At 28.9% G+C, this 118,785-nt stretch overlaps 10 protein-coding genes and 1 long non-coding RNA gene across 18 annotated transcripts in view; 7 read left to right on the forward strand and 4 right to left on the reverse strand.

Moving 5' to 3' along the window:
- The first annotated feature begins 1,104 nt into the window (after positions 1 to 1,104).
- Positions 1,105 to 10,074, forward strand: LOC107065232 (uncharacterized). The gene is made up of 6 exons (XM_015318732.2): positions 1,105 to 1,246; positions 4,169 to 4,779; positions 5,233 to 5,406; positions 6,001 to 6,119; positions 6,202 to 6,348; positions 6,441 to 10,074. Exons 1-6 carry the CDS (start codon positions 1,242 to 1,244, stop codon positions 9,426 to 9,428), a joined length of 4,044 nt encoding a protein of 1,347 aa, XP_015174218.2. The 5' UTR covers positions 1,105 to 1,241; the 3' UTR covers positions 9,429 to 10,074.
- Positions 10,075 to 11,173: 1,099 nt separating this feature from the next.
- Positions 11,174 to 17,791, forward strand: LOC107065231 (uncharacterized). The gene is given in 10 exon segments (XM_089172566.1): positions 11,174 to 11,915; positions 12,015 to 12,143; positions 12,215 to 12,354; positions 12,448 to 12,558; positions 12,645 to 12,705; positions 12,775 to 13,064; positions 13,141 to 13,272; positions 13,377 to 13,598; positions 13,673 to 14,182; positions 14,185 to 17,791. Coding segments are annotated over 10 exon segments (2,301 nt in total). The 5' UTR covers positions 11,174 to 11,793; the 3' UTR covers positions 14,769 to 17,791.
- Positions 17,310 to 30,519, reverse strand: LOC107065230 (tolloid-like protein 1). The gene is given in 18 exon segments (XM_015318721.2): positions 17,310 to 21,705; positions 24,020 to 24,204; positions 24,313 to 24,442; positions 24,527 to 24,709; positions 24,781 to 25,001; positions 25,109 to 25,271; positions 25,274 to 25,353; positions 25,435 to 25,620; positions 25,702 to 25,933; positions 26,030 to 26,238; positions 26,335 to 26,542; positions 26,643 to 26,854; positions 26,984 to 27,010; positions 27,094 to 27,271; positions 27,513 to 27,605; positions 27,887 to 27,988; positions 28,071 to 28,131; positions 30,190 to 30,519. Coding segments are annotated over 16 exon segments (2,712 nt in total). The 5' UTR covers positions 27,981 to 27,988; positions 28,071 to 28,131; positions 30,190 to 30,519; the 3' UTR covers positions 17,310 to 21,394.
- A 1,544-nt stretch (positions 30,520 to 32,063) lies between these two features.
- Positions 32,064 to 56,391, reverse strand: Syp (synaptotagmin binding cytoplasmic RNA interacting protein). The gene is given in 14 exon segments (XM_015318710.2): positions 32,064 to 37,510; positions 38,895 to 38,992; positions 38,994 to 39,061; positions 43,503 to 43,651; positions 44,723 to 44,737; positions 46,460 to 46,575; positions 46,718 to 46,863; positions 46,953 to 47,102; positions 47,181 to 47,386; positions 52,634 to 52,769; positions 54,090 to 54,266; positions 54,405 to 54,512; positions 54,609 to 54,994; positions 56,228 to 56,391. Coding segments are annotated over 14 exon segments (2,031 nt in total). The 5' UTR covers positions 56,256 to 56,391; the 3' UTR covers positions 32,064 to 37,262.
- A 177-nt stretch (positions 56,392 to 56,568) lies between these two features.
- LOC107065229 (uncharacterized) lies at positions 56,569 to 59,001 on the forward strand. 3 transcript variants are annotated; one of them, XR_001475580.2, is made up of 3 exons: positions 56,569 to 56,785; positions 56,969 to 57,410; positions 57,532 to 59,001. It is a non-coding gene; the product is annotated as an uncharacterized LOC107065229 (long non-coding RNA). The 3 variants fall into 3 exon arrangements; XR_001475581.2 differs by having other exon boundaries at positions 57,536 to 59,001; XR_016176586.1 differs by having other exon boundaries at positions 56,969 to 59,001.
- A 6,663-nt stretch (positions 59,002 to 65,664) lies between these two features.
- Positions 65,665 to 67,500, reverse strand: Mpc1 (mitochondrial pyruvate carrier). Its single transcript, XM_015318920.2, has 3 exons — positions 67,057 to 67,500; positions 66,879 to 66,979; positions 65,665 to 66,181 (listed from the first exon to the last, which is right to left on the reverse strand). The coding sequence occupies exons 1-3, from the start codon at positions 67,110 to 67,112 to the stop codon at positions 66,018 to 66,020; spliced, it is 321 nt and encodes a 106-aa protein (XP_015174406.1). The 5' UTR covers positions 67,113 to 67,500; the 3' UTR covers positions 65,665 to 66,017.
- Positions 67,501 to 67,801: 301 nt separating this feature from the next.
- Positions 67,802 to 72,515, forward strand: LOC107065321 (uncharacterized). Its single transcript, XM_015318910.2, has 12 exons — positions 67,802 to 68,711; positions 68,919 to 69,037; positions 69,108 to 69,252; positions 69,342 to 69,471; positions 69,571 to 69,736; positions 69,818 to 69,998; positions 70,088 to 70,446; positions 70,563 to 70,719; positions 70,809 to 70,940; positions 71,041 to 71,158; positions 71,245 to 71,399; positions 71,485 to 72,515. Exons 1-12 carry the CDS (start codon positions 68,074 to 68,076, stop codon positions 71,588 to 71,590), a joined length of 2,406 nt encoding a protein of 801 aa, XP_015174396.1. The 5' UTR covers positions 67,802 to 68,073; the 3' UTR covers positions 71,591 to 72,515.
- Positions 72,516 to 75,074: 2,559 nt separating this feature from the next.
- On the reverse strand, positions 75,075 to 95,218 carry wts (serine/threonine-protein kinase warts). 5 transcript variants are annotated; one of them, XM_089172565.1, is made up of 6 exons: positions 94,965 to 95,218; positions 94,626 to 94,736; positions 81,859 to 82,193; positions 79,408 to 81,682; positions 78,987 to 79,264; positions 75,075 to 78,894 (listed from the first exon to the last, which is right to left on the reverse strand). In XM_089172565.1, exons 3-6 carry the CDS (start codon positions 82,132 to 82,134, stop codon positions 78,463 to 78,465), a joined length of 3,261 nt encoding a protein of 1,086 aa, XP_089028691.1. In that variant the 5' UTR covers positions 82,135 to 82,193; positions 94,626 to 94,736; positions 94,965 to 95,218; the 3' UTR covers positions 75,075 to 78,462. The 5 variants fall into 5 exon arrangements, 4 of the variants coding, with proteins under 4 accessions (XP_089028691.1, XP_089028689.1, XP_089028688.1 ...); XM_089172563.1 differs by having other exon boundaries at positions 94,626 to 94,739; XM_089172562.1 differs by lacking the exons at positions 94,626 to 94,736; positions 94,965 to 95,218 and adding exons at positions 82,615 to 83,051; positions 83,514 to 83,931.
- Positions 85,790 to 90,225, forward strand: LOC107065248 (venom protease). The gene is made up of 7 exons (XM_015318758.2): positions 85,790 to 85,949; positions 87,305 to 87,450; positions 88,397 to 88,720; positions 88,911 to 89,213; positions 89,293 to 89,394; positions 89,523 to 89,674; positions 89,791 to 90,225. The coding sequence occupies exons 2-7, from the start codon at positions 87,378 to 87,380 to the stop codon at positions 89,944 to 89,946; spliced, it is 1,110 nt and encodes a 369-aa protein (XP_015174244.1). The 5' UTR covers positions 85,790 to 85,949; positions 87,305 to 87,377; the 3' UTR covers positions 89,947 to 90,225.
- Positions 90,258 to 93,493, forward strand: Nurf-38 (Inorganic pyrophosphatase Nurf-38). Of its 2 annotated transcripts, none has more exons than XM_015318760.2 (8): positions 90,258 to 90,468; positions 91,125 to 91,360; positions 91,743 to 91,829; positions 91,912 to 91,975; positions 92,073 to 92,135; positions 92,232 to 92,445; positions 92,532 to 92,641; positions 92,956 to 93,493. In XM_015318760.2, exons 1-8 carry the CDS (start codon positions 90,258 to 90,260, stop codon positions 92,985 to 92,987), a joined length of 1,017 nt encoding a protein of 338 aa, XP_015174246.2. In that variant the 3' UTR covers positions 92,988 to 93,493. The 2 variants fall into 2 exon arrangements, with proteins under 2 accessions (XP_015174246.2, XP_015174245.2); XM_015318759.2 differs by having other exon boundaries at positions 92,763 to 93,058.
- A 198-nt stretch (positions 95,219 to 95,416) lies between the features above and the next one.
- Cow (Proteoglycan Cow) overlaps positions 95,417 to 118,785 on the forward strand; it is a 123,393-nt gene continuing 100,024 nt past the window's right edge. Inside the window, 1 exon segment of the mRNA XM_089172568.1 lies at positions 95,417 to 95,861. Coding sequence (XP_089028694.1) covers positions 95,760 to 95,861 — 102 coding nt within the window. The 5' untranslated portion in view covers positions 95,417 to 95,759.

Raw genomic sequence — 118,785 nt, forward strand, 5'->3', positions numbered from 1 at the left:
TGCATGCTGATCTTTCCTACGTAACTACTAAATTACATTTATTTATAATAACATATTCTTAAATTAATATACATGAAATAACGAATGAACAATTGCAGATTAAATAAGAAGGTATTCAATAAGAAACAAAGTTCATTGACAAATATCTCGAAGTAATTGACTCCAAAGAATATTTGTCTTAATTCGATGTGGAACTAGCAACAGCATAACTAGCAAGATAGCCAACGGCATACCTTGGACGACGACCGGTTGTTACTCGTATAGGTGTACCGAGAGAGAGAACAGTCAGTGAAAGGTTGCTCGAGAAACCCGCAGCTTGTTCCTACATCCATGATCCTACCTCGAGCTCTTTTCTTACATTAGCCAAGTAACGCATTTCTCCGTCACTCTTTAGCGTACTTTTTCCATTCCTCTTTTTCCCTCTCCTTTCCACGACCTTCTATGGGTTTTCTCTCTCTCTCTCTATCTATCTATCTATCTCTCTCTTTCATTTTTTCTTTTTCTTTCTCCCACCCTTTTTCTTTCCGTCTCTCTCGATCTTTCTTGATATCCGAGCCGGTAACCTGGTGGTGGTATCGTACGGTGATGGTCCCGAAGTTGCTTCACGAGTTAACTCGGGATCCCCGTTATGTCCAAGTCCGCGAACCTCTGGGAAGGGCACCGTGCACACGTTCATCGGTATCTCATCTTTTCCTCCTCTCTTTCTCTTTCTCTTTCTCTTTCTCTTTCTCTATCTTTATATATATATATATATCTTTTCAATTCTTTTTCTCATCGTGATCTTACCGTGACTTCTTATTCTGGTCTTGTATTTTACTCGTATTTTCTTCTGTCCTATAGTGTTTTCGCGCATCAAAGGAATTCAACTATTCCAATAGATAATGCTTGGTAATGGTGATATCAATTTGAAAATAATCCAATGAGAAAAGGTATAGTTTATTGGGAACAAGGATAAATATAAGAAAGATAAAAAAGAAGAGGAGAGAAAGGTGAGAGGAGGAAGTGACCGATCCATCGATGACACACGATGACCATGAAGATCATCGCTAGATGATCGATCCATCTGTAAAATCTTCCATGAATTTGACACGGTGATTTAAAGGTGATAAGTGGTATCAAGAGATATAACACGACTGGATAATTGACACACCTTTAGCAAAAAAAATTGTGAAACTTTTGGGTATCGGTATTTTTGTAATTGGCACGTGGAAGTGTCCAATACCCCCACCATCGTCGTCATCATGGTGTAAGTATTATTTATATATGAAATGGAAAAATGGAATGTATAGATATTTGCTAGATTAATTAGATTTTTAACAAGTTTTACTTTGATTATGTATCGTTTCATAGATTACTTTCAAATTTTATTAATTTAATATTTAATTTGTTAAAAATTATTCATACTTTTTATCGACAAAGTTAAGGGAATAAAACAAAAAAAAAAAATAAAAAATCATAGCCTTGCATTTTGTTAACAGTGAATGTAATTATTAAAATTACTTTCTCATGACGCACGTGCATTTAGGAATGGTACTGTTTGTGTTTTATGAAACAAGTTCTTTCTCACGCATGATAGAATTTTAACCTTCATCCGGAACATAATCAGTTCTCACGCTCTCGCGGTATACATCAAGATTTTTTGAAGATTATTAAATATATTCAGTTATTTTACATACATTGTATTAGTTTTCGAAATTCTTTAAAACTTGAAAAGAAGATGGAACATTTCCTTTCGCCAAATTTCGCGTAGTTTTCTTCTTTATTTTTTTTTTAGAAACAAGAGTTTTGTTTGGTTTGTTTTTATGAACTCGTGATTTTGTATATTATAATAAAAATAAATGATAAATTCTCGCGAGGAATAAATGTCGTGTATTAAATCGTGCCACACTCGTCTATCCAGTTCGCAGGAGAGTAATCGCGAAAAAATCTTCGAGGTTGCTCCTTCCTGCGAATACTTTTGTCTATAAAACCTGTTTTTCCTTGACTTATCGTTCCTATATTATGGTATAAACCGTATACAAGAATTTAAATCTATGGAAAATACGAAAGAAATAATTATGTATCATTCATTCACATTTTTTACATGTTATCTTTTTAATTCTATCAAATGTATTCCTCGTGGATATTTAAAGTTTAATGAATATTATAAAAATACAATGAAATCTGTGTCGATAAAATGAAATGAATTTTTTTTTAAATACAGATATTATTACATAAGTATATATAGTTTTAAAAATTGCAATGTATTGTAAGAAATGAATGATAAGATAATTAAAAATGTATAAAATATAAATATGTAACAAAAGAAGTAAGGAAAAATTGTATATTGTTCGTATTTATACAGGATTAGAGAGAGGTGTGTAAGAGTGTTTAATATCGAACGTGAGAATAAAATAATTTGAAATTAGCGATTGCGTGCAACGTAAAAGTGGGTGCGCTCCAGTATTACTAATTAGACAGTAGAAAGCAGTCTTCGGTTGCAGTCTTTCAGCTATTACCTAGCTGTCGGGCAAAAGTGGTGCTTAGTATTCTTAAGAAGTATTTGTTTAAATTATTTCACTTGAAAGTCATCCAACCACGTTAGCTTACGGTATTCCTTAAGTCTATAAATATATGTATATTAAAAAAAAATTTCATTTCATTTAAAGATAACGCATGAATAATAAATCAAAAATGGTTACGTATATAATTTTAGAAAGAGACAATTAATTACTCGCATAAATAGAAAGTTTTATTGAATTATGATAAGGAAGGAAGGATATCGTAATCACTTTTACACATACCAGCGAATTTCTAATGACAGTAAGAGTTAGCAATCTCATTGAAACGCGTTACGCAGCATAATATCTAATCATTACAATAACCAACTTGGAATCAATAAAAAAATAATAAATAAAGTAGGATAAAAAGTGAAATATATCAAAGTGATTTCTACAATGATTAATGTATGCACGAGATACTATGATAGTAATTTGTTTGTATTCTGTAACATGATTATGACATATTACAAATTAAATTAATGAAATCGTACTGACCCAATTAAAGATCTTTCAGATTATTGATATTCATTCATGTATTCTTAGTTCATAGTAATTTTTTGTTCACGATGGAAATTCTCAATTGAGGACAATCTGAGAGAAAGAAAGAGAGAGAATAAATACGATACACAGTCTGCAAAGTCATGACAATCTTTTTACACCTACCGTTATTCGAACGACCAAATTCAACTTTACATTCGAAATGAACGATTCGTTTGAACGAACCTAACTGCCAATACTCGTTCAAGAAAATCCGGGTTACGAAGAAATCTTGATGAGTATTTTACAAGATCAATTATTATATCGCTATCATTCATTAAGATAAAATAAAAGTATACAAGAAAATGATCATTTACGTTACGTTACGTATGTGAATCGGGTTCATTCATAAAATTGTAATTAATGATTCGAACGTGTGTATATAAGTTTCACCGCTTACGGTTTCACCAAAGTATCATTCTCTTTCTTTCTTTTTTTTTTCTCTCTCTCTCTCTCTCTCTTTTCATCATCCATCGGGTTATAATTATCTTAAGAAATTTGAACACTTGGGAAGCGAAAGTCATTTTCTGATTTACAGTTAGTTACGATGACTAGACGTTGAAATTGAAATGTATATAAGATACTACGAAATAATTAAATATACACATACTTACTATCACGTGAAATTGAAGTTATTGTCCGATCGTGTGAAAAAAGGATAATATACGATGTATGAATGAAAAAGAAAGGTATTCTTTCGATGTTCCAATTAAAAAAAAAAAAAAAGAAAGAAAGAATATTATCATTCTCATCTACGATAGAAGAAGAAATCTTTACACATAGTTGTACGAAATTATATTTTATTTTCTATAATAATTCTTTTCTTTGAAAAAAAAAAAAAATGACGAAAACGATGCATTTTCTTTCACAACTCATAAAATCTTTTTCTTTTTTTTTTCTTCTCGATAACTATCACCGTTTGAAATTTGAAAGTGGAACGAGGAATATAGTAGTATGCAAAGGAACGTTAATAGTTCTCTTCCTTTAGCCAGTATCTATTTTCAAGATTTCCTATTCTACATTATAATCGGATCGTATTTGTTTTTAAATTAATTTTATTATTTTTGTTTTTTCGTTTTTATAATTTACAGTACGTATCTTCTATTGAGTTTGTTAATTGTCATCAATATTCATCCAAACGAGGCAGAATGGCGACCATGCGTAGAATTAAAACGCGATTTACATGTACCCTGCAAATGTCAGATTTCATCGAATTATCCAAGATCCGTAGAAATGGATTGCGATCATGTTATGTTTACACGTGACGCTTTGGACAGTTTAAAGGGCCAACCGATAGTTTCGATCAGCCAAAGATACTGTGGTTATCAAAGTTTACCAGAAGAACTAGTTGGATCTGGCTTAACCTTGAGAGAGTTAGATCTCTCCGATAATTCCATTTACAGATTAATGGATCGTCAATTGCAAGCACAAACTCAATTACGTGTATTGAGATTGGCCAATAATCTTCTCGGTGATAATTTGAATCCTATTTTTTCGAGCAATGAATTTCATGGTATGGAAGAATTACGTAGACTTGATCTTCGGAAAAATGGGCTACGTAATATCGAGGAAGGAATTTTCAAAGGTTGCATTAATCTCGAAGAACTTTATTTGGATGAAAATAATATGACTACTGTACCTACTGCTTCATTGAAAGGACCAAAAGGCATCAAGATATTATCCCTTATTGGAAATAATATTGGTAGGTTTAATTTGATTTATTTTTTTAGTTTTAGATTCATTTTCATATGCTCGAAGTATGCATATAAATCTATCTCTGTTGGTTATTATTAAATATAAAATTACAATTTGATTGCACATTGATTATTTTCTATTTTAAAGAATATTCTAATCTTCGACAATAACAATCCCGTAATACGAGAAAAGTTTTGCTTGAAGAGTTAGGTATATCGATCCTCAGATTGCTGCTTAACGGTTCACTCGTTACGGAGGATACATTCGTACCAGATGCTCAGAATTTTCGCGCCTAACTTTCTCCACGTATTCAATATTACGAGCTGCGTACATCATAGATTTTATTCATATAACTTTAACATTGTTACGAGGGAAACAATGTTTTATTATTTGTTCAAATTTGATTTTGAACAAAATCTATAAATAAAAAATGATGATTATTAATGAAATTAATTTACAGGTTCCCTTTCACGAGGAGCATTTGTAACACTAGGTGAATCTTTGTTACGTTTGGATCTCAGTAATAATGGATTGTCACATATGGAGGATGGTTCTCTTTCTGGATTAGAACATTTGCTTTTTTTAAACATATCTCGAAACGATCTCACTCGATTTAATAGCGATGTATTTAAAGGTATATGGTCAAGTTACTTTCTAACAAATTAAATATTTTTTTACTATATATTTAGAATAAATAACGTACATAAATATAATATATGTAACTTATATTTAAAGAAAAAATTAAAGTATAATAATAATGCACGTGATTTTCTTTTCCGTCGAGTAACATATTTTTTCGTGATTAAAGACATAAGTAAGTAAAAAATTATTATATTTATAATTAATTGTATGTCTTTAGTTTTTGGTCGGTAAGAACAAAAATATAATGTTCAAAAACTCGTTCTATCAAGCTCATCTGCTACATCATTAAAACAGGTGGGAATTTGACGCGCGTCTTTTCACTCGTTTATTATTCCTACGAAAGTATGATGTTTAGTTACAAGGAAGAAGTAGTCGACCTCTGAAGAACAATGAACTTCATATTTTTTTTAAGTTCTCACGAGACACTATTGTCTCAAGTCTTTTAACTTCCTTCTATATTAAAACTAGCAGATTTTTATAACTTGTGCATTTATGAATTTTCGTAACTATTGAAATTTATAATCGAAGATTGAAGAAAAGAAAATTAAAAAGATCTTTATTGTCTAATAATAATCGATCATTTCAGGTGCATACAATTTATTGCAATTGGATCTTTCTGTAAACTTCTTACAAGAATTCCCTACTTATGCTTTGAGACATTTAACCGATTTGAAGTTTTTAAATATATCGAATAACTTAATTACTGTGAGTTCGTAATCTATATTTTAAATTGAAATAATTTATTATATATTTATAATGTTGATAATTAATTTTAAAATTTATTTAGGAAATTGAACGTTCCCATTTGTTAGGCCTAACCGAATTACAAGTGCTCGATCTAAGTCGAAATAATATTGGTCGACTTGGAATAAATACGTTCTCCAGTCTTTCTTCTTTGACTAGACTCGATTTAAGCTTAAATGCTTTGCGTACGGTAAATAAATGAAAATATGTATTACTAATTCTATGTTTAATTTTAAAAAATATAGAATATAATAATAGATTTTGTGTATTTTTTATTTTCAGATAGAGGAATCATCCTTTGAAGGATTAGTAAAATTAAAATGGTTGTCGCTTCAGGATAATAATATTCTATTAGTACCAGCTACAGCACTAACACGACTACCAGCATTGGCTCATCTTCACGTTGAATTCAATCGTGTAGCGGCACTATCCGCGGAATTAATTCGATCTACGTCATCTAGTCTCGTTACGTTAGGATTAACGCGTAACTTGGTACGAGAAATCCCAGGTCGATTGTTTTATAATTTCGAAAATCTCATTAGCATAGAACTTTCTGGCAACATGTTGTCTACTATTTCACAAAATACGTTCGCCGGTTTGGAAGATACATTATTGAACTTGGATGTTTCCTACAATCGTTTGACCACTATAAACGAATTACCATTAAGAAATTTATTATCTTTAAATTTGGCTGGTAATCAATTGAAAAGGATTTCTCCGGAAACTTTTAAACAATTGCCAAGATTACAATATCTTAATCTAAGTAGTAATGCACTTTATGGAGGATTTCCACCGATATTTCCATCATCCTTGTATATACTCGATATATCTTATACAGGATTGAAAATTTTACCGACAGTCTTGATGTTGAATTTGGAATCATTGGAGAAAATTTATTTATCTGGAAATCATTTGCAAGAGATAGACGAGGGTACTTTCCAACATCATTACAATTTATCTGTGATAGATTTATCTAATAATTTTATCGAACACATCGACAATGGAGCTTTCGTAGGCTTGATCAATCTTTACGAGCTTAATTTACGTGGCAACAGATTGACGTCATTCATCGGTGAATATTTCAATACTGGAACAGGATTACAAATATTGGATTTATCGAATAATCGTTTGAATCAATTATCACCAACAGCTTTTGTGATTCATCCTAGATTGAGAAGTCTCGATTTGTCCAACAATAATTTTGTTCATTTCCCTAGCGATTTTATCAAATCTTTGCAATTTTTGGAACATTTGGATTTGTCGAGAAATGAGTTAAAAAACGTCGGTGAATTTTCATTCTCGCAAATCGGTCGACTGCATACATTGAATCTTTCAGGAAACAAGATAGAATCAGTCGAAGAATTGGCCTTCCATAATTCTACACAACTTCAAATATTAGATCTGTCTAACAACGTCTTAGAAACGTTAAGCGAACGTACGATGGAGGGCTTGTTACGTCTTCAACATCTTGATCTTCAAAATAACAAATTAGCTTCATTACCTGAAACCATATTCGATCAATCGAGAATTCGTTCAGTGGAGAGCATCGATCTATCGGGAAATTACTTCAATGAAATACCAATAAGAACTTTACAGAGACAATCAGCATCGTTATTCAGTTTGAAAATTGCAAGAAATAAAATGACTGAGGTATTTACACAAGATATAGTTAACAATGTTAAAGAACTTGATCTTTCGGAAAATCCACTAAGCGAAAATGCTGTACGTGGTATATTAGGAGAAGCTAAGATATTAAGATCTTTGAATTTAGCCCAAACTGGTATCAAAATTCTGACCAGACTTGAGACACCATTTTTAAAGCATTTAAATCTTTCTGGCAACGATATAATAGACATAAAACCAGCTGTTCTTGAACGTACCACCATGTTGGAAAGTCTCGACCTATCTAGAAACAAATTGACGGATTTCTCTAATTTGATTAATACATTTAAAATACTTCCCACTCTTCAAAGTTTGGAAATTTCTAACAACGACGTTAAAGCTATCAATGAAAGCAGTTTTGATGGATTATCCACGTTGCGTTCACTCAAGATCGCTGATCTTCCTAATTGTACGAGAATAGAAAAGAACGCATTCAAACACTTGGGAAAATTACGTTCGTTGTACGCATATAATTATCCGAAATTGGGTTATTTCGACGTGCAAGGAATATTGAAAGGGATGCCAAACCTAGAAACCTTAGATATTGAAATCAAAGATTCTTCAGTGGGAAACGAGCAACTTTCTATAAGAACGCATCCTCGTTTACGACTATTAACTTTACGAGGAGAAAGATTACGTACTGTACTTTCAAGTTCGTTGGTAGGTGTACGTGTACCTTCATTATCCCTCGGCTTGAAGAATACATCCGTTGACACAATACCAGCAGCTCTTTTCTTCCCAGTACCACGTTCTACGGTAGTATCATTGGATATAACAGGAAATAAATTCACTGCTTTGCCCGTTCAACTGTTAGCTGCTCTAGACGAAAGAAGCGGTTCCGTAAAACTTACCGGTTTGGATAGCAATCCTATTAATTGTAATTGTGAAACAAAACATCTTTGGAGATGGTTAAAAGGATTAGCCGATAGAGCACCTAATGTTATTTGTATGACTCCTGATTATGTATCAGGAATGTTACTAAACAATCTTACCGAGGAATATCTTACCTGTGATCGAACAACCCTTAGTAGATATCAAACAACAGAAATGACACCTTCCTCGAGATCAACCACGGCTGAACCAGAGATTATCTGGACTGTACAACCTACGACTCAGAACAATAGAAATAAAAATTACAACGGAGATCATACCAGCAGTGTTTCCGTCGGAAATGTGTCAAGTACAGACGACACTTTAATAATTGGCATAGTAGGTGGTGTCGTCGCTTTCATAGCCATCATTGTCATAGTCATCTGCATTTGTCGGCTCAAGTGGAGCACTCAAATGAACGAAGCTAGAATGACAGCAGTAGCATCTAGTATTCACGAAGCTTCAATGATAAGACCCGCTAGTGCTTATTCTGGTAAAATTAATCACGATGTTTACGTGGGATCTTATAACGGATCAACGTTAGGTCGTGGTAACGGTGTACATGGTTCTTCGGTACCTACTACACCAGTACAAATGATGCCCTATGTTCAACCAGTACATGTTATGCATCCATTCGCACCACCCCCGCAGGTATCGCAACCGTTATACGGTTATTATGATAATCCACCGGTACCGATGTATGTCACATGTCCATCTGAAAATAAGTTTGATAGATAATAAAACGTGCTCATTAATCGTCTTAAAAGTGATCACGTCAAATTTCTCTAATTTAATTGATTATCATCTGTTATTCGATTATTATTGATTCGTATTTTTTTTTTGTTAATAATTTTGTTAATAATCGAGATATTATAAATGGTGCTATATGAACACAGTGATTAATCATCAACAAGAATTTCAAGAGATCGGATAATCAGTTATCAAAGACAGATTCAAGATCGTAGAATTTTTTTTTGTTATAGATAATCAATTCGATTAAGTTTTGATTTCATATAAAACACAATTGAAATATCTATTCCGATTGTGCTTGAGAGCATTTTTTAATTAAATAAAAAGGTTCATTATAACTTTATGATATCTTTAGGAGTGTGCTAGACAACAGGATGTGAGTTTTCAAAGTGAATGTATTTCTTTTTCCTTTTTTTTCTTTTTTTAATTTGTATGTGTATATATCACGCATTTTAATATAATTATACAAATCGTAATATTAAGTAAATATTTTTAAATAATCGAGTGTCAAATATCGATGATATCATTTATTTCAAATTAATTAATTATTCATTATATATATATATATATATATAGATTTTTAAATCTTTTGTTTAACATTGATATAAATGCCATAATCACGATATTTCGACAATCTAACTCTCTTTCTCTCTACCATAATTAATATATTGTACTTATTATAAAAAAAGTAATTTCTTATTTTAAAATAAGAAAAAATAATAATTATTGTAGAATGTACATATATACATATATACATACATATATATATTATTAACTATTTAAATACAAACACTATAAATATAATATAATAATAATAATAAATATTTTATATATACAAGTCTATATTTTATTTTTAATTTTATTTTCATTATTCGATCGATCATTCATTTTCTTTTTAAAAAGCGCTCCATCTTTAGAGCGGTAAAATTTTCGGATATTCAAATATTTAAATATTCTGAACACGTACATACGTATAATAAATATTTCATAATTCTAATCCATTATTTATATGTAGATACATAAGTTTAAGAACGATAATATTATTAATTATTATTTAAATACTATTCAGAATATAATTGCATTAATAAAGACAAAATAAATAGGAAGAAAAATGGATCGTTCAAATCAAAGACTTTCTTTGCTGCAATTAGCTATAAATAATTACTGTATGCATATATCATTTATCTACTTCCTGTTATTTTTTTTTATTCATAGATAGATTAGTATGATTTGAAACTTGTTTTTCATTCACAAAATAATTTGTAGATATAATAAATCAATGTCAATTTGGTGCATTAATTGGGATGAATACATTAGGCATTAGGTCTAGGTAAGGAAAGGTCAAGAATTATAGTTTAGTATTCTTGTGTTTCATAGACTAGAATTCTCCCTCCTTTCTCTTTCTCTCTTAATAGACAATATATAGCCGGCATTTTGCAAGAGTGGCATGACTTTCGTTTATACGATAACCGTATCTCCGTAAGAGACACGAAACATTCGCGAAAATCATCTACGTTTATCCTTCTCTTTCTCATTTACTTTCCTATAAATATATATATATACTAACTATTTAGATACAAACACTATAAATATAATATAATAATAATAAATATTTTATTTTAAATTTTATTTTTTCATCTTAATTTTTCATTATTCGATAGATCATTTATTTTCTTTTTTAAAAAGCGCGCCATTTTGAGAGCGGTGCTTACATATATATATGTATGTGTGATATGAATCATTTTGATGTATCACTCATCATCCGGCATACATTAGACATATTTTTCTATTTAAATTTAATGAGCATAGATAAAGTTATATATTATTAATAATAATTATAAATAAATAGAAATAACGTTAAAAAAAATATTATTAATACTTTTATCACACACACACACATGACTTATGCTGACGCTATATATTTATAATATTATCAATGTTCATTTTAAAAAGTGACAATAATATAAAAAAATACTTTCCTTCATATGCAAGTGGGATAGTGCATCAAGAATTCAATGGTATAGTGTATGCATCTTTACTAGAATATATAATTTAGTGTCTATAATTTGTGTTATTTGCCTGCCTTGGATTTCATAGGATTTAGTTTTGATAGTAACCTTAATCTGTGCAGTGATTAATTATAACCATTCATTTAGTGTTTTTCAATTAATTGATTTGTTCATTTAATGATAAATTAATTAACAAGTGATTTAAAATGACTTGAAATATTAATAATGAACAGTAACTGTTTAAGGTGTCTACGTGTATTTAGGTTATGTTAACAGTAAGACTGCAATAAGTAGTAGTCTTGCTGATGTAGGTTTAAAGATATATTTAGGAGGAAGTTTATAACATGACAGAAACTGAAGTCGAAGGAAGTACCTGGTGTTACTGGGTTCTCTCTGTTGGAACTCTATTTACATTTCTTGGCTTGGTCGTTGCTTGCATCTGCAGTTGTCGAAGAAATCAAACTAAGTAAGTCTAATTGAATTGCATAGATATTGATAAATAACATGTATTGTATTATACTATTAATTACTATTAATATTATAAATAACATGTGTATTCTCGTAGGAACGATTTACCTGGGTTATGTGGAATGGTAACGATCAATCATTCTGATAATGATAATTTCAATACCCTACCATCTCTAGAAGTTAGTCAAGTCCCACCATCACAGGATACGATAGATAATGGCAAAAGGTTTTTACTCATTTTTATACGAAAAAGAATATTGTATATGTATCGTTGTTATCTTTTTATTATATTCGTAGAATAAGTGGAGCTAATAGAAGCTTACCAGATATACCAAAAGATAAAAATAGAGGAGAAGTTAATGCAGAATCTATACCTCAAGATATTTATGAAACTAGTGAAGTAAATTCTGAACTGTATGCTACAGTGCAGGATACAGGTATGTAAAAAATTATGCAAGAATTCTTTTCAAATAGATATACTTTATTTTATAATGATATTCATTTGAAACTATTTTTTGATTCTCTAACAGAAGAGCCACAGTCTGAAAGAGAAACACAGAGCCTTTCTCAACAAGTTTCAATAGTTCAAGATAATTCAACATTTCAACTTTCAAGATTCACACCATCTACATCTAAAAATGGTAATATAAAAATATAATAATACCAATATAAACTAATTGTTTTCTTTAATTATCTGTTTTAAATGGAAATCTTATATCCACTTTAGATGAACATCCGTATGCTCAACTGCAAAGTATACCAAAATCTGAAATTGATCAATCGCATAGGTAATAATTTTATTAATTACCTCTAATGAAATTATATAGTAGAATTTTTATTGACTGTAAATGTTTTAGAAAAAACAGTACTCAAACGATTATTGTTGATAAACCATCAACATCATCAAATCATACAAATGGAAATCCAGTAGCACCACCTAGAACTCGAAAATCATCGTCTTTCAATTCACTTTTGAGTGCTGAGAATCCTAATGATATACAAGCTGCAAATGCTATTTCTGGAGGTGTGCAAGCTAATCAAGATTTACCTTATATGACACCACCTCTCGCTATGTTACATCTTCATCCACCACAACCACCACAACCTAGTACATCACAACATTTTAGCGGTGATTCTCAAGATTCTAGTAAGTTTTATAAATATTAATTTGTAATACGTAGTATAACACCACAGTAAATTACTTTTGAATTTTATTTATGTAGAAGGATATACTAGCATAAGTGTGCGAGAACCTTTAGCTAATATATTAGCACAAACAAAAGCATCTTATCAACAACATCAACCAACACGTTTGCCCATTGATCCTCACTATGCAACTGTATCCGATGATTCAGGTATTTTTAAAACTCATTCGTTGCACTTACTCTTCGTTAATTAAAATTACAAGAACTTAATTCTTATTTCATTTATATATTATATCATTATTATACTGCAATAGATGAAATGTATGCAGCTATTGACGAACAAGAAAAAATTTATACTAGTGGCAGTGAAACATATGCTCAAATCCAACCAACAGTATTGGAAACAAATAGAATTATACACAGTGAACTAAATCCATTTATTCAACCATCATCACGTACAGAGGAAACACATACTGCTCCGCAACCACCAAGTGTTGATAGTTTACGTCATGTTGCTCATGCTCATTCGAGACAGGGTTAGTTATTTATATCATTATTTTTCTCTTGATGATTTTTCATTCAATATTATAATATATCTTTTTTTTTTTAGCATCATCATCAAGTGCCAATAGTTCTATCATAAACCCAGGTTCTCCAAAACCAGAGAAACGTCAAGCTAATTCACCATTACCTCCTCCACCAGAAGCAATTTCAGATGCATATGCTGCTGTTGATAAAAGAACGAAAAATGATGAACGCATAAGACCTAATTTATCAACTGGAAAATCTTTAGAAGATATGTATGCTAAAGTCATGAAAAAGAAAAGAGATGCAGAAGAGCAAAGTGAAGTTCCTGGATCTTCTAATATTTTACATTCAGAAGTAATACCTTCAAATAGAAAACTTAGTCTCATAGAAATTAGCAGAGCTTCGTGGTCTAGTCATGATTCAGTAGAAATACAGAAAGAAGAACACGACACTGTTCATTACACAATATCAGCCAATACTGTTACTAATGTTCATCCTGAAATGGAAAATAATTGTTTAAAGTTATCTCGAATTCCTGATGGAGATACAAATTTATTAAATCAAGAAATTAATTATGGTTACGAATCTGTGAATACAAAAGGAATTTAGCTGCACGAAGTTTTCCTATTTGTGATTCTAATTATGAAATACCACATCTTCAATCTTTAAGAAATAACGATTATCAAAGTACATCAACATCAGTTCGCGATGGTTCTGATTTATTATTGACATATCCTACATCTTTTAAGCACAGACAAATCAGTAATGCAAGTAGTGAAGATCCAGGGTATGAAAAAGTTAGATTACGAAGAAGAATTGATTTAGATCAGGATACAGATTCCGAGCCAAACTATGAGAGTATGCCTCATGATTCAGGAGAACCAAATTATGCATCAGTATGCCGTCCTGGTGATAGTGATACAGATCCGAATTATGAATCTGTAAGTCATGGGGATCCAAATTATGAAAGTGTAAGATACATGAGTGTTGCTGCATCGGAAGAACCACCATACGAACAGGTAAATAATTATAAATCTGAAACAAATATTGATGGATATGAAAAGATAAAAGATAATAATAGTATATTTAACTCAGACTACGAAAAGATAAATCCAAGCAATGCCTTGGAACAATGCAGTAATGGAGATACAGATGATGAACAATATGTTCAGGTATAGTGTACCTTTTTTTTATATATATATATACATATTTATATGCATACATATGTATATATATATATTATATATAAATATTAAAATAATTATGTGCAGTAGCTAATATTGATGAGGTTTGTTTAATGCAGCATGAAGCTTTCGCAGGTGAAGTTACTTGAGTATACTTTTTTATTTTGATGAAATACATTCTATCCATCTCGGCTTCGATAAAGCTATGGACAGCTAATTTAGTACTATTTGTATTTTAGTATGAATCCATATTTCGCTGATGTTTAAATGTGTTAAGAAAATGTTACAAAATAATGAGGGTAAGACTGATAGAGACAAACAGTGAGAAGTAATGTACAAGTAAAATCTGACTTAATGTTATGTTTAATTATCTTAATTGGTAGCATGTTTCAATGATAAGGTAAACAAAAAAACTATAAAGTTACCAATAATGAAAAGTCATTTATGTGACCGCATAAATAATTGTCTGGCGGAACATTATAATATACGGAGGAACGTGCTGTTGATTAAATAAACATAATTGTGAGAAATTTTCAAATGAAAATTAGCAGATGTCGCATAAATATTATTAAATGAAAAAAATTATTATTTCTTCTGTGAATGGTGCATGCTGTGCCTTGTTGTATTGACTACTCTCTATACATTTTTATTTACATGTCACAAACAACCAGGTCACAAAAATGTATCCTATTCTTTAGTTTAATTAATGAAATAGTACTCTCATAGCTTCATATAATAATTTACTGCCACGAGTTGTAAATATATTAATATTATTTTTATTATTTACTTCAATTAATATACATATTAAATTATAAACAATTATTTATTTATTTTCTTATGAAAAAAAATATCATTTCTTTTTCTTTTTATTATTTCTGCTTATTTTTAATATATGCGCAATATATATATATATATATACATTTATATTTTAAATAATTCCACATAAGAAAAAAAAGACTTTATTACCAGAGAACATTACAGTCAAAAGATATTAATTTATTCTACATTTATAATTTTTTGTGATTTGATTAAAATGTATGTATGCTCTTATATTAGAGCGTGAATATTAGTAAAAATATATGAATTGCTTATTTTTTTTAATAATTTCTGATTTTGATTATTTTCGCAAAGTAACAAATTTCATTATTTTTATGTCCTATGCATTCATATATTATTTTTATTATAATAATAATTTCATATTATAGTTTGTTTTATACAATTCCATTTAATAGCGTTATTATCCTTTTCTCTCTCGTGATAGGAATTTATGAAAATTAATTAATTAGAATACTTTTTTTCTTTTTCTTCTAAAAATATATTTATGTGCAATACTATAATATATTATATAATATGCATTACGTGTAATTCTTATAAAGCTTTGAATAATACTATCGACATTACCGAGTGCAATGGCTTTAGGTTTTACACAGAGACTAGTTTCATAATATGATTAAAAAAACAGTATATAATTATCTTTATATTACATAGAATAATACATATTATACAATATAAAAATACATCTTCTATATAAGAAGAAAAAAAAGATAAAACAAAATATATAAATATATATATATATAGAGAGAGAGAGAAATAATAAAAAGCAAACAAGTATAATTTTCAACGCTTTATAAGACAAACTAATTATTATTTTTTATTTTATTCTTTTGGCTACAAACAATTAGAACGCGTTATTTAGAAAAAAAAACAAACAGAAATTATTTTTCAAATAAGAAAATGTACGGTGTGTAGTATATACCAATAATATCAATTTAATTATTTGGTGCTAATTTTGTTTATTATAGTGTTGTTCAATGCGCTTATAATTTTAATGCGTAAGTAGCTTTATATATATATATATACATATATCGATGTTTGGAAAGATATTTTAAAAACATATATCTTGACAACTATTTTCTAACATATCTTATAATCTCATATTTAATAGTAAATACAATATATTATATATATATATATATTATATTTTATGAAAATTAATCTAAATGAAATATGAATGTAGATAATACATTGTACATACTAGAGCTGCTTTTTTATATTATTACATCGGATATACATACATATATACATATATATATATATATATATAACTACTATATGTACATACATATAATATTTTAATATAACACATTTTTTATATTAAATATAATCCAATTAGATCAACAAATATATCTCAGATTAATTGTAATTCTTAAACTCTATTTGATAACTTTGGAAGCACAAAAAATATATAACTGAAAACAAAAGTAAATTTACTTTTGAGACAACATATATATATTAATATTAATAACGTTGAAACATTATCAGAATAATAGTACTCTATTCATTTTGTATTTTTGCTGAATTTTTGGATTTTTGTATAATAAAAAAAAAGAAAAAAATGTAGAATATAACAAGCTCACATTCTTTCATCAATTTTCCAAGTTTAACTTTAGTGTAATCAATTGTTTTAACTTAATTTTAAACCGTGACTTCTGTATATATACATGCAGGTAGTAAAAGAGAAAAGAAAATATGAGATTGTTTTATTAAACAAATGTATTTTCATTATTCAGAGGACTCATACCGTAGACACAACATTTATAATTTATATATTATGATCACTAGATCAATTAACACTTTAAATACTAAATTTACTACTACTTTACACACATTTGTTATACATATTACGGTACAATTGTTAATAGTTATTCTCACTTTTTATTTATTTCTAGAAAAAAACATGATGTCTCATTTCCAAGTTACATTCCTCATATGATTTCATATTATATTACGTTAAACTAATTATTTATCATATATAACATTAATGAAGGATGGTAATATGCATTAACTTGCCTTCAATATTTATTTTTATAAAGACTCGTTTCATTTAGTATATTAGGAGGAGCACTCCTTAATAATAGTTTATTTTAACGTGTCCAGTTTGGTACACGGAGTAACATGTGTCAATATACTTAATAAAAACTTTATATTATTTATATATATATATATAAAAAAAAATATTACACTTATTATCTATACATCTTTTCATAAAGGATCATTATAAATATATATATATATATAGCATTTGTGCTGCATAAACAAAGTGATTATTATAGAAATAGTAAAAATATTATATGGATAATTAACGAAGGGAAAACAAAAATATATTATAATTTTAATATTAAATAGATTTGCAAAAAGCAAATGTTAATTTTATTCTATAAATATATGCTAAACCAGCTAGCATAATTGACTAAAAGATATATTTAGAATTATTCTTTATTTATAAATTTCTATGTTTTTTTTTGTTTTTTTTTTTTCATGAGTTTTATCATTTTTGTAAGTAAATGATAAAATTCAAAAAAAAAAAAAAATTATTAAAAGAGAGAGAAATATTTTCATAAATAAAAAAAAAGACAAATATACTTTCTTTTGAATATAACAACATGAGAAATATAAAAAAATAATTTTTATAAACCTTCAATCCTATCATATATATATATATATGGACACAAGCTAGTTATTACAATTTGTAATGAAAGTATAAACTACAAAAAGAATATATTTATGAATGCAATAAGTTTACATTATAATTGTTTGTTTTTATAAAATATGATTACATATTTTATTTAGCTTATATTTCTCAAATGATTGAGAAAGTATATATATATTATGAGTATATATATATATATATGCTTATTTTGTTCATTCCTATTTTAAATATCAATATATTTGGATTATATTTATTGGCTAATATTGGTCCTTGCTTCCTATAGCAGTTTAATATTGATTTTTACAGCGATTCATTTCTTTTTATAGCATATATATTATTCATTAATAGAACATTAATTATAATTGAATTTCATTCAATTAGAAGATGAATATAATAAAGACCAAAATTGGCCAAAAAATATTATTCCAATATCTAAAACACTTCTTTCTTTTGGTCTTTTTAAAAATGCACTCTATATATTTTATGAATCATTATATTTTGAAATAATTAATTTTTTTCAATGGATTCAATTTATTATAAAAAAAAAAAAAAAAAAAACAAAAAAACAAAAAGTGTGCATGAGGATAATAAATTTTATTTATAATAGAAGAAATGAATTTTAAATGAAAGATGAAATAAAAAAAGAAATCAAATTTTACATTATTCTTTTAATTTGTCAAACAATAAATATAAGTACTTCAATGAAATGAATATTATTAATAATAATTGATACTAAATCCACTGAAAAACATATAATTCTGATTCTTTTTTTTTTATAAATATGTGATATTTTTTTTAAATATATATGGTCCTATTATTATATTCAGTGCATGTGTATATAATTTGGCTTTTGTTACAAAACATATCAATTTTCTTACCAAAATTTCTATACTTGCCTTTTGGGTGTTATATAATAAAGTGTTCATTTGCAATACCGATTAAAAATTTCTCTTTTCAATTCATTTTAAATATGTATATATAGATACTCAGATTTATGGGATAATCTGAGGAAAAATGTCGCATATATATTACAACATGCTTAGATTTGAATACCATACCTAAGCTGAACTATTTCTAATCACTGTGTTTGGTTTATAGCAGATTTCGTACTTACAAATATAATGTTAGACATATACTATTATATTAGTAATTCTTTTTAATATTACTAATGTAATCTATACTATACATTTATATATTATATATATATATATGATTTTAAAGTAAATAGTATTTTATTTAAATTGTTTTTTAATATGTCATTTTCAATTACATAAATTATACGTATATACATTGTGTCGAGTAATATTAAAAAAAAAAAACAATATTGCTAATAATTTGCAAAATGATTTTTTCTTTCACAATTAAAATGCTGATGTTTAATAAATGACATTAAATATATTGTACTTATAGAGATCAAAAGATCATTATATAGATGAATATTAAATCTTTGCGGATTATATTTAAACGAATTGTATATGTTGTTACCAAAATATCTCTAATTAGTAACTTTGTGCAGTCAAATATGTTTCAAAAGATTGTAGAAATTATAAATGCGTATAAGTTTTTGTTAATAGCCAAAAGCACAATACAGAATGCTTAGAATTTGTTCATTATTCTAATAGCGTGAAATAAAAAGTGATTTTTTTTTCCAAACTGCACTATTTATATGTTATATGTACACACATATACATATATAATTATCTATTATGTATATTACACAATTTTATCCGCATATTTAAATAAATTGAACACAGCGGTTCGATGATATTACAAAATCTCACTGTTGTAATTATGCATTATTGTTTGTTTAAGTGCTCTTCAAAAGATGAAAACAATTGTTTAATTAGTTTATGAAATGTAGTACACAATGTATATAAGATTTTATTTCAAGAAATTTGAAATATGTTAACTAACATTATCAAATATAGATAGATAGATATATACTTGATCTTTCTTACTTTGCATATATATATATATATATCCTTGTTCATTCTAGTTTACATTATCCTCTCTCATAAGATGTATTATGGAATTTATTTAAGATAATTTAGAATATACTTTGTTTTAGCTCCCATGGCAGCATTTACTGTGAAATATATATTAAAATTCTCTTGATAGTTTTCTTAATTATATAATTAAAAAGATTTGCAAATTGCATGTAATATAAAATTTTCTGTGAGTATATATATATATATATACTAATTTTGTTGTGATAGTTAAATAATATAAGTAAATTGGCAGTTAAAAGTAGTTGTAAATTATAGTACAATGGTGTGCTGTAGTAACGATTGAAATTATTTTTTAATTCATTGATTTTCAATTTTACACTTATCAATTTGTAGGTATGATTAATTAACAAAATCGACACGAAATTAATAGTGAATCTCGTACTATAAATATTATTTGTTAAACTTATTCGATAGATTATAATTCGCATAATTACTGCAAGAAATTAGAAAATCTTCATATCATTCAACGCGTGTATAATTTGGTATATTGTTTATGTATTAACAATCGAAAAAAAAAATGTATCTTATTGTTATCATGAATAATGATAGGAGACAATTATTTGTAGATATATTATACTAGATACACATAAAGACCATATTCAATTGATTGTACAAAAAATGTTTTACTTTGCAATATTATTATTCACATTAGTAAAAAGATATCGCCTACTTGTACTTGTACAAAATATATTACATGCAAATAATATATTTTATGAGACAGCAGCATTAGTATATAAGTAGTAATATTATAATAGCATAGTATAATGAATATAGTCATACATAATTATTGCTGATAAAATGTATATATTTGGAAACATGATAAATTTAATGAGTTTTGAATGAAAAATAATAATATATCCTGTACAAATAATAAGTGAAATTGATCGCGTTTGAATTGATCGAATAGACTCCGTTTATATTAGTTTCTCGTCTCGTTTCAATCTAAAAGGAACGTGTTGACATATGTAATAGTGAGTGCTGATGACACTGTGTAAGTTGCTCCCATTAGGCAACAACAATAACAACAATAACAACTAGTTACACATCAGAAAGAGTCTGGGAAGCAACGTGGAGAAATACAAGGAATTCCAGAATTTAAACCACGCTGCGAGTGGCCACGGTCACACACTATCTGGACTACTTGTTTCATCGCCGCAAACTTGTTCAGCATCACTGTCACTTGGCGGACTTGGTTGTTCGAGTTGGTATTGATTAAATTCATGAATATGATCTTGGTGATGTTGCAGAAGACTATGATGATGATAGCAGTGATGACGTTCTTCTACGGGTTGATGTAGATCATCAATATGAACCTCTTGAACAGGTCTTTTAAGTTTATTACACAGTAGGCATATAAACAGAACAACTAAAACAGAAGCTACAGCAGATACTGCTGGGATGACATAACTATCTGCTGGTACCATAGCAGCACCTGTAAATTTACGAATAAAGTCTTTTTTTTTTCACTGTACATAATACACACAAACACAATATAAATGTATATATATACATAATTTGAATACATTTTCTTAAATAATACACGAAATATCTATGTACATTTCATCAATATGTACAAACTTAATCTCGTTTATTTTTATATATTATTGAAGCACCTAATAGACACAATGAAATTGTTGATCACAATACATCTAACAAATAGAATTAATTACAATTTCTATGGTGCTAAAGATTTTTTTAGAAGGGTTTTATAGTGTTCAATATAGATGATTAGAAATTTTTGATCTGCAAACTTCATAGAAAGTCACTGATAGAAAACTACAAGAAAAAGAGAGGTATAATAAACAATACAATTCAGGAAATATTTTGCAAGACTCACAGAGATATAATATAAAAATAACATGCATTTAAATGATTAAAAGGGACATAATAAATAGCATCATCCTGCATGCTTTTTGATTTCAGTGTTACCACATATAATTTCAATATTTAAATTAAATCATGTATTGTAACAAAACTGTCGATGTTATTTTGTTGTTGTTATAGTGATCAAGAATTATTGTATTTCTTTATCTAGAAGAATCAAATGATAACATTTTTATATATATATATATTATTTCCTGTAAAAATCAGAGTATAGAAAAATGAATATGGGTCATCGTATTAGTTTGACAAGAAAAACAAAATATGTTTTAAGTTTATAGTATCCTAATATATATATTTCATATTCGTTTACTCCCAACAATCAATATACTAGTAAGTAGTCTCGTTAATGTTTTCTATCGTCAAGTGTTATTGATGTACTGCGTAATGTTTCGAAAACTTGTTTATCATAAAACAATGATTCAGGAATTGCTGTAAAAAAAAGCCGTTGTTTTTATTGGAAACACATCATCAATCACTTGAAGAATTTTTTTTTTATGTGGAATGATGTGCAATACTGTGAGAGAACTCACGTGATAAGGGAGATCATAACATGCCGGATCGTCGGAAGCTTCATGAGGGGCTCAGATGGCCACGAACATAAAGCACAGAGAGAGAAGAAGCATGGCAGAGACTCCAGCCAGTGCTGGTGACAATGGGGCTGATGCTGCACCTGCGACACCACACAAGCATTCATCCGCTCAATCCTACCACTCTCTCACCTGTACATACGTGTACAACTACTTACCCAGCAATTTAAATTTAGTATGTATAGGCATCGCTTATCATCTTTTTTTATTATTATTTATTAATGATTTCTTTTCTTATCGACTCTTTGGAATGGACTATTTATGCATATTCTATATTTTGTTAATGGGATTTTCTTTCTTTTTGCTTTTTTTTTGTTTTTTAAATAATTTATTCGATAACTATATATGTACCGCATATATACATATAATTTATAAAACACTCGTCTCTCTTTTATTTAAACAAACATGATAATACATGCTTCGTGCAGTATCTACAAATTTTATGTGGTATATGTATACATATTTGCTTGGGATTTTATTAGGTATGTGATATATAGTAGTGAAAATAGTATAAAAGATTTAGAAAGAGAGAGAGAGATCATAAGGGAAAACACTATTAAATTTTTAAAATAGTCAAAAATAAATAAATCGTATATAATATCTAATATATATGTAGAAAAGATTTTCCTGGAAACATTAATATCTTCTTTCTTTTTACTGTGTCCAGAAAAATGAATAAGATAATTATAAAGATAGAATTACATTTATACCTTTAATAAATATATTCATTTTTTTAATACTGAACGAGTCATGTATCTCGCCATATAATGTTAATAAAATGTTGAAATATTTCATAATAGAAAAAGAAAATGTATATATATATAGGGTGTCCTATAACTGGTACTCTTGTTCGTTGGTACCCCCAATTATAAAATTCCCTATATATATATATATATATATATATATATATATATATAGAAAGAGAGAGAGAGAGAGAGAGAGAGAGAGAGAGAGAGAAAGAGAGAGAGAGAGAGAGAGAGAGAGACACTTGTACAAGTGTAGTCATTAACAGACTTCACATCAAAATATATGCACATCCTTTAATTATTTTTTAATGATATATTTGTTAGCTATTTATACATTATGTTAAATGTATAACAAGAATACATACATAAATTTGGATGTTAAGATCATTAATAACCACAATTGTACTATGCTACTATATATATATGAATAATTCACGCGAAGATAGAAATCGTATAAGCAAAAGAGACAACATCAAAAAGTGTACATTAAAAGACTATTTCGAAAATGTCTATTATTTTCAAAACTTACAGTTCTCTTCGTCGGACGAATCGTCTGGACCACAATTTTTGATATCATTACATCTCAACGATTGTGCAATACAATATTTATTTTTCGTGCAAACAAATTGATTTGGACAATCAATATTTTTATTTATCTCTGTCCATACTGCTCTGAAACCGTGCTGTCCAACCGCTTTATCTGCTGATATGAAACTGCAAATATTATATACAATATTTATTTCAAATGTCGTTATAATATACAATTATTTATTTAAAAAAAAAAAATATATATATATATATAAAACAAAAACAAATATCTACCTAAGACGCATATTATTATCTTCCGATAAATAGGTCCACTTGGTATCAGAAGTTTTAACACCGCAAAGCTCAAGTGGCGTGGACGAACTAGAATACCACATACGTAATACCGCAGCAGGACAACCACGTACTGAAAAAACATTTAAGGAAAATAAAACAATAATAATTAGTATATTTCTCAATTAATTACAAGATGTACAAAACGATTACTTACCACTTTGATCACCTTCTACAGAAAATTTATCAAAATCCAATAATATTTGTTGATTAGGTCGTACTCTTATAAACCAATTACATGTTTTACTTGCAAAATTTTTTGACGGGCCATCATATTTATTTGGAAAGTTAGGACTAGTTATTACTCCATAATTCAGACTGCTAATATTTGATCCGCAATCTGTAATATCGTCATATCAAACGAGAAGTCATTAACGAGAATAGAAAATGTTGCATCTCCAAATATATTACCTCCAAAAATTGGTTTTGCTACCTCAAAAGTATAACGCGCTTTAAATCCGCTATAAACAAGTTCAGAATCTGAATGTAAAATTACTTTTAAACCACGAGCACCAAGCGTTGATTCTACTGGTCCTGGGGCAGTCATACCACAATATCTGCCTATTAATTTTTCAGTATCATCGTGATACATAATATAAATTTCTAACCAGTCGTCTTGACATAAATAGTGCCTGTAAAAATAATAAAGTTAAAGAAGGTGTAATCTTTATTTTAATATATCAATTTCAATCTTTAAAGATAGATTATCTTTTATTTTTTTATTTTTTATTTATCTCACCCATAGTGACCGGACGTTACATTCAGAGTTTTGGTTCTAACTTTAAAATGGTCAAAGATCAATGTAACTTGTTCATTTGGCGTTGAATAAAAGAGATAAGTACAATTTGTATCACTTGGATAATTACTAGGATATCGGGGGGAATTAAAATCTCCCTTTTTCGAGAGGAACTTCTGTATGTAAATGTACAGGTACCATCTGGTTCGGCTGTTCCAGGTATTTTATATTCTGTCTCAAAAGTATACCTATAATTAAAAAAACATTAATTTACAATCATCTATAACAGAGATATCTTTTTTTACAATTAAATATATTTCGATATTCACTTTGCTTTAAAACCTTTTCCTAGTAATTCTCCGCTGCTAAATACCATAACAAGTCTTGGCCCATCACTAACTACATGAGCTGGATTACTTTTTGCACCGCATAATTCATAATCAAATTTATCATAAGAATCTGTCGCTTCTTGTCCTTTTAAATATAATTTTAAATAACCATCGGTACACGCTGACCTATAAATAACAAGATTATAATTATAAATATCATTTAAATTACACATTATTGAAAATAATATTTATAGTAATTATACCTACTCTACTTTAGTACCGCTCGTTGGAATTTCAAATACTAGAAATTCCAAGCGAACACGTTCAAGATGTTGCGAATCTTGCATTCCATAAACAAAATAACGGCATACTACTTTTGGCATATAAGGAAATGGAAAATTGGGACTAACTACAAAACCAGAAGACTTCTTTTTACTTAAAATCTTTTGATCGCATTCCGAGCCTCTTATATGTTCTCCATTATAACTGGTTATGAAATCTAAACATATAAAATAATACAAATTGTATATTTCATCTTTTTTTAAATTGTATCTTTTTTTATAAGAATACTTAACTAAAAATATTTCAATATTACCTAATTTAACGAAACTTTCAGAAAATTCGAAAATTCCTTTAAAACCACGATTTTGCGTATTAGCTGTACGCTGAAGAGTAACAAACAATACAAATAGACTGGATTCGGATGAATATAATACCAAATTTCTTTGTTGCCCACAATACGTTCCAATAACAGCGGATGAATTGTCAAGTCCATCGTATACTTTTACATAATCCAAAGGACAACTGAAATATAACATCGTTAAATTTCATTATTTCTATAAATTATTAAAAACAAATATATATATAAATATATATTATATAAGATCAAATTAAACGTACTGTGGTCCACCAAAAAATAAATCAAAATCTCGAAATTCCAGGCGTATTCTTTGACTTGGTTTTCCAATAAATTGATAACTGCATATAAGATCTTTCGGATAAGTTCCTGGATAAGTGGGTGATAATATATTTCCAGTACGTTTAACCAGAGAATTTACCGTGTATGAACACGGTACACTTGGTACTGGTGTTCCAACTTCAAACTCAGCTATAGAAATATAAAACATTCATGATTTTTAATTATATCGTCAATAAAAGAAAAGCTTTACACATGTAAGTTTTATGAATTTATTTTCGATACAACTTACATGCATTAATAAAAGTATATTCCCCACTGAATAATGTTGGTAATGTGATATTTTTATCAGTATAGAAACTGAGGGCAATGCCTTGATAAAGAGAAACACGTTTTCGAGGTGGAATGGGACCACAAAAACGACCTCCAAATGGTGTTTCTATTAGCTTAGTAGTATTTTCTGAACGAATTTCCGAATATATATCCATATATTCATGACTACAACTGAAAACAATAACAAAATAAATATTACGAAATTTTGTACATAAAAATAAAAAAAGTATAATACTTATAAAATATTCTGTAATTATTTATAAAGATTTAACATTTGAATAAGTGATTTTTCAAACTTACGCAGGTAATTCTCCAACAGCTGATCCACTGTTGTACACAGTAAAAAATACATTTCAGAAAGTAAATTTAAGAAGTATTACATTATATATCGATTTGTTATTATTACTTACGCTGGTGGTGTGCCTCTAAGACCAAAAGTAGTAAAAATAAGTTCCACGCGTTGACGTGGTCCTGCTAAAAATGTGTAAACGCACTGCCGAGATTCTCCTTCTAGATTTATCAATGCAGGAGCAACGAAAGTTCCATTTTGCGGTCCATCAGGCGTGCTTATAAATTTTTGATCGCACTCTACAAAAAAATAAATTACAGTTAAATGTTAAACACATTATAATCTATTCATAATTATCATTCGTTTATAAAGTCTAATAATCTTCGCATAAACATAAAATATTAGAAGTCTGGTATTTATATACGTGTTACATTACGTGGATGAATTCGTCGTATTTTTAAATTATCATCATTTGTTGTATGATGATATTTAAAAAAAATTATGATGATTAATTATATCAAACCAAGATAAATAACATACTTGGTGCTTTGGCAGTGGTGAGACGTCCCGGTGGTGGTGGCAGTGATGGAATGTGGTCTTGCTGTGGCAGTGGAGCCTCAATTACCTCGCGGGCTGAATTCAGGAATGATGATGATTCAAAGAACCCCAACAATATCCACCGCCACCGGGAACACACCATACCATATTAATACAAAATTATAAAATAGATTAGAATTCCTTGTTTAAAATCTTAGTAGTTAATAGGGTTGAGAGCGTTTGCTTTAAAACATGGTTTTATCCTTAAATAAAATATTTACTATTATTCAATTTTAAATACTGAAATTAAATATACATATATATTAGATAATAATAATAATTATTATTATTATTATTATTATTATTATAATACTGACCTGTAGTATTGTGTGGACAGAGTAACAGTAAGAACAAGAAAAAGGCAGGAGAAGCATAACTGTTCCCAGAGACATGCCAAAGTACTGAAGCCATACTGCATCCTGTGATAATAATTACATTATCCTTTTGTTTTCTATTTTGTTATTTTATTTATTTGTTAAATAGATAATAATAAATAATTACCATATCGTCAGTGTCTATTCCACACATATGAAGAGCAAGGAAAACTGATCCAAAATATCATCTGTAAAGTACGTATATCAATTAAGTATATTAATTTTATACAAAAATATGAAAAGATAAAAAAAAAATAATAATAAATTATTTGAGTAATCAGAACTGTCGAATGAACTATTCCGAAACATTTTCGATCCCTTATCATGCTTGACAGTGATTGAAGAACACGACGTTTATTATTTTTTTTTTATCATATATGACTTTTTATTTATTATAAATAGACAGAAAAAGCAGGGCTAGTATTTCGACAATCCTAATTATGAATTTAGGAAAACAGAAAACTGCATGTGCATTACGAGTCTTGAAGTTTTTACGAAGTATTCGTATATTTGTGTCACGTACGTGCGTACGGGGTCAAGATGCCGCTGAATTTCAAAACGAATTTCTACAATATTTACAGAACGATACAGTAGAGAAGAAACGTATATTTTCTCAGGAAACTGTAAAAATATTAATAAAAAAAAACAAATGATTAATATTGGAACATTAAATTTGATAGCAAAAATTTCAGTGGTTCAACTAAATAATATATCAATGTTCAAAAGGTTTAAAATAACTAAACAAAAAAAATTAAACAATTTATTTGAAAAAGAGACAAGGAAGATATAAAAAAAATAATTAAAAGATAAAGAAGAAAATAAATGAAAAAATAAAAAACAAGGTCATGTTTTTGTATTATTACTGACCTATATTAGAACGATCATTATTAAAGAGGGGTATATTTTATATTAGAATGAAACTGTGATCCTACCGATCGGCATAAAGAATTTGCCACGCCCTTGAACAAGACACATTCTTTTTCATATCCTGGAGGGTGGAACAACGATCGAACGTCGTCATTTTCCCCTCTATCCTTTTTCTCCTTTTTTTTCCCACCCGTCGTCCAATAAATACCAACCACTTGAAAGAGTAATATAAAACGTGGATCCAATTTTCAATGAGGAAGGCAAATAAAAGAAAAGAAAAAAAAAACCAAATAATAATAATAATATTAACAATAATAATAAATCAAAACCGCGCCCATGCGCTTGACAAAAGATGATAATAAGGTCAATATAACAGTACCTCCAATGATTATCATTATTATTATTATTATTTTCTCTTATAAAACAAAAGAATAATTTAATTTATAATTCATTAAAAATCAAAAGAATAAAATTAAAAAAAAAGTATATACCTAAGTGTATATATTTTTTTGTTTTAAAAAGCAATCACACACGTATGTATATTTAGGACACTACCAATGTCCCATAGATGTAGGTTACAAAAGTGTATGTGTGTGTGTGTGTGTGTGTGTGCAGTATCATGGTTCCACCCGTTACAGTTCGGGTCACCACCCCTCTCTGCAGCATATAAACCCGACCGTGCATATCGAATGAAGTCAAGATCTAAACGAGAAAAGGGATGATATTTGTTGTAGAATATTTTTCTAAAAAACAAACAAAATATCATTACCGTGTATTAAAGCGAGGGATGATCCCGTTTCTGCTTCATTTGTATCACGCATGCACACACGAGATAAACCACGCACGACGCACTCACCTCCCCTCTATTTCAATATAACATTTCTATACATACATATATATATATATATATATATATATATATATATATATTTATGTATTATAAATTAAAATGTATCAATTTCTTCTTCTCTTTCTTCTTCTTTTTTATCTTCTTCAAGATTCGTTTATATTTAAAAAACTAAAAAGAAAGGATAACAAAAAAAAATGCAATATTTATGCCAGAGACAAAGGACCATTACAATAGGAAAAACCACCCCCTTTTCATTTTAATCTTCCTTTCTTCTTCTTCTTCTTCTTCTTATTGCAATTATTATTATTATATTATTGACTTTAGGTAAAGTAATTAATGAATAATTTTGGAATAGATATATTGTTCTTAATAATTTAACATCCCTTGTGTCTCTTGGCGTAAAATATAAAAATACAAAAAAGAAATAGACAAAACATAATATATCTCGTTCGAATTTAAAATAGGACAAAATTATTAAATATTATTATTATTATTATTATAGGATATTGAATTAAAATTCCATTTTTACCGTGCACTGTTTCCGTTTCTTTTCTTGTTCTTGGATATTAACGTTGTAGAAAATAAGGGCGTCAAGGTGATTGAAGGAACGCGGAAGCATCACTGGCAAATACACGCGAAGATGCACCCGCAGAGAGGTGCAAGTATCCTCTAAGTCGTTGGCTCGTTAAAATCGGCACGAAGAGAAGAACGACGCGATGACAATCGTCGTCTCTCCGTTTAACCTAACACACCCTCTTTCCCTACCGACAGAGGTCGTCACAAGGGGGCTGCAGGGTGTCCAATGCTGACTCCTTATTGGTAGCCTTTAAATGGAGTAGGGGATGATTCCTATATCCAGTAGGGGATGTATTTTTTCGCGGCAAAATTACTCGAACGTGACAAACTTGTGCTTTATCTTCTTTTTCTTTTATTTTGCTAATTAAACAACAGAACCGTGCGATGATGATGATGATGATGATGTTGTGTTGCTGTTGTTGTTGTTGTTGTTCATGCTTGAAAAAATATCAATTATATAAAACTCTTTTGTAATATCTGAAATATTTAAATAAAAGTTTATTCGAGATGTTGTACAAAGACTTTATTTATAATATTGTAATAAAAATATGTTAATAATAAAAGGGTAGCGAGTAGATTGTTTTTCGCAATTCCAACGAAAACTGGTCTACTTCAGGGATGCGACCCTGCCCACGCGAGCCATGATTCTCTCCTAACTCCTAAAAAATTTGGTAGAGATCATGTCCTAATTTGAAATCCTACCCCACAAATCTTCATTCCTCTCTTTACACCATTTCCTACTCAATTTTTTGCCAACACTTTTTTTTATTTATAGATCTATAGGAGGATTAAGCCTAAGAGAGAATGAGATAGAAGACAATATGCTGCATTTGTTTCTTATTTCAATTTACGAGTCTACGAAAAATTCAATCAATGTACGAGTGTAATAACAAAAATTTAATCAATGCACGAGTCTACGATAAGTTCAGTCAATGCTCATTGATCATTGACTAATTTCTTCGTAGACTCATTGAAGTTTTTTTTTTAAAAATGCACAAGTCCTCGATCATTGACGAATTTCTTCGTAGACTCATTAAACTTTTTTGAATTATCTTACTCTTGATACTTTGCATTTGACTCTCATTCTCTCAAAGCTTGGTTTTAAGAAGGTTTCACTTGTAACACGTGTGATCTGCAAAACATAATATTTTAATTAATTATGGGGAAAATAGGTTGTTAAGGAAAATAAATTGATAACAGTAATTATGAAAGGTAATTCACATACAACTGTTTATTGAGACATGTAGAATACATCTGGTCATACACAAAAATCTTTGACACTTTAAATCAAGCTCCTAGCCCGAAAAAAAAGGAACCATTTAATTAACATTGTTTCTTCTTCTTCTTTATTAATAATATTTTTTTGACATTTTTATTTCTTTTTAAAATTCTTTATTTATTAAAATCATTATTAAGTTTAACTACATCATCACACTAAAATTAAAGAAGGCAACTTTGAAATTGCGGGAAAATTAAAAAAAAAAAAGCAAAGCAATTGGTAGATGGATGATAACTTAGAAAAAAAATAATAGATTTATTTATATATATATATATATATATTTGTGTATACATATATATATACATATACACGTAAATCAAAATATATGTATATGTATATACATATGCATACACATATATATAAATTGAAACATGATCCAGTAATGAGATAAGAATTTAAATTGCTGTTTAAAAAAATGTTCTCGACAATATTTAGATTTTTGATGTAGCCGTGGAGCTGACATGTGGCGCGAAACATAAACATGGTACCGTAAACGTACGTTCGTTCGTTCGTTCGTTAGTTCGTTCTTTTCTTCCTATCTATCTATATTTTATTTTATTATTTTTTTTTTTTTTGTTGATTTGTATATAATAATAATAATTTTTGTTAGATTTTTTTTGTTTTGTTTTTTTTTTTTGTATTTTCGTTTAAAAAAGATGTTTTCTTTTTTTCTTTTTTTTTCCCATTTTTGCGTTTCATCATAATTTCTTTCCTTTTAGTTTTTTTTTTTTTGCTTTTTTTTGTTTTATTAATTATTATCTTTTTAAAATCATTCATATTTATTCATTTATTTTTTTTTTTTATTCATTTATTTATTTATTTATTCATTTATTTTATTTTATTTATTTATTTATTATTCCTTTTCTTATTACTGCTAAATAACATCACGTCACAAAATGCATATTCGTAGGAATATAATATATAATATATTTTATATATAATTAAAAAACACGTCTTTGGGTCGTAATTAACATAAATTGATCGACCCAAAAATCACACAACATCCGCCGCCTTGATACGGGCCAACCAAAAAAAAAGAGTCAAGTTTCCCAAGGATGTGTAAACCGCGAATTAGGGCATTGGCCGGGTAAAAGGGCGCGTGTGTGGCCATAGCATCGCCAGCCACAGTGGTGCATTATCCTAAATGCGACCGACAACCCCCCAGGCACCCCAGCTGCCACACCGGTAAGAGTATAAAAGAGGAGGTGAGTGATACTTTTGGGGCGCCTTTATAAGCCGGGGCGGGGCCAATATCGTAACGCTAGTACCTAGATCAGTCTAAAGTCTCGTCACCGTGAACTGCCTCCGCTTTTGCCAGTTAAGCTTCCTTGCCCCCGCAAGCCGAAACTCTCTCTTTCTTTCCCTTTCTATCTTTGCCATTCTATTATTATATAATCATCAATGTATTCCAGGTTAATTATATTTTTTGTTTTTATTTATGTTTTTTTTTCCTTTTTCTTATTTTCTTTTGCTTTCATCATTACCATCATCCTTTTTATTACTTATAAATTTATGTGTTTTTTTTTGTTTTTTTTTGTTTTTGTTTTTCGGAGAGAAACCAGAATATTACTTATTATCATTCATTATCATCATCATCATCATCATCATCGTCACCATCATCATTATCATTCATTATTATCATCATTTTTTTTTGTCATTTTTTTATCATTTTTTTTTTTATTCATTTTTTGTTTAATTATTGAAATATTATCATGTCACAAAAACCCACTCAGTATTGATTAGCAATATCATCCTTATTATATTGTTAATATTAATAGTATTATATCCTCGATATTATGCTTTTATAAATAGGATGTGTGTAGGTAAGTAGAATAGGTAGGTAGATATAAAATACGGTAATTGGATAATGAGTAAAAAGGGGGAAACAGGAGGAATGAAAGATGGCAATGGTTATTTTTAAATGTAATAAATTTTTTTTTTTTTTTGCTTTTTTTTGCATCTTGGGATTTTTTCCTTACTTTTCTTTTTAGAGGGGGTAGGAATTTTTTTTTTTTTTTTAATACTTTTTTTTCTTTTTTTTTTTAAACAATAATTGTAAATTGGGGTGGGGGTGGGGGGACAGGAAGTAAGAATGGAGAGGAGAAAAAAGTTAATGATTACTACTAGATTGTTGCTTAAATCGCCAATAACAAAACAGTATCGACGACGACAAAAAAAAAAAAACTAGACTTAAGTAAAACATGAATAAAAATTAACAAAATGCTCATAAATACGAGGGTTTGCGAGCAATCGATCGTCATCCAGACATTTTGTCCACATGGTTGCGTCTATTAGTTTCGGTACTTTCTTTATGTGTAAGACCATTATTATTTATCATCTCATGTGCTTCACTTATAACATCATATTCAGATAAATCATTCTTATTCGGGTAGTCAATGGCGGGGGGATACGTCATTATTATTATTATTATTATAACCGATTTATTTCGATCGCATGATTGATTGTGGTTCATTGATTGATTGATTGATTGATTCATTGATTATTAATATTATTATTATTATTAATATTCGTCCATCCTACTGCTATTATTTCATATCAAATTAGGCTAACGTTATAATACGATAAGCCTTGTTTCATTAAAGTGTGCAATTAAACAGCAGAGATTTGATATGCAGTCGTCCATTATTATATTTCTCTTTCTTTCTTTCATTCATTTCTTTTTTTTTTATTTATTCATTTATTTATTTATTTATTTAATTATTTATTTATTTATCATTTCCTTATCTCTTTTTCGTTCGTTCTTTCTTTCTTTCTTTCTTTCTTTATTTATTTATTTCGTTTAACTTCGTGTGTGTCGGGGGGTGCGTGTAAAATATAAATTGTTTTGCGTATGCTCTCTTTTTTTTTTTTTTTAGTCCTTTTCAAATAATCTCCAGAACAGGGGGTGTCTGGGCTCCAGGGACAGGGACCAACTACAGCCCGCACTTACAACTCTTACTAATTAACTAACAGGCTAACAATAACAACAAGTCAACACTCAAAACGTGTGCTGTATGTGTTCATGCATTTAAAAACTTTCTGCGTACATTTTGTTGTAATCCTACCTTCCGCGATTTCGTAACTATATATAATTATTTGCCAAATTTCTAATCGAGGTCAAATATCAAACTTCAAAAAAAAACGTTTTTTCTTTATTTAAAATTTTTTTTTTGTTCTGCGCAATTGGAACATAAAAAAAATCTTGGGCGAACTAACATCTCTTTTTTTTCTTTTTCTTTTTTTTTTTTGTTCTCACCATCTTATTCTTAATTCATCATCATCACAATTTTTTTTCATTTTTATCTAAAAAATTAGAAAAGGTTTCCATCAAGAAATTCCTTTATCCATTTTCTATCACTTTTTTTTTCTTTCTTTCTTTCTTTCCCTACATTCTTTTTTTTTCCTTTTTTTCTTTTTTTCTTTTTTTCTTAGCCGTCAACGGATTATTTTTTTTAAAACTTCCTAATTTCATTATAAAAAAACACATCAACAAATAAATACAAATATAATTTAGATTCGAGTTTTTCTTTTACCCTCGCTAATATACTTCCGATACTGCCATTGAAAAAATTTACTGTACAAGTGGGTTTTTTCTTTTGTTTTTTTTTTATCTCTTTCCTCTTTCTTTCTAACTATCTTTTCTATCATTCCGTCTTTTTTTTCTCATTCATGAGCATCAAATATACTTTTTCTTTTGACTTCATTCCTTTTGACCAAATAAAGATTATTATCCCATGAGTAGTTTTCTTTTTCATTCTCGTCAATAACTATATTATCCTCATAACCGAACAAACCTTCTGGGAGATACCCGCAGAGCCATTGGCCAACAAACGTTTCAAACTTTGTTTTCTTTTTCTTTTCTTTTCTTTTCTGTTCTTTTCTTTACTCTTTTTTTTTCCCTTTTTTTTTTACTAACTTTCGCAAAGCTTGCCCGACCCTTAATAATAATAGTTTTTCACTGACTGTACACATTTTTATAGACCAACAATAGAAGGTCTAGCCGCGCGCTTGGCACGCTCCAACCACATTCACACATACGCACACAAAAAGAGATACATTCCTTTTCTTTTTTTTTGTGTTTGTTTTTCTTAAAAAAAAAAAAAAAAAGAACACCCTTCATTCTACCTTCCAACAACCACTTTTCTCTTCGGTTTCTATGTTCTCTCTTTCTCTCGCTCTCTTTTCAGTATTATCATCATGATCATCTTTTCTAATCCTCGTTCTAAAAGCGAATTCGTTCGAGATTTTTCATACAAACACACGTTTAATAACATACACACTCCCACACACTCATTCGTTAATGGCTAACGTCGTCTTTTCTATCTAAACGCGCCCCTTTAAACATTCCTCTCCTCCATTCTCTTAATTATCTTCGTCATAATCATAATCATAATCATAATAATCGTCATTCCTTTGGCGCTTGAATTTTTGTCCTTGTCCTAAAGAGAATTTGGAACACTTTAAATACATGTCTAATTTTTCTCACTAAAATTTGTGTAATTTTCTAATTTTAAATCACCATCAATCTTTCTTATTCGAAAAACATCCTCTATCGTTAATAATTCTTAAAAAATTTCCTCTAACATTATTACTTTCTCTTTCTCACTCTCTTTCTCTCTCTCTCTCTCATTCTCTCTCCCTCCCTATCTAAAAAACGCTCGGTCACACACATGTATCTCTCGCTCTCTCTCTCTCTCTCACACTCTCTCGCTCGCTCGCTCTCATCATTCATCATTGCATAGATTCAAAAAAAATCTAGTTTCATCGCATAATAAAAACCGCAGGCTTCCATGAGTTCTCTTAATTAAAATACGATCCATCACAAATCCGAATGTCAACATCGCTGGTTCTTCAACACTTGGCAGTAAACAATGTGACAATGCAGTAGTGGTACTTAGTATTAATATTAATATTATCGTAAATATAATAATAATAGTACGGGGTGGGTGGGTGGTCACTCCGATGTAATAATTAGTCCCAGTGGCACATCACTGTACATAATAATCACAACAACAGCGGGCGATGGTGGTGGCGCAGAGCACGAACTCTTACTCTTTTCCGTATATTTTCTTTTTTCTTTTGCTTTTTGTTCTTACTTTTTTTCTTTTTTTCTTTTTTTTTTTTTTGTTATTAATTTCTTTTTTCCTTTCTTCTCTTACTTTTTTCCCCCATCTAGTATTTTTTTTTTCTTTCTTTCTTTCTTTCTTTCCGTTTCATTTTCTTTTGCGAAAAAACATTTTACAATATAAATTCCAATTAATAATTGAAAAAATTCATTATATTATTACCGGATATTGATTTCGTCATATCTTTTCTCTCTCTCTGTATCTCTCGTAAACCTCTCTTCTGCGCTAACTTTTTCATGTTTTCTAAACGCTTTTTTTTTCCTCATTTATTTAATTTCTGTTTTAATTAGTATTATTATTATTATAATTATTATTATTATTATAACCCTGCATGCTATTTCTCTTTCACACATACTCTCTCTCTCTCTCGCTCTGTCGCGCGCGCTCTCGCCTAATTCTTCTCCCTTTCTCTCTCCCTCTCTCTCTCTCTCTCTCTCTCTCTCCCTCCCTCTCTCTCTATACCCCACTCGCACTTTTCTTTCTATATAATCGCTTGTGACGCGTTATGTTAATTTTTTCGTATTAATTTGTTGTTTGTTTTTGTTTTTGTTTTTTGTTTTGTTTTTATATGCAATTATATACGTATGTTCGTACGCATTATCACTCACATACACGCAGAAGTTAGCTCCACGATTGATAAGAGTCTTGATACCATTCGTGATCATCGCCAGAAACGCCACCGAGTGCTGCAGATCTTCCTCCGAATCCTATGTCACCGCCACCACCACCACTGCCACCATTCACACTCGCCAATCCGTACGCATTGCCCAGCGGTTGTTGGGCGAGGGGTTGGTTTCCCCAATTGCTCTGGAAGCGACGTTTAGATTCCCCCTGGTTCTGGTGACCCCCGTCAAATTTTCGTTTACCTGCTGTAAAACATATTAATCTTTGTTATATATCAATTATTCTCATCTCTCCCTCTCTCTCTTGACTTTCTATCAATGGTTTGGTGATTTTTAAAGGAACAAAAAGATCTAATGTTAGGACTTCAAAGGGGAAAAGGACAATTATATTGTTCTGCTGGTTATTAGAAAGAAATAATATTACATTATATGTATATATAAATATTTAGTAATTTATGAACAACTGACCTAGTTTATCATCAACGTCGGATGGATAGTAGGAAACCAGGATAGTAGGAAACCAGGATAAATCTTTCATTATAATACGAATCATGGTATTCCGGTGATATTGAATAGAAATATAAATGTGCAATCATATTGAAATGAAAATATTATACACGATTATCATTCAAATGCATCTCGAGAGCTCATCGAAAATCTGTTCATTAGTAAATCTGTAAATGAAGAAGAAACAACATCGCGAATAAAATATTCATTCGAATTATTCTCACATTTTGTTGTAACAATCTTTTACCAAATTGTTAAACTTGCTTGATTCTTGCAGGAGAGAGTGATTTTGAAAAATCTAATTAAATGATAAAGGATTCAATGTGTCAATTTACTTGATAGGAGCAATCCATTTTTAGTATTAAATAATACAATACGTAAAAAAATAATCAAACATTAATTTCATTTCTTTTTTCTTTTTTCGATTCCTTTTTCCCCCTCCATCGAATACATATAAATAATTAATTAATAAATGTGCTACATAATTGAGTACTGCTGTAAGTATATATAATGTACGAGGCATTATGTGTTACATTTTAATATATATTACCTAATGTTTCATTTAAATCCTTATATGCGAAGAAAAGATGAGAAAGACATAATCAATACAGTAGCAAACTAGCAATAAGTGCTAATGCTGTCAAAGCTGTGAGAGAATATGTGAGATGTATATAAAATAAAATTAGTATTATAAATAATAAGTAGTCTTTGATGTAGACATATTACTGTTCCCCTTTTGTATAACACATTTAGGAAAAAAAAAAAAAAAGGAAAAAAGAAAAAACAAAAATTAAGATTTTCTTTAAAAACCGACACACCGTATCGATTAACAGTTAACAAAATTAATAATAATTTAATAATTCGCAAAAAAAAAAAAAACTGATAGATTTGTCATAAAAGTTAAAGGAAAGAAAAGAGTAAATAGAAAAGCAAGGAAGGAATAAATGATTGTGTAGGGACGTTGATTAAAATAAGTAAGTAAAGTAAATAAATAAAAAGTAATAAAAAGAAGATAGATTAAAAAAGAAAATAAAGATAAAATAATAGAAATGATAAAAGTATAAGGATGAGTTAAAATAAGAAATAAAATAGATAAAAGATGATACATTATGGAGATACAGACCATCCTCACCTGGTAAACTTCCCTTGGCGCGGACCCCCCCACGAGCGGCCAGTCGCTGGACCCCACGGGCCCCTGTAGTTGCGGGGTTGCGCCCCCCTGACTGGCCCACGGGTGGTTTGCGGGCCACCGATTCGGCCACGCGGCACCACTCCACGCCCACGCCCAGCCTGACCAAACAACACACATCCAATTGTTACCCCTTCTGGTATTGATTGTTTCAAACACAATTGTTTTCACTCATTTCTCCCTTTCTTAAAATTATTAATATAAAATGCATCTTTTTAAACGACATCATTCCCTATTATATATTTATATATAATATATATGTATGTATGTATGTATGTATGTATATATATACACACACATATATATTATATATATACATAATATATTAAAAATTGATATCACATATAGCATATATACAATAATAAGAATAAATATCACAATTATTTAAAATCAACAATAATACACGACAACATATATTATATATCCCATAATATTGTATTATATGATATGATAGAATCCGGGCTCTAGAGATAAAGGTAAAAAAAGAAGAGTCAGCTGAAAATATTATAAATGGTACAACTGATATATCTATCTGTTAAAAAATAAATATAGTCTGTGTTTTATGCAATTATACCAATAGTGAGTGTGTACACGCATACACGATATTTATACGCGTGTATCCACACGCGTCATCATTTATGAGAAAGACAGTGATAGTGAAAAAGGTAAAGAGGTCATTTTTATGGTAGAGAGAGCTTGATAGATAGAAGGGAAGAGAATGCGACAGGAAAAGAGCTCACCTAATAAACACCAGGACTTACTAACCAAATCTTTTTACATACAGCAGTAGAGTTAGCAGAGTTATCCAATGTAGTAAAGCGATAAAGCGAACTGTATTGGTTGGCGAAGAAACTTTAAGCGACACAACCTACTGCACTGGCAGCTAGAACAAAATTCAATCAATGTATATTATAAGCGGCAGCACACAACGTCATATAGCGGCGTGGTTTTTTTTTTTTTTTTTAAAAAGCGTTAAAAGCAATTGGCATTTACTAAAAAGCAGAAGCAAGAGCCATGAGTCAGTCGTGTTACTGGTTACACTACCAGTTTTACACAGTGTGTGTATTATATATATATGTGTGTGTATATATATAAATACATTTATATATATATATATATAATTTATTAATCTTATTGTTAATGTATTTTTATATACACACACATATATATTTTCAATTTGTATTTCCTTCTCTCTATCTATGGCCTGCCACACCCAACAACAACGCACAAAATCAGTGTACAATACAACGTGTTATAATAATATACAACAGCTATTTTAATACGATCAAATATCCAAATGGTTTTGATCATCCCTTTGATATTTTATTTTATTTTTTTTTTTTTTTTTTTTATTTATTCCAATATTGTCGTACACAACTTGCGAAAAACTTTTCCTCCTGCTATCAAATTGGCACATTGAATCAATTGACTCTCATTGGATCCCAGCGAAGATCCACAAAACGTGATTATGACACACACAGCCATTGGGAACGAACGTTTAATCCATGTGGGTAAAGATTTCTATCGTTTTTCCTTTCTTTTTTCTTTTATCTTCGTAACACATACAATCTCTCAAACTCAGGCACCAAGGCACTGTACGACTTTTCCTGTAAGAAACTGTATTAAAAATGTTATCGAAGAAGTCCCTTTTTCTTTTTTTTTTTTCTTTTTCTTTTTCTTTTTAATAAATACACATTTAAGCGTATATCAACAATCGATATGATTTTTATTGAACGTCTAATTAACATAACGATATATATATATATAGATGATTCCATATACCGCAAGTGGGGCTATATAATCAAATTATATTTTAGAAATTTTGTCGAATAATTTAAAGTAGTTCATTTGAATCACTTTTGTATACAAAAAAAAAAATAAAAAAATAAAAACATTATTTACATTATCTAATCTGATATTTGAAGAAATGATAATAATACGATATCATAGATAATAATGAAAGATTAAACCCTTAAGTAGATTTTTGACTGAACCTAACAAGACCTAACAATCTAATCTATTCTATATATATATATAACATTTTTTCCTATAAACTTTGAGCACACGTTAAATTGATCTTTTTCTACTTTGATTCAATTACAACAAATAACGATAATTGTTCCTTATTTTTAATATTTTCTTTATCTTTCTCTCTTGGAGATATATATATATAATTTAACATTAAAACATTAAAATGACTATACGTAGAAAGAAGAAACCTTGCTTTTTGTATTTATTTAACAACAATGTATGTACAAATAACGACTAGCAGCTTCTAAGAAGACTTTTCTTAAAATTAAATGAGATTGCATGCAAGGGATTTTTAATCCCTTACACAGTGAAATGTATGAAGAATAATATAATGTAATAATAGTAGTAGTAATAGTTAATAATAGTACAACATGTACAGCGATAAAAGGCAAGAAAAAAAAAAAAAAAAGAAAAGAAGAAGAAGAAAAATGGAAGAAGATTATTTTGTCGAAATACAAATGTAAAATAAAATAAAACAAAAATACAAATGTAAAATAAAATTGCAAATTAACATTCTCTTATGACGGAAAAGTCGATGTTTTTTTTTTCTTTTTCTTTTTCAAACGTCGAAATGTAACACACGCGAGAGGGAGGAAAAAAAATAATAATAATAAATAAATAAATAAATAAATAAATAAGAAAAATAAAACGATGCTGCACATGAACAGGCCACGAGATAAATATTATATATATATATATATATGGACGAATAATAATAATACGATTATTAATCGAACAAATTTGAAAAGCGACTAACTACAACGTATAACCATGACACGAGGAACATAGCAGCAGCATCGAATAATATATATTATAAACACATAACTCTCAGTGCATTTTGCGTTGTCGCATTAGTGAGACTGCCAAGAGAAAAAGTTGATCGCAATAAATATATAATAATAATGATATAATTATAATGGTGTTCACAGGGCGCCCAAGTGCTCCCTTATGGTATTTGGATAACCCTGCAACTTGACATAGAAAAGTATATCATATCCGAGCCACGAGACGCAACACGTCGCTGCTCTAGTAATTATTATTTATGTTATTATTATTATTATTTTTTTTTTGTTTTTGTTTAGCAAAAGAGAAATATCAACCGAAGTTCTTTGTTCTTTTCTTTTTGTTTCGACACACAAAGTATGAAGTTTTAGATGATAACTATGTATATAATATGTATATGTTTATATGCATATATATATATATACATTGTATATATTAATATGCATATACACACATATGTAAATATGAGCTCCTGTGTAGAATGGGTTAATAATGCCTAGATCTGGAGTAATGCTGAAGTTGATAATAATGTGGCGAGGGGTAATATTTAGGGAACCCTGCAATACTAAATAATGTTCGACGGAAGGACGGACATAATCTTCATGACGTATCTATTAAACATACTTTTACAGTACTCACTTCTTCAATTTGTCTCTCTCTTTTCATTTAATTTAATTTAATTTAATTTAATTTAATTTAATTTAATTTAATTTAATTCAATTTAATTTCATTTGATTTCATTTCATTTCATTTCATTTGATCTCATATCATTTCGTTTAGTTTCATTTCATTTCATTTCATTTCATTTTATATCATTCGTTTTCATCTCATTTGTCTTTCTATATTATTCTAAATACTTTTCCCGGCTGTACTTTGGTTGAAATTTAGAATGGGTCTACCATGGCTCAGATATGATTTGCAAGCAATTTGACAGTGGCAATGTGTTCGGATTAGGAGGATAACGTTAGCGATCTTAGTGCTGGAATATTAGTTGATATGCATTAGGGTCTAGCAGGACTTTAATAATACAATGCACTCACAGTGGACTATTAATAGCTTTTCTTTTTTTTTTTTATCCTTGTTGTTTTTTTTTTTTTTATCTTGTTCTCATATTTCTATTTTAAATACAACATTAACATTTAATGCACGTTTTCTAAACGCTCGCTTACGTTCTTTAATTTATCATTTAACTATTATCTATTTAACTAGTTTTGTATTGGATCATTAAAAGCTGGAAAAGAGAAAGAGATAGATAGATAGATAGATAAATAGATAGATAGAGAGAGAAAGAGAGAGAGAGAGAGAGAGAGCAATTGCTACTATTGATATAGAATATACTGTGGATGCAGTGCATTTGATGTTATTTTTAAGTTAATTCCAAGTGTACATATCCCTGCATTAGTAGTGAGTTTATATATATATATATATATATACATATACATAGTTTTATATAGATATATATATATATAAATAGCTAGGCGCTTATCAGTTAGCCAGAGTTAATGACACGCTCAGACAAAATGTTGGGCTTTTTTTTGGGGGGGAGTAGAGGTAAGAGAGTAATATATATATATATATATATATCTGAGGGCAAAAGTATTAAAGTGGATATACAATAACGCTAGGAATCCGCGAACACTGTGCCACAATCAAACTACCGCTGATATATCAAAGTAATATGTTTCAAGAACAAAAACGACTTTAGAACCATTAAAAAAGGCGACCCACCGGTTGAGGCTGCCTGCCTCTCCCTCTGGCAGGTGGCGGAGGCGGCGCATAATCGAAATAGCAATCTTCGTATCGAAAATAGTCATCGTAATATGGATCACTGTAGCCACCTCGATAATCCCCATAACCGTAATAGTCGTAATCATAATCTATAAAAACACACATTACAAATAGACCCAAATTTAGCCACGATATATCCAATTAGCAACTTACTCAAGTAATGCTGTTTTATGTAATAAAGGCATGCCGGGAAAAGATAAATTTTGAGAAATACTAAAAATAGAAAATATAATATGCAATCGCACTTTTTTTTTCTCAGCGATTCTTTTAATAATATAACAGAGCATTAATAATAATGATAATGATGCGTATATAATAAAAATTTGGAAAAAAAATTATATATAAAAAAGATATATATATATATAAAAGTATATAAAAGAATTAAGAAACAAATTGATGAACACTAGATTTTATAAATATATATATATATATATAAAAAATAAAAAAAATATGTATATAAAAATATATTTAAAAAAAAATAAAAGAGAAGAAAATTTAATTACAACTCTTCACGCGAGAAACTTTCCAACGATTACCCTACCACCATCACATGTCCTGAGAATATATATGTATATTGCATAGATCATCGAAAATTGATTGAATTATTCCATGACACATACACACATATATATATTCATCAAAATTAGAGGATTTTTCTAATCAATGATCAATATAATACTAATAACTTTTTTTCTTCTATTCTGGCTTAATTTTATCCTGCTTATGAAAAATGTATAATGCAATTGATTGTATGTTAAATGTAAGATAAAAATGCTTTGAAGGAATATGTATTTTGTAAATGATTGGTGCACGTTAAAGCATTAAAAGTGTACTGTGTATACAGCATTATTGTATTAAGGAATTTTGATTTAATGCATACAGATGGTAGAGCATGGAAATTTGTTAAATTTCAAAGTAGTTCTATATATATATATATATATATGTATTTTTCTTTTTTCTTTTTTTTTTTTATTAGATTGCACTTTAGATATGCACATATATATATTATTGACGTTTGGAAAATATAGTAAATGATTTTCGATGACCTTACACTGTACGTTTAGAAATTGGTTATAAAGTCAACATAAAAAAGAGAAAGTACACAAGACTACCAATGATACTCTACAATGATGCATTCATCATTCAACACCGCAGCTTACCTATTTCCTTGAGAGCTGTAAACAGATTTTTTAATTGATGGATGCATACACAGTAAAGAAAAAGTACACACTCTCACATAAAAAAAATGAAATAGGGCAAAAAAAGGATCAAATTTCCCTGGCAATGCGCGGGATTGTACACTGTCACAAAATATATATATATAAATATTTATATATATATATATATAAAATAACTGTCACTCTAGGGCACCATACGAAAAATAGAAAAAAACAAACAATACACATGCAATTATAATTTTGTTGGTAAAAAAAAAAGAGAAAACAGGTGTGTCACAGGAAAGTGGTAGTGGTAAGGCAATGAGGTGTGAACCTATTATAGTGCTAAGCACACGCTTATACATTCATATGTATTATAATATACACATATGCATGTAGAATAATAAAACAAATATACACATAGTTTTACTTAATTAATATTACTAATCAAGCATTGTAAGATTTAAGTAAATTAACATTTTTTTGGTTGTTGTTGTTGTGTTCTCTTTCGTTCATTTTTAGTTTTCTTATTTTGTTAAATCAAATAGAAAAATAAAAATAATAATTATATTAATTAAACAATAACAGATATATGCTCAGACAATAATAATAGTAATTAAAAATAAAAATAAAAATAAATAAATAATTTGAATAACAAGCTAATTACATTATCTGAGTTACTTTCTCACTACAACCTTATTCGAATGGAAATATATATATATATTTTCATTTAAAATATATTATATCAAAGTGACGTTAATATTTTCTTTTTTTTTTTTGCTTTTAATTTACTGCAATGTACTACTAGAATTTTATAAGTTTTCATTTACTTAAAATATTAAAAGCAATCAAACCGTATATATATATATATATATATTTTGTTTGTTTGTTTAAATGTATTTACCGCAAAATAAATAACTATCGGAATAGTAGGAAAAGGAAAAAAGTTGTGTGGTCGAGGAAATATATATATATATATATATGTATATGAATATATAACTTAGCATTAGAAATATCGAATAAATATTTGTCTTTCACGCATAGGAAAGAGCCTATCATGCGTGTAAAGCCAAAGGTATGTAGTGAGATAGTGAAAAATCCCCAAAAGCATGCGGGACGTTTCAATTAAATAATAAATAATATATATATATATCATGTCAAAAAATTATTGGTATAAATTTGAGTATTATTTTGTCTGAAATAAATAAATGTTATATAATATTTTATAACACCTGTTTAAAATTTGATAGAAATTATTTCTCCTACGTATTTTATCAAAGTTTTAATATTACGATCTTTTTTTTTTCTTGTACACATATGTAGTCATTTATATTTTATAAAGGGGAAAAAAAGCTATTTTTAATTTAGACTACGTTACATCATTAAAAAATATGTTTCATTTTTGTTACATCAAACTTGGTGTAAGTAATATTCACACACACTCTATACAACAATTTATTTCTTTGGTCAGTGCTTTACAAAACATAATAAAACAATTATTGCAATAATTTGAAAGCTTGTTGCAAAGAGAATCTTATATCAAAATCTTTTTGGTAAAATATTAAAGGTGGTGTGATTATTTCGATAACATACATATTTGTTAAACGATAATTAGAATATTTAAAGTTTAGCAAAAATACTCTTGTGTATTTTACACGTCAATTGTGAATGGGTTATAACACATAAACTTATTAAACTATATATATATATAAATAATAAATGATAGTAAATAATACTTACCATAATCGCCTCGTCCCATTTGTCCACGCATACCTGCACCGGTGCCTCTAGGACCTTGTCCAGGACCACGAACTGGCATCGGGCCTCCCATCATTCCAGGGTGAGATGGAGACCCTCTATAATAATTCATAACAAATATATTAATATATTATATTTCTTCCAGTAAACATATCAAATTAATACCCTGAATAACTGAAATCAAATAAATATTAAAGTATAATTGAAATATAATAAAATAAGTATATTATTACAACTTACCCGCCACGACTTTGCAATGATTGCATCATTCTTCGTTCCCTTGCTCTAAGAATTTCTTCTTTCTTCTTTTTGTCAGATGGAGGCTTAGCTAGTGAAATTTCTATATGCGAACCACCAATTTCTATACCATTTAACTCATTCATTGCCTAAAATATACAACACAATTATTTTTCATTCTAATCTAACTTCGTACATCAATAATCAAATTATTAATAAGAAAATCAATTAATATTACCTTTACGGCATTATCCCTGTCTTCAAAATGCACAAATGCGTAGTCCTTAATTTTCTTAACTCTTTCAATTTTTCCATATTGTTCGAAACATTCTTTTAACTTTTCTTCAGAACAATCTTGCGTTAAATTTTTAACATATAACACTCGTACCTATAAAGATAATTATTTTATAGATATATAAACTATATATATATATATATCTTACGTTAACAAAACTATTCTACATACTTTGGACATTGTTAATTCGTCAGGCTCTTCCTGTGGATCAGCCCAATCAACTATGATATCACAGCCCCAGACCTTGATGCGACCAGTGCTTAGTCTTCGTTTTGCTAATGAGGCTGCTTTATGAGATTCATATTCTAGAAAGCAGAAACCTCTGTTCTTCTTTTTGTCATCTGGTGAACTGTAGATAATCACCTCAGTCAGGCCCGCTGTATGGTGAAAAATCATACAAAACGTATATAAGGTTCATATAAAAAAATAAAAGATAAAAAAAAAAATAAGTAAATAAATAAATAAATAAATAAAAAAAGGAAAAGAAAACGAAATATAAAAATATAAATATAAATGTAATAAATAAATAAAACTACTCAAACGAAACTGTACCAAAAATACAAAGGAATAATAGGCCGAAAATATTATGATATTATTTTCTTGTAAAAACGTAATAAAAAGATATCATTAAAAAGCACAATATAATATTATATATAAAATGACATTAAACGTTGTTGTTGTTGTTGTTGTTATTATTATTATTATATTTTTACTTCTAATTTTTTTTGGAGAGAAAATAAAAAATGATTTTCAAAATTATTTGATTTGGAATGAACGTGATAGAGAACTTAATTGTTACAATATGACGATATTCGAATATCAATTGAATAATTCAATTTGAACTAAGTTATCATATTATTGTTTTTGAAAAATTCTACGCTAGAAAAAGCTATATGAAAACACCACACCTATAAAAAAAAAAAAGAAAACTACAAACTTTATATTGTATTATATTATACTTCTCGAACTAAATTATAAATATTTTATAAATATTATTATTATCACGTAATTCCTGCTAAATCAATCGTTATATATTATCATCATCATTAGGTATAAATTAGAATCGATATTATACTTATACGACACAATATATTTTCACAATCGTAGAAATAAATATTTATGATGGACGCGTGTGCGGCAAGATAGAACATTATATTTATCATTATTAATATTCAGTAGAAAAATAAAATGAAAAATTATTATACACATTTACTTGACTACTATGAAAAACGATATAAAACAAATCCTTCTTTTTGAATCATTAAAATCATCATCTACGAATTAAATTATCCCATATTAGAAATATAGAAAACTATTATAAGTATATACTCGACAAAAATGTAGATATTATTTATAGAAAAAGATTGATTGCGTATTGTGCATGAAAATGAAGACATGATGATTATTATTATTATTATTATTATTTAGTTACAATATCAAATTAATTTCCACATAATAATCTATTAATACAATATTAGTGTGACCTACAGAAAACTAATTAAATATATAATAGAATATATAATCTCTGTTTTTAATGAATATTTTCAATTTTCATAATAGAAGAAAAAGAGTTGAAGATTTGTTACGGAATTGAGTTTATAGAGAATTAAAGTACTCATGCGAGAAAACTTGCCTAAAAACATGAACACGAGCAAAAGAGATAGTTAATATACTATTTCCATAACTATATGTACCTTCAATTTGACTACTAATTCAATTATTATATTATTAACTATTTTTCATAGATAAAAAGCCTAAAAATATTAGAAAGTTAACTTCTTTTTTTATTCATTTTACTATACTAAACTGATATTGCTTTATAACACAAACACAAAGCCATAAAAAAAATTGTGGGTTGAAAGATAGCACACTAAACTGCAAAGATATTGTTCAATTAACTACAAAAGGAAAGATTGCAAGCTCCATATATAACCTTTCAGAATATTCTGTAGAATTTTACCACTACGTCGAAAACACCCCAAAAAAATTTCTCATCAATAACTTGTAATATCATATTTAATTCAATACACAAATTTCAAAAAACCCAATGACTTGATAATGCAGGTTAAATATTTTCAATGTATCAATTAAGTACAAAAATATCTTTTCATGCTATTAGAATTTTCATGCACCGCACTGAGATTGAATTAAATACTCAAAATGACTACCACGCTGCTGAAATTAAAGTCCTCTTCCCATATATATATATATATATATATATAATATATAATATAATATATATATATATAATATAATATATTATAATATATCCCACACGTTTTACATTATGTGGAAATATTATTAAACCAAAATCAACAATCTTATCTCTAAACAAACGTTGAATTAATTCTCACTATGAATATACATAGATTATAGTATAAATTTGTAATATGTATTTATGCTAGCTTAAAAGTAAAAGATAAAAACGATATTTTTAGTTAAGCAAATTTAAATGAGATATCCTTCCGACTTAATTATAACATTTGAAAATAAACTATGTATTAACAAGGTGAGAACAAAATAACCAGCTATCAATGATAGTAGTTTTACTAAAAGTCTTCCTTTTACTCGATTGAATTGTTAAATAAAAATTACGCTTGTGTGAAAGTTAAATTAATTAGTGTAACCATTTCTGCAAGATGGCTCACTTCTCCTTCCTCTCAGTTTAAAAGCTTTACACTACTATTTGGATAACAAGGCACCTTTCTTAATGCAAATCAAATTTTGCTCTATACTTTTAAAAAGCGTATTATAATCCTTTTCACATTTTTCATTTAATACCTGCGATAAGAATAATTTATATAAAATATAGCAAGCATCAATTGTATTAAGCGTCAAGGTAAGATCAATGTAAGATAATTGAAAGATAAGATTTAATATAACATTTTACAGCAATGATAAGTAATTCGCAGATGCCTTGAAACCATTATTTAATAATAATTGAATATACTTGAAAATAAACTGCTTGATAGATTCATTCCTATGCCTCTTAATAATAATGTCTTTGGCCCTTTCCTTTTATATATTATTTGTTTTTTCTTTTATATATATATATATATATATTTTTGCTTTCATTTTTTGTATTGATCTCCTCTCTGTGTCCAGATTCTGAGATTTCATGCAAGATACACATACACTCGCGCATATTCACTCACATACGCACAATGATACACGCGCACACAGAATATAATAAAGAATTTATATTATGCTACACTCATCGATGATTACTTTCGTTTATAAATAAATAAAGAAATAAAATAAAATAAACGAAAATAAAACAAAATAAAATAAAATAAAAAAAAAAAATACAAAATGTACACCATTCATACAAACTTCAACGTGAAACCAACAACTCTGAGTTAAGGAAACAAATTTAATCATCCACGATATGCAATTGGTGCTCCTATGCGCGCGAAAATTGTTATTAAATTATTTTGTAAACATAACGTGTTGGATATAATGTAGGATACGATGACCTGTATTTTATCGTTTTAACTAAATCTGTGAACAATACGGCACACTTTTTTGTTTTTTTTTTTTTTTTGTTTTTTTTAAATGACAAAACAAATATCACATATGTCCCAAAACCAATTAAATGCCTAAACTGGTATACTTAAAAATATATTCCCAGACGAGATAAAACAATATACGAACATTATTTTTAGTAGGATTATTTATCTGTGTAACGTATGGGCTCCTTTTATTAAACACATACTGGATTTAGGAAATATGATTTCAATGAAATTGGATTTATATGAAAATATCAGAAATCTTAAACGTTCTTATTCAATTTGAACGTTGCTGATTAAGTTATGAATGATTAAAAAAAAAAAGAGAGAAAAGGGTAGATATGATAGACGGAAAAAAAAGAAAAAGAAAAGACAAATAAAAAAAAAATATCCAACCAAAAGCATAGTCATGTTTTTAGCTGCTAGTTTGTACGTCAATTTTTCTTGTTCGTTGCATTAAAAAAGTAAATTAACAACTTTGCAATTATTATTATTATTATTATTATTATTCTATGACGTATTCCTATTCATTTTTTGGAATAATTTTGACAGCTTTCAAAATTTCAAGTTATCTTATTATTCCCTTGGTTGTGGGACATTTTGTATTCGAAATTTTTCTCTCTCAAATATTTCTTTTTTGTTTTTTTGTTTTTTGTTTTTTTTTTGTTCTTTTATCCATATTTTGCGATGTACATAAGAAATGAATGATATTACCAATAAAGAAATTATTAATTTTATACTTGAAGAGTTCACATTTAGCTTAAAAATAAATTTAGGTAAGTGTTACGAAGATAGATTTTGTTTTTGTTCTTTTTTTTTTTATACCAGCATTACCACACTGAAAATTATATAAACCTCTTTGAAAAATCGAATAAAAATTTAGTATTAAAAATACCGATTTAATTTTGTTTTTGTTTTAAATTTTGTAATTATATAGTAATGCAAGAGGGCTAGACTTGACCCACCTGGCACCTCTCTGCTACGAACTGGATCAAGACACCCAATCATTAATATATAAATATTTGTCCCTTCATCTCTCCCACAGAACTTCATTTGGTTACTGCTTGCTGATTTAAGGACAATTGTCAACTTACGTGCGTGCTTTGTAAACTCTTCGAACAAGTCATCTCGGTCTCGATTCTTTGGAATATTTCCCACAAACAAGCGGTGATTGTTATAAGATACGGTAACACCAATCTTTTTCCCTTTCCGAATCTCATAATCATTCAGCTGTAAGAATAATGTGGAAGGAGAGTGCCAATTAAGCTTGCCTTTTATAATTTCACCTGCTTATTGGCTGTCTGAATGTGGGATTTCATGAAGCGACCTTCAGGGAGATTGTACAGAGGACTTTCAATGAAAATGTTTATAGGATTATAGGATACGGACATATAAGTTAAAAGAGGATCGATATTGTACAGGGTGGGTGGGAGTGCCTGTCCGTTTGTTAGCGAGTCAAACGCCCCAGCGGTCCACGCAGGTCTCCCATACCCCCATGCTTGAGGCTTAGTCATGAATCACATTTGCATATTGCGACATTGCAATAAACACAGCACAGCATAATTCTTTTTTTTTTTTTTTGTCTTTCTAATTAATTTTTTTGTCTCTTTCTTTCTTTCTCTTTTTTCTACCGTCGAGATTCAAAAGAAATAATTCTTAATATAATTACTATAGCTTCCACATTTTCTCTTTCCATTTCCTCGCCTCTTTTGAACCTTCCCAAAGAGAAGGTAAAGAAGCGCTAATAATACAAGTTCGATGAAGTAACCAGATGCAGAAAGTGGGAATGAGGTGGCAGAAGAAGATATGGATAATAAGGTTCCGCGTGTATAGTAGGAAGCAATAACTCATAACTCAACCTAAATATGCGAGGAAAGAAGACTTGGACCAGAGAGGTGTTACTGTTCACTAATAAACCGAGAGGCAAGGAGACTGACCAGATCTGAAGGTGCCGCAGGTTTTGTAGATCACACAGTCGCATGATCGTTTGGATGCTCCATAGTTCCATACCATCTACAACCACTACTTAGAAGCTACCACTCTTAAGATACAATACAGGTAGACAGGTAGGTATAGGTAGGTAGGTAGGTACACACTCCTCGAATTTCACTTTACCTGTTAATTTACCAAATTCTTCCAGGATCTCCTCTTTGCCTTTTGACTTTGGTATGTTCCCCACGAAAAGTCGTAGATTAGGAACGCTAATGTTAACTTTCAGATTCTTGCCGGGTTTTATTTCGTGATTATCGAGCTGTGGGATGAAGAAAACAGACACATGCCTAATTTTGTTCCAATGATACAATTTGAGTGGTTAAGTAATTACGACAAATGGTAGAATTTGGGAAGAATTTCAAAATGTGCAATTTAGTAAAGAAATTAACATGGCGTAGATCCATGAAAGCGAGAAAGTGGCATGCGCTTTGTCGCTCGAGTCTTCACAATATAGGAAACCGGCGTTCATTGTGCTCCTGTAAACAAATTTTAAGCCTACCAATTTTTTCTTTTTTAAATTTTGTTACAAAAATTGTCATTGTCCAATGAGTTTTGACCAATTAGTAAATATACCCCTAACCAATTAGACTTAAAAAGATTATTGTTTTGTTTTGTTTTTTGTTCATTTTCATTTTCAGGAAGGTTCTCCACTCCCAATTTTGCCCACTGAGCAAAGAGGAGAGCTGGAAAAAGAAACTTATCCATAGGATATAATTAATATACATTTTTCAGTGTTATTTGTATGTTGGGATAAGTTGGAAATAATTGTATACTTAAAGATGAATAAATGGTCAGGGACATATACATAAGAAACAGATATGTGGATTGTTCCTAACAAAAAAAAAAAAAAGAAGTTAAAAATTTGAGATTATGTTAAATCACATGTTTGAATATAACCACTACAAGGAAAATTAAGAGGTATGAAGAACACAGAACAAGCCACATAGGGATATGATAATAATAGTCGTTCGAAATGTTTAGTAATTTTAAATAACTATTTCAAAAAAGTATATATATATATACGTTATTAGTAATATAATACCGCGTCAACGCGATACCTCTTTATTAATTTAATATATTAAATACCATTATTTTTAATAGAATAAAATTAAAAAAAAAGAATAAAAAGAAATTAAAAGGAAGACAAATATATGTACTTAAAGCATTAAAAAATTTGTGGCGCGATATATTTAATTATTTATCCAAAAAGAAAAATAATAGAAAAGTATGTATATATGATGCATATTTATATACACAAATGTATACATACATATGTATATAAATATGTATGCATATAAATGTATGTAATTTATGCATATAGTCATATCAGAATAAAATAAAAGCAGCTAGTTTAATTCATACACAATAAATTCATAAACATTTCGAAAGAACACGTGATTTGGTAGCAATAACAATTTTGTAACATTTCTAAAAATGTTGTAAATAAGAAAGGAACAAAAAATCCAATATCCATAGCGGCATGGTATTGACTGGAGCAAAAAAAATAACCAATTTGTACACATTACGAACATGTACCTACACATTAGATAAGGATAATAAGGAGAAAATCTAAACATACCTCACGGACAGCCAATTGAGCAGCATCCCTGTTAGTGAAAGTGATAAATGCGTATCCCCTGTTGCAACCTGACATAGGATCCATCATCAGTCTCAAATCCCAAATTTTGCCACATTTTTCGAATAACGGTATTAACTCATCTTCATACATATCTTTTGGGATTTTACCACAAAACACCTTTTGCAAAAACGAAGAAATGATTTATTATATCTCGTAAATAACATATTTCTATATAATATATAAATGTTATCAACAACGAATTAAAATCCAAAGATATCTTATATTAATAATCATAATTCAAAATAAATAACTTACTTCACAACCAGTTCCTGGAGTCGGGCCCTCCCAATTTGGTGGCGGTCCGCCATATTTTCTTTGTCCTGTAGTTACATCCAAGGGATAACCAGTTCTTTCAAGTATCATCTATAATTAAAATATAATTTTAATGAAAAATATAATTCAATTTATTAACAATGACTTTAAACTTATTTGAATTAGGAAACTATTTGAACAATTTACCTTGATTTTATCCTCATCAGGTGCTTTAGATGTCGTACTCGTACCAGTTCCTTGACCGGCACGACTTTTTTGCCTATAAGTTTTCATTACGCCACAGAGAAATGCTGATTTGTTGGACACATGTTCTAAATTTGATTCAAGGAATTGTGTGAGTACATTTAATGCTCCCTCGACTGGAAATTCCTTTAAAGCATCTAATGCCCTTTCATCCAAATCCACATGTGCCAGCTTTCCTGTTTTGTAAATTTCATCAAGTTTCCCAGCCACTTTTTCATCTAGTCCGTATTGGATTAGTTTTGTGTAGTCTTCTGTCCGTTCTGTGTATTCCATTTCCTCCTTCGACTGCTTCTCTTCCATTTTTATTTCCCCATTTCCTTCTGCCATAGCTGCAAACGATATACAAATTTTATTTAATTCAAAGAGAAAAACAATTTGCGTACAAATATCGACAAATCAAATTCTCAAAACTAAACGATTGCAGGGAGATAACATTTACGATATAAAAACATATGATCAATATTTGAGTAAAATTATTATTTGAAAAAAAAAAAAAATGAATTCTTTAAATCGTTAACAATATAACTTATCGACAAAAGTTATTGAATTTAATAGAAAGACAAATACTATGTATTGTTTAATAAATGTTTGTAAAACAAATTATTAACATCCTGGTAATATTATATTATTTAAATAATATAAGATTACTATCGATACATTTAGAACAAAAGGTATCGTTAGAATAAAATATTTAATTAGTAAAATATCTACAATGGCAGAACAAATTCAAATCAGAAAACATCTTTGCACAATAACATTATTAATTATTACTTGCAAATCTAAACACAGTATCATAAAATAAAAAATAAAAAAAGATACAATTTTTTAAATTGCTGTATTTATGATTTAAATGGATCAATGATAGATGGAAAATATTTAAAAAGATATTTTGCAAAGAAGAAAATTGATGATGATGATGATGATGATGATGATGATGATGATAAAGATAGTAATTTTAAAAATCGAAAAGAAAAAATAAATATAAAAATGAAAGGAAACGAAGAATGAAATATCGTAAAGAAATATAAAGAGAAGAAAAATCTATGAAATACCGATAAGCGAATCGATGAATTAGAGATACACACGCAAGAATTTTCCCGCGCTAACGTAAAGATCGTTAGAGAAAGTTTAAAAGCGCGAGAATACTTCCGATATAATGGATTTGTTCAACAAATAACAATTCGATATGAATATCCACATTTTTATCCATCGTAGTAAACCGATTAAACAATATCGAGTAGTATTTAATAAAAGTTTGCGAATTTTTAACGGCGAATTAAAAGAAAAAAAAAGAAAAGAAAGATAGAAGAAAAAAGAAGAAGAAAAAGTTAATCGAGAAAAATCTGATAAATCGAAAGAACAAAATTTAAACGAATGTATTTATTAAATCAATAGATTTTTAATAAATCGTCGCGATCACTCGTATAACAAAATAATATTAAACGCGAAACGAAAGGATTAGAAGAATTTGTCTTCGGACATTAGCCGGCCGGCAATAGAACTGCATCCACACGTTCGTTGCGATGAATGCGATGCACTTTTGCACACCCGATAACACTTACTTCCTTCTTCGTCTTTGGACACACGCATTTAGTATTAATTTCAATTGCACTTGAATAATAATATCTTAGGATATTAAATATATAACGATTAGATTAAAATCGTCGTCGTTTTATCCTTGTGGAATAAATCCTTGATGATTTACCTTAGAAAATAAACGAATGCTTTCCCCCTGTGCGAGGAAATGGCGACAGACGTCAACGTGATTGCGAACTACGGGGTTCACAAAACGACGCGCAAAGATACGCTCGAACCCAGCGACACGAGGTTGGCCATTTTCTTTCGGGCGCACTCGTAAATTCTGATTGGCCCGTGCGAAAACCGTGAGAAGAGAAAAAGTTCAGACGGTACGCTCGCGAAATAACGAACCATGGGTGACGGGTAGTTCAAGAAGACGTTGCTGATCGTTTTCAAAGCCGTCTGTGAATCGTTTATGTATATATACATATATACATATACATATATATATATATATACATATGTATGCATATATAAAAGGATTTCTCTTCTCCTTTCCTTTCCTTTTATTATTTCGTGCAAAATTTTAAAACGATACGTTGGTTAGTACTATATATATAAACATATATACATGTAGGTATGCATATATATTTTTTATCACACAAAGAGACGTGATATTATGTATTAAAATCAATGACGAATTCATTTTTTTTAAAATACATTTTAATATGTACAACTTATTAAATTTTAATTGGTTAATAAACAATCGATCATTTTTTTTTCAGATAGCGTTAAATCATCTACATAAATATAAAAAATTATTATTAATATTATTATTATTATTCTTTCTATCAACGACTTAAGATTAAAACATACGAACGTCGAAACAATCTTTTCTTCGTTATCTCCTTGCAAAATACATTAACCTCTTTTTTGCAAATAAAAAATAGATAAAAAAATATCTTGCCTGTTATTTTTATTTAGTAGTAGTAGTAATAATAATAATAATAATAATGATAAGAATAGAAAAAGAATCCAAAATCAAGTGCAAAAAAAGAGCAAATTGGTGTGGCAAAATTACATACACACACACACGCAGGACAAGTACGCAAATATATGCTCGTATTTCTGTTTCTGCTTGATTGAAGAAAAAAAAATGAAATGAAGGTGTAGAACAACGTTAGAATAATTTCATTTTAAAGGATAAAACAAAGATACGGATAAAAGGTATTTATTAAAAAAGAAATTGCAAACTTTTGTTAAATTACTTTTAGCTTTTGAATGACGAAATTTACTAACATATTTTGTAAATGTCCGCGCCAATTACGCGCGTGAAAATTGTTTCTAGAAAGAAAGATGATATTTCAGTGCAAACAAATAACCAGATTATTACATTGCAAAATTGTAAAATACTGATAGATGGTCATATTATCGATAAATAATGATCATCATGAAGTGAGAGTATTAAAGAAGAAGAAAAAAAAACGTCTCTTTCTCCCTTCGAAAAACGATAATTACGAGATAGGAATTTGCCACGGTCTCAAGTCTTTCTTTTCTTTCTCTCTCTTTTTGCTGGGTACGAGAGTCGCGAACGCGGGCGAACAGAGATAAAAAAAAAAAAAGGAAGACAGAAAGAAAGAAAGAGACAGCATCACACAAGGCGAGGATCGAACGATGCACTCCAGCAGAGCACACTATATAACCTCACGGAGAGACGAAAGCGCCACATATAGACAGAAAAAAAAAGCGAATACGAAACCAGAGAGAAAAAGAGAGAGAGAGAGAGAGAGAGAGAGAGAGAGGAGATATCTGGCAATTGCACTTTCTGTACGTTTTTGAAGCTGCCGATAGTAGAAAATTATAAATAATGATGTTCAAAAAGAAGAAGAAGAATAGGAAGAAGAAGAGAAGAAGAAAGGATAAAGGTAAAGAAATATATAAAAAAAGAAATCATAGAATAAAAAAATGATGTGTACCTGTTGACTGATTGGAACTCTTCACAATAACTAAATTTAGTTTTAAATGCGTTAAGCGAAGCACCAAATTATAGAAAAACAGACAAACACAAAAACAGTCACGATCTTTTGCGAGGTATGAAATTCATAATTATCGAACACCACAATCGCGACGCGTTTTAATAACGAAAATATAATATAATATATATATATTATATATATATATATAATATATATGTATCGTCTTAACCACACTTGGACTCCTTTGTTTCACCGCGCGAACGAACGAACGTGCGTGTAGTAACCGACAAAACACAAAGTGGATATGGTATGGTACCCAAATGTGAACGTTGGTTAAAGCGAATTTAGTTCTTGTAGGCACTTGCGAAATTCAGATAATATTGTTGTAACGGAGATGGTAAATGGAGTTGTAAAGGCCCGGGAGCAGAGAGTTTTGATATCGTGTAGTGCCTACATAGCCGTAATGCATAAATTGGACTGCCTCGCCGATGGAGCGATGCAGTGGTGCAAGCCCCACAAAACCAAACCAGTTTGCTTGCTTGCTTGCTCGCTCGCTTGCTTGCGAGTTGCGCCCCAATCCAATCCGATTCAACCTCTTACCTCTCTCTTCGCGGCACACAGACGAGCCCCGCCTTATAGAGTCCAGGGCTGTCCCTACCATTTAAAGATCCCCTGCATATTAAATATCGATCCCTCCTCCGACTACCACGTTTCCATTTTCTTTTTATTTCTTTTCTATTTTATATATACTTATAATAAAAATATTTGCCAAGCGTATATCGTTAACGTTTACAACGTTTATTAAAAAAACAAAGAATAAAACATAGAAAAGTAAAATGAAATATTTACAATATGTTTATTTCTAACCTCACTTAATTATTTCTATTATAATTCATTTATATATAATAATGTATCTATCTAAACGAGAAGTTATAAGTAAAGAGGAATATTCTTATGATCAAGAGAAGAGAATTTTCTTTAGAAATTCACTTATGATTTTCTCGTTTCGCATTTAAATAAATATATACGTACATAGAAAGAAAGAGGAAAAAAACATTTACAAATTGGACAAAACGATCAGAACGAACAAGTAAACAGATATTCTTTTAACATCGTAGACAGATACTTTGGTTTGCATTTCGTAATGTATTCCTCGAGACGATTTGCTTCGTCGATAAATACATCTGTGAGCGCGTTGACCCTTTTTAGCGCGAATCGCAAAAGATCGTGCTTATATGCAATGATGTATATATGGACGTATTTTCACGCATGATAGAAAAAAAACAATAAAAAGAAGAAAAAAAAATGAAAAAGTAAGAAAAAAATAAGCTATAAAATTCTCTTGCTCGTCTCTTGTTATCTCGTAGAGATAGACAAATCTACATATACATATACATATTCATCGATACAGCAAAAATGACCTGCCGAGGCATAATTTAATATTCGTCGTAAAAAGAAAAGAAAAAAAAAAGAAACAAAAAGAGAGGAAGAAAAAAAAACTAATACGTCTGGAGGATTTTTCGTTCGTGTCGTATCCAAAAAAAATGTTGTATTATACGAAACGAAATGAAGAAATGTTCTTTGTGGTTACCTTTGCCTGTAAATTAACGTTATATGTAGTTTGATATGACTTTTTACATGTACGTGTATAGGTATCGGGGAACAAGCGCGTTAACCTAATACAACGCGCATACTGCTGCCTCTTGAAAAATGCGGCAGGTGAAAATAAGACAATGAGGCAAGCTCCCCCGCGGGGTTCAAGGAACGAACGCGAAAAAGTGCATACTTTTAATTTAAAAACAGGGCAAAATTTTCAATACTTTTAAGGAAAGTGCAGCCGGAGCAAGGTCAAAGGAGACACGCGTAAAATCTTGCGAACGGTTTTCACTTCTCCTAGGCTACGTTAAGGTGCGTTTGGACTCGTTCGACGAGCGTGCAGAATATCGGAGAGGAGGCATGCATCGTTGGCCCAGGCCCGTACCCGGGACCTTTAAGCGGAAGAGGTTACGCGCGTGTCTAGCGCCGAGGGGCTTCGCGGTTTTAACAGAAAACGACTTTCATTTTGTCTATATAAATGTTCATAATATTTAATATGAATATCAATTTTGTATGTTTTATTTGTAGTATATATTTATAATTTAAAAATAGGTAGATGTACAATTTTATTTCATTATTCGTATGCATAAATTCAAAGACTTGTCCTCTTGCAATTTTATCTCTGTAGTATATGTGTATATCTATAATTTTTTTTCGAATTGGTATATCATTTAAAAATATGTCGATAAATAGAAAGAAAGAAAATGATATGCTTATCTGTTATCGAATTATAAGTTGATAATTATATAATACATACACGTATATATGTCGTATACTTGTACGTCGAGAGATAAAAAAATATAAAATTGATATTCGCATTGGTATTATTTTTGCTAGTGTATCCCAGAAAATGAATTTATAGTTAGAGTAAGCAGCTATTACGCAATGTAAGATTGCACACGTGTATATATGTATGTGCAATGACTAATATTTGAATCCGCAGTAATCTATATATATATGTATTTTGATTTCTATTGAAAAAGATTTAATTGTTCTAATCGTTTGAATAAGAAAAAAGAAAATGATACGAAACATTTGTAATTTAAGCTAATTCAATTCTCGATGAAACAGCTCGAAATGACAACATTTTTTTATCGCGAATAATACTACGTTTGCTAAATTATTATTATTATTATTATTATTATTATTATTATTAATATTATTATTTTGTTATTCGTAATTCTGTAATCTCTCCAATCGTTTTACGATATTTATGGAAAAATTTGAGTAGATAAAGGAAAAGTTAAAAAATATAATTTAACTCGAACATTAACTTTTGCATTAAGGTATAAGAGATCGATGTCGTTGATAAATTCTGCACGTTGGGTTCTTTCTATGCTCATTCGAAGGGTTCCAAGCGAAACCTTCGTCCAGTTTCGGCTACTTGACCTACATCGGTCCTTACTTCTTTATGTGAAAATATTATCAGGTTCTTTCTTTTATCTTTAATCAAACGATCAAATCAACTTTTTATTTCCTCTTGGTTTTTTTTTTCTTTTTTACTACAGTAATTTTGAATTATTTCTTTTTAATTTTACAACGTTATTTGCAATGTTGTTCGACGTTATCGCGCGCGTTTTCTACCTTGAATTTATTTTAATTTAAACAATTCGTAAATAATTATTTTATTTAAATGAAACAAAATTGAAAGAAGATACGATAGTTCGATTTAACCTGCATTCGAATGGCGTCGATTTTTGTCATGCAACATCTTGCAAACGACATTACGCGTAACTCTTTGGACGCTGCATCGGGCGTATGTACAAAATAGCATGTTGCCTGCCACATGTTGCGCATTCCTTGAACAAGCCCCGGTGAGCACAACCGCCTCTAAGTACGACACGAAAGAACGCTTAGCGTATAACAAAACAAAAAAAAAAGGACAACAAAAAAAGAAATTATTTCTATAATTAGTAATTGAACGAAACCGTTATATATCCGATAATTTCGAAAACAAAAACTGAATATCCTGTTCCACCGTAGACAATTTATTCCATTCTATAAATTAATTCCTTCTATGTATTCGTATACATAATTATTTAATTTAAAAATTAACAGGGTTTTCTTTTTTAACGAATTTTTTTACTAGATCAAAGATAGAAAAAAAGAAAACAATAAGAACAATTGAAATATTAAAAAAGAAAGTAAATTCGATTAAAGGAGAGTAAAATGAGACGATTCACCTGTCGAATGATACAAAATTGTACGAATTATTTGGCGCGAATATATACCAAAAATAATATATCAATTACTTTTTAAGAGAAGCATATTCGTTTTTATCAAAATTATCTAATAAGAAAACGTGACGTAGTTGCGAATTCTTTGATTTATCAGACGTTTGTCTTTGAGTAAGTAAGTAAGTAAGTAATTCTAAGAGAGTTAAGAACAGGGCACGAGGGTCAAGGTACGTACCTGAGAGCAACCGTAGGCCGTCCGTCTGGTCGAGTCGTGCACTCGCGTCTCACCGTGGATGAAGAGGAGGAAAAAGAGGGACGGGAGGAGTGCTCGCACGCTCGTTCGTTCGTTCGTTCGTTCGTTCGTTTCGTTCGTTCGTTCGTTCGTTCGTTCGTTCGTTCGTTCGTTCGTTCGTTCGTTCGTTCGTTCTTTCGTTCGCAGAAACCTGTTCCTTCAGAGCTTTTCTACTTTCCTGTCGATTATTTTTATCTTCCGAATCGTATTGGTCGTTCTGCCGGAAGCATCAGAACAGCAGCAAACCACCCTAGAAATTGTCGAAGGTTTTTCAGGAGAAAAATTATTCCTTTATGTTTAACAAAAAATAAAAACCTCCCAGAACAAAAAAAATTTAAAAAAAAACATCTCTTTACGTGCATTATTATCATTGTTATTATTATTATTATTATTATTATTATTATTATTATTATTATTATTATTATCTCGAAGCTTTTATATGTATTTATTTTTCTTTCTTACTTTCTTTCTTTATTTTTTTTTCTTACTCGTTCGTTTTCATTACGTTCATCTTTTTACTGCCTACACGACATCATCCACTCGTTTACTCGTTTGCTAATTCGCTCGCTAATTTAGTCGCTTACTCGCTCACTCGCTTACATCCACCCACTCTGTCTGCTCTATTCATCCGTCCCTTTCTATCTATCTATCTATCTATCTGTCTATCTTTCTTTATTTCTTTCTTTCTTCCTTTCGTTCGTTCATTTTTTTTTCTCTCTCTCTCTCTCTCTCTCTTTCCTTTCCCCACTCCTTCCGTCTATACTCCTCCTTCTCCTTTTCCTTCTCTTCACTTCTCTTCTCTGTCTCTGTCTCTCCCCTTTTTCTTTTGCACACTGTGTTGCTTGTCTGTCTGTCTCCCAGCGACGTGCAGACAATGCACTTTTTGCCTGACCCTCGCGTTATTGTTATTTGAGGTTGAAATTTAAGTGGTCGAGTACATACCTACGATTTGAAAAATCTTGTTTCTTCGATCTTTCTTAGCTTGATTTTTTTTCTCTTCTCTTCTCTTCTCTTCTTTTTATTATTTTTGTTTCTTTTCTTTTTTAAATGGCTGAGATCCTTAAGTTATTTTCTTCAAAATTGGTAGATTAATCCTAACTAATGATAAAAAGAAATAAGAAATATTATCTTCCTTGGCTAGATCAAACGCAAATTGAAAATATATCGATACTCGACGAGAGGGGATCATCTCGCACTTGTTGCGGAATATTTTTTTTATTCGTCATCGAAATTAATCAAATTGTTTCGCTTTTTTTACTTTTTTTTTTTTTTTTAATGATAAATTAACATTTATCGTAAATAATCGGCTATTACATTTCATCGTTGGAGATTAATTGTAATTTTTTTCTTAATTAATTCAAATCACATATTACCCTTTTACGTTCTACTCCGATAATCTTTCCTATTTTACCTACTATCGGTAAGAAAATTTCTTGATCTTTTTTTTTTTAATTTTTTGTATGAAAATTATAGAGGAAAAAGTAGATAATTATAAAATAATTTAATAGTATATAATTATAAAGTATTTATTAACATTCAATTAGATTATTATTATTATTATTATTATTATTTATTTATTTTTCTTCTTTAATAAGACAAATATTTTGTTAGATCATTTCAATGATATTTGTTCACACGACGAGACATTATTTTGCATATTATTTATTTGAACTTCGAGAAGATGCAAGAAACTTGTATAGATAGACATATATATTTCTTCTTTTCCTTTTTTTTTATTTCTTTTCTTAACACAATGAAAATATATACGTCTTGGCGAGAAATATGAGATTGGTGGTGATGCAGCTTTTAATGATCATTCGCACCCTCGTTTCCCACGTTAGTGTATCCGAGAGAATCTCAAATACAGGCGGGAAAGACCAGCCATGAGTAAGATTTTCTCAGGATCTTTCGAACAGGCATGAACGGACATTTACAGGATGGACCCCCAGCAAGTTTCTCTCCTCCTCGGCTTGGAAACTTGTTTGGCTATGAGAAATTCTTCTTTTTTTACGGATAAACAGGGGTGAATCCCGTATTACGACAATAATATGCCCCTTCTTAGCCGCCACCACCAGAAGAGAACATTCGTATGCTCGGGAAGCTGTTGCACCTATAGGGGGTCGTTGGACTAAGACGAGCGTCTCTATTATCATAATAAAGGATACTTAAATGTTATGTCGTACTAAGTTATAGCTTTGTTTTTTCTATTTCTTATGAGAATTCAAATATTAGTATTGCAGTTATCACTTATAAGAACTTTTACGTTTTTATAGATGTATATCTTTTAAAAGAGAAATGATTTCTCTTACTTTGGAATTATACGAAAAGATGTAAATTAAATGTCTATGATATAAAAGTTAGAATACAAAGGAGAAAAGAAAATATTTGTCTAACTATAAGAATATACTAAGTTATTCCATATACTTAAATTTTGTAAAAGAGCACAGTCAAGCATTAAAGTATAAAAGGATTAGATCCCTCAACTAAAGGGAGAGTTTGAAATCTTCAAAGGTACAGTTCATTCTAATGAGTGAGGGATATACGGGATACCCTTGCAAGATAGTAAACCTGAACCCTAGTCGGTGGTCAGTTCTGTATTGCGTATATAACGGTAAAGAAAAGGAATAAGTAATTATCTATGCATCCAGATTTTTTATACGGGATTACTTGAAAGAAGAAACTGGACTTCGAGCAGACATATCTAACTGTGTGAAATACACGGGCTGCTAAGATGCGTAGATGAGAAACAGAATGTGAGATAGTTTGGACAGAGAACCAGTTCGATGATAAAGAAGGGAGACAAAGATCATATTTAATATCGAGACATATTCACAATGCTACCATATATGTCATTTCAAAATATATTTCAACTATGGGCCGACACGCTTGATGACAAATTTTACATATTCACACGCAGGGTACAGATAATGCGTATTCTTAATACAGCAAAATTAATAGATGGATAAAAAGGATACAAATGTACAAATAAACTTTAATATAATTGCAACAAATGATCTTACTATAAAAGGAATAATTTATTAATTAACTTACATGTGTATGAGAAGATGAATTCTTCACATCAATCATGACGCATGAATTTATAGAGAAACAAAATGATGAAATTAAATTAAACGAGTCTAGAATTTCGTTGTTTTTTAAAATAATACCAAATATAGAATATTATCAAAGCCAATATGATCCAAAATGTAAGGAACACAGACAAGTACAACGATAAGATGAACAACATTACATTTTAATTTAGAAAACATTTCTAACCACAAGATACATTGATCGTGTATTATATTTGAAATAAATATTTGTTGATTGTATTCTATACAAATGACAATCTTTTTCAAATACATTTTATTGATTGATATACAACATAGAAGAGAGTTCTTCGTTGTGAAAAAAATAATGAAAGAAATTTATTTAAAAAATCATTTAGACATAAAATTGGAATCATCATTTATTTGACTACATGAATGATAATTTAATATACACTGTATACAAATATTAAATATTTTTATTTTAATCTGTAGATAATAATTATGACGCATATATACATGTTCGTAAGAAACATGCCACATAATAAAATTATGTTTATTAAGTTTTCGTTATAACAGCAAATATTCTTTCACATATACATATTTACATATATACATATTATATTGTATATATATGTAAATAAATTGTCAAATGTACCTATCAGCATACTATAATATTTGAAAATATTAAATAATAAATCATCCAATCGATAAGTTTCTTTGGCAGTTGAGATTCATATTGTTCTTTATTATTGTTCTTGTTTGTTCTTATCTAAATAATTATATTTTATAAATCTACAACCTTGGGTAATTTGTGCTCCTTCGTTGACAAAGTGGCAAGCAAAAAGTAGCATATTGCGTGGCTGCACTCTTAATGCAAATCTCATAAACGCTGCTGAATATACACATAATGCTAAAAAAGATTAGTATTAAAGTATAAAAATACACGAAAAAGATCCATTTCCCTATATAGAATGATTTTGTTTGTTTGTTTGTTTGTTTTTTAAGTGTAATTTAATATTTAGTGATAAACGATAAGAAAGAAGTATAAAAAAATCAATACGCGCAAATAAAAGTTTGATTTAACAAATACCATACAAAAAGATGAAGTATCTGTAAAATTAAATATTTTATAAGCTATATGAAGGATACCCTGTAACTGGTGGTACAAGCTGGTTAGGGTGATTCTACATTTTCGATTTAACTTTTTATGTAGAATCACCCTTTACTCGTTTGTACCAACAGTTACAAGACAACCCTATATATTTCTATCAAACAGTTATTAGTATTAAATATATTCTTACTTAAATATTTGCTTGTACAACAATAATGAACTGGAAATATTTGTACTATTATAATCAAGCTTATATGATATAATAATAAAAAAACATATTTATTAAAAGATCTTAATAGAAAATTACTTAAAATGACTATTATCAATCTAGATTTTCTCAAGTATAATTTTCAACAAATCCTAAACAAATATGATCCATTTAATTGTATTAATTTGTTAGTTTTTTTTTTGTTTTTTTGTTTTTGTGATATTTTGATGTTTCAGATATAAAAACATAACCTATACAATCTTAGAAAAATATGAAAATAATACTTACCCGCAGTCATTTTACCGCTAATAAATTTCGGATCTTTTTGTATATCTGCAATAGTAGCTATAGGAATACCCCAATTAGCAACCGGTCCCCAAAAATGTGTACTGAAACAAAAAAAGATCTACAATTTGACTAGGAAAGAAACAAGAAAATAATCAAAGTTTAGCATTATTATACTTGCCTTAGAAAATAATCTCGAGTTTCTTTGCTTGAAAGAAGTTTCCTCAAACGATTCATTTTAATTTTTGTTTAATAATTCTTTCTGTATTATAACTAATGACAAAGTAAATAAAATATAATAAAATATTATTTTAAATTGTTAAACGTTATTAGAAATCACAAAGGTAACGCTGAACACAAGTAATTGATTTATAATAATGAATATTAATTCTTTTGTACAATGAAATGATATCATTTAATTTTGTAATTGCATAATCAATTTTTAAATAAATTATTCAAGAGACATACGCGATGTATAGTATTTTTTCTACAATGAAGAATACTTTGATTGGTCTTAAGATTGCGCGATCGATAATTAACATGAGCGCGATATTTAAATATGTTATATTAATTAGAAATTCAATAAGATTTATTTAATTATTTTCAACGAAATAATAGTAATTTTTTATCTTTATTATAAATTTAATAATTTATAATAATTGAATATTTTATTCCTATGTCTTAATATATTTAAAGATTTGATATAAATAATATAAATGATTTACAATTATTTATTTATATGACTAATAATAATATGAAATATCACAAAACATTTTAGTATTTTTCTATTACACATGAAATTAAAAAGAAAACAATATTAAGATTTAAAAAAAGAACAGAATAATGAAATTCTGACCACCAGTTGGCGTTGCGATTTCAGTAGTGCACCAACAACAAGATGGACGAATAAAAATTTCAATTTGGTCAGTTTGGTATCATTGATAAATACCATGTGGTATGTGTTTGTAATTGGTAAACGCCCATAGTATTAGCGTCAGTGTTGGGTGTGTTAATAGTAATTAATACAAGTGTTTATATTAATGAAATTAATTAATGTGAAATTCAATAAAACAAATAACTATAAAGTGTTCATAAAAAAGAGAAGTTTTCTATTTATATTTAATATGGAATTAAATGTCTAAAGAAGAATAAATCTCTATCTAGTATATCAAAAAAGAATTCAAATTAAGTGTGAAAAATGAATCCTTTTATTCGACTAAGTTTAATAGTCACTTGCCTTTTATTAGGCGTTGTTGGTCAATATGAATGGCAATCAAGAGATCCATTTGATGAAATTCGATTTAGGATAGACAAAGTTAATGCAGATAATTGTCCAATACAATATCTTGGTGATTTGTATTTACCAGAGGATTCAGTATCACATTTGCCAGATATAAAAGATATTAATATTAATCCTGTGTTTCCAAATAGAACAGCTTTGTTACATTTACACAACATGGCATTGAGCAGATCTTTTTTTTGGAGTTATATACTTCAATCTAGATTTATAAGACCAGCCATCAATGACACTTACGATCCAGGCATGATGTATTATATTTTATCAACGGTTGCTGATGTATCTTCTAATCCTTATATAAATGCTTCCGCTATATATTTTGCACCAAATACTTCATATACTCCATCGTACAGAGGATTCTTTAATAAAACCATGCCAAGGTTTGCACCGAGAACTTTCAGAGCGGATGATTTTAATGATCCTATACATTTGGAAAGAATATCTACACGTAATACTTTTACCGTACAAGATCTTGGTGCATTTCCTAGTGATACTCTTAGCAAAGATTATACAACTGATTACTATAGGATAAATGAATGGTAAATATTTTTCATATTATATTTTTTAAAGAATACGTTAAGGAAAATTATATTTTTCTCTTTGTGTAAATTACATTAATCTTATATTAAATTGTTAATTATTTGTCACATATGTATATGACTCATTTCTAATTCTTCTTTCGCAATAACATATATGTGTGATATAAATGTTTAATATAGGTTTATATTTTGAATTATATATTTCAGGTACAAAAAGTGGTTACCTGATAACGTAGTAAAGAGACATGATACTAAAGCTACCTACCAAGTTGAAATTCGTTATGCTAATAATACTAATGAAACTTTTACATTTCATGGACCTCCAGGTATGAAATATCTTTATTACATTATAATGTGTATTGTGACATTGTACTTCATGTGTATTTATTTTTATAGGTGCCGATGAATACCCTGGTCCTGTGAAATGGACTAGACCTTATTTTGATTGCGAAAGATCCAACCGTTGGCTTGTAGCTGCTGTAGCACCAGTTGCAGATGTATATCCACGACATACAGGATTTAGACATATCGAATATCCAAAGTGAGCTTTTCTTTGAGTTTAATATATATATATATATATTGAATAATATTTGGATATAATATTATTTTATTATCATTTCATTTCTTTAGATATACTGCTGTATCTGTATTAGAAATGGATTTTGACAGAATAGATATAAATCAATGTCCAAGGGGTAAAGGAAATAATGGGCCGAACAGATTTGCAAATACTGCACGATGTAAAACGGATACTACAGAGGTAATTAATATTTTGATAATAATAATAATAATAATAATAATTAATTGAAATAATCAGTAAATTTGTTAATTAACAAATAAATATGATATATATTTTTAGTGTGAACCATTGCATGGATGGGGATTTCGAAGAGGTGGTTATCAATGTAGATGTAAGCCAGGTTTTAGATTACCGACTGTTGTACGCCGACCGTATCTTGGAGAAATAATTGAAAGAGCAACTCAAGAACAATATTATAATGGATTTGATTGTAGTAAAATAGGATGTACGTAAATAATACGTCGTTAGTACGTAATTGATATTATTAGAGTAACCAGAATCATGCTTTTAACTTTATTTCTTATAGGGATTCAAAAAATGCCAGTGGAATGGAAGAAAGCACCATATTATATTAGAGAAAAATATCTTGAACAGTATTATCAGTATAGGAATTTAACAGCAGAGCCGGACTATTCAAATCCGGCAAAAATGAATATCTATGAAACATTAAAGTTCATTAACAGTATAAATGCAAGAACATGTAAAAAGTATATTTCTTATTTATTATTTCAACAAAATATATATTGTTAGTACATTTATATTAATTTATTAATAATACGTTATTAATTGTTATTAGTTATACGGCAGATGATTTAGTCTTGGACGGTGATATTGGTTTTGGTGCGGAAGAGTTCTTTGAAAATGAAGCAAAAATGGCAACAAGACTTTCCAATTTTATTAGTGCATTTCTACAAATATCCGATACGCATGAAGTTTATTCTGGTAAAAGGGTACCGGATAAACCTCTTACGGAAGATCAGATGTTCGGCGAAACACTGGCTTTAATTCTTGGAGATACCAAAATTTGGTCAGCAGGAACATTCTGGGATAGAAATAAATTTACTAATAGGACATATTTTGCACCTTTGGCTTATAAAACTGAGCTTAATACGCGCAAGTTTAAACTTGAAGATTTGGCTAGATTAAATGACACTGGTATAAACATCATTTTGACAATTGTTATATATTATTTTATTTAATTATTAACTCACACGTATTATTATTATTATTCATATGAATGAATGATTTCTATTTATTTTTCATTTGTACAGATGAAGTTTACACTAGAAAAAATTATTTCAAATTTTTGAAACAAAGATGGGCAGCCAATTTCGATGATTTAGAGAAATATTTTATGAAAATAAAAATTAGATACAACGAAACTGGCGAATATCTTAAACAATATGAACGTTATCCAAATCATTATCGGTAAGAAAGAAGTATTATCGATAAACTAATTATGTAAAAATAAAATGAAATAATTAATTCTTTTCTAATAATACAAATGAATCTTATAGAGCAGCAAATCTGAATCATGGTTACTGGACAGTTCCATACTTCGATTGTGATGGTAAAGTGAAAAAATGGATAATTACTTATGCATCTCCATTCTTCGGTTGGGACAGTTTAAGACAAAAATTAGAATTTAAGTAAGTAATCAATCAAATAAACGTTCAATAATTTCATGTAATTAAATACAATATTATATTATTATTATTATTATTATTCATTGAAAGTAATATTTTGCAGAGGTGTGGTTGCTGTTACTATGGATTTACTTCAATTGGATATCAATCAATGCGATGATAAATTTTATCGTCCGAATGCATTTAAACATACACATAAATGTGATAGAAAAACGTCATATGTAAGCTATTATTAATATGAAATTTATAAAGAACATTTTTAACGAAAATTTATTTCAATATAATTTATATATAATTTATATTACAGTGTGTGCCTATCCTTGGTCGAGGTTTTGAAACAGGTGGATATAAATGTGAATGCAAACAAGGATTTGAATATCCTTTTGAAGATTATATTACATACTATGATGGGCAGCTAGTAGAAGCAGAGTTCAGTAATATTGTCGATGACAAAGAAACAAGGTAAAATAACTGATTAATAATTTATTATACACATTTATGATATTAAAATAATTTCTAAATTAAATGACAAATGGTATATCAACAGGTACGATATGTTCAAATGCCGTATAGCTGGTGCATCTTCAATCCAAGCAAGTTGGGTTATCATTTTGTCATTACTAATAGTAATTAATCCATTGCTTAGAAGATAAAATGAAATTTTTATTTACGTTACGTTAAATCATTCCTTTTTTAACTAATTTAATGTTACTTATGTTACATGGGTATTTTAATATGTGCCGTCCATTTTTTTGAAATCTTTTTAAAAGTTATTATTGACATAATAATTATAGGATAGATATAATATAGACATCACACGTTGCCGTCCATAAATTTAATGAAAATTTTAATCAATGTAAAACATGCTGCCGTCCATAAATATTAAGAGATTTTTAATATATCAGAGATATTTGTGAATTTTTTTTTTATACCAAAAATAGTATTAGAAATTAAAAGAACATTATAAACACAAAACCATTTCTATATGTAATCTCATAATGCTATATATATATATATATATATAATTTATAATATATAATGTAAAAAAATGATATATATATATATATGTATTTCAAATATTTTATACATTTTTATGAAGACAAATAAATGATTTATTTATAATTGGTCAATACGACATTTTAATTATTTCTTCATTTTTCACGAATGTACGAAAAAAAATTGTTTCAATTTTTGAAAATCAATGAGCTACGAAGAATTTTGTCAATGCACGAGTCTACGAAAAGTTCAATCAATGCTCATTGATAATAGCTAGTACCGCTAGATGGCGAAACATATTCTATTTAGTGGTATTCTAGTACCGCTAGATGGCGACACATATTTTATCAGTCGATAAATATAATTTGTTTTTGTTAAATATAATGAAAAATAAATGCAACGTATATTACTTTTTATTTGATAAAAATAAATGTATCTTAATAATGTTATAATATTTTCTTTTTCCTTAAACAAAATTATTATTCTTACCTCTAAACATATTATTGTCTAAATTAATTTTTCTCACTGCAGCTGCATTCTATTTGCATAATAATTAACAGGGAATTTCTACAAAAAGAAAAAGACATGAGTTCATACAAATATATAAATTTTTCTAGTCTCACTCAATTCCAAGTAATATTTTCAAACTCTCTCTCACACACACACACAGTAAGATTTACAGTAATAAATTTAGTAAATGTTGATAACTGTACATTAGAATATATTTACCATTTGTTTTCTCAATTTGGAAAAAAAACAAGGATGCATATTCTTCTGCTATTTTTTTTTATAAAATACTACTGCATATGGTTTTTTTCCCCAGTGTAATTATAATAAGGACAGTATCTCTAAAAAATCTTTCATAGTTGCAGTATTGTTGCATTATTCTTATCGTTGTTGAAATTAATGCATAGTCTCTTCCAGTCAAAAATGATTTAACATCTCTGTTGAAAACAATCATGATATTAATGTTATGAAAACATATTTCTTAAGAGTAATATAATATTTAATTTTTTTGCAGATATCAGAGCATATTACACATTTACCATTTGACAATTTATGATTTTGATTATTTCTTGACACAGCAGTTGCTGCATACTATTCTCATAATAATTCACATGGAATTTCTACAAAGAAGACATTAATTCATACAAATAATACATCAATTTTTTCTTGTCAGTCGATGAACAATAATATTCTTCCATTACCATGTACAAAACTTGCTAAAAGATTTTGTACAAGAATAGAATTTGCCAATATAATGTATTTGCCATTTGTTTTCACAATTTCTAATGACAAGGATGCATTACTTCTGCATTTCTATTGATAGAATAATACTGCATATGGTTTTTTTTCCAAGTGTAAGTATATTAAGGCTTGTGTCTTGAAAAATCATTCATGGTTGTGGTATTGTTGGACTCTTCTTATCGTTGTTCTCTTACAGTCAAATGATTGAAAATATCTGTTGAAAAAAATCATGATATTAATATTATGAAAAAATATTTCTTAAGAGTAATATAATATTTAATTTTTTTTGCAGATATCAGAGCATATTACACATTTACCATTTGACAATTTATGATTTGAATTATTTCTTGACACATCAGCTGTTGCATACTATTCTCATAATAATTCACATGGAATCCCTACAAAGAAGACATTAATTCATACAAATAATACATCAATTTTTCTTGTCAGTTTGATGAGAACAATAATAATATCTTCAATTCCAATTCGCAAACTTTATTGCAAATTTCTCACCATATATACGCTTTTAGTTCAAACGCACAATGTATTTTTTTTTTCATGGATTATTACAAGTGTGCAAAATTTGAAAGAAATCTGACGTTTATAACACTTCTGAGCCTCTCCTGGTCAATTGTGTTAAAATATAGAAAAAAAAAAAGAAGATTTATTTAAAGGTACTCTTGTACACATTTGTTTAATTACTAAACTTAACATATCTCATAAGAATATATATATTAACAACCCTACACACAATAATAGTTATGATCTTATAGATTAGTTGATGAGTGATAGAAAAAAAAAAAAAAAAAAAAAATACATTTCAAGAGAAAAAAAAAGCTACAACACGTAAGCACTAAAGATTGTTTTTTAATTTAGATTAATCGTCTAATATATGTACATTGTTTTGTTGTTTTTTTTTTTATATATATATGTATACACATGTATTTACGTATATATATATATTCTAACTTATTGAACTAACTTGTGTCATATAGTAATTTTATAATATTTATAATTACAAGGCAAAAGTGTGTGAGAGATATTACAAAATGTACAACTACAAATTCATCATAAATATTAATTTTCTCATGAGTTCGCGACAGATCTGTTTAATATAGGATAATATAATATTAAAAAATAATTCAATGCGTGAAACGAACAAGTATGATACTATATTTATTAGTTGAGAGCTGAGTCTTTCGATGTCAAATAGCAATTCAACAAATATTACTTTAAATTTAAACGTCTATAAACTAAATCATTATATATATAATGTGTGCACACTCAGTGTGCAGTAAAAATGTACGTATTATATTCTCGTATGGAGCAGGAGGTACTTGAATATAATTCATCAATTTTAAAGCTTAAAATAAAACCGAAAAGTGTTATATATATATATATATATATATATGATCGTTAAATAATAGTATAAGTGTAATATAATATATATATATATATATATGTATAGCGTAATGTATTACAAATAGAATAATGTGTTATTTATTCTAAAGCATTATTTAAATAATTGAATTGTTGTTTGAAAATTATATTATTAAAATTAAAATTCACTTAAAGTCTTTATTATTATGGTATTTAGTACTGCGATATGATACATTAATCTAAAAAGATAAAATGTCTCACTCATTTGCAGTATTTAAAGTTATACACACAGAAATAAAAAAAAAAAGAAATATATATATATATATATATAGCAGAAATAAACAATATAATGCAAGATAGTAGTATACAAAGATTTAATTTTATGATAGTAGTAGTGAATCCCTTTGGTATCCATTATTTATGAGAGAAATGTGATGTACAAAAATCGACTTTTTCGTATTACCTGCAAATTTTCATTCATTTTACTTAATCGATATGTTTTATTTAAAAAAAAAAAAAAAAAAAAAAAGAAAAAAAACAACTAAATATTCTATGTGTATAAATAATTAATAACGAATATATCACCAATTTTCAAAAACTGATAATCAAAATAATTCATATAATGTCATCGTGAATTTTTTCTTGCTAACGATAATAATTGTTTTTTTTTTTTTTTTTTTTTTTTTTTTACAATTTCTAAATAAATATGTCTTACCTTTACAGCGTTAGAAAAGAGATTACAGTACTGTGTATATTTTTTTTTTTTTTTTTTTTATCTCAATAGACTTAACACTGATCCATAATTATCGAATAAATAAGAACAATTAAATTATTTACACATTAGATTACTTTCTACTTCAGTTCAAAACAATTTTGGTATCATTTAAATAATAATTTCAATTGAAAATAATAATTCACTCGTTTCGTTTATACTTTAATCTACAATTTCATTTCTTTTTTCTTTTCTTCTTCTTCTTTTTCTTTTTCTTCTTCTTTTTCACAAAGTGCAGAGAGAGTATAAATTCAAAACAAAATGTAGTTGTTGGTTTGTTTGTTTGTTTTTTTTTTTTTTCAGATATAATGTATTATTGCATTCCTTTCTTTTCTTTTTTTTTTTTTTCTCCATTCTAATATTTTCCAGATGTGATACACACAATTTATTATTACAAGTACAGTTTTTAAATTGTCTCTATTCTTAATGTGATGCCACACAAAAATATTATTGATAAAATTATATATATATCAATTTTTTCCTTTTTTTCTTTTTCTTTTCTTTTTTTAATCATCTATTTTAATTATGGCAATAGAATGTACGATGATATTTAGAGAGATACACCTGTTTTCGTAATTGCTATTAAATTTTAACGTTTGAAAAAAATAGATTGTAATACGAAGGATATTAAAAAAAAAAATAAACTTTATTTTTTTCTTTTCTTTTTTTTTTTTTTTGTAATATTTAAAAGGCACTGTTAACGAAGATATAATTTGTTTTTTTTTTCTCTTCAGTAATGAATTAGTATGGATAAGTGTTTAGTCTTAGCTTTGTACATAGTACATACAATGTTAGTACACTGCTCCACTTCCAACAGTCAAGTAATGCAATAATTAAATTTTAATATTATTTCTCTACTATTCGATTAATCAATTATTCCATTATAATTCTAATCGTTTCAAAATATTCCATTATATTTTGTGTGTGTGTGTGTGTGGGTGTGTCGTGTATTAATCTTTGTAGAAGAGAAGTTTTGATAATTATTTTGCAATTTTTAAATATTGATTTAATACGCTGATGTTGGAAGACAGGATGAAAACGTCAGTCAGAAAAGAAAGAAAGAAAGAGAGAGAGAGAGAGAGAGAGAGAGAGAGAGAGAGAGACAGAGAGAGACAGAAAGAGAAAGAAAAAGAGAAAGAGAGAAAGAGAGAAAGATTTTGAATAGATTTTTAATCCTGTATACAAGATTGTTTAAATGAAGGCACTTTTTAATGCTGTAAGGTACACCATTGCCATTACATAAATAATATTGGTTTTTGCAGCTTTAGAGAAGTAAATAACAAAATATATCTAATTTTGGACTCATTTTCGATAAGACAATGATTATAATAAATCATTTGATACAATAATATATATATACATACATATATACAAGTAATTTTTTTTTTTTTTGTGTTTCTTTTCTATTGTTGACATTCTTTATGTAAAATTGTTTTCTTTTTTTTTTTTTTTTATAAACAATGGCAACTTGACTATAAGGAAAAAAAAACAAAAACAAAAGTAATACTTAGTAAGCGACGAAAAAATTAGTAACAAAAAAGTTTACAAAAGTTTACAAAAAAAAAAAAAAAACAACTCGAGTTAACCCATTTGTTTCTTTCTTTTTTACAATTCGTTTGAGAAGTTTTTCAATACGATTTCAAAGTTTCATATCGTGCGTGATATAATTATGTAAGATCATTTGTAAATTGATTTTTCTTTTTTTCCTTTTAAATAAAGATAATACCGAAAAAAATATATATATATATATATATATAGATATCTCGGGGATTAGGTTTATAAAAAAAAGAAAAAAGAAAAAAAAAAAAGAAAAAAGAATATGTATGTAATCTATATCGTGTAACAAATCATCAATAATATTTCTTAACGTGTATGAAGAAGATATTTAAAAAAAAAAAAAACAATTATTTAGACAATTAAAAGCTGCATAATAATAAGCAATGAACACATTACATCCATTCACAAATCTATATAGTATATAATAATTAATAGTTCAATGATAATTGTAATTATTATTATCATCATCATCATCATCATCATCATCATCATTATAATCATTATTATTTATAATTATATTCGACATAGCATTTGATATAAAAGAAAATGTTAAATAGGACCAATATATTTAAAAGCCGCATAAATCTTATTATTATTATCTGCAATATCACAGTACTCGTTGAAACGTACTAAACACGTACTTTCTGATATATGAAGCCAATCTAAATAAAAATAAATGGCAAGCAAAATATTATTAGCAAAAAAAAAACATGCCACGTGAGAATATATTGCCTAGCCATTAATCATTTTATTTCTACACCTTTCTTCGTGTCTATTATAATAATATAATCGGTCATCGAGGTAAGCCTTATAAAACTTGTGCCATTAAAATTATACTCTACCTCTTTGTTTGTTTGTTTTTTTCTTTTTCTTTTTCTTTTTTAATCTTTCTTAATTATATTTTTATAATCGCACTTTATGGAATAGAAAATCTGTTCCTGATCACTCTCAATTCGTATTTATATTATTATATATAGGGCACTATTTGAGACGCAATGAAAATAGAAAACATTTTTACGTGGTATTTCGTACATTTAAATGCCTATTTGTCGTAATTTTAAATTCCATCGAACACAACAATGTGTAGTGGACAGTTTTGCAGATATGTCAAAGTTTCATAATTTAAGTCAAATGTAGTATTATCATTCTTGAGAAGTACATTCGCGCTAAACAAAGCATGAAAAACAATATTGTAATCTTTTATAAAGTATAAAAATTTGTTGTAATAGTAAAAAGAAAGAAAAAAAAAAAGAAAAAAAAACACAAGAAAAAAGAAAGAAAACGAAAAGAGAAAAAAAGAGAAAGGAGAAAAAAAAATACACTAGTGTAGTATGCGTATTTTTTCCTAACTATATATAGTAACGGTACGTTCGTATTGATAATTGTATTATGTTGAAAATAAAAAGAAAAATGAAATTGCGATTTGTTGCAATTTAGTTTACCACACAATGTTGGAAAAATGTTTCGAAATAATATGATACTGTTTGCAGTTTAAAATGACACCAATAATTTTGATATCTGACGAGATTTATGATTGTTTGTGTTGTTTTCTCGTTCTTTATTAGCCTATTGTCATACGTAAACAGGACCTTGATTATCATTATCATCCAAACTTATTCGACTAGGATACGCGGGGCCACCACCATCATCAAAAAAGCGCCTAAATGTGAATTCAAAGAAACCATGAAATGGTTTCCCATTGTCTAACAATTCGTCTGACTTATTAGAATCTGAGGATTCAGAATTTCTTAACTTGTCAGGATCCACAGGATCAAAATTACTTGTATCTGTGGGATATTGTATGCGAGGTATGTGAGGTGCTACCTGTCGTCGTAGTCCTTTTTCAAAATCAATACTTGCAAAAAATGGATGACTCTTGACTTCATCCGCATTTTTACCTAATCGACGATCAGCCCCAACGCAAAGTTTTAATATTAAATCCATACCTTCAGGTGATAGATTAGCTTGTTTAGGGATATGAAGAGTGGTCTCCCAATTAATGACCTGCAAAAAATATAATAAATAGTAATACATAAAGATAAGATTATTTTTGTATAGTTTAATACAGATAGATTGTTAATATACATTTGACCAACCTTGTATTGAGTCTCAGCTGGTGTATTGGCAAGAAAAGGTGGAGAACCAACTAGCATCTCATATAAAATTACACCCACACTCCACCAGTCACATAACTGAGTATATCCTGTGCGTTGCAAAACTTCTGGCGCAATATAATTTGGTGTCCCAACTAACGAATGTGCTAAGCATCTTTGATGTTCTCTGTGTCTCCTACGTTCCAATGGTTTTAATTGAATACAGCGACACTCGTTGTTCCAGTCGTCGGCTGGATCCATTGAATCTTGTTTACCATGACCTATTGATTGATTAATGCTTTAATTTTTTTAAATTTATGTCTTCAGTTATATAATTAATCGTCAAATGTAGAAGACAAAAGAATGTTAGTATAATAATTCTACAATCTCAAATTTTTTGATAAGATAAATAAATGATGTTTACCATTTTGCTGGTAATATTTAGAATTGTGAGTCCAGCGAAATCCTGTACAGAGTCCAAAGTCTGTCAATTTAATATGTCCGTCGCGATCAATTAAAATATTGTCTGGTTTAATGTCTCTGTGAATGAATCCCATTTTGTGAACACTTTCAACTGCACACGTAAGTTCAGCAATATAAAACCTTGCTAATGGTTCTTTAAAAATACCAAATTTAATAAGCAAAGACATTAAGTCTCCTCCTGGTATATAGTCCATCACAAAATATAGATTATCCTTGTCTTGAAACGAATAATATAATTTAACGACCCATTCGTTATCAGCTTCTGCTAGAATATCACGTTCTGCTTTAACATGAGCTACTTGGTTTCTATTCAGTACATCAGCTTTACGTAATGTCTTCATTGCATAGAATTGATTAGTATCAAGCTTTCTCACGAGTGTTACTTCTCCAAAAGCACCAACACCAATAGGTTTTATTTTAGTGAACATAGATTTATCCATTTTTGCACGTTTCAATCTAATGTAATTAGATTCCTTTTGGGATAACATCTTCCTCATTTGACACTGTGCTTCTGCACTTAGGCCTATTTTAGCCATTTCTGTTTCTAACTGAAGACGTCGATACAAGCGTTGTTTGTGAGATTTCAGTACATTTTCAACATGTTGCTCCATAAAAAATTTGAACGCTTGAGGAGAATAATTACGAACTTTACAATCTCTACGCTCTTCTTCTTTTTCTTTACTCATATGTTTTCTTTCAGGAATAGGAGATTGATGTTTTATTTTATAAGATGACGGCGCACTACCTCCCTTTCCTCCATTTCCATCCGGTAAAGATGAGTGATTATTATTATTTCTCGAAGAAACAGAAGTCGATGCTACTGGAGGTAAAGGTGGTGTCTCCACTGAATGCGAACAATTGTCCACCGGTGAATATTTTCTTTGCAATGGAGGATGATTAGCAATTGGAGAAGATCGAGGCCCAGAACTACTTTCTACCGTAGAAATTCCAGATGTATCATCATTGGCTGTTCCATAAGGAGGGGGAGGAAGTGGATGATGTATGCCACGTTGTGCTGCTAATACTTGCATCGTTGTAGCATAACTAGGAGGTTCCGTTGTTGGTACACCTACTGAAACACCTACACTTACAGAACTCGATGGTGCAGTACCAGTATTATTAACAGGAGGATATGCTGGTGGTGGTTGTTGTTGTTTCTGTTGAATTGATGAAGCATAAGATGGAGGAGGTGGCGGTGTATTACTAGTTGTACAAATTGGTTGAGGGGACGTTGGAGCAATGGCTGTTTGTAGAACAGGTTTTTGTACTTGAGTACTTTTAACAGATTGCATAATAATAGGTGGTTGAGTTTTCGCTTGACGTGCTCCCCAAGCCTGTAACGGTGTAGGTCTAGCCATGGATGCTTGTGTACTTGGAGATATAGTAGACACAGTAATAGGACTTGGTGATCCAGCTGATGTTGGACCAGAGTATATACCAGATGACGGACTTTTCCTATAATCCTGTTGAGATTGTGTAGGACTCTGTCTATTTTGCATAGAAGTACTGTAAGATGGCGGTTGAACAGGACCAGAAGATGAGGAAGGGACTATCGGATAAGGAGGTGGAGGTTCAACCTGTGTACTAGAATTTCTATCGCATGATTGATAGATACTGAGTGCTTGCATTTGTTGTGATAATTGTTGTTGTACTTGCGGACCATTTTGTACAATCATTGGTTGGCGGCTGTTAGTATTATTATTAGACGACGCCACAGGGCTTGTACCTCTTTGAGGTGGATTTCCTGATCCAGATGTAGATCCAGAATTACCAGGTGCCGATGGAGGGGGTCGTGTCGGTACAACTGGAGCGGGAGACATTCGCTTGAGCATTTGCTGCATATTACTTGGTACATTTGGTTGACTATATGGAGCATGAGGTGGCGGTGGTGGTGGTGGCGTAGAACTACATCTTGGAGGAGGTGGTGGAGGTGGTTCCCGTTCTACAAAATTGCTTGGTGAATATTGTCGACTTAATTGTGGATGTGGACTAAGTTCCGTCAATCGTGGACTGTCAGATCGTGAACTTCCTGCACCACTATCTAATGCAGGACTTCCTCTTTGGAGACTTAGCTCCCTTTCTAAACTTGGTTTTCTTATCAGCTTGGTATTAAGTTTACCAAGGCCATTAAGAGATTCTCCTTGTGCTTGTTTTAAGAACTCTATTGCTCCATCTAAGCGCCATCCTGCGAGTTTCAGGGCACGTAACCCTATTTCCTGTATACCGAATTAATATAATCAAATATAATGTAAAGACAAAATTTTCAACATTATATTACTTATATTTAGCTAAAAAAGATTAAATAAACAAAAAGTTAGATAAAATCTTTTAATAAATGAACAATGAATTATAATAATATAATAAAATAGTATTACCATGATACTAATACTACCTCTGAGTATCCCATGGCTAATAACTGCGCTATTGCCTGACGTTGATCAGGTTTATCCGTGCACCCAGATGCAGCAGAAAGACCACTGAGACCTGATGCCGAACTGATACCACTAGTTGTCGATAAAGTTGATATAGTACTAGCTGCACTGGAACCAACTTCTCCTGCTCCTCCAATGTTAGCGAATGGTAGTAAAGAGTTGCGGATTTCAGCTAGTGCCTTTTGATGGTATCCAGAGCCACGAGTGCTCGATTTGCTGACCGCAGGAGGATTCATAGTGGCCCATGCTAGGTCCTTAGGGACCTAGCTTTAATCTGGCTGGGGCATATATATATCTATAATTAAAATATCTTATTATTATACATAATATTATACATAATGCACTTCTACCATTAATATGTCAATTATTTTATGTATAATATACTCAGTCTTATTAAAATTTGACATTGGATATTTAAAACCAATGGGATATTATAATTTAAAAATACATACACTACCATGTCATAAAGAAGAAATCACAGACCTTAACTTATTTCTCACTTTGATTATTGTGATCATAAATGTGTGAAAGTGTTTCTCAATTTAATTTGTGATAGTTCTCAATTTAAATCTGTGCATGACAGATATGTAACACTGATAGCAAATGTGTCAAATTTGATTTATATTGTACACACATGATTTTGATATATATAGAATAATATTAATATATAAGATAATATATAAAATAAATCAATAATAATAGAGAATAATGCTTACAGAACAATATAGATAGATGTTTTAATGTACTTTTCCACAAACACTCAGAGCTGTCATGGTAGTAGAAACGATACAAATTTTTGTAATGCACAATACACAAAGGATTGATTGGATGCAAGCAACACTGTATTATGAAAATATTTCACTTGCAATAATGTCACTTTAAAAGTATATGTTTCTTTTTTAATAATTCGTAGAAGAATACAAGTATTATGACAATAGTCTGTAAATTGACAAATGATGTCGAAACTTCTTACTGATATAAAATAATATGATCAGCTTTGTTATATATCATCAATTGTATTACAATTTCGTGCATGTTTTATATACGAAATTGCAATAACTATAGTTAGACATCGATGTACACAAAATGTTCAAGAAGTGCTGCTACCTTGGTATTCTCGTACATGATAGTACTCAGCATTTCAATGTTTAACCTATTCAACATAGGAGTTATTTAACTGATTAGAAATCTTTCTTAAATACAATCTATTATTTTGTAACACTTTATTCAATACACAATTAATGTGTTTTGCCCATAAAATTCTTCATGAAAAGTTTCTTTTTAAAAGCAATGGTGACAAGAATGTGATTCCTGAGCATATTACGTTCTCACATATATCTAATATCCATTAGAAGAGTATATCGTGCTTATTTAACGTATGATACACTATTTTTAAATAAATTCAAATAATCTCTTTATCGATCCACCGTTTTAATTATACAAGCGATAACAAAGAAAGATAGAGCCGTAAATTACTAAAGTGACTGGCAGCCATTTTGAAGTGCCACATTCCTACACCGACTTGACACTCTTTTTCGTAATTTACGGTCTGCATTATATTTATCGAAAGAAAAACTAACGAATATCTTAATGTAAACATTATGATAGGACCTACTATTTGGATTGAATATTTTTTTTAATAAAATACATTTTAGTTTAATTATAATTCAATTTCAGAGTGGATCCATTCGGTCAATTGTTGGTAATACGAGAGTGCATCTCCATGGTAAATGGATGTCAACACGATTTTCTACCAATCGTTCGTATTTAAATGTAACAAGTTCTTATCTAATGTTCTCATTGGTCCATCCAGAAGATTTTATAATGCAGTGCGTTACTGAACGCATTATCCTTCTTTTTTTTTTTGACATTTCCTTTTATATATCATTATTCGATATATCGATATCGAATATTTGCAATATTTCTTCGATGTAATTATATTTAGAAGGAAAATTGGAATTTTGCTAAATTCATTATGTACGATTTTAATCAATGATTATATTATCATTGCATATTAATAATTATGATATGTTTTCATATTTATTATTAATTATATTTTATAATTTAAGAAGTTAAACTATTATTTTTATTGAAAAGAATTGTCGTTTTATGTTCAAGAAATTTTAATTTTGTATTTATATAATAATTGTCAGTGATTGGTGCTTTCTAACCTGTTTCACGAGTCGCGGGTAATTTAATTTAAAAGTTTCCAATCAATCCGAATTCAAATATGATATATTGAACATATTAACAATAATTATACGTATTTAATTATATATCTAATCAAATTTAAATATATATATATATAAATACAATTAAATGTTATACATATTATTTTTTAATTCAGTATATTTTTAATTTTATTTTAATTAAAATTAAAAATAATAACGTTAAAATATTCCGCAAGCACACATTGTTGTGATGAAAACAAATAATTGTTAAATTTAATTAATGCGTTTAAATAAATAAAAATAATTTAACGTAGCCAGAGAATTTTTTTTTTTTTTAGTAACAGCTATATTTTATAAATATTTTACTATGCTTTTTTAAAAAAATATTTAAAAAAATATAATTTTAATAGAAACAAATATGGCGATGTATATGCTATATTAAGTATTATATATGTATATACGTAATTATTGTTAGATTTTACAAAAATAAGGAAAACTTGCAGGATAGAACTTAATTTAGAATAATTGCATAGATATTTATGCAGAGTGGTCCATTAACTGTTAGCACTTACATATTTTTATTATTCGTTACAATATAGAAGGTCAATATTTGTAAGCTAAATAATAATGATAGCTTTTGAATTGCTATTATTAATGAGGCTTCAATTTGCAGTAAATATTCGAAATTATAGCTGTTAGCATTGATGCAATGCTGCCTTGAATGACCTTGCGTGAACTTGCATGTCCTTGAGCCATACGTCGTTGTACTCCGCTCATGATCACCTATCACTCTATGGAAAAAAGAATATATAAATCTATTTAAAAAAATCAATGCGATTTTAAAAATTTTTATATGCCTCCACCTACCTATACACAAAATATTTACACAGAAATATTTAAATGCTTATAGTTACTGGACAACCCTGTATATATATGTACGTATATTCAATGTAGTTACACATGTAATAAAATATCGTATTAATGAATATCATAGAACTAAATCTGTATTGTAATTATCATATGTTCTCGGTTTTATTATTTACTCTAGATGTAAATTCAAATAATATTTGTTTCAAATCAAGGACACTTGACACAAAAAAAGTATTTTTCAGAAGGTTGGGATAATTAATTGAATGATATTCTCCCATGAGTCAGCGCGGGAAACACAGTACTTGAATTTCGAATAGTAAGGCCTTTAATTCGTTCATATCATTTTAAATCGGTTAACAATTAAAAATTCCTATTAATAATTCGTTAAGAATTATTCTTTAAATAAAATCATCAGTATTTTTAGAATATTGTAAGATCATTTAAAAAAATAACGTATATACATAATCTAATTGATTACGATTTTAAGTCGCAGCGGAAATGAAAGAAGAAGAAGAAGAAGAAGAAGAATAACAACAATAAAATAAAATAATTATTCATAAATATGAAATGATAATTCATTTGTAGAATTACACACAAATATTTGTGTAAAAGTTATGTATTAAATATGTGTATACATTATATGTATAATTGATGATATTCCCGTTGAAAATGAATAATCATATATAAAATAAAAATAATATTAATACATAATACGAGGAATTCTAGTGATAAATATATTTATTTTTACATATTTCATTAGTTTCATTAATCATCTCGATTGTTTAGAAAGATAACGAATAGCTGTATTATACGACCAGAAAATTGACACAGTAGTGTAAAAGAAACAAATAAATATATAGTGCAACAACCAATAGTTTAGTGCTATATAACCATTCTTCCCATCAGATATAAAGAGAATGTTACCGTGACATCGTACAGTCTCTTAGCAGCATCAACGACGTACACAACGGAGAACATTTCGCAGACTTCTCGTCTTAAGTTAGTTATTTGTGAGTGAGACCATCTTTACCGTTTCTTTTCCTTCTGTATTTTTTTGCATATTATTTTGTATTTTTCTTCGTTAAAAAATATTGCGTGATATGCTCTCTTACAAATACATACACATAAACATACACATACACGGATAGTGGTAATTAAACATTAATTTTTGTAAAACGAATCGAAGGAGAATTCTTCTCTCTTGAGTATTATTTACTCAAGAAAATTAATTTTTAAGTTCTCCTGTTGTGTCATCGTGTATTTATAATACGTAAGAGATGACAACTGACGTATACTTATTTTCTATTCTAAGATTATTTCATTTATCGATTGTCGGAGAATTTTAGATTCTCTCATCATGATTTTTCTCGTGTTCATTACGTGATATTACATGATAATAATTATTAATTGTTTCACGTATTCGGTCAATGTCTTATCGTTAAATTATTCAACACGTGTTAACCGTGCTTCCAAGCAATCCCTTTTTTCATAATTTTTGTTAACATCATTATCCTTGACATTGAATTAATGTTACCGGAAGTAGCGGATGAAAAATTCCATAGGTGAACAGTATATCCAAACACATAATGTATCTAATATCACGATAAGTTAATTTATTTACATGTGTCCAATGTCAAGAGTACCCAACCAGAACTTGTACTACTCTCCTCTCTCCTTCCTCTCTTTATTTCTTTACATATTTCAAAAGTATCATTAAAGCGTTCAATTTGTCATTTACATTGTATTAAATAATTGCTCATGGTGTTCGTCATTTAATAACGAAATTAGACACGAATTAGAAATTCTTATTTCTGATACATAGTATACCTAGTATAGTATTTATGAAATAGTATGATATAATATTTTGTTGATATATTTGAGAAATATTGTATAGGGTACGAAAGGTATAATCGATTAAAAAATATTTACCTACAGGTATCCTTAATATTGAAAAAAATGTAAGTAAATTAGTTTTTTAATAAGAGAGAAAAAAAGAGAGAAATAGAGTGGGATGGGGGAGGAAGTAGTAGATACATACCATAAGTACGTCATTTCATATATCAACAATAATGATTGAGACTAAAAAGGTCGTAATAATTAATGCGAACTATTTAATCGTAAGAATTAAACACATTGAGATTCTTCGAATGAGTAATGAAATATTACGATCTATTTTGATACGAGTATCATTAAAATGATATATTGGATTGACGTTGTATCTTTTTATATTTCTCCTTGTATTTTTTAATTTGTTTTTCTTGGAAAATTTTTTATTTTTTCATAAACAAACCACACATGATCTACAAGAATAAACACAAAGGATTATTTATCGAATAAAACATCTTGCATATGTTGTGTGTTTCAGTTTAATGTGATATTCTCGAGAAAGAAAAATAAGACAGAAATAATAGAAGTAAACGTTAACGAAGTCATAGAAAATGCGGACTGTTATATTGTCGATCAGCTTCTTTGGTCTTTTAAATATATTGCCGTATTGCGTCTTGGCTCAAGGTTTGTTATACCATTAACGTTTAACGAAATTCTTGAAAGAACATGTAGTTCTAAGAAAATTCCAATGTTCATAGTCTTTATGATATAATCATGATTACTTGTTCTGAGTCCAATGTTTAATGGAACATCTTCGTTTCGTAGCTCACGGTTTTTTGTTTTTTTTTATATAAAAATTGATAGTAAATCAGATTTTTATTCGATTTTAAAATGCAGAATGCATATTAGTTAACACATTTCTTGTTCGTTAAAATAAAGAATAGAGAGAGAGAGAGAGAAAGAGAGAGAAAGTAAATAAGAGAAAGAATTAAAAAAAGAATAAGAAGTTAGTCGATTGGAATGAAAGTATGAACACAGTCAAGGTTTAAGCCTTTACTTCGAAAAATAGTATTTTAACGGATAAGGTCAACCAGATTTAAAACTAGTCACCATTTAAATTTCATCGAAATTCCTCGAAATTATTTTAATTATAATAAAATATCTATATTAAAATTTTGCATCATGGAAACGTTATAATCGATAATAATAGATTATATCTTACGAGATTGATGCGTCAGATTCGTGTAACTGCATTATGGATAATATGATTTTAATGATTGTTTATAGGCTATTGTTATTCATTCAATATTATGATAGTATGTATTACATTTTCGAAGAAACTAATTTATTGATTAAGCATGATTTCTATCGCGTAAGCATAACTTTAAAAAATCTTGTATAGAAAATAATAATAATAGTAATAATAACAATGATATGAATTTATAACGATTATAGATAAGGTATATGGATGATGCATAATTTTATCAATCGATAGTTCATAAATTCTTGATCCTGATAATTTCGTCATTATTGCACAATTATAAATAAAAGATTAAGAAAATTCTTATCCATGGCAATCGATGAAATATCTCTACTATGTTTATATAATTATAAATAAACTTTTTTTTAGATGGACCACCATGCATTAATCCTTTGGGAGCAAAAGGTGTATGTATAAATATTAGGAAGTGTCCAATTTTGATACAACTTTTACAAGCACAAAAGCCGGAAACAATCAATTTCTTAAGATCTTCTCAATGTGGTTTAGATGGTTCTGATCCACGTGTTTGTTGTCCTACTAATGTAAATGAAAATAATAGTAATGAATCTAATAGTAATGAGTCTAATAGCCAGGAAATTCAAGGTACATCTTATGGTCCTTTAACTCCACCAGTTTGTGGCAAGAGTTCTAAAGATAATGATAGAATTGTTAATGGTGTACCATCGACATTGGGTATGTACCATGAATATATTCGATTATATTGAGATATTTATTAAATTATTATTAATTTTTTATTAATTAGTAATATCGCATTGATTATCGAAAATTTATTAATAATTAAATTAATAAAAATGAATAATTATAAATCTTTATAATAATATTATAAAGACTTAATCTAATCAGATAATATGTCATTTATTAGGTGCCTGGCCATGGATTACAGCTTTAGGTTATCGCAGTAAAAGAAATCCAAATAAACCGGTATACCTTTGCGGTGGAACTTTAATTTCTTCTCGACATATTGTCACAGCAGCACATTGTGTTTATAATAGAAGAGATTTATATATGGTACGTCTTGGGGATTTAGATTTGGAAAGTGATAATGATGGTGCTGACCCAATTGATGTTTTAATAGAAGATAAAATTATACATCCGCAATACGATCCATCGAGTCATGTTAACGATATTGCTATACTCAGATTGGCTGAGGAAATTCCATTTTCACGTAAGTTTTATACAAATTTTTTGATTAAAAAGTAAGTGATGTCATGAAATTATTACATAAATTATTATGATTTTAACAGGAAATATTCATCCTATTTGTTTACCAATTAGTGAACCATTACTTCATTCCAATTTTTACAATACATTCCCCTTCATTGCTGGATGGGGAGCAATCTACTTCAGTAAGTACATTTATTGATTGATTTATGTATTTATCTTGTGTGTGTGTGTGTGTTTTTTAATTAAATATTAGATTAATTAGCGAAATATAATTACGATACAAATAGATAAACGTTTGAAAATATTTCAGATGGTCCAGCGAGTAGTAAACTTTTAGAATCACAAGTACCCGTAGTTAGACAAGAAAAATGTAAAAACGCATTTAAATCTTTCACCAATGCAGTTATAGATGATCGTATTATATGCGCTGGTTACGCTCAAGGTGGAAAAGATGCATGCCAAGTAAGTAAACAAAAAAATATTGATTACTAGTAAAATATTTATATAGATATAATAATTAAATATCTTGCATTTTGCATAAACAAGATTAAATTAATTCTGAATAAATAATTATTTAGGGTGACAGTGGTGGACCATTGATGTCTCCTGTTAATAAAAATTATTATCTTATTGGTGTTGTATCTTATGGATATAAATGTGCAGAACCTGGTTATCCTGGAGTTTACTCGAAAGTTTCGTCTTTCATGAGTTTTATAATAAATAATCTTATATAATAATGATTATATATATTACATTTGTATTTTGTATGCTTTGTATTATTTAAATATACGCGCGTAAAAGCTATGCTTCGATTGGTCTAAGTCACGTCTAATGGTGAGTCATGCATTTGATAATCTTGATGACAAATTGTTATATCTAATTGCTTCTTCGTGTTATCACATTGTAGTATTATTGAAATTGTTCGAAGTTAATACTAAAAATGTATATGCATAATTTGCTGATAAATTAGACTGTATATGTTTGTGTATATTATTAAAGAATATTATCTTTTACCTGTGTGTTTATTTCTTCTAAGCGGTCATAGATGTCGGGGTTGTTTAAAATGCCATTGGTAACATTGCACGTGTTACGTTCGTTTAGTTTAAATAAGCTCACCATTCCATTGCGTTTAACTGCAACTGGCCATTTGCTTAGAACAAGGAAGTGCGTTGTTTATCAAGAATTATTAAGAAAAATGTCTTACACCATTGTCGAAAGGGGTGCTTTGAATACGACGGATTATAGGATTTATTTCAGTAAGTTAGAAGAAAACCTAACCTTAATTCGGCTTTCGGCGTTTTAATACTAATTTGATCTTTAATCCTTAAAAGGTCGTCGTATTGTGTATGCACGCCGCGTCATAGATGCACGCATCTTGCATGTCACGTATATTTAAATATCTGTTTCTTGTGTTTTATTATTAAATTGTTATTCTAGATTTCTCGTTATTTTCAATTACTTTCAATTTTATTTCACGGAACATATGACAAGTTGTAATAACTCGTAGATTTTGAGAAGGGGAAATTTTTTTCGAATATCGTTTTAAAATTAAATTTAAATTAAATAAATTATTGTTTCTAATATTTATCGTATCCCTCTTCGATATAATTATATTATTTTTTTTTTATAAATATACATATATATGTATATATTTGTTGTATTAGTTGCATTTGTAGAGATTTAAATGTCATTCAGTGACATTTAAGCTTTGGTGAAAGTGAGTTCTTAAAGAATTGTTTCCTTTTTCTTCTCTTTTATCTTTTTTCTCGTGTTAGTATATGCATATATTTATTAAAATTATTTTAATAACTTATAATTATATTTTTAATTGATAAATGTATTATAAAATGAATATATATATATATACATATAAAATAAAAATATAGAAAAAAAATCAATTTTAATTTTACAGAAAATGAAGATGGACCAATTTCTCCCTTCCATGACATTCCGCTTTATGCCGACGAGGAAAATAAGATTTTTAATATGGTTGTTGAAATACCAAGATGGACAAATGCTAAGATGGAGATTAGTCGCGTAGACCCCTTAAATCCTATCAAACAAGATACCAAAAAGGGCAAATTGAGATACGTTGCTAATTGCTTTCCTCATCATGGTTATATTTGGAATTATGGTGCCATGCCTCAGGTATTATTTTAATTCAATATAGAAAAATATAATAGGAAATTTACTTTGTGATAAACATCTATTAAATAATTTTATTCTCCTATCGTTATTATGTTACTTGTGTAAGAAGTAAAGTATTCAATTTAATCTCAACGTCGTCATACGTAATAGTTGTTATCATACTATATATACATATAATGATTGCAGTTCAAGGCTAAAAATTATCAGATGACTCTTCAATCATTTCTTTTATCGTATATTCCTTTTTTTTTTTTTTTTACTATGATAGAAGCTACTTACTTCCGTTCTTTGCTTTCTCTGTTTTTTTTTTTTTGTGATTCATTAAAACTCAATCGAATAAATGTGTAATGAAAATTTTCTATTTTTTATGTCGTAATTATAGACATGGGAAAATCCCGAAATATTGGACGAAGCTACTGGTTGTAAAGGAGACAATGATCCGATTGATGTTCTTGAAATTGGTTATAGAGTAAGAACATTAATATTTTATAAGATTATATATCAAATATATAAATTTATAAAATATCTCTAAATAACAATTTAATTCATAGATTGCTAAAAGGGGTGAAGTTTTACAAGTCAAAGTACTTGGAACTGTTGCACTGATTGATGAAGGTAATATTAATTTGTTCTTGGTTTTAATTATGTAATTAAAATTATTTACCGCGTTTATTTTTTCTTTAATACGGATATTTCAAAAATATTATTTCAGGAGAGACTGACTGGAAGATTATCGTGATTGATATCAATGATCCTTTAGCTGATCAAATGAATGGTAAATTTTATACTGCTACGAATAATTAAAATTTTTTCTCTTGTCAATAATTCAAATCTTATATTTTTAATAAATAAATAAATATAATTTCTTTAGATATTGGTGATATGGAAAAGCATTTTCCTGGTTTATTGAAGGCTACCATCGAATGGTTTAAAATTTATAAAATTCCTGATGGTAAACCAGAAAATCAATTTGCATTCAATGGAGAAGCCAAATCAAAGGATTTTGCACTGCATATCATAGAAGAAGTTAATCAACATTGGCAAACTCTTATTAAAAAAGATTCATCTACTACCGGAATTTCATGGTTAGTTTGTAAAGATAGATAAAAAACAAGTAAAACTTTGATACATGTATAGAAAATATGATATATAAAAATATTTCTACTTGTAGTATGAATACAAGCATAGATGAGAGTTCACATAAAATAACTACGATGGATGCTGAAGAGATTATAGAGAAAAATCCCCAAAAAGCAGAACCGCATTTGGTGGATTCTATTGGTAAGATTATATTATATTTATATATGTTCATATAAATTTGAAAAATTTAGAATATTTTTAGAATATTTATCATATTTAAAATTCTAATTTCACTGAATTTAATAAGATTATCTTTTTTCAGTAAACAAAATTTTCTACTACCCCCTGTTACACAAGTTATAATAATCTTCTACTTATTTTAATTGTTTAACGATATTTAACGATGATGATTCTTATTATTGAAATAATGTTAAATAATTAATAATACTAATCATTTCGTATGTTCAAAATTATGATTAAATTTTTATTCATTTGATAATTTTGTATGATTTCAGTTAATAAGTGGCATTATGTTCACCTTAAATGAAGATACATGGATATTATATGTCGCAGCAAATTATTCTTAAGTTGGTATCAATACGATGCTCTCTCTCTATATTTGCTGGCATTTAATAGAGCAATTTCCTACTTATCATCTTCACATTAAATTCATACATTGCAGTTATCTATATATTCTCACTAATTGTAGATAGTATTTAATACCATTAGTTATTCTTGCAGTACTATAGTAATTAAACGTGCAACGTAATAGATTCTCAATGTTTTTTATTTTATAATTGAAATAATATGATAATTTAATGTAAATTAATATTAATTAATTTATATATAAATTAACAACAATATGCATCAGTTGATTATTAAATCAAGACGATATAAGCGAAGTTATAAAAATGGCACGATATTATTGCTAAAGCACTGCAGCACGATTATTAAACGTTTTCATTTTGAAAACAAGCCTCACGTTTGTAACAGGTTGTGATATGCATATGCAAAATAGCTGAGTAAAGGGTTTTATTAGGTGAAAATAAGAAATTTATTTTATCCTCGAGGATTTCCAAAAACATCCCATTTTTGTGTTTGACTAACAAGTTTTCAAAATCACGGTAAATCATCCTTCCTTGTATATTCTTTTTCCATTTCACCATTTTTTAACATCAGAGATTCAAATTCATTGTTGAATTTTATGATAGGTGACATTTGTATTTTTTTTTTCGGGAACTACTCGGAAACGATATTACGTTCTTATTTTTACCGATCTTATCGATATTTGTCGAAAGCTCGTAATACTTGCACGTTGCATTCCATGAAAAGTGGTCTCAGAGGAGACATTCACATCCGTTTTGAAGTTTAGTTGAATGTACTTTACGAGCAATTCCTTGCCCATCCTCTTTCCTTTTGCTAGAGGGATTCGGACGATATATATATATCTACATAGCGTAGTGATAAATAATATAACTTCTAAGAAGGTTTTAAGAGAATACTTCTTACTACATTTTTAACGTCTATCACGAAGTTAATCATACGAATAACAAGATTAAATTAAAAAACAAGAATAGAGATAGAAATATGTCCTTACTAAAGAGGTAGTGGGAGAATAAATATGAGTAAGTTAGAAGTGGGAGGAGAATTGAAATAGTTATGCCAGACGTATATACTCTAAATCGTCGCACAGTTGTACTTAAATTTACAAAGTAGTGGGGACTTTTTTCTACTACTCGAAACAACGTGCTTCCACATAGTCGTTTCTCTCAAGAAAACGATTTATTTTACAAAGGGAATGTTCGCATGACATGTATTCTGAATCCTTGTCCCTAAGGAAACGTTTATACACCTTTCTCAGGGAAAACAACGGAGACAAGATGTAGGACGAGATGGTATATACATATATGTATGTATGTACGAACGTACGGTAAAGAACATAGGAAGAGATAGATTACGACGAACGTGTTTTCTTTCTCCTTTCTTCAAAAACGAAAGTTATTTTAACATTTTTCAGTGTCAAAAGAGAAACACGATTGATTTTACAATCCCTAGATACAGAGATAGATAGATAGAATTAAAGTTTAAATAACGTATCGAAGTATACGTGTGTACATACATACATATATTCGCATTATTTATAATATTTAATTAATAAATGAAAAAAGTACAAAAGAAAGTATACCTAAAGAAAATTCTTCTATCTACTTCATTGTCTGTATCATATTTGTCTGCTGATGATGATGGTTACACGTTGATCTGGTACCGATCATCTCTCGAGCTGCTGCTGCTGCTGCTGCTGCAAGAAAAGAAACAATAAAAAAAGTAGAAGAAAAAGAAGAAGAAGTGAAGTATATTGTAGGCAGGTAAAATAGGTTGGAAGAGAGGGGACAGAGTCACCGGTTGGCAGGTACCACTTTTGGGTCGAGTGTGAGACTCAGGAAAGTGTTCCTGCGTTTCTGCCGAATCCTCTGATTCTCTTCTTTCTCTTTTTATTTTGGCGCGCGCGCGCGCGCATACACACCTTCTCTCCTCCTTTCCCTCAGGTAAATCGAGCAGGTGTAGGTATTGACTACCGCGCGAGGTAGACCCCGAGCGCGCTCGCGCGTTTCTCTTCATTCTCTTTTGGAACGAAGAACGTGGGAGAGAGAAAAAGAGAGAAATGTGAGATAGAAATGAGAGAGAGAAAGAGAAAGATATAGAGGGAATAAAGAGAGAAAGAGAATGAGAGGGCGGAGCGAGGGGGAGTGGGAGAGAAAGAGAGAGAAAAATGCAAGGACGCAAGTTGCTATGAATCCGACAAGGATAGAACTAATGTGCAGCGGGCCACGGCACAGTGTAGTTCTTCTCTCTATCCCCACTTCACTCGATCCCCACGGCGGCTCAGTAAATTGACCAATAGGAGCGGTCGTTGCCGTCGTAGCACGGTCGACGCGGTGGCGTCGTTGTCGTTCCGACAGGCGCAGTCACAATTCCTTCGACCGCCGAACGGAACGTTTCTGTTTATCGCGTGTTTAACGGTACCGAAGTGAATATACGGATTTTCTTTTAAACCGCGCGTTGCATTGTTGCGACAACTTGCATTATTATTGGTGAACATATTTAACGTTTAATTAAGACAATTATTAAAACGTTTTATTTCATTATTTAATTCGTTGACTCGTTTGTTCGTTACGCGTATCGTCGTGGTAAAGTGTTGTTTTTTGAAGGGATTGTTTGTCTTCTTTTTCTGTCAATAAGGAAGAAAGTAAGGAAAGAAGAAAGGAAGGAAGGAAGAAAGAAAGTAGGAAATAAGTAGAAGAAAAAGAAGAAACAAACCATGAGATTTTCTTGGGCATTTCTGGCAACGGTACTCCTCGTACTTGTCACTGGAGCGAAATGCAAACGAAAATTCGACGGTGATTTTGAATTCGACGAAGAGGTAAGTAAATTGTTTTTATTTTCATTTGATTTCTTTTATATTTTCATTTTACTTTTTTCCTTTTTTTTTTTTTTTATTAAAGAGAAAGCTAACGTTTTCTATTTTATACAAAGAATTATAGACCGGTATCGATCAACCGGTATATTATATTATTGCGTATTTTTTGAAAAGATCAACCATCTTTTTCTTCTAACTACTCGATCATTTAGCCCGCCTTTTTTCTAGCCCTCTCTCTCATTTTATTTCTTTTTTTTTTTTCGTGTAACTATAATTCTTATATTTATTTCATCTCTTTCATTTTATGTTTTATTAAACGTTCGTGTTTCGCGGATTACTTTGAAGTAACTTTTTTTGTAGGAACAACTTTTGAATTAGGTTTTATGTTTTATACGAATACAAACGAACATTGCGGGGAACTTAATTAGGTTTTTACCTTCTTTCAAGTTAAGTGGCATGTCTCGGCAGAAATAATTACTTCATTTATTTTTTTTTTTTTTTATATTATTTTTATATTATCCAGATAACCTAATTAGTCTCGTATTTGAAAAATTATAGCTTTATTTTATATTTCAATTTGAACGTAAACATTTTACGTATATTTATAAAAGATATTTAAATAAGATTTCTCATTTTTATAATAATTTATAATAGATCATTTATTTTCTTTAACGATGTTTTTGATTAGCCGTTGTTTTCAAATACCCAAATGAAATAATCAATCAGAATTGGTTTCATTATTGCAAATAAATGGATTACTTAAACTTTCATTTACTCTCAAATGAAAGGAATCGTTGGTTTAATTACAAATTATCGATAGAACTGTTTAGTATTATATGTAAACACGTTAATTTGTGTGTATATAGATATATGTACATACATAAATCTATAAATAAATAATTTCTATGTATAAATGTAATCATTTGTAAATAACATCAGAGGTAGAAACTATCTCTCTTTAGATATTTTACATTGATAAAAGATAGATTTTAATTGGATAGGATCTCTCCGATCAATTACAGGTTTAATTTATCATGCTTGTGATAAGAAAATTGGTCTCATAAGAATAAAATGCATAGGAGTGTCAATCTCAAGTATTATTTACAAAAATCCATTATATTTTGATGATACATTTTATTTAGATATGAATACTTTTGTGAGATCAATTCTATTAATATTCTTTAATTATACAATGTTTATCTGTAATACAATTAATATTGATTTAAAATAGGTTTTTGTGTAGAAAACTTATAATATTACAAAGTAAATATTAAGAATCAACTTACGTCACTTTCATAATAAATGAATTCATATGTGTATGTTACATTTAAATATTAATATGAAGTTATGTATATGAAGTAAAAGGTGTTAACTTTAGTTGCAACGTCTTTCAAATCGATATTCATTCTGGTAGAATCGTACGATTGTGTTTCGTTGATCGTTCTCGCTTGAAAATATAATACATATATATATATATGTTCGCATTACACACGGCTGGCTAGCTTGAACTTTCGACGATTGTTCGGAAAAGCTCGAATTGTCATTGTCAGTGGGAAAGCTTCGATTTCTGGCCGAATTGAAAGTTCGAAACAAACTGACAAGGAACGTGATCAACCAACCAACCAACTAACCAACCTATCAACCAACCAACCAACTAACCAACTATTGGTTAAATGAAATTAATGAAAGATGTAAATAGAGTATCTTTATTTTATTTCTTTTTTTTTTATTCTTAACGATCGATTTTTGTCACAGTTATTATCAGATTTCATAGGAAGACACCACTCATATACATAATGGAATTATTATTTTATTTTGTCTATATTCGTTTTATTATATATATATATATATATATAAATTCAATATAACGTTTAATATAAAAGTCCAGGTAGATGGAAAAAGAATTGACGTAATATACATATGTGTGATGGTGGGTGGATGTGTATCTCTCCTAGGTGTATAGGTATATGTGTGTGTTTGTAGGTAGTTAGACATATCGATTGTTCGGTACTGTAATAGAAAAGAATCGGTTATCTATTCGTGGAATAAATATTATCGTGACCCATTGTAACATTTTTTTTTTTTTTTTTTTTTTTTTCAATCATATAGTTTTGCATTGAATTTTTTAATATTTTTTTTTCTTCTCTCTTTCTTTTTCAAAGAATAAGGTTACGTGTGTACAGTCTTGTATGTATGTCTGCATTTTTTAAAAATATTTTTCGCAATACGATCTTCTTTACAATTCTGTTCTTTTTATCATGTAAATTCGGTCGGATTGTTTATACCTATTTATTTCCTCATTTTTTTTTTTTTCGATATACATCGGTGGTGTATATGTTACATTGCAAAGATAGAATGCATCGATTCCACTTTTCCCCCACATGTTCCTGAATACGCAACCGCATCTCGTTGGAATAATTACAATAACACGAATATCGATAATCACCAATCAACGAGTATTTGATATCTCCCATACCTACGTAAATGTTTAGATTTCTCGGTATTGAGATATTTTCTTTTTTTTTAGGTTTATTATAACAAACAACTTTACGTGATTTTAAATTATATGTTCGAACACATTTTCATTTTTATATTTATTTTTATTTTTATTTTTATTTTAATTCATTTTATTTCAAATTTGTCTTTCGTTCGATTTATTTTTATGATCTATATATATATAAATAAAATCGTTGAATTGAATAGCAATAAATGAAATAAATGAACCGTTTTATTATTACAATAGAAATATTATTATACACATTGTGAATATTCTATAATTTAAATTTATTTGAAAAAAATAAGAGATTATTTATTATTTCTTTTTTTTTTTGTTTTGTTTTAATGTGATTTTTATTATTATTTTCTTTTTTTTTTCTTTTCTTTTAATCAATATTTTTAACGTTTATTTTAACGTGATATTTGATTTTCCAACGGTGAGGTTTTTTGTATTATGTGTTTTTGAAATATATCAATTAATTCGAATGACAAGTTTTTTCAATTTTTCACCTTGTTAGATTATAATTAAATTCAATTCGTCGAAAATATTCTTCGGATACGGGAATGAATGGTTAGTTTAATTAATGAAATTTTTGTATTTGAGATATATATGAGAATTGGAATCGTATTCAATGATGATGATGATGATGATGATGATGATGATGATGATGATGATGATGAGATTAGCTTATAGAGAAAAATCATTTTATTTTATTTGAACGTGAATATTAATGAAAAAAAGAACAGAGAATATATTTCGTCGTTTTCGTCAATATGTCGTCATTTTAGTAGAAAAAACAACAAATGAAACTGAATTCGTTTAATTATAAAATAAACTATATATATACGCGTTTGAACGTTTTAAGTTACACGATTACAAAATTTGATATTTTTTTTCGGGTTATTTGATAAACGAATATTTTGTTTGTAATTCAAGATTGGATTTAAATGAATTAACAGATGATATTCTTTATTTTTATTTCTTTTTTTTTATAAGTTTATAAACAACGAATAGATCGTTGGATATGTCAAGTTATATTTAGAATGAACTTGTTACGAATGTGTTCTCTCTCTTTTTTTCTTTCTGTCTTTCTTTTAAATATAAAAATTGTCCTTTTTTTTTTTTTTTAATTTTTTATCTTATACACAAGAAAGAAACAACGAAGAGGAAAAAGAAAAATAATGTTTTCTACGTAGAGAGATTTATTATTAAAATTTTTGTTAAAACCTTTCGTTGTAAGTTGGACGAAGTAGTAAGAGACGAAAGTCGTATAACGATTCTCTTTTAGAATTTATCCGAAAAAGAGAAACGTTCTTTCTCTTTTGTTTAAATATTCTAGGACGTTATTTCCAACTTTGTCACGTGAAACGTTGATAGTATGTATTTTTGGTGTTTATGCATCGCATATATACATATACACGTGAATGTATATGAGTATGTGTATGTATATTATATATATGTAATAGACGGTGAATGTACCTGAGGGATTTTAAATCGAGGACATCGGCAAGATATATTTTTTTTTTATATTTATATATTTCTGTTTAAAGTTTTAATCGACTGTCAAGAATAGTTTTCTTTTCCTTATTAAATAAATAATTTTGAAGAATATTTACAATTCTATTCTAAAAGTTATTATACATTATATAAGATTAAAATTAAACAAAATGTATAATTTTAATATAAAAAAAAAAACATTCTATGAATTTGTATGAGAAAGTTTTGTGAATATTTTACAATTAATTCGAATCCTCAAATATCATGATACGATTAAAAATATCTCAATGTTCCTACATTATATAAATGAATATATTACATTGAGATAGATGTAACCTTTGAAACCTTTGTTAAATATAATTTGAGTGTAATGTTTAATGGAAGATAAATGTAACACATAGAATGAGATAAATAGGAAAAGATAAAAAAAAAAAAAATAATAAAATGATGATTAATATAAAGTTGTAGGAGCATTGATGAGAGGTAAAATGATTGCATTCTGGTGCATTGCAGCAATCGGAAAGGAAGGTAGGTTAGGTGAGGTAAATCTAAGCGGAATCGTGGCAGGTGGTAGGAATCTCGGGAATGTCGACTGACACCTCTGGTAACATTTGCCAACTCTCGTCTTGTCACCCATCCATTCGACTTACGATCCCTACACCTCCTACTTTCACATTACGATCCTCCTCCTCCTCCTCCTCTTCATCCTCCTCATCCTCTGGTTTATTGTTTACGAGCTTCGGGAAAGTGCATGTAAGACGAGATACATCGTGCAAGGATGAGTTTGTTTCCCAAGGTTTACTTTACCTTGTTTACTTACACTTTATCACGTGGATACATATATATGTATATATATATATATATATCTTCTTCTTCTTTGTTTTTCTTTAACCCATTACTTGCCACAATACGAAAATGCAAAAAAAAAAAAAAAAAAGAAAAATTAAATTAACTGTATAATGATATTCATACTAACCAAATAGAATTGTTTTTGGCTCTTTTTTTTTATTTAAATATAAACATTATTTTATATTATTAATTATTGATTTAATATAGTGAATAGTGAGAATTAGTAATATTTTCGTAAAGCACGAGTTACGATTTCAACTTCATTTTGAAGTTGCAGTTATTAAAAAAAAAAAAAAAATAAATAAATTTGAAAATGCATCCCATAAAGGGCCATTGACAGGTAATGGGTTAAGTTAATATACTATAATAATATAATATATATTATATAATAATATTATATTTATAATTATATTATATTATATATATCAAATAAATAATATAATAAGGTGATGTGGGTTAAGTAATATTTTGAGATTTTATTAACATTTATTAACATCATTTAATATAAAATATAACAAAAATATATTTCATTGATAGAATATTAGGAATTTTAATATCCGTTCCATATATATTTTTTCTTTGTTTTTCATTAGAAACATATAATTAAATATGACAAATAATTATGCACAAGAAAATATCATAGATTTACAATAAACAATAATATTTTTACATCAATAGAACGATGTTATCTACCATATTCTATTGCATAAAGTTAACGGTATATGCAATTAGAATATGATTCATAGATTATTTTCAACCTACCTGCTACCCTTCCATAAAGTTCTTTATGAAAAAAAACATTGAAATGAATAATGTGTGTATACTATCTCACCTACGTCCACCTACGCATTAATTCAAGGTAAAATTCTTTCTTTCTTTTTTTACAAGAAAGAAAGAAAGAAAGAAAGAAAGAAAAGAGAAAAGAAAGAAAGAAAAGTAGAATAAACTTGGAAAGAATTTTTCATATTTATCGTAGTCCGATAATGCACGATGCACGTCGTTCATCTAAGTTGAAAATTGCATATGTTATTAAATGCAATATATATGTTTATGGTCTCATCTCGAAGGAGATATAATAAGTAGAAGGTAGAAGGAAGAGTAAAAGGATAAAGAAGAAGAAGAAGAAGAAGAAGAAGAGGTAGAGAAGGAGGAGATGGAAGAGGAGGTGGAAGAGTAAAGGGACAATGGGAAAATATCAAGGACGAATGAGAGCAACCGACCGACTGCATTTTAAAACAGTCGCCCCCGTTCACCTTCCCCTTCCCCGTTATCCCTCCTTTTCTTCACTATTGCCGGTGACAATGGCCTTTTGTAACTTTTATGCGATAGGCTGAATTATTAAATTCCACCACGATGACTATGAGGGAAAAAGGTAGAAAGATAGCGTGAGAAAGAGAAAGAGAAAGAGAAAGAGAAAGAGAGAGAGTTGATAAATCGCGTAAAGGAGAAGGAGGAGAGAAATAACTGCGAGGGCCAAGAGAGAGGATAGATTATGAGGTAGAGGGGGGTGGTGGTGGTAAGGGGGAGACGAGGGGGGGGGGCGGCGGTAGGTGGGTAGTAGGAGTCTGCGTTCTTTCGGAGTCGTATCCTTGAATTATCCCGTCGGCGATTGAGTCTACCTTTTTTCGGCAGTGTTCTGCAGTAAATGGGGGGTAGAAGGTGGGGGAAGACAAGGATAGAGAGAAAAGATAGGATAAGGGGGTTAGGAGGGACTTTGGTAGTTGGGGGAAACAAAAGGAGGAGCAAGCAGGAAAGGTAAAAAAGAAAAAGGAAGGAAAAAAAGGCTTTGCCTTCCGCCTGCACTGCGGTCCGCATGAATATTAGAATGGACCACCACGACGACTCTAATACTACGAGGATGTTTCAAGTATCGAGAAGAAAATATATTTTATATTTTATATATATTATTATTATTATTATTATTATTATTATTATTATATGTGTACGTGTGTATTATGTTTATGAGATAATATTCGTTGCAAAAGTCTTATTTTAGATGGAATATATTTTAACTGAACACATTTTGTTCTATGTGTATCGTACAATTTGTATTTAGTATTTTTCTTTTTGTAGGGTTTTTTTTTTATATTTAAACGATCAATTTGTTAAAATTATTATTATTATTATTATTATTATTATTGTTTTGATTTAACTCCGAAATGATATGAAGTTCGTTAAATTGTTCATTAATTGCATGATAAAATTAACGATTACGATGGTAGTTTAATATTTTATTTCAATTGAAATTGTTCTACTTAACTTTGAATAGATTATTTATAACAGGTTTGATTTCTGTTTCAATCTGCATTACGATTTATTGAATTTTTTTTAATAATATAAAGAGCACGAACACTTGTTGGGTCAATGTATAAAAGTGCATAGTGAAAAAAAAAAAAAAGAAGAAAAGAAAACCCCTTGAATTTGTTCAAATGAAATCTTTTGGATGATAAAAAAACAATTCAATAAAATAAAGTTTTTTTTTTTTAGATAATAAATAGATAATAGATAAACGAGTATTGGTCAACTCATCGAAAGTCTTCTTAAATTGTCAAAGGAGTTTCGTATGTTTCTAGGAATTGAAGTTTAGCGATGTTGGTGATGGTGGTGGTGGTTGTCGTCACGGGCCTTTTGTCGTTAGGATTGGTCCTACCGATTTTACCTTGTTCTCTCTCTCTCTCTCTCTCTCTCTTTCTCTTTTCTCTTCCAAAGCAATCGATAGTTCTCCAATTTTCTAAAGACAAGTCGTTGTCGTCGTCTCGCGTAGTTCCAAACAGATATTGCTTTCCTGATGTTCGATTGTATGCTGTGTTCTGGAAGAAGAATAGGTTGTTACCTTAAAATTAGTATTGTCCTACCAATTCCCAAGTCTTTCGTTTCTCAAACTTATACACATTCATCGATGAACGGTTCATTCCAATTTTACGAAATAAATTGAAGACCATCGTAGAATCTTATTTTATTTCCATTGATTGATTTATTTTATATATAAATAATAGAATATTTTAGAAAATGTATGATTCAAGGATAAGATAATTTTTATCATTATTTTTTTTTTTTTTTTTACTAATATGAAACGTTTTAGTTTTAGTTTTAGTTTTAGGTTTATTTTCGTAAATTTGTTTCATAGAAATCGATTCTAGTTTAATTTAAACGTACATAAAATATCTTTGCCATTTTCGATAATGTAGAAATATAAATTCGTGGGATAAGATTGCATTGGGTATATTTGAAACGAAGAACAAAATATTACGATATAAAAATAATATTATTTAAATAGAGGATTCGTATATGATAGGGAACATATTTTCTATGTTTGTAGTAGTATACTAGGATATAACTGTAATTTGAGATTATATCAGAACGTATGCTATTTAATATATATTCACGCAGTATACATACATATATATATATACATAGTCATATAAATGTAGATAGAAAATATCATTATAAGTAGAATAATTTTGTAGGATGATATAAAGAAACGTAAAGTTGGTTTAATTTGTTTCTTGGCGGTATCTTGGTTCCTAGCAACGTCCAAAAGTGAAATTACTACCAACCCGATTGTTAAATTAATCCCACGGGAGTTGAAGCTTTTGGCTCCTGCACGTAATCACAATCCGGGATCTACTTTACATCGAAGCACACCGTACAAAACGATCGAGAAACTCTGAGGAAAGTTTCATCTCGGCCCGTGTAATCTCCTAGAAGCGTGAAATCTACGAGGGACGACTTTGCAAAAGAGATAGAGAAGATGATGCTGGTGGTGGTGGTGGTGGTAGTGTTGGTCCTATCTTTGTTTAAAAAAAAAAATTAAAAAAAATTATAAACATTCTTTATATCTTTTTTTTTTTAATATATATATATATATATCGTATCGTACTATCTCGAAACAAAAATGAAATGAAATAATTTTATTATATTATATTTAAATTATTTTTTTATTATATTTAAATTACACATTTTATCTTTTCTTTTTTTTTTTTTTAATTAATTTTAATTTTAATCATCTTTCGAACAATACTCGAGACTACTTGAAATTCATTTTATTTTTATTTTATTTTTTGTTTGTTTTTTGTTTCATCATTATTAAAGATAATCGATTCGATTGCTTATTCATGTGTTATGTATTTTTACATACATATATATATATATATAGGATATACGTATGCATTTACGTTTATATGCTTCTCGTAAGTTGGTTATACCATTGCGTGATAAAACGTTACGTTAAAAGGGAGTTATAAAGGTATACCCCTTGGTTATTAGCAAATATAATCCGCGATAAGTTGGAATGTAAGTGTTGTGGGTGTAAACTGTGGTAATATGAGAAACAATGGCGTCGTTTTCGTCGTAGTCGTATACGTGTTTGGAGAAAGAGATTAATTTTTTATTAATTGAAAGTTATTCAGAGAGAAAGAGAGCTTGGACGGTATTTGTATAATGTGTCGGAATTTGTAGTATTTAAAATAATAATAATAATAATAATAATAATAATTAAATAATCCACAATAACATATCTAATAGTTTTACCGTATTTAATTGTTTTTCTGTTTCTTCTTCTTTTTGTTTTTTTAATTTAGATGCACAGTAAATACAACTTTATCAATTAAAATAATAATAATAATAATAACAATGGTATTAGAAATTTCAACAGTATACAATATTCATATTTCACTTATTATTATTTTCCAACATATATTTCTATTTCTATTTTCAATTGAGAGATTCGATACGCGTATATACGGTAGAAATTTGATTATAAATGTAATTATATCTTCGTTCTCTCTTTTATATATAATTGTACACATATGAATTGTTGTTGTTAGTTTCACGTGACGGTTAAAATATTTAAATGTATTTTTTTTTTTTTTTTTTTATAACTTGTCGAGATCAATGGTTATAACCGGTGTGTATTCGTGGAACTCGTGAATGATTGGTACTCTGGATTTAACAATAATTGGGGTGGAAAGTCAACTCTTAACTGTACATATATATATACATACGCATGTGTGTATATATATAAATACATATACAGATATATAAAAACGCGATAAAGTTACGTTTAGTTCTTTTTGTTGCGAGGATTAGATCGGGTTTTCCGGTAATGGCGTGACTTCATTCCTGCGAGCACGCAGGTGGGACACACGCACCTGTAAATATGTCGGATATATTATACTACACCCCACGTCATTTTAAGGACTGCCCCACCCAAAGTTTGTTGTCAGTTCTTACAGGATATATATATCTTTTTGATAGTGATGTTAAATACTTTTGTTTTCATTTCATTTCATGAAACATGATCTATAACAACACATTATATTCTCTCATGGGAGTCATCGAAGTTTGATTGAACGTAATTGGAAAACTGTATAATTATCCTGATACACACATACACACACACATACACACACATACATGTATATACACATCGGAGGTTCTCATTATTTTTCATCATTATTACTTTTAATCCCCCGTTACGTTTAAAACGAAGATTATTCAAATGGGCAAATATTTTCTATCGGATTAAGTTCAATGATTTTTTTTTATTTTAATTTATTAAACACTTTTAATTAAATGTATACATGCAACAGCAGCAGCAGAGTGTTTCGTTGTTTGTCGGCTAAATCCTACGAAAGTTATGTTTCATAAGTGAAAATAAGAAAAAAAAAAAAATAAAATGTTCTTCTTCGTAGTAATTTGATTTAAAAAGGTATAATTAAAAAACCAATTTAATTTAAGAATTTGTATAATTATAATTATAATATATATGTCTTGATTTTATATCACATGCATTTAAAGGGAGGTTTAATAAATGAATAATAAAAAATTAATTTTTAATAAAAAAAAATGACTCGCGTAGACAAATGTATAAATGTTTAATATTAGTTGATAAAACAAAATGAAATTAATCTTAGATATACTGTATATGTATGTATATTGTATATTATGTATATGTAATATATTAACAAATATTTACTACTAAAATCAGAAATAACAATAATTGCGAAACTTCAGCAATTTCAGTTGACTTATTTCATTTTTTCTTTTCTATTTTTTTTTTTTTTTATTATTATTTCTAAGATCCTCTTGGGAGAAGAAAATAAGGGGGAAATTTTGTATAGGTGAGACATTCTCTTATCGATAAGGGGTTGTAAATGTGTGAGAAATAGTTTGTAGTTTCTTCAATTTCTTTTCTCTCTCTCTCTCTCTCTTTCTCTCTTATTTCTAATCTCTTTCTTTTATTTCTATTTCTATTCTGTCTTTCTCTCTCTTTCTTTCTCTGTCTCATTTTCTTTCTCAATTCTTTCTCTTTTTATTTCTTCTCACTTTCTTTTCCTATTTTTATTCTCTGTTTCTTCGTTCCTTCTTTTATTTCTGTTCTTTGTCTTTTACATTTTTATTTTATATTCTCTCTCTCTCTCTTTCTTTCTTTCTTTCTTTCTTTCCTTCCCTGTTTTCCCGGTTTTTCCTCACCCTTTTTCCACTTTCTCTCGATTGGCTAGCAGGAAAACGAAACGATGGATAATGTTGGCATAAGGGGGTAGGTAGTAGTAGTAGTAGTAGTAGTAGAAGGATGAAAAGGGGGTTAGAAAGAGAGAGAAATAGAGAGAAAGAGAGATAAAAGGATGGTCGTGGGAGGAGGAGATGGTGGAGGAGGATACTGGCGGATAGTAAAATATTGGCCAGACTGGCGGGCGCCTCCAACGACTTTTTCATCGGAAGAGTTCGTTCCCGAACGACGACAGCATTCGCTCTTTCTGCGTTTCTCAACCAACCAACCAACCAACCGACCAACCAACGAACCAACGAACCAACCAACCAACCCCTATCTTTCCTGATGATCCCTCTATTCTATTCCATTCCATTCCTTTCACCCTCTTCCTCTTCCTCCTTCTCCAACCCTTCACTCTCTTCCCTTTTCTTTTATTTTCTCTCTCTTTCTCTCTCTCTCTCTCTCTCTTTCTCATTCTTCACGGTATTCTTGCAGTAGACGCAGGACTCTTTGAAAAGTTTTAGATCTTCCTCTCCCAGTTGGGCAAACCTGGTTCTTGTCGCGACGTTTCCTCCTCTGCTTCTTTCTTATTTCTTTTCTGTCTCCTTCTATCTCACCCCCTTCTTCATACTTTCTTCCTTTCCTTTCTTATTCTATCCTCACTCTCACCCCCACTTTGTTTTTCTTTAATCTTTTTACCCTACTGAAAGAAAATTCTTGTCATTGTCATTTCTTCGTTGCTGTTGTTGCTGTTGTTGTTGTTGTTGTTGTTGTTGTTACTGTTTCTGATCTTGTCATTTTCCTTAAAGAAACTTCAGATGAAAGAATTAATTTCTTTTTTTTATCTCTCAAAACCAATTAAATTTCAACCCTGACACAATAATGAATTTTTTTTTTTAAATGAATTCTCTCTCTCTCTCTCTTTCCTTCTCTTTTTATTATATATATGTATATATTAATTTGGAGTTTGAAATCATTTCAAGGACGTTCCATTGTAAATTCTCGGAAGTTCTGAACCTGTTTGAATTTGCCGGCAGCAGTTTCACCACCACCACCACCACCATTACCACCATCACCATCACCTCCACTACCTTTTCCTCCACCCACTTTACCTCCCCCCCTCCCTCCCTCCCTTTCTCCCTCCCTCCCTCCCTTTCTCCCTCCCTCCTTCTATGCCGTTTTGATGCAGTACCCATCTACGTGAACTGGCGGTTGCGGTAGTTCTAGCTCGAGCGAGCGGTTAATGGCCACAACAATTCGAAATTGCAGTTGAATACGTGCGAGAACCTTTCTCTCTGTCTGTCTGTCTGTCTGTCTGTCTCTCTCTCTCTCTCTCTCTCTCTCTCTCTTTAATGCACTCTGATGTGCGGTAATATACGATGCTTACGCATCCGTTGTTTCGTGGTTTGCGGATTAAAAGCGTACGTTTCTACCTGTACGCATCTGCTGTTGCTACTGCTAGATGGGTATGTTGTTCTGTTGTTCCATCTACATGCATTGCCTTAAGGTTTTAGAATTTTAGAGAACAAAAAAATGAAGAGAGAGAGAGAGAGAGAGAGAACAACACGTATAAACAATGTTTGACGCTTTAAGGGAAATTTTAACAACGATATTAATTCATTTAATATCATCGAAATGTTAGTATTTAATATTTAATGCATATACAGAATATGATACTTTGTTGAGGGTTTGAATGGTAGTGGTAGTGTTGAAGGAATTAATAATAAAAATAAAAAAACACTTATGGTGTGTTAATACTATCAATGCATTTAATATCATCGAAATGTTGGTATTTAACTCATATACAAAATATGATACTTCGTTGGAGTGATGGTAGTAGTAATAGTGTTGAGAGAACTAATAATAAAAATAAAAAAACACTTATAGTGTGTTAATACTATCAATGCATTTAGTATCATCGAAATGTTGGTATTTAACTCATATACAAAATATGATACTTTGTCGAGGGTTGTAATGGTAGTGGTAGTGTTGAAGGAATTAATAATAAAAATAAAAAAACACTTACGGTGTGTTAATACTATCAATGCATTTAGTATCATCGAAATGTTGGTATTTAACTCATATACAAAATATGATACTTTGTCGAGGGTTGTAATGGTAGTGGTAGTGTTGAGAGAACTAATAATAAAAATAAAAAAACACTTATGGTATGTTAATACTATCAATGCATTTAATATCATCGAAATGTTGGTATTTAACCCATATACAAAATATGATACTTCGTTGGGGGTGTTAATGGTAGTGGTGGTGTTGAAGGAATAGGGTTTTTTTTTTTGTAAAAATAAGGGAAATATAAATCGACAGATTGATATATTATTAATATAGTATTTTATTCAGTTCGTTTACTTGGTTTCTCGCACGATATTTCTTATCTCACGTTTAAGGATCAACGTCTACGTGAAAAGCACTTTGCCCACGCGCTTTTCCTCGTGTTTCAAGTAGCAGAAGTGCTTGGTTATGTACGCTTTCAAAACTTCACTCATGTCTTCTTTGTCTCTATCCATCCATCCATCCATCCCTTCCTTCCTTCCTTCCTTCCACTATTCTTTTTTCCTTTTTTCTTTTTTTCTTTCTTTCTTTCTATCTGTCACTTGCTTTATTTCTTTCTTTTTTATTCTTTGCGATAACACTCGTAAAAAAAAAAAAAAAAAGAAAACAAATTTGATAACGAACAAATGGAATTTATATAACGTTGATTGTGAGATTGAAAATTAATTTAATAATTAATCGTAATTTTGAGAATTACAATTTGAATCAATTGTTTATGACAAATACAGCGAATTATTTTTATGATTTTTTGTTTTTTGTTTTTTTTTTTTATCTTGTATTTACGATGGAAAAAGAAAATGTTAAGAGTTATTTTTGAAGGTATAATAGTGGTTATAGGTTTACCATAAACGTTTCTTATGGGTATATTAAATGTCGTAACACGAAGACACGAACATTTATTTGAATATTTGATTTTATGTCGTACACAGTGTACAAAAATACGTGTGTTTAGTTTAGTATTAGTAGAGTTTAATATTCTTAAAGAAATTATGGTTCTTAAACCACAATCGTTTCTTATGACTATAAATTACCAATGTTGCATTTAGGAAGTGGTGGTAGTTAATTTTTTTTTTTTTTTTATGACACAAGTAAAATTTATTCACGTTTGAAATGTCGTGTTGAAATAAAAAAATTGAATTGAAGATTTTTACATTTCTAAATTGAAATTGATTTGAAATGTATTTGAAGGTATTATCCAATGGTGTTATTTGTAATATCGAATTTTGAAATTGTCGGTTAAAATATTTATTAGGCGTGAGATTCATTCTCATCCTGCGGGGAATATCAGGACGAATATCGGTGGTTTCGCGGTGAGGATGCAAGGACGATATTTCAAGGCTGTTGCTTTGTGCATAATTGATACCACGTTCTTCCATTTCCTCGAACAATTTTGCACTGGTGAAACATTGTTAAACTGTCGGCATCTAGAATACACATTTTTTCCTTTCTCACACTCTCATTTTCTCACAAATACATTTTTATTTTCATCTTATTCAATTAAAAAAGAAAAAAAGGAGTGACAAATTAAATTGCAAAGATTATTAAGAAATACGAATTTCTGTATTAAATATAATAATCAATTTTATACAGGGAACGTTAATATTTTTCTTTTTATTTAAATATATATATATATTTATTAAGAAATATATTTTATTTCAATATATTTAGTTTTATTATCGTATACAAATTATGGGATGTGGTTGTTTGATCTCACGTGGTATGTAATAAATAGTAATAAATATATTTTAAATATATATTTTTATATTTAATATAATATATAATATATAATATAATAAATATAATATATATATATATTATATATATAATATAATAATATTAATCTATAAGAATATATTTAAATAATGTACATTTTATGTATTTTTACCTTAATTTTTTTTTTTTTATACAAATTACAGAACCCAATCGTTTGATCTCACATGGTACATTTTTAGTATTGTACTTACAATAAATTTAATTTGTTAAAAAAAAAAACACACACACACACACATAATACAATCGATCGAAAAATATACATTCATCAATATTAAACATAAATTCAATTTATTTCCTATAAAAAGAATTCATTAGAAAATTGTCATCTCTCATACTTAGTTAAAAACGTAAATCCCATTTGTCTCCAGGAAAAGAAAAATTGAAATGACATATACACATACATACACACATACAAATATAATATACAAATGTACATATTCGTATATGTGCTTATCATTCACTCTTTTCTTTTCTTCTCTTCTTTTTCTTTCTCTCGATAACACATTTGAATTGAGTCGAATCGATCCTCGATAAAGGAAAAAAAAAATAAAAAAAAAAAAAACTAGAAAGAAAGAAAGAAAGACAACTTTCAACGGGACTTGTACGAAGGAGAAGCATTTTATTGGTTGAAAGCGCACGATAACGTTTAAATAATGTATTTCAATATTCCTCTCACTGCATCTACACACCGTCCTCCTTTACCTTTGTATATAACTATATATATATAAACCTTTACCTTTACCTTTACCTTCGTTCCTTCTTTCCTACCTCTGTCAGGTCTCGCAGCAGTCCCCTTTTTATTTTTAGTCTCATTTTATTTCATTTTATTTTATTTGATTTTTTTTTTTTCTGTTTCTTCCACCGGTGGGTTACGTCGATGGTCGCTGGGTTAGAAGAGGTAGAACCTTCACATTACGTGCGCCTCTTAAAAAAACGTGGGCTTGTACACTCCTGAGCAAGGAGTGCAAACGAGTAGGTAAACAGAAAAATTTCGAGTGAAAAGGCGAATTCCTCCCTTCAACCACATATATAATACACATATAAATATTATATATATGTATACGTGCGTTATAACCCCCTCCAACGGGTGGTTAAATTTGTATGGGTTCTTGTATGTACGACGTTGATTAAATTGGCATGTGTGTTGGGGTATGTTTGATACGAATATATATACACATTTGTATTTTAACATGTGTGTATTTTTCTATGATTGTTGCATGCATGTGTCGTATGTGTGTGTTAGGGTATGTACAAGTTGGGGTATGTTTGATACGAATATATATACACATTTGTATTTTAACATGTGTGTATTTTTCTACGATTGTTGCATGCATGTGTCGTATGTGTGTTGTGGGGTATGTACAAGTTGTATTTTTTGTTACGATTGTTGAACTTGCATGTGGTTACGATATAAATTCGTATGTATGGGGTTAGTAAATATGTGAGTGTATTTTTATGTAATATTTAGTCTATGTGTTAGCAGTAAGAAGAAATAGAGAGAAATAGACGAGAAGAAAGATTGGAATAGTTTGAGACTATTGTAGAGTATTTTTGTCATGGTCTATGAAGCAATGGTGTTGTAGGTTTATGGTTGTTTCATTCCATTCGAATAGGATAGAGTACATGAGCAAGTTACGAATCAATAGTTTAGTTAGCCACATAGAGAAACCAGAAACAGAGACCTTCTAGGAAAGCTTCCTAAACCTTGTCCATCCCTATTGTGATATAAATGTAACCAAGCACCCTTTAGGACCAACCTTCCAAATGAACGAATAAACGAATGAATGAATGAACGAACGAATGAACGAATGAACGAACGAATGAACGAATGAACGACTCTCTTGCTTGCGGCGAGATTGAAATTAATTGCATGCAAACGAAGGACAAAGGGTTGTTCTGCAAAGGGAAACGCCCTTCTTTTTATACACGATAGATGCTTATTTCATTTGGAGAGAAAGAAAGGGTACGAAGAGAGAGAGAAGTGCTTGTTGTGGTTCAAACATTTGCAGGAAAATATTCAGTTTTGAATATATAATGAAACATAATATTTATATTTATATTTATTTTTATTGTAGATTTTATTTAAATAGCAAGTCATTTATTGTATAATACAATTCGTGAGTTTTATATATATATATATATATAATAAAATATAATTTATATTATATTTATTTATATTATTTTATTTTTATTGTGTATTATATTTTAATAGTAGGATATTTATTGTATAATACATTTGTGAATTTTAAATATATAATAAAACATAACTTATATATTTATATTATTTTATTTTTATTATATATTTAATTTTAATATTAGGTCATTTATTGTATAATACAATTTGTGTTCGTCTACATTTTTCAACTTTTCAATCCACCTTCGTATTTATACGTATTCACTGCTAAAAATATACAAAATTATATATATATATATATAGAGAGAGACTACTATTACTAGGAGCAACAACTTTTAGTATAAGTTATAATGTAATATAGAACATGGCAAGTGAATATTATCGTAAATTGAAACGATCTAAGTATCACTACAAACCCTTTCTCTCAAATATTTCATAATAGATGATATTTGCATGTAATATCGATCGAATATATAATAATATTCATTCTACCATATAATAGTATATTATAATTGATAAAAGAAAAATAGTTAATGAAAAGTATAGTTTTCGTAATACGCATACTACTAGACCTTCTATTATTACGTTCGTCGTTGACATACTATCTAATAAGGATCATCCCTTTCGCAGATTAATTGAACTCATCATATTGCGAGATGCAATATTCTCGCTTAAGGTCGTTGGTTCGCTTCCTATGTGTTTTATGTGTGTGTATATGTATGTATGTATATATGTATGTATGTGCACCCTGTACAAAATCGATACGTTCATGCCACACCCTCCGTAAAAGCTTTCAGTCTTGAAATTTCTATTCGACTAACTTCGGACCATAGTCATCATCATCATCATCATCATCATCATCATCATCATCATCATCATTATTATCATCATCATTATTATCATCTTCTTTGTATTATATTGTATTCACTTAAGCGCGCGGTCAAGGAAAACAATCGATCAATTGTCTATGAAGATGTGAATAATATAGTGAAACTATGGGTAAAACAAGGTAGATATATGTTCGAAAAATCAATGGGAGTTTCTACGGTTACAACCATAACTTTTACATTTTATTTATTTTTATTGTTATTTTTTTGGAGTATTAAAAAAATAGGAAAGATTAGTTTACATATACAAGCTAACAAATTTTAATCGTGCAACTTATCAAGAATTATATATAATATACTTTAAATTGTAATTATAATTTAAAGTATAATAATATAAATATTTTAATATAATATATGTTATAATATTAATAATAATAATTTTATATATATATATATATATTTATTAAAGTGTATTATATATAATATAATATACTTTAAATTATAATTATAATATACTTATAATAAATTATGAATAATTTAATACTATAAATGTATACACGGTGTATTATTATTAATATACTGTAATACTTTTTTTTCTTTTCTAATAAATGTGATTATATTGTATTACATTCATTAAAAAAATTGAAAGATCAACCAAAGTTTTTCACGTGTATGTCGTACGACATAATTGGTTCAATTCCCCAATCACAGTAAGTTTTAGCCTTTAATCTTCATCCCTTTTTCACCCTCACATCCGGATACAATCTTTGTTTCTAATTGGTACTTGGTACCATATGTAACATCGTTTAAATGTAACCTTCGTTTTACGGACAAGTGGATTCCTTTCGATCGGCCAATTATTCTCACCGCATAATTCGGCTCATTGGTTGCTTGTTGGTGCCCATAGTCGTTTAAGTATACCCATTACATCGTTGATCGTGCAGGGTAAACTCCTAGTTCTCGAATGAATACAGGTGTGTATCTGTGCTGTATGTATATGTATATGTATGTGTATGTGTATGTGTATATATATATATCTCTGCATATATTTCAATAGTTGCTTTAAACGGCAGCAGCTGAAGGCTCAGGGCTGTTAACTTGCCCTCAGTTTGCGTGCACGTTTCGCGATCAGAAGAGCACAAAACTTTTCATTGAAATTAAATTCCCATGAAAATGTATAGAGACTACTATACTGAAGAGAACACTTGGGAAATCCATCTTTTACAGTCACGAGAGATATTACTATCTTTTCCAACCCCTTCCCCATCTTCTATAATCTCGTTCGCGTATATTATTGAAGTATTTTTACTTTATTTTAATATACAAAATATATATTTGAATATTATTATATTTAATATATTAATTAAGTAAGCTAATATTTAATATTATATATATATATTTTTTTTTAATTATTAATTACCATATTAATTATTATTATATTAATTAAATAATATGGTTTTATATAATATTATGTTAATGAAATCAGCTGTTTTATATGGGTATTTATTTAAAGTAATAAACAAGTGGGATGAGTTGAACAATTTTTCAATCTGACATAGAAACAATTCTTCTTCTTTTCTTCTTCTTCTTCTTCTTCTTCTTTATTTTTGTTTGTGTTTTTTTTTTGAGCCTATTTTTTTCTAGACATGGTTCTTTTTAAAACTTTTAGAAAACAATAGGCTGAAAAGTTTTTCTACTCACTCACCCCCCTCGTATGTTTTACTCGTACATACGTTGATACGTAAGTTAAATACATTGGTATATATATATATATATATATATATATATATATATATATATATATATATATGTTACATATGTAAAAGAATGATTGGAAAGATTCGTAGTATCACGTAAGTGTAAAAGACAAAGTTTTCCACGTCGTTTAAAGGGAACAAGTATGAAAAGTTTTGAAGAACACATTTTCTTCTAGGATTGCATCTAGGAGAAATGTAGGATGAAGGGACGATGAGGAGGGGGTGGTTGAAATAGTTTATGTCGAATCACATAAGAGATTATTCCATTTCGTAGTAACTATATAATTGTGTGAGTGTGTTTCAACTATTTAACCTTTTTTACTTCTAAGGTGTAACATTTTGTATGCAACAAGAAAAGAAAAAAGCCGCAGAGTGTGAGGTGAGGGTAGGAAAGGGGACAAAGAAAAAAAAAGAAAAGTAATTATTTCACATTTCTTTGACTTTTTATTTGTATTTGTATTTGTATTTTATCTTATTTTTAAAACCCTTAAATAATCCACAGCGGATGATGGAAACACGAATCTCAAGTTAAAAGTAGCACCGGCATTGCAAACGTATTTTCAGTAATTTCTTTTTTTCTTTTCTTTTTTTTTTTTTTTTTTTTCCTTTGGGTACACTTCTTTGAACACAACCTTCGCGGGTTTTAGGTACTTCACCTTTTAACCTACATTCATTCGAACAAATTCTTTCAAGTAGTTCACGGTCGAATGAATAATATTGTAATTATTATTTGAAAAAAAGAATCTCTCTCGAATGATCAGAAGAAAACACCCCTTTCCTCTCCTCAAAAAAAGAAAAAATAACAAAACAAAACAAAACGGGTCGATTAGTATATTAAACGAAAATAATAATAATAATAATAATAATAATAATATTGAAACCCCTTTTTATAGGATTGAGTTTAATGAACTTGTTATTTGGATTACAATGAAAGCATGAATAATTTTCTTGCAATAAACACTTTTTTCTTTTTTCTTTTATAGAAGTTCACGATAAAATTGAAATTTAAATGTTTCTAATTTAATTAATCAGATTCTTTTTTTTTTTTTGTTATCCAGTTAGAGTTAAAGAATTTTTCTATGGTTTTGGATGAACGAGAAAATGTGTTTTATTTTCTTATTTGTATTGTAGTATATTATCTTGAAATTTGTCAATAAAACTATCTCAGTTTGAGATATACGAAATCGTTAGGACACCCTCGTAATTTACCGAGTCACCGAGGAAATTAAATCTCCCGAAGCATTACTAATCACAGATCCCGGTTTAAACGTTGGAGAGTAACAACTTGGTATCGTGTATCTTCTTGTTAAATTCTCTCTATATATATATATACAGTTAGTAATGTGTGTGTGTGTATTTATGTATATTTAAACTTTAGAAGAATTCAAAGTTTCAATTAAGTTTATGTCGTAGTCGTAATAATAACCATGATCGTTTAATTAATTAACATGATTTTAGAAACTTTCATTCACGAGAGTGAATATATATATAATTAATAATATAATATAATATATTTAATTATAATATAATATAATATTGTTATTTTACATATTTAATATAATTTATTATATTATAATTATATAATATTTATTTATATATTATTTATTTATTATATATATAACTAATATAATTATATAAATAAAATAATATAATAAATTTTTATTATAACTAAATAAAACTATATTAATATAATTATATTAATATATTATTAATATATATTGTTATTTTATACCTTGTCACATAAAAATTTTGTTTATAATATTACAGAACACTATCATTGTATCTTCAGTATCAGCTTGTGTACAAACTTGTACAATACACGATCCTATTTGTAAAAAGATAGTGTTAAAGTTATTGTTGTTTATTTATTATAGAAAAGCAAAAAGTAAGAAAGAAAGAAAGAAAGAAATGAATAGAATAGAATAGAATAGTAGAGTGAGAAACATAGTCTAGAAGAGTTCCCTTTCAAAGTCCGATTGAAGTTGAAAGAAAGAAAGTAAGTGAGAGACAGAGATAGAGATAAAAATAAAAACAAAACTACAAAAGTAAAAGATAAAAAAGAACAAGAAAAGAAAAGAGAGAGAGAGAGAGAGAAAGAGAGAGAGAAATAATCCGAGTGAGAGAATCGTTTCTACTTTCTACTCGCGTCACGTTTATCGTGATTGCTTAGCTTTGGTTTTCTGTCGAGCTCGCGCGAGAACAAGTCCGAGAGATCGTAGTCTATAAATCCTGGTGTAAAAGCGAAGTGACGTACCAGAACGGCTTAGAATTAGATGCCAAGAGAGGAAATGGTGTGTGTTCGGTTGCATTGGCTCCTGCCGTTGTTGCTGTGTTACTGTTGCCGCTACTATTCCTGCTCTTGCTGTAACACTGTGTTACACTGTCACAAACGCATACTGTTATATTCTATTCGTGTGTATGTGTGAAAGCTCCAACTGATAACTATCCCCGGGCACAACACACACTCTCCTTCATTTCTCTCTCTCTCTCTCTCTCTCTCTCTCTCTCTGTCCTTTCTGACAAGTAAGCAGCTGTGGTTGACAGTATAAAACCATTGAAAATGTGCTACACGGTCTATCTATCTATCCATGTATGAACATGCATGTATGTATGTATGTATGTGTGTGTGGCTAAGTTTATATGTATCTATTTCTATGTATGTATGGCTATTTATATAGATATATATATATATAGTACATTCAAAGATAGAGAGAGTGTATGGAATGAGCAGGGATAGGGGGTGGTTGGATGAAGGGGTGGGGTGGGGAAGACATTTACATATGTACATAGGAGGTGCGATGTACTCTTTGCGAACGAGCTACATTTTCATTGTTGTAACGTAAAGGTTCTATCGTACAACACTAGGCACCATCACCAACACTACCACCACCATTAGAATCAGGAACACCAACGAGTGAGTGCGTTAAACCACAAAAAGAAATTCCATGCTCGTTTCCACTCTAGGTGTCCTTTCTCTGTTTCACCATTTCCTTTGCAAAAGAGAAGAGAAGAGAAGAGAAGAGAAGAGAA

Source organism: Polistes dominula, unplaced genomic scaffold (genome assembly GCF_049000335.1).
Source record: "Polistes dominula isolate Pdom_NZ unplaced genomic scaffold, Pdom_raw_medaka contig_23, whole genome shotgun sequence".
Classification (NCBI taxonomy): Eukaryota; Metazoa; Arthropoda; class Insecta; order Hymenoptera; family Vespidae; genus Polistes; species Polistes dominula.

Coding starts and splice junctions, on each gene's coding strand:
- Nurf-38 (XM_015318759.2), top strand. CDS start 90,258: ATGTCGGGGTTGTTTAAAATGCCATTGGTAACATTGCACGTGTTACGT. Junction 92,136..92,231: donor TTTAGCTGATCAAATGAATG/GTAAATTTTATA, acceptor TAATTTCTTTAG/ATATTGGTGATATGGAAAAG. Junction 92,446..92,531: donor TCTACTACCGGAATTTCATG/GTTAGTTTGTAA, acceptor TTCTACTTGTAG/TATGAATACAAGCATAGATG.
- LOC107065321 (XM_015318910.2), top strand. CDS start 68,074: ATGAATCCTTTTATTCGACTAAGTTTAATAGTCACTTGCCTTTTATTA. Junction 69,253..69,341: donor AGACATATCGAATATCCAAA/GTGAGCTTTTCT, acceptor TCATTTCTTTAG/ATATACTGCTGTATCTGTAT. Junction 71,159..71,244: donor GTGATAGAAAAACGTCATAT/GTAAGCTATTAT, acceptor TTTATATTACAG/TGTGTGCCTATCCTTGGTCG.
- LOC107065232 (XM_015318732.2), top strand. Junction 4,780..5,232: donor CCTTATTGGAAATAATATTG/GTAGGTTTAATT, acceptor ATTAATTTACAG/GTTCCCTTTCACGAGGAGCA. Junction 6,120..6,201: donor TATCGAATAACTTAATTACT/GTGAGTTCGTAA, acceptor AAATTTATTTAG/GAAATTGAACGTTCCCATTT.
- wts (XM_089172565.1), bottom strand. CDS start 82,134: ATGAATCCTCCTGCGGTCAGCAAATCGAGCACTCGTGGCTCTGGATAC. Junction 81,683..81,858: donor TAGCCATGGGATACTCAGAG/GTAGTATTAGTA, acceptor TTCGGTATACAG/GAAATAGGGTTACGTGCCCT. Junction 79,265..79,407: donor TAAATATTACCAGCAAAATG/GTAAACATCATT, acceptor ATCAATCAATAG/GTCATGGTAAACAAGATTCA.
- LOC107065248 (XM_015318758.2), top strand. CDS start 87,378: ATGCGGACTGTTATATTGTCGATCAGCTTCTTTGGTCTTTTAAATATA. Junction 88,721..88,910: donor TGGTGTACCATCGACATTGG/GTATGTACCATG, acceptor GTCATTTATTAG/GTGCCTGGCCATGGATTACA. Junction 89,395..89,522: donor ATGGGGAGCAATCTACTTCA/GTAAGTACATTT, acceptor AAAATATTTCAG/ATGGTCCAGCGAGTAGTAAA.
- Mpc1 (XM_015318920.2), bottom strand. CDS start 67,112: ATGAATCGTTTGAGGAAACTTCTTTCAAGCAAAGAAACTCGAGATTAT. Junction 66,980..67,056: donor ACTCGAGATTATTTTCTAAG/GCAAGTATAATA, acceptor TTTTTGTTTCAG/TACACATTTTTGGGGACCGG. Junction 66,182..66,878: donor TAGCGGTAAAATGACTGCGG/GTAAGTATTATT, acceptor AATCTTTTTTAG/CATTATGTGTATATTCAGCA.